The sequence below is a fragment of the Hetaerina americana genome, unplaced genomic scaffold (assembly GCF_022747635.1).
Source record: "Hetaerina americana unplaced genomic scaffold, ioHetAmer1.1.p SCAF_15, whole genome shotgun sequence".
NCBI lineage: Eukaryota > Metazoa > Arthropoda > Insecta > Odonata > Calopterygidae > Hetaerina > Hetaerina americana.
This window is the reverse complement of record NW_027286625.1, coordinates 5,276,602-5,398,497: the sequence shown is the minus strand read 5'-3', so window position 1 is coordinate 5,398,497 and position 121,896 is coordinate 5,276,602. Positions and strand designations below refer to the sequence as shown.

At 35.6% G+C, this 121,896-nt stretch overlaps 3 protein-coding genes across 5 annotated transcripts; 2 read left to right on the top strand and 1 right to left on the bottom strand.

Annotated features, from left to right (window-relative positions):
* Positions 1 to 9,506: 9,506 nt before the first annotated feature.
* Positions 9,507 to 69,422, bottom strand: Pak (serine/threonine-protein kinase PAK 3-like protein). Its single transcript, XM_071583809.1, has 13 exons — positions 69,255 to 69,422; positions 68,747 to 68,859; positions 67,354 to 67,500; positions 61,243 to 61,513; positions 45,615 to 45,774; positions 40,984 to 41,207; positions 38,535 to 38,789; positions 37,176 to 37,444; positions 29,310 to 29,496; positions 27,488 to 27,680; positions 22,986 to 23,182; positions 18,461 to 18,598; positions 9,507 to 16,471 (listed from the first exon to the last, which is right to left on the bottom strand). The coding sequence occupies exons 3-13, from the start codon at positions 67,407 to 67,409 to the stop codon at positions 16,388 to 16,390; spliced, it is 2,034 nt and encodes a 677-aa protein (XP_071439910.1). The 5' UTR covers positions 67,410 to 67,500; positions 68,747 to 68,859; positions 69,255 to 69,422; the 3' UTR covers positions 9,507 to 16,387.
* A 9,385-nt stretch (positions 69,423 to 78,807) lies between these two features.
* RpL35A (ribosomal protein L35A) lies at positions 78,808 to 83,934 on the top strand. Its single transcript, XM_071583919.1, has 4 exons — positions 78,808 to 78,858; positions 79,145 to 79,432; positions 83,614 to 83,769; positions 83,864 to 83,934. Exons 2-4 carry the CDS (start codon positions 79,154 to 79,156, stop codon positions 83,885 to 83,887), a joined length of 459 nt encoding a protein of 152 aa, XP_071440020.1. The 5' UTR covers positions 78,808 to 78,858; positions 79,145 to 79,153; the 3' UTR covers positions 83,888 to 83,934.
* Positions 83,935 to 91,857: 7,923 nt separating this feature from the next.
* Positions 91,858 to 110,729, top strand: LOC139686771 (uncharacterized). 3 transcript variants are annotated; one of them, XM_071583807.1, is made up of 9 exons: positions 91,858 to 91,988; positions 92,177 to 92,302; positions 92,396 to 92,509; positions 98,549 to 98,769; positions 100,515 to 100,776; positions 101,749 to 101,912; positions 103,508 to 103,600; positions 108,416 to 108,466; positions 108,911 to 110,729. In XM_071583807.1, exons 2-9 carry the CDS (start codon positions 92,184 to 92,186, stop codon positions 108,934 to 108,936), a joined length of 1,050 nt encoding a protein of 349 aa, XP_071439908.1. In that variant the 5' UTR covers positions 91,858 to 91,988; positions 92,177 to 92,183; the 3' UTR covers positions 108,937 to 110,729. The 3 variants fall into 3 exon arrangements, with proteins under 3 accessions (XP_071439908.1, XP_071439907.1, XP_071439909.1); XM_071583806.1 differs by having other exon boundaries at positions 100,497 to 100,776; XM_071583808.1 differs by lacking the exon at positions 103,508 to 103,600 and having other exon boundaries at positions 100,497 to 100,776.
* Positions 110,730 to 121,896: the final 11,167 nt, after the last annotated feature.

Here is a 121,896-nt window from a genome sequence, read left to right as displayed (position 1 = left end):
GCCGTAGAAGGGAGGGGGGGTACTTCATAAGCGGCGAAGATAAAAAGGAGTTTTATTGTAAATTTTAAAATATATGATTAATGAGATGGAAGCTAAGACAAGTTGAAAAAGAAAATCGACTATTTCAACAAATAGTTGCAATTTTAAATCCATAGTAAGGCCATATTTATTTTTAAGTCTCACCAAGTATTATTTCTAATCAATGGATTGCCTATCATTCTTCCGCTCCATTTTTCCTTCGATTATGGTCTAGTGGTATTTCTTAAAAGGTAAAACTCACCAATAGAAATAAATGCCTTTTCATCTCGGGTTTTTTGCCTTTATACTGGAGAGGGAGAACTATAAAGAAAGGCCTGAAATGAACTATGAGGAGCTGGCAATGTCGGTGCAAGGATCAATGAGAGAATGAAGAGATAGGCAGGGGACAGGATATACACAAAACCATAAAAAAGTGGTCGACCCTACGGTTGATTTGGTGGAAATATGGTATAGTTCAACCATTAGTAAGCCCGACGGCGTGTTAAATTCAAACATCACGGTAGGGGAGCCGGTTCCTTTCGCTGTGACGGCTATGGTTTCCCAGGAGGATCTGGACACGAAAAATCACATAGTTTGGCTGTAGCTGAGGGTGCCCAGAGAGGCTTGCCCGGGAATATAACCCATATTTTAAGTCCGCGTTGGACTCCGACAAGGAGTCCAACGCGGATTAGAAATGGCACTTGGGGAATATGGAATAGTGACGATAATAATCAAAGTGGTAAAAAGCAGCAAGGGAAACCATTGAAAACCACGAGAAAGTATTTTTAAAGTTTTCACAAGTATTTACATCAAGAGGAGATCTTTGTGCAGGTACGGGTATTGACGCAATTCACTGCATTGACGAAATAGGACGATGGCTTGGGGATTTGGGGTAACCTAAGTTGCACGTAAGGATGACAGATTTTAATTGATGAAATACCCTGAGGGTGGGGTACTGGTAGACCGTGGCAGCCTTTCATATCTGGGAATGGAGGTGAATAGAAAAATATGAAATGGACGGAAGGGAAAAAAACGATGAAGTATAATAGTAAAAGAGATAAGGCTGTCGAGAGAAATTCGAAGTCAGAACAAGCAGATGTAAGAGATACTGAGAGGCAATAGGATAAGGAAGACAGTACGTAATTGATGGAAGAAAACTGGGAAAGTGAATGAATAGAGATGGGAAGTATTTAGGGCGAACGAATTATTTATTGTAATATGTACTACGGGAAATGTAAGGATATTTTGTGTCATGTTAGTTCAGGCTTAGGGGCACAGCAGAGTGTGGTGCCCAGATCCATCAAAAACCCTACCCTAGGCCGGTAGTCTACTACTTATAAGTATACGCTGAAAGAATTTTCTCCTCCTAATTTAGGTAGTGGTAACTCATTCATTCACGCGAGTGAATGAGTGAGGTACCCTTGTCCAATAATTGTAATTCACCAAGGATTTATGGAAAAGATTGTAACATTTGTATTTTTAAGAGATCTTCAACTATTCATGATTTCTCCGTCCCTATTTGATCTACAAACATTAGGTAAAATATTGGGTAAATTACGAAATAATTGCGTATATTTCATTGTTAATGCAATACATCATGACCATAGTTAGTCTGTGTACCTGAGATTTGTGATTTTCTGATGGGTCGGTCGATAAGTTGAAATAAAATGGTAGCTACGCATTTACGATTTTTCCAGGCATTTTTCAATCAGATGAATATTTCAGCGGAAGTTAATTATCAGGGTGGTCATTTCTGTACTTCAAAACTCTTCAATACTTTTATTTATAATATATCTACGGTACTGAGACCATATCTGTGCAGTCGCATTATACAAGTCATATTACAACAAAACACATGCTATGACGTGCACAGATACTTACTGTTTCATTGTTATTCCCATTCGGAGAGCATTAAATCTGCTGAGGAGTGCACTGCCAAAATATCAGAATATTTAATTATTATAGAGGAATCCCTTGTTTTCAAGATTAAAAAGTTACGAATATTTTTCTCCAAATTTTTCAGAAATGTAGCTCATTTCCGCAAAAGATAAATTTCTTCGATAGAAATCAATTCCTTTTCATTTAGATAATTTTACCTCCATCAGATCCAGATTACTACAATTTACTCGAGTATATTACCATGCACAAATGCATCGAAGCTTATAAATGATATGTGGTTTATTATTTATTATTATTATTATTAGGTAATCTACCGGTTAAGGTAGGTTTTTGGATGGACATAATTACTAATTAAATAATTTGCAACTCCCAGAAAAACACAACATCCTACTCTACATCAGGTCCCTCTTCAGCTCTGAGTACTTTCTTCCTCCCTTCATCCCGTCCAACATCCCTATCCTGTTCCTTCCCTTTCCTCGTTTGCCTAACATTCTCCCCTCAATTACAGTTTTCAACATCCCGCTGCCGGTCAATACCCCCTTCATCCAATTTTCCTGCCTCCATAGGATTTCTCCCAACAAACCCCTCTCTTCGCCCACCATACCAAGTACTTCCTCATTTGTTTTTCTCTCGGTCAATTTCACCTTCTCCTTATTTCTGTGGAAATCTTACTTCAATAAATAGATTTCCTTGTCTGTAAAATAAATGACCGATATAATATTAGATTAGTCACGTAAAATAAACCAGATTTTTCATCGAAACGCATTGCCAACTCGTATAAGAGGGTCATCCGGAAAGTAGTACCCGTTCGTGAAATAAAGACACAAAAGTAAATATTAACAAACATAAAAAATTTTATTTGAAAGAGGATACTTTAAACTACTTCTCAACATAATCTCCAAGCAAATTAAGGCATTTGTCATAACGTGTGACAAGTTTCTGTATTCCTGCTGCATAGTCCTTCGCCGCCAGCTCATTGAGATACGCGAGGGACCCATCTTGCACAAATTTTTGCATAATGCAGATGGTGTTTAACAATTTCATGAACAATTGTTCGAGAAACATTGGGAAAATGCTCACAGATGTCATCAATTGTGACGCGCCGATCGTTCCTCACGAATTCGTCAACTGAGCTCACCAGTTGGTCTGTAATGACAGACGGTCTCTCCGAACGCTCATCGTCGTGTGTGTTCCCCCTCCCCATGTTGAAGTTGCGACACCACCGCCGAACAGACGACTCGTCCATTACATTGTCTCCATACACCTCCTTTAATTGGCGATGAATATCACATGGGCGAACGTTTCTTGCATTGAGGAATTTAATCACTGCCCTCACTTCACAACTGGCGGCGTTCTCAATTTTTTTAAACATTGTAAACAATCACAGAAACAACACAGGCAATGCTAGCGTCACGCAACTTGGCTCAGAGAAGGCAGACAAGCCACTGAAGCTATCTGACCTCGTCCAGCGGCTACTCGCGTCGTCAGCACTTCATGCGGCACGAACGGGTACTACTTTCCGGATGACCCTCGTATTATCTGTAGGTAATAACAGTAATCTTCTAATTCCTCATTACATGGAAAAGATTTCAATTGTATGGATTTCCATATAAGAGTCATAAAAAATATTTATGTACTGAATATCGGACAGTGGGAGTGATATCCATTTCGTTTTATCTTCTCCCTCCGAGTAATTGCCATCGCAAGGAAGGAAAGGAAAGATGAACAAAAAAGCTGAGCACGTCGCCTTTCCTCTGAATACGCATTACATTAGTGGGAAGTAAATCATAAAAAAAATACCGCTATCGCTCATTCTGAATGATGTCTTTCGCTATAATAGAATCGCCGATAAGATTGTTTTCCGAACTCACAAAAAAACACTCGAAACAGGGTGTAAAGTTACACCAGATGTTCCCAGGAGCTGGGAAAATGATCCAACGACGTAAGCCTCTTCTGATGTCCTACCTCTGATGAGTCAGGGATTATGACAAGCATCACCCTTCGACTCTTAGGATTCTTCCCGACGCAAAAGACTTCTCATTTCACTCGCTCAAGTTGAAATTCGACGAATTCGAAAATTATTAGGTCGCAGGTGGTGTCCCAATGCATGATTATCCCTGTTGATTCCACAAGGCAGTCGAAATCTTGGAAAATTATCTCCTAATACAGTATTCATTTTACTAACACTAAAAATCTTCCAATTATATTCTCAAAACAAATATAAAAATTATTAATAATGTCAAAAAAATTAAAATATTAGTCTAATAAATGCGGGCTCTGACCAAAATTCAGTTATTATGAAGGGTAGTGTCCGTTTCAAAAAGACAAGGCAGGAGCGGCGGGTTAGGAAATGGAACGTAGAAGCAACTGCATTGACAAAATACGAGTACCAGCAGGCTGTAGAGAAAATCATGAGTGAGGGAAAGAAGCCGACGACTATTTAGAAACATTGAAGATTTATCAAAAAAGTAAGCCTTAAAAGACACTATAGGAACTGTTATTGTGAAAAGAGCAAGGAAACCACGGATTATGGATGAGATGATTAGAGAGATATATGAGAGAAGTAAATGGATGAGTGTAAACACAAAGTTAGGCAAAAGGAAGCACAAAGAGAAAAATAAGAAATTGAGATGGGTAACAAATAAAGCAAAATAAGCATGATGGAAGACTCAGTGCGAGGTTTCGGAAAGTTTGCAGTGGAAGGGTGAAATTGGTGCGCTCTTGAAGAAGGTTAAAACACTATCAGGAAGTAATAAGGGAAGAACTGTGTTAAAAGTTAATAATGAGTCGCAGAAAGCTCAGGTACAGGCATACTCGACCTCGCCGATGAGATAGAAAGGGCATCAGGGAGATGAAATCAAATAAGGCCGTGGGGGTGGACAAAATTCCTGCGAAACTACTAAAAGGCTTAGGAAATTGTGGGAGAAAGAGTCTATATGGACTGATTCGTAGCATCTATAAGGAAGGAAACTGAAGGTAAGACTTTGCCAATGCGCAACCTGTACATGTCTTAGACTGGTCAGGTTCTAGTGGGGGAAAGGGATTCCGGATGGAGCGGTGTAAGGCGGGGTTTTCCATTATCACCATTGCCTTTCAATGTATATGTGGAGGAAACGATTAAAGAGGCATGGGAAGAACTGGACGTAGGAATGAAAGTGGCCGGAGAATTCGTAAAATCAGTTAGGTTTGCTGATGACCAAGCTTTAGATTAACCAGGGTCAGTCAACCAAGGGATTGCAAGCATTTCTGAGTGAATTGGAAATTCAGTTCGACAGATAAGGGATGAGAATCAATATTAATGAAACAAAGGTTATGCGATTTTCCAGAAATACATGGACTAAGCTTAACATTAAAAGAGGAGGGCAAAAACTAGAGCAGGTGGAACAGTTAACGCATTTCAGAAGGGTTTTGGACCAATATGGTCAAAGTAGTAAGGACGTAAGGAGAAGAATTTCGCAAGAAGGGATGATGACAGGGACATTGAGTAAGGATGTCAACAAAAAGCTCGTTAAAACTTTGATATGGAGCGTAGTTGCGTACGGCGTGGAAACCATCCAAAAGCTACCTTAATTGGTAGATTAACTAATAAGAACAATAAGTCTGTTATAAAAAATGAAATGCGACATAAAAATAGTTAAAACATTTCAAACAATGTTGAACAATATCATCAGAAAAAAATTACTTATGCATTTTTTATGTTCCAATACCACTCCAAAACATTCACTTCCCTCGAATAACTTATGATGATATCGTTCAGAACATCTTGGCAATCTTAGCTACCGTGCGGTATCGTATTTAGTAGCACTAATGGAAAGTGGTTTGATTCTATTCTTGTGTAGTTGAAGATAAATGAAAATCGCTAAGGCGTTTTTATTACGCGAAGGTTCATTCCCCGATAGCGCTCGTGATCACGAGTGCATCACAACGAGAGCTACTACGCCTTGAGCTGCTGCTTAATGCTCCTTTTTTCAAAATCTCGCTGCAAGGGTGCCGTTGTTGACATGGTGCGGAAGGATCAACACAACAACGGAATTAAGGCACTCGGAACACTTTTCTTCAATTGTCGCTCCCACATTATTTTTTTGAAAGATATGTTTTATGCAGTGTGAATTTTTTTACAATTAAACTGGGGAGAAATGTATTTTAAAATAACATTACTCAATCGTTCGATTCTCGAAATAAACTTGTTCGAAATTCATTAGCTTTTTTAAAAATTCATTTCTCGAATAAAATCGCCTACGAGCCGGTTTCCAAACCCACACGCTCGCTAACCCCTTGAGAACTGCTTTACAGGGTCCCAAATGACGAAGGGAAAAAAATCAAGCATCGTATTCAAACTAGGCGTCCTCCGTCCGAATGGTAGGGTGATTATACTTGGATTACCCCCGACTATTTTCAGTCTCTCTGTAGCCAAAGGTTTTCCACACTAATACAGATTTAATGAATGCGGAAGTTATCCAGCTCGTGTTGAACCTACACTTTCCAGTTTCCGATACGGGAAATAATTTCGTGTGACGCCAGAACTTAAGGAGTGGGATGTTCGCTATTGAGGAGGTGGAAGAGGAGTTTGAATCCGCGAAAACACAGAATTGGGTTACCAAGAAATTTGCTTTGTTACCTGTAGCAGCTTGCGTGACCTGTGGTGGTTCTGTAAACAGACCCCTCGGTTATCGGGAGTTGAAGCGTTAGGATCTCATATTCTCCTTTTCTCTTAAGTTTGGTGGGAATGAGGGTATTTCACAATCCAGTCCGTTGGATAAATAAGCGTGTGCCTACTTATTACAAGTCTCATAGGTTTGATTCCTTTCTTCTTTGGATAATTACGCAGTATTGAATACATTTATCGATAGCTCGGAGAGTAGGCACTCTTTCATGATTATCAATGAATGGTTCATGTGCCATATTTCAGATAACTATTGCAACATAATGATGTATAGACTATTATTGTACGTACCTATCATAAATGGAAAAGCGTCAAAACTTAAGGAAAGGATTTCACAAATCTTCAAGCATTAATACCTTGCCTGAACTTTTTCGTAAAAATGATTAAAAAACTCTTTTTGTAAAAATAAGAATGTTGCAACCCTGTGTCAACATTAAAATACCAAAAATATAATAAAATTCAAATAGTGACATTGGGTCAATTGTCCAATTTTACCCAAAAATGATTCAGTATTGTATGCAAATGAAACTTTTTGAGAAAGGAAATTTCCATATCTCCACTCGATCAAACCTACGAAACTTGAAATAAGTTCTTAATAATATTTTTGAATTCATAGAATATATTCCAGATAACGTAAGAGATCTTACATTCAAATTCTTGAAGGCTAAGAGTTGGACCTCAAATTTAAATTGTAAAAAGTAACTTGTTAAATGAATAATTTAGGATGACATTAACTTTTAATTAAGCAAAAATATTCTTAGAAATAAAACAATAGCACCATGATCATAAAATACCTAAGACTCATCACTTATATCTTGTCTCAACTCTATTGTGTAGTTTTATTTTCTAATTATATTAATTTAATGTGACCAACTGAAATTTCATCAGTATAATTTCAAGACTGGCGCAAGGACTTAACAATGGAGTAACTCATACAAGGTGCAACAGAATTTTTTATGAGAGATAATTTCATCTTCATAACGAGCATAGATTTTAATATTTGTTATTATAAGAAAATTAATTTTTTAGGGGTTTAACAGGAATACAAACCATGCATGGCAAAGGCTTACATGCAGAAATTTTTCAATATCTCAACCACATCACTAACCAAAGGCTACAACAAAAGTCAACTAGATATTTCAACCTCTGGCTATGGTAAAAATCATCTATTGATAAAGGAGGAAACAATACCATGTTCACCATCAACCAAGGTGATTTCAGATCTTATCCACATAAAAATAGGGAATTATATAATTACATTACAAAAGTGTACTTCATTTTAACATTAGTTTGTTAGCAGTTGTGTCAAATGACTAATTGTTTGTCAAAGGCTATGACATAAACAAACTATTCGAGCCCATTCCTAACAGAGTGCATACTTCTAAAAAAAGATGCATGGAATTTATGTAATAATTTGATTGATGTGTGGTGTAAAATTATATGTAACAGCTTAATTTACTTTTAATTCATCTTTTTTTTCTCGCTGATTGATTGATGTTAATGAGATGGGGATTTTCTTGTTTCGTGAAAGAGATTTGTGTTTAGAAGTTTCCATTAAAAGTACTATTGTTTTACTGACTGATTTTATATATTATCTTTTGTGATTACTTGGGACTTGTGTGCCACCTGACACTGTCTATCTGCACATGTAAATTTTAATAATAATAATAAAATGCAATCGTATTACCAGATTTAGTATTTTTTAGCTCAGATGTGTTAACCAAGTGGAGAACAATTTCATTTTTGGTTTCCTGCAATCATGACACTACTAGGAATTATTTTGACCTGAGAAAGCTATTGATAATTAGTGCAAAATATACTATGATTCTCCTCATACTCCCGCATACATCCATTTGTCAGCATTAACACTACCCATAAGGGATCCCTATGTAGTTTGCATCAGGGTCCTACTGCCAATAAAATATACGTTATGCAAAAATGGGTGTATTCATGCACGTGACCATAGGGTTTTCAATTTTGAAAACCATTAAATGAGGCATTAAAACAATGAGAATAAATCGGAATATTAAAATAAATTGAAAACGTTTATGGGGGCATTCAAGTTTTCTCTTTGTACTTTTCTAAAAACACTAGCCATATAACAGATAAAAAGAGATAAGTCGATGAACATTAATCTAAAAGACATAAAGCAAGACCTAACATTAAGTGAAACGATGATCAATATCTAAACCTTACACCTACATGAGCAAAATGATGTGAGATTATCAGAGACGAGTACGGAGGATAAAGGAGAATAAAAGGTTGAATAGTATAATAAGTGAAGTGCTAAAAATGCAAGAAGTAAAAGTATGACACTGTCTCGGGTGTTACTCAGTGGAAGTCTTTTACACCAGGCATACGAGGGTGGTCCCATAAGTACCCAGCCTGACCTAGAGATGACGGTAGTTGTTTGAAAAATATCCTTGTATTAGAAAGTATGCAATCTGTAAAGCAAATGTTTCAAGTTTGAAGATGCCACATTGTAATTCTGAACATTATTTATACCTGGGAAAAAAGGTTTAAATGTTGTGTTGGTTAATTTAGTAATTTTTAGGGATCAGCAAAGCAGAAACTATAACTGTTAGATGTACGAGATAACTTGTTTCTGTCCAAACATAAAATTCAACATTTTGTCCTCATATTAGAGCTGTTATCCCAAGTATTTTCAATAGCATTACTGCTTACTATATAACTACATAACAGTTATACGAGGCATTTCCTGTTTCTTTACTATGTAATTAATACAGGAAAATTTCTTTCTTCGACCAATAGGTTTCTAAAAAATGGATACCATGTCAAGAAAAGCATCATTGCAGAACAATCTAAGGTTCTGCACTTAATAAGTCCACAACAAATAATTACTTGTTGACTTCAACCTTTAATTACATGCTGGAGTGGAGTAAGATGGGAAGAGAAAACATTTCATCAATTACTCAATTACTTTTACTTATCTCAATGTGCATACAAAATTGCGGACACACGACTCAAAAGGTTATGATTCACAGAAGTATGAAAACAGAGTTAAAGAAACAAACGAGAAAACAATAAACATGGAGGAGAGTGAAGGATGTGTTTTAAGCAACACCACCACTCCTAAAAAACTTTCACATTAGGTACACTTGACAGACATGCTTACCAACACTGCCCCAAGACCACTTGTCTATTATAAGCTCACAATTACCAACCAACATCCCACATTTTTCCTCAGTTGCAATCACAGAAAACAACAAGATATAATCAGGTTTTCTAACCATGACAACTTTTATGTACAACCCTTTTTTTTTCAACCTACCAAAATCAAATCAGGTTATTACCATGAGATCATAATAAAAGCATATATTTGGCAATTTCAGGGTCAATAGCAGTGGGAAGTTGAAAATAAAAGAAAGAGAAATTTAAGGGTAAAATTAAAATACTTAAGTCACACCATCCCCTTCAGTTTTACATAAGACCAGTGTGAAATGAAGTAAATTTACTTCCACAAGTATCGAGGAAGACAGGCACCAATGAAAAACTTTCTAACAAGTCGATGTACACAAATGATAGCATTCCGTCACTTATCACCATAAAACCTGCTCATATTGCATCACAACCCTGCAGGAAGACGGAAAGTGCAAAAGATGGTCCACAGTGGCGACATCACAAAAAAATCTACTCTCTTCTACCACAATCAGATGATTCTTTTCAAACAAAGGCATGCCACCAAATTCAGTGTTAAGCTTTTAAGGTATTAGTGATAACACAGCAGTGACAAGGGAAAACTTGCGATAATTTCCTTTTTGAGTGCAATACATGCATGTTAAATGCTCCAGTTAACAATCAGGAAAACAAATTATTACGCATGTATTGTCATCCTGGAACCTCTCACTTGGTCACAATGAAGCATTGTTACATACACAACAATCATCTCACTAGACCACAATGGTCAATCAAAAAAATAATAGGCACATAACATTGGGCGATAGCAGCCCAAAATCTTAAATACTGCTGTCCCATTTGTTGTTTAGCTGTCAAAAAAAATACTGTACCGGCTGGGCAGGAATATATTTGAGGGGATTACATAATAGGGGTTACCAACTTTCATACCACTCACAAAACCAAAGCATTACTGTGAAGATAAATTATAAAACATGACTACTCATTTGACAAGGCATTTAAATGAGATGGGTCAACAAATCATGTACCTAAATCAAGAAAAATTATTTAGGTACATCCTTCGTTATTTAGTTCTACAGTTTAAGCCATCAAAAGGTAAAGCTCTTTTCAAAGAAATATCATATCCAATGGCTCATAATGGCCACCATCTGGTTAAGAGGATTCTAGGCTAGTCCTTGATTCACAGTTGTTTCATTTAAGTTTCAAAAGTAGTTTAGTTTTTTTTTCACATAATATGAGCAGTTGCAAAGGATTTTATACTCGAGACTACAGATGAAATACCTCTACAGCTATGAAAATCTCCACGTAGATAAAAATTTCAAAATAAGACGGCAAAAAGTAACAACAAAAAATATAAGGGGAAAATCTTGTACAAAAATATCTTTCCTTTAGGAGTGAAGGAAATTAAAACAAAAATTCAAATACCAGAATTCAAAAATACTAATTAAGAGCCAAATTACCTACAAAGTGGGTGAAGGAGAAGCCAATGGAATACAAGGAACATTGACAAAAATGTTATGGTCACACAGAAAAATGTTATTGCATTTTGACACACACCTAGCTAGAAAACAGCAATGAAAACATTAGGAGAGGCACACTGATAATTCATTGTTATAATTACTTTTTTTCTTCCACTAGAAACATTTGAGTGCAAAGTATTTCAGCGCTAAGTTAACTGATGACAAATTTCAATTGCAAAACAAAATACGATAAGTTTTGTATTAAGTGATGTTTCAGTTACCATAACCTTGCCATGCTGCATGCCATGTAACAATTGTTCAATATAAGAATAAAAAACACCTGGAATTACTGGAACATTAAGTATTACTTCAGCAGCAGATTATTACATCAGCCCAACTGTTAATTCCCCAATTCTCCACTAAATACTGCCAAATAACCCTCAGTAATAAACTTAAGAAATACGCACACTATATGAATGAAGGCGATTCTGAGAGATAACTTTGTATGAAAAGATTTTGGACCAGGGATTACAATTTGTCTTGTTCAAGACTTGAGAAAACACTAGAATTGTTAAAATGTAAATTAGTAGGCCAAACTGAAAAAATAGTAGCAACTATTACAAGCATCTTGCAAACCCTACATTTCATTATAAATCTCAAATCATTGTACAACTGATGAGAGTGCAGAAAAGATATTAAATTAAAACCTATTCAATGATAAAATTAACCAAATTTGAGTTCTGTAAAGAAGCCTTATCATCAATTGAAAACTGGAGTCATTTCAAGATGAGGCATATGACCTGAACCTAAAATTTTTTTTAATGAATTAAGCCAGCTGGTTCGTCAAAAAAATTATTGGAAAATTATACAGAAAATCATGTCCAAACAACAGTACATGAATTACTACTACAATAAGGACCACACAGATTTCAGAACAAAAATCCAAAACGTTGCACTAACTCATAATGCCCAAGTGTTTGGACTGATCATGTGTACGACCCTAAAGAATGGCTGGATATTAGTATCAAATGAAAATTATAAATTTACTCCCTGATGTTGAAAATATATAGGATGAGAGGTCCTACAGAGAACACCAATGATGCACCAAGAGATCCAAATTGATTCGACAATATCAGACTAGTCACCATTTTCAATTAGCAATTGGTACCTTCCCTTCAGCTACCGTGGATGATTGGGTTCCCCCTATACAGTAAGTAGTAAAGGTTTATTGGATGGCGACCAACAGAGTCTTTAACTATGCTGCTAGGCAGAGGGTCATGAATTCAAACAACTCTTAGATTAACGTTGGAATATTTTCAGGCGCACTTTTTGTCTTACATGCATCATTTAGCAATGGGCATTTTGTTTTCTATTCATCATTCACACTGTTCCGATAATTTTAACATAGCAATAGTTTTTAAGCACATAATTTCATCGGTTACAAACTTCAGAGGAGTTAAATTTCCTTATCATTTAACATAGGTCTGCCAATCAGTTTTCAAATAATTTATAAAATCATTGTGCTCATTACACAAAATTCAAATAGATCAATAAAAAAACAGCCTAACAGATTTGAACTTTAACCTTAGTAATCAAAATAAACTAAGAACAGGTTTCATGTGCTCTGCTTCTCTGATGATTTCTTTAAGGCCTAAAGCAGCTCTCACAAAAGCAGATAATAATCAAGATATCATGGACAACGGTCTACGAAACACTTGAGATGGTCCCACAGAGTTGCCTGTTGGCCCATTTGCTAATCTTTCACACTACAATCCAATTACCTCTCTCAGAGCTAACAAGTCAAGAACACCAAATTCTCTTCTCCAAAATATTCACCACATATAGCTTCTTTCTACGCCTTCATGCACATAGTAGCTAAGGTAGAAACATCGTTTTTAATAACTTTCTAAGGGAAATGAAAATAATATGGCTGATTGAAGAAGAATGCACAGTCACTTTCTTGGATCAAATTATTATGAAGGAATTTTGCAGAAGAATCATCAAGTGCGACTACATGAATAATGAGGTAGGTGAGAAAATTATGAGAGTATGGAAGGAGAGACTTTTTCAATGGATTAAAAATATCATTAGCTGCCAATATTTAAGTGAGATGTGAGGGACTGCCTCTTGCTGCAACCAACGGAAAAGATGCCACAGATAACTGGAGATTGGGTAATTAGAGCTTGACAATAATACCAAATACATTTCAAATATTCACTATTCGCAATTCCAAGTTGTGCGACATGCAGTAACCATGGCAAGGAGAGCTTCTCATTTAAAAAATAAAGCTGCCTTCTAATTATCACTGAATGAGAAAATACACAACCCATTCTCATATTTCATCAAATTATCCTAATCCCAGTCATGGGGTTAAACATGTAAGATATGCACACACATTATTAATGCAAGAGGCCATCAAAAACAAATACCTTTGAAGAAGAATCCAATGAAGTTGCCCATGATTTGGATTTTGGATTACAGTCATTTGCCTTATACTTTTTTTAAGCATTAAACAATTACGTACACATGTATGAAGGAATCCACTTATTTTAAGTTCGAATGTTATAAGCCATTATTTCTGATGATTAAAAAACTACAAATTGTAAAATGAGTTCATGAGACAAAACTGAACGACTTATATGCATGTACATGACATGAGCATGAAAATTAAAATGATTAATAATCTGTAAATTTCAAGGAAACTAGAAGATCTGGAAATTTTGATAATTATGCACTATGGAGTGCAACCAAGTGCATTATGGATCATGTCAAAATGCAGTAATATTTTTCTTGAGTGCCCTTTATTACTACAGACGTCAGTCACAACAACAAAATAAAGCAGATCACCTTAACCTGTGACCCATTTCACACTCCTACTACTTCATATTCCACAGAAAAAAATCTTTTAAAGCCCCTGATTACATCAAACCTTACTCTAAACAATAGTATACAATCTTTAAAAAATCAGTCATGCAAAGCAACACCAATTGAAAAAGTTTATTAAAATAAACCACACACCACGAGAAGAAATCACTGCTCAACAGTAAACCAAATTATTTCAGGAGAATTCCAAGTTAAAAATGCATTAACCCTTATAAAAATAACCCATTTGTCAAAAGAAGGAATACCTGTACAATGAAAACATCGAAATGGAATTTATACATGATCATTGTCTATAAAAAGGATAAGGCGAAAGGTTCAAAGGAAGGATCAGTGGAAAATAAACAAAACAAATAAGGTAAACCAATTTAAAAGGGAATTCAATAGCACCAGAACTTTTGTCATAAATTTCTCGAAATAGAATAGCTTGGTAGAGTTTGATAATGTGAGTGATTCACCTAGGTTACATTTAAAATGTTAATAGCCACCATAGAAATTCACATGAACTTAATACCTTCACAGATAAAGCCATTAAAATATGATTATGATATACAAGAAATTGGCAACTTATATGATAAAATCATTCTAAAATTAACAGTCTTTACAGAACCATTTGATGAATTTCTACACTCACTGTCGGCAACAATAGCATTCTTTTACCTTTCAGGCTCAAGAATATATCCTCAAATGAAAATAAAACAAGATATGTAAGATAATATATCTAATAATATGTAATGTATTTAATACTTCGAAATATACTCAGTTGTTTTATCAATTCTACCAAGCCTACACAAAGCAATGATCTAATTTTTTAAAAAAAACAAAGCATTATTTCATATAAATATAGAAAGGCGCCATCACAGAAGAAGCACCTTAATGGAAAGCTATAGAGTATGACAGAATACTTTTCAAATAATTGTCAATAAGAAGTATTTAAGCAAAGGTTTTCACTGAGAGATGAGTTTAAGTAAGGGAGTCAAGGGTTTAGAGAGGAAGCACAGGAAGATTGTTTAACCTTTTTTTTCAGTTATAACGGCTGAATTTTCTTTTCACAGCCTTGACCTCACTGTGTGAACTGGAGAATGCCAATAGTTGTCGTCTACTAGCAAATACACAATGGCCAATTGCAGGACATCATAAAACTCAGCACTAACTGATGACTATAACCTGTTTCACCTAAACACGGTCAACTCTTCAGGTTAGCATCGGCTGGGTCACCCTTCTATGGAAGAGACATTTAACAAGCATGAGGCACCTTAATCTAACCCAAACTCATAAACAAAGGAAAACAATTTTAATTTGCTATAATCCATAAAATTCAGTATTTACAAGTATGTGCGTACACATACTTCATTATTTACACTCATTTCAAACTTATTTGCATGGTCACTCCAGAGAGCATGTTGGGTAAAAAATGTTCTCTCGAAAGATATAAATCTATTGTCTCTTTCACACACTATATCTCTCATTTATTTATCCTTGTCCTCTGAAAAATTCAAACATTAGTTTATTATGCATTTCCCATATCATCTGCAAACTATACATTATGACTCTATTTATATAATTTATATATATAATTTCTCCTCCATGACTTTTAGAAACCAGTAATTAAGAATTAATCAGGCACACGGCTACAAGATTAATGGCCCATAATGGACTCCATCAGAACAGGAAGAGTATAGCTCTCCTGTAGAAGAGATAAACACAGTTCTCTCTCTCTGTCAGCTCACCACTTACAACATCACACCATTCCTACACTGCAACCAACTTCATTCACTTAGGAAGAGACAAAGGCTGTGAAACAACAAGGGAATTAATGGAAACAATTCACCATCCACGATGATTTTTTCCCATCCAACTCTCACAACATCCTCCAATTCTAGTCCACCCAAGGACCCAACTAATGCTGCCATTAAAAATGTCTATCAAACAAACAATGAAATCATGTAAGTCTATTAAGCATGTCATTAGATTATGCAAAAATGGTCACCATTAGACAAAGATACCACTGTTACCCACCTTGGTCAAATGCTAGCTCAATGTGCTGCTATAGGTAATTATCACCAATAGGTCAGTTAAAAACCTTCACCATGGCAAATCAAGCAATGATTTTTTTTTGCTGCTAGGTGCCTTTAGTTTGGTCACGTGAAAGGGTGACTATTTCTTCCTAATCATTGCATTAAAGTTAGAAAAAAATAATGAGGATTGCGGAGGGGAAAAGTTGTTGATCGGAACCAAATCCAGGGTAAAAATCAGGACTGGATGGGAGCCAAGGAATCATGAGTTCTTGGATGAAGAATGAAGGGATCCGTTAATGACTCTTTGCAGCATCTTTGGCGGCAACTATGAGAGGTGTCAGAGACGCCAGTGGCCTTGCATTCTTGAGGAAAGGGTGCTGTAAAGGACAAAGGTAAACCTTTCAGTTTTTTATCACCAATGACAATCGGGGTAACAAGTTCTAAAGGCATACCTTTGCAAGACCCGAATAATTCAAGAAACCAAGAAAAAACATTAAATTGTTAGCTTTTCAGTTTATAGGGAGTGTACCACCAGAATCCCATAAAACAAATGCAAAGTAACAGTAATGTCATCAGTTTAATAAAAAAAATCACAAGAATTGTCGCCAAAAAACAGTAAATCAATCGGCAAAACCAATTAAGGCTATCACTTTACAGACTTTATGGATGTAAAAGCTAGAAGCATGAAATTTTAACACAATCAAGTTTAAATGAACAAAGTATGAAAAAGACTTGGCATTTCCAGAGGAAAGAATTTATTACTGTCAACTAGTTTTACTACCCTGTAGCATCATCGGGACTATTATAGCATTTTTAAATACAACTTCAAGCATCAAAGAGATTCTCTGTGGTATCCATGGAAGCCTATCATTCAAATATCTTCTCCATCAGCACTGAGCCCATTTTCATATTATCGTAGTAATGTTATTTTTCTCTATAATGGCCTGAATTAAAGGTATACAAAGGCTGAATCATTTCAGGATAACTCTTTTTTGGTTCCTCTTGAAATATAAGGCCATCCTACATAAGCTTGTATTACCACACAAAAATATTACTGCTGTTAAATTCTAGATTCTGAATATTTAACACAATAGATTCCCCATAACTTTTAGGGTTGACATTAAATGAATCTATTACCGATTAAGTATGCTAATAATATTACTGATTAATTTTATTAACTGGTATTCTACCATATAAGATATGTTTTGGACACATGCTGAACATTGCTCCATTTCCTGCTTATTCTATCGAGACACCCTGTCACCCCACTCAACTGTTCTTCGATTCTGCATACATTCTGATCAGCATGCCTATACTTTTCTTTGCCTTCCTTGTTTGCCTAACTTTCTCCCTTCTACAAGTCTTCAACATTCTATCCCCAATTTAAATGCTCCCTATCCTACCTTCTTTGGATTTCTTCCAATGATCCAGTCTCCACATTCTGTTATTCAATCTTAATTGGTTTAAATCTCTCTCCATTTTACCTTTCCCATCGTACTTCACACCCAAATCTCAAATGCTGAAGGCTTTTGAGATTAACTCATATGATGAAATATTATTCTGTCAAATTCATTCACTCATTTATAACTTGCAATATGCACATCTGTGCCGCTCAATATTGAGAAGACTGACAAGGAAAGAAGAAAAATTACACATTTACAATTCATTTGTGAATTATTTAGTTAATTCATTCGTAATGTGATGAAATAGTATTCGTGAATTATTTGCAATTCATTCGTGCAAGTAACATTCTTACATAGTGTGACATAGTATAATCCTTATTGGAGGCACAATGAATAGTTCTATCAAAACTTGCATTGAAAGAACACATCATTTCCCCACACAAAATGATAAAAACCACTAACATTTTAAATATATTTAATAACATTATTTACGTTTTCCACAGTGAGATATTGTCACGTGGGTTGCCTACTCCTTAAACGTGCTAATCTTTATCTGACAACAGAGAGCCACAACATTTTTTATATATGTCGATATGCGGTAAACATTTGCTACACATTTCCTAAAAATAAAATTCAATACAACAATCAAGGACAAAAAAATACATATGTCATAAAATACACCTAAAGGGTCTAAAAAAATCCCATTTCCCTCAGCTGTTTCTTGGAAATTACCTAAGTATATAAATTTAAACCTCAGGTCAATTTGGTAGATCCATAACTTAGAGGAGAGGAAAATGAATGCATAGTAACTGACAAAATGAGAAAAATCTACAGATTCTATGACCATTTGCCATTAGAATTCCTGATTCCCTTCAACATAAACAAAAATTACTTCTTAACACTGGCGATGAAATAAATATTGACTCAAGTTATGAGAAGAAAACATAATTTGCAAACATTTACCTTGAGCAACTCTGAGGCTGAGGATCTTCGGTCAACTTCTACCTCTAGGCACAGGTCAAGAAAATCTTGGAACATGGCAGACAGTTTCTCTTTTTCTTTGATTTCAGGTTTCCCATTGGTTGCTATCAGGTATAGAGCCTGGTGGAAAACAACAGTAACATAGATTGTAGGTGAAGCATACAATTTGTTGTTCATGCAAAGAGACTACACAGCCCAGGCAAAATATATATAATCCTGCCCATTTATTGAAGGTATAGAAACCTAGCCATCTTTGGTGAAGAGGAGCTAAACACTGAAAAAAAACATAGAATAAGTTCGCACACCATTTCACAGGGGGGTGTGAGTAAAGGAGAAAAAAATTAAAAAACCATCACTAATCCTTACATTATTTTCCAAGGATTCAATTGGTCCTTTAATCATATTTATCATCACTTATATAAAGTTATGTATTAAGTATCTTGATCAACTTAGCCCCCCACATGGTGAGATATTTGCTTTATAAGTAATTAAAAGGATTAACTCAAGGAAATATCTGTTACCAGAGACTTTTGGGTGCAAAAAGTTGGAATACCGAATTTAAAAAAGTCCTGGAGCGGAGGATTCTAATATATTTTAACCATTTGTTGTTCAATTAGATGGATATGGACAAGGTTGTTTTAACACCAATAAACAGAGTTATTAATTCCTCATATGTTAATGTGCCCCTATCATTCATGCCTCAATATTTTTGCTAGTCTTCATATTCACCTCAAATATGACATGAAGATCTCCATACAGTGGATTATAGCACCAAGATATTACCTGAGTGATGAAATTCCTTTAAAACAAAGCTTGAAATTGGTGGATGCCACCCTATAACTATCTGCTCCTATTACGGTAGTCTCATAGCTAGATGTACGTTTAAATACATTATCCACATCATTTCCCATTGGCCATTTTTTACACAACACTGAATTCAAGTTAAAGATGATTAAAGACAACAAATCCATCTAAATACTAAAAATCATTTGGCACAGATATATTGCGTCTTTGGAGTTACACACCAATTATGGAATTGCAAATGATTTTACCGAGGTGAGCAGATATTATGTAACCTGGTGGCTAATTAGCTGAGGAAAACACTCCCCTGAGAAGTCTATTTTAATCCCCATACTTGAGTTCTAATCATGAGTCAAAAATAATCATGGGCAATATAAAGATTTGCAGAATGGATCCCTTATGTAAACCTGCATCCAGACTCGTCAATTAGGCACCTAAATCGGTCAGATTTAGGGAGGATGCCATCTTGAAGGGTGTTCAAACCCGTTAGGCAGCAAATGGGTGCAAAGGGAGATATTATTTTGGCCCCCGAATTTAGGGCACAAGAAGTGTATTCTACATATGCCATATTGCAACCCCATAATTCCAGTACTAGAAGTGAGACAACTAACAGAAGGATAATGGCCATGGCAGGAGTGAATTATATATGTTGGTCACAAGAACATTTAATCATTTCTTTGAGAGAGTACACTCATGGATATTCATTGATAAACCAAGGGTTTTATTAATGCTAGGTGAGAAAAGGCAAAGCTTACCTTCAGCAGGAAAAATTTGGCATCTTCCCATGAATGTAGTTTCATTTTTGTAATAAATTTATTCTATCAAGTTCTTGGATTAGGATATTTGAAATGTAAAGATAAGAACATATTTCATTGTTTAGTGCTCCATTTCAAAACTAAAAACATCGTCTTTGTCACTGTGTTTGCATCCATGCCTCGTTTGTGTGATTGTTAAATCTTATTTTGTTATATAAACATCACGGAAAACAATCTTCAAGTTTAATGTTGTGTTTGGAGAGTGTAAGCCCTTAGTAAAAATATAGCTGTTTGCATGTGTCTAACTGGGTAATCATAGGTCGTTCGCCATACCTTTGCAAACAGAGTCACGATTTCATTACAGAAGGCCACAAAGTAATAAAACCAACAACAATGAAAAAGCGTCGGCATAGACTAATTGTAGGATAAATATTTAATTGATAATAAGCTTAACTTAAAAATATGAAACATTTAGCAAGAAAAGTAGACATAAATATAAATGAACTACACATGACACAAAGCATATCTTAAAACAATTCCTGACAAGGATTATTACGATTGGTAATCTACCAGTTGAGGTAGTTTTGGATGTACACTACTACCAAATAAATACGACCTTGATCAAAAAGTTCCCGGAATAACCACCGTGTGGCGCTCCCATCGTTCCGATTTGAGTTCTGTTTTTTTTGTTAAATTGGTACGGGTAAATTTGTTGCCCGCCTCAATAAATTGAGGCGGGCAACAAATAAAGCAAAAGAAGCATGGTGGAAGACGCAGTGCGAGGATATGGAAAGTCTGCAGAGGAAGGGTGAAATCGGTGCACTGTACAGCAAAGTTAAACCTTTATCGGGAAGTAAGAAAGGGAGATCAACGATAGCAGTTAGAGATAAGGCGGGTAAGGTAATAGTTGACGCAGGGAAGATCCAAGAGAGATGGAAGGAATACTACCTTGATCAAAAAGTTCCCGGAATAACCACCGTGTGGCGCTCCCATCGTTCCGATTTGAGTTCTGTTTTTTTTGTTAAATTGGTACATCTGTTGTTGATATTCCCTTTAAATCTTAGTGTCATAACTTGACATTTGCAAAAGTTACGTAGCCAAGAGTACATCTATCTCTGTGTGTGTTGGCGATTTTTTACAATTGCAGAAATGGATTTAAATTTGCAACAACGACCTTGTATTAAATTTTGCGTAAAAAACGGATTTAGTGGCGCACGGACGTTGGAAATGTTGGAAAAGTGTTTCGGCAACGATTCTCTAAAAAAAAACGGTCGTTTACCAGTGGCACGAGCGGTTCAGAAGTGGTCGTGAGTCAATCGAAGATGATGAACGCAGTGGCAGACCATCGACATCGAAAGTCGGTGAAAAAATTGATAAAGTAAAAGAAATGTTGGTCAATAACCGCAAATTAACCATCAGAGAAATAGCGGAGGACATTGCCTATGGATCCGCCCAAGACATTGTGGTTAATGATTTGGGTTTCCGTCGTGTAGCAGCAAAGTTGGTGCCAAAAGACCTCAATTTCATGCAAAAAAGAGACCGTGTTGACGTCGCAAAAGACATGATTTGCGAGGCTGAATCCGATCCCACATTCATCAAAAGGATCATTACTGGAGACGAGACGTGGGTTTATGAGTACGACACGCAATCCAGACATCAGGCAAGTGAATGGCGTTCACCAAATGAGCCGAGACCAAAAAAACCACGTCGTTTTCAGTCAACAAAGAGTATTATTTGGGCGTTATGAGACGTTTGCGTGAAGCAATTCGCCGAAAGAGACCAGAAATGTGGGCAGAAAACTCGTGGATTTTGCACCATGATAACGCACCGTCGCACAGTGCTATCATTATTCGTAATTTTTTGACGAAAAATGCAACAAATACCATCCAACAGCCACCGAATTCACCTGATTTGGCTCCCTGTGACTTCTTTCTGTTCAATCGAGTTAAAAAACCATTACGGGGAACGCGTTTTAGCAGCCGAGAGGAAGTAATGGAAAAATTGCAGGAAGCACTGATGGACATACCGAAAACCGAATATAAAAAATGTTTCAAGGATTGGATCAAGCGCTGGCATAAGTGTATTGCAGTCGATGGGGATTACTTTGAAGGGGACAATATAGATTTAGATGAATAAACTTGTATTTTTAATTTCAGATTTTATTTAATTGAGACTGTGAATGTGAAAAGCATTATTTTCCCATTTCCCTGAATGCTAAATTAAGTCCTGCACCTGAGAGGAATTTTTGTCCCACATCTCTCAAATTAGATGATCGGTATAAAAGTGGACTTAAGTTTTTCTTTGCTCATTTAAATATTAAATGGAGATGACGATGAGAGACCACAGCATCTACTCATTTCGGTTTAATCTGCCTTCACCCTCCCAAGCACCAGGATAATCACAGACATTTTGGCCAAACCCAAAGATTTTCTTTTCCAATAAATGACATTCCTTATATGGTAGCAAGTCCTCAAAAAGTTTTTTGGTCTCTAGGGGCATATAATACCTGTACAATGAACCTAAAAAGTTTTGCAACCTGGTCAACACACAGATAAAAAACTGTATTTGTTATTGTGATACGACAAAAATAACCACTCATTATAAACGATAAAACTCAGTGCATGCAGATGGCATTTAAATTGAATCCAGTCCTGGGATGTATGAGATAAAACACATCACTTTTTGATGTAGCTGTTTTAGAACTCTTTTAACTTCTGAATCTTTTTAGCAAAATAATCCGAAAATAATTAGCAGACTATTTTCTATCAACATTCCTCCTTTAATATTCTCGATATTGTTTGATTGAATGAATCAATATGACCGAAGCCATCAATGTTATCGTTCTCATCACGTTCCAAAAATACCTATCATCAGTCTTAAAGTCAATATTATTGTGATTTCCTCATGATTTGGACTTAACAATTTAAAGCAATCATTGGCATGGAACTTACCCTTAAAGGATTTTCATTAAGGTATGGTGGTTCTCCCTCAATCATCTCAATGGCCATGATGCCCAAAGACCAGATATCAACTTTAGGTCCATACTGCTTGCGTGTAACCACCTCTGGAGCCATCCAATAAGGTGTACCAACCATCGTCGTCCGTTTCGACTGCTCAGGTGAGATTTGAGCACAAAACCCAAAATCAGCTGCAAATTAGAAACAAAATTAACAATGACTGCGGCATAAGATTATACAGGACTTCTGGAATCTAAGAGTAAATAAAGAACAGGTTGAACACCTTCTTCATAATAACACTCTTGTAGGACATTTTTGTACACTGATAATAACTTTCAAACTTGTTATACAGTGAAACCCCTAATTTGCACTTTTCTAGGGACTCCAGACAAAAGTGTAAAATGCCGGAAATTGCTAATCGTGAGAAAAGGAAAATTATCACTTTTACATGCTGTACATAGAATCATCATCATCACAAATAACTTCAACTGGAATTTCTTCCTCAATATTAACATAAAATCCTACCTTCCTAAAGCAGTTATATATTGTAGAATCCTTAACTTACTTCCAAGCCCTTAAAATCGAAATGTTAATCATCCAGTACATTTGATTGCCTTTATATTCCTACCACAATCATGAAGATATGTGAATTTCTGTGCAATCATTGTTTAATAATGAACCTTTAATGAGTGAATTATACCTAAATCCCATGGCTGGAGCTCACTAATATAATTTGCAAGAAAAAAATTGTAATTGTACATTTCTCAAGTGTACCTTTGGTGCATGGGCTGGACACTGATCAATAAGCAGCAGAGTTTTCCAGCTCCGAGACCCTATTTTAGCATCCAGAGCATGAAAGTCATCCTGAAATATTTCTTAGGTCATTTAAGATTTCGAATTAGCTGTACAGTGGAACCTCGCTTATCAAGCATGTCACATAGTGAATAATTCACATTAGGAACAAAAATAATATGTGCACCTACTACTTCAATTTGTGTTTGTGAGCACACCTTCTGCTAGCATCTTAGTGTCACTGGTGATCACATATTCTTCCTAAGTTGTGTTCAGATATATTATTAATGATATTTTTGTGAAACGTTTATTAATATTTTGATCGTAGTTTTAAAAAATGACTCCGAATAAAAATCCACAAGAAGAAAAAATAACAGTAGAAATGAAAGGTAAAATCACTGAAAATCGGGAACAAGGTGTGAGCGAGGTTAATGGAGTATGAATATCAACAATCAGTTGACATCAACCAATAGCATTTTCTTCAAGGACAAGGACATTATTATGGAGATAAATGCTTTAGAGAGAGTGACAAGATTTTCTACACAATGGTTTTGCATCCTCAACGATGTTGACAGTTTGCTTCTCATATGGATTAAGGAAGGGCAATTACAATGTAACATTATTAGTGAGAATAACATTTGTGAGAAGGCAAATGTGTTTTTCGAAAACCTCATTAAGAAAATACCAGGAAGCGACTGACGGCTGAGGTCATTTGTGCCATTAGGTATGGAGAGAAAAGGATGAAGGATGGAGAGAAACCTGACATCAGCATTAATTATCCTATTATTCATGTTTTTGTGATTCCCAAGTTCACTTCCCTCACTTCAATAGAGAAGACACATGACCACCAAGGGGCTCACGACCCGCAATCACTGAAAGAGAGATTTTACCTGAAGGGAAGCATTTTGGAAATTAATTCTAATTCAATGCCTAATTTGCTCTTATTGCTGTCAAGGGTAAAATAATCATTGTGAATTCCCCATCCATCAAATTTACTTTGAACGGACTGGACTGAGATTAGATTTTTAAGCAAAATTCAAAGCATTAAATTAGGAGGTAACATTGTTAAGATTAATTACAATTTCACCAAAATATATTTATTTATTTCCACAATTTTCATTGTTAAGGCAGTCTCAAGCCTGCCATATAGCAGTATACTGGTGCTCGAGCACCATTAAGTGTAATAATGGATAAAGTTTGGAAGAAATTACAAATTATAGATACATACATTCCCTTTACGGATAGTTACAACTATTACCTTGTCTAATAAATACTTTACCAATATTTCAATCACAGATTTTAACCTTTGAAAAAATATACTTCCATTATCACTACTTTCAAATTAACTTGAAATAAAGCTTACCAAATAATTAAAAATACACGTAGGACACTGACATCATTTTATAAGTATGGGTCTTTCACTGAAGAAACTTGATAAGCATGCAAATTTCATTGAGAGGAGCCAAACCAAATTTCAGTAATCATCATGAAGAATAAATTATTTTCAAATGCAAATCGCTTGGCTTGTATCAGGACCAAACTACTATGGTTATTCCTTAAACAAATCTTAAATGAGCATAAGGAGTTAAACACAAGAGAAGTATTTAAACTAGCACAGGCTTCACATCAGTAGCTTTTTATATTAAGTTGTTTATTAACCCCCAATATTTTCAAGAATTCTTTCCTTATCTCTATCATGACTCTCCACACCACTAACTAAAGACTAACGATAACAAGCATTTGTGATAATGAGCCTTTAGTATTAACCAATACAAAATATTAAGTAAGCATACAACTTATTTACAACTACTGATGCCAAATGTCACAAAATAAGAGAATAACATGTGAATACAAAAGTTATGCATTTCTTTGCACAATAGCCAAGGTTTGACATACTGTCTTTCAAGGAAGGAAATATGTTGATGTGATAAACATACTCACAATGAAGTAAGTTAACTGAACGAAATAAAAGAAATACATTTCCCCATTGGTGCACTCAACATTTCTCTTTCAAGTCTTTTCCCAGCAATGGCTAGGAAAAACTACTGCCCCCTTGAGTCATGAAAAGTACTCACTGCATGATAGAACTTCTTGGATGAAGGGCTTCTCTGTCACAATGCATTATGTGAACTTAATTTTGCTAGTCTTCAAAAGGTAGGTCAGTTAGCACACTGAAGCTCAATTAGTGCAGGAAGTTTGACACAGATAATAGCTGTAGAATGCTAGTGCTATGTCAGACTGAAGCTCACTTACTACGAGATGACAGTTGATCAATAATAAAAAAATCTGTCAAACCCTTTGATTGGATTCTCACATATGACTCCTACTTCACTATTAACTATTCTTCATTTAAATGGTGACAAAGTTTACACTCTCTCGTAGATGCTTTGCTGCATGTTGTTGATAAATGCTGAACCAGTCAAAACTCTGTATCAGTCTGTACCACCACATACTATCTTCTACAGTTCAAAACTACTACATCATTTTCCACTATAATTTCTTTACTTCAGCTATACAATATAGTAAATGAACAGAATTACCTAAGCATATAATATTTGTGTTCAATATTGTTACATATCTAAATATATTTCTTTTGAACCTTGAGTATTTTTTGCTGAAAAAAGTATTTTATGTTCTACTGCAGAATAAACTTCCTTTCAAGGTAAATCAATGCTCATCAAGGCAAAATCATTGACCCTACTCCCTTGTATTAACTTGTAACATTTTAACCAACTCCACCTCTCTTATGTTTCACAATGCGGGGTCGGCCCCTAAATAAATTATGCATTGTTACCTGGAATTTCTAAGTTGAAAAAATCTTTCCTGAGGGAGTGCCGCCATTAATGCCAGTTGTTCCAATAATGGCAGAGAGATTTTAGTCGGAATTAGGACAAGATTAATAGGATGTTCTCTCCTTTATCTATCGTCCTCATTATCTGATGGGGATTTGTTTGATGAAGATGATAATTGATTGGAAGACTAGTTGGGTGGAACAAGTTGCATAGAAAGGCAGGGGTTATTTTGAAAAGCAGATAACAAGACATTGAAAATCATCAGTTGAGAAGTAAATATGTATTCCTCTTTTGTGAGATCAGGGTTTGAGTACTAAAGTATGAAAAATCAAAATGAAAATTACTTTGAGTGAAGAGCCCTAATTTTCCTAGTGCAGAATATTCACTCTCTCACAAAGTGAAGATGCTTGAACTTTTCATTGATAATGAGGTAATTTCATATTTATTGGAATGAATAAAAATCAAACAGGCTCTATTTTGGCTAAATGACTAAGATATCCTTCAACAAATCCAGAAGAATTAGGAGTCGTTTTAGGGATTTTTTAACCAAGTAGAAAACACACAGTCCCATACAAGAGACATTGTTTGGAAAATGTCAAGGATGTATAGAATGAGCATGTATGTATTTTTAAATACCATTTATTTCAAACCTGGATATGATGAAGACCCATTATTTCAGTTCCCTAAGTTTAGAAATTAGTTTTTACACTTTCAAAATACAGTGGATCACCCAGAGTGAAATTATTTTGGGCCAGTGCACATAATGCAACTCTTCCAGTCCAGACAACCATTCTACCTATGCCCTATGGTGACTGCAAGGTTCGCCACACTCATTGTGTGACCAATTTTTCCCAATTGTTATCGATATTTGCTTAGCCTGGGCAATTACGTTAATGAAACTTAAATACTCACTTAATTTAACACTCCCATCCATTCCCAGAAGGATGTTGTCAGATTTGATATCTCGATGAATGACCTGATTACAGTGCAGAAACTCCAAAGCTTGTAATACTTCCCGGCAAACAGAGGCAATTTGTCCTTCATCCATGCACGTCTCTGTGACAACATCCGTCAGGGACCCACCAGGTAAATACTCCATCACAACCTGAAATGGTAAATGGACATACTCAGCTTCCAGAGAATCCATAGCATTATTGACAGATGTAAATCACAACCTTTTCAGAACCTAGTGAATGAATGAAGAATTACATGATGTACACAAAAAAGTATATCATCTGTGGTTTTCTTTCATAACAATAATTGACAAGCATGATAAGGCCTACTGGAAACGATATAGCCAAAACTGTAAACTTGTTTACGGTAAGTTTACGGTCTTGGCTGTCTTGTTTTCATTGCTTCACGGCCATAGGTACGTTCATTTTATATTTACGTAAGGCCTAATATCAGATTACTTAACAACTGACTTACATAATCTACCAGACAGCCCAAAAACTGTGTACAGAGAAGTTGGTACAGCATAATATGTGGCCAAAATGAAGGGTTGTCCGCATGAATATACAGTAAACTCTTGATTATTCCATGTTTATGGATACACAATCACGCACAATTAAAAAACTCAGATAACCAAAATATGAGGAAAATATGCTTGTGATACAAATGAATATATGTGGAGACTCCACTTTTATTCCTCGTTATTAATTTGCATTATTTTGGAGATGTAAAGTGCATTACTTTTTGTTTGACAGCCATTATTATATAGGTGGAATCAAAGTTTTACAAGAACATAGAACTATCATGAATTGAATAGCAGCACATATTTTCCTCAGAAAGCTAAAAAATATTACATACGTATGAAAAAAAACAATGACTAGCAAAGCATAAATTTTAAAAAACGATCATTGATATCAATACAAATTCATTACATATTATCAATAAAATAATGAAGTGTAGGTAATTAATAACTTAGTTTTTGCATAGTAAAACTATGTATTTGTTCACCTTAAAGGAGGATATAGAATTCTCAGGGCTAATGAATACAAGAGAAATTATAATGGGAAGTGTACAATCCATACATTTTGAGAAATCAAAAAGTACAGATGGCATAAAAATAAGTTTAAATTAAAACATTTAAATACTAATAGTAACATTTCATTTTGAAAAACTAAAAACTTTTAATTAAGCACAGGTATTTCAAACTTGTATTTTGTAAAAAAAGTATATTGAAGTTTCAAAGCATTTAATTACATTTACGACTATAATTTTATTGAAATTTCGAGAAGCTGGGAATATAGAGTAGAACGGATAATCCACAAAACAGATAATCAAGAGTTTAATGCATACATTTAGAAATACATTCACAGAGAATCATCTTAAAATCCAAATGTTAAAAAACACACCTGGACTTGTAAATATGATACTCACTGGGGTATAACATACAACCAAGTAGCAAATCAAATTAAAAATGAATATTCTCCTAATTATTTAAAAAAGCTTAATTTAAAATACAGTATATGCCTATGATATACACAGGTAGAAGTCCAGCCCTAGGAAAAAAGTACGTTTTATATGCTGATAAACACAGTATAGGACAAATTCAGAGACAACTAATTCAGAGCATCACACCTAGCATTCCTTTCAGAAAAAATGAAAAACCAATTACTTCTACTGAACAATTTATAATATGACCCACTGATACGAAATTAACTTAAATATGTAACTAAATAACATGAAAAAATATATGTTGCTTTAAGTCCATAATTCAAATGCTACTTACCCAAAGCTCTTCCCCAACTAAATAGCTGTCAAGATAGTTCACAACATTTGGATGTTTGTTTTCTCTCATAACAAGGATTTCATTAATTATAAGTTCCTTCTTAGGTTGTTGGGATAGATTCATCTGCTTTATGGCAACCTCCATTCCTGTTGATGCCTCTATTGCTGTATAGACTGTACCCGAAGCACTACAAAGATAAAAGTTACATTTATTATTATATTGCTAGTTTTATAATCCACTAGGGGAGTAAATGCATGAAATTAACTTTTTGATATCTTGAAACACTTAAAAAGCAAACTACTTTCTGAAAGATTCCCTTCTTAAACTTTTTCTTTAAGTGGAATTTCAGTATGTGACAACACACTTTACCACATAGAAACTGTATATAACATATAACACAGTAATTAACCTGAAGGTCGGTTTAGTAGGTGATGGTAGAGTTCACCCAGTAATAAGCTCGATGGCGTGTGATATTCACACATCAGGATAGGGGGGCCAGTTCATTTCTCTGTGCTGGCTAGAGTTTCCTAGGAAGATCTGGTACCCGAAAAATCACATAGATTGGGTGGAGTTACAGGTGCCCGGAGAGGCTTGCCCGGGAATCGAACCCAGGCCCTCCGTTCAGTAGTCCAATGCTCCACCCCCGGACTACCGCGACCCACATTGAAAAATAAATTCCCCTTAGCAAGAATCTTTTTTGATTGTTATTTGCCTGTCAGCCATTTAACTTTTAGCAATAATCTTATAAATGTTTTGTTGTCATCAACAAGGTCATTAAAATTAAGCAAGCCTTTGGCTATTCCACCAAAGACCATTTGCGGCAGTCCTCTTCATTTATAAATTCCATAGAACACCCAATCTTCACATTCGGATACAAAAGTTGTAATATAAAAGATAGGGTAAGCAAAGACAGTACAAGTCTACCTATTCTTAGCACAATCGACAGAAACACACGGATCCTGCAGAGAGCTCTTTCACTGGTGAAGCCCATGCTATGCTCTTATTGAGCCAAAATCAATGGGGAGTACAGAAATCAAAATCAAATCATAAAATGAAACAATGCATTGAAACAAAATTCAGTTGATGAAAAATTTTCAAATGGACTTTACAAAGTGTTTACTTTTTGATAAGTAATAGAATAATTTCCAAAGCAATTCAGAAAAGTTTCAACTGCTTATAATTGCCGCAGAGACGAAAATTAGAAACGGATTTCCAATTAAATCGATAAATTTAGCCGTAAATACATTAATTAGGCCGGCCCCGGTGGCGGCGGGGTAACGTCCTCGTCTGCCATCCCAAGGGTCGCGGGTTCGATTCCCGCCTGGGTGAGTTTCCCTCCATCTAGGGCTTGGGTGTTTGTAAATGTGACATTGTTATCGTTGTTAATAGTTCGATGTAAAGGCCAAAATGTGCTGTTTTCGGACTTATGCTGAATAAATAAATAAATAAATAAATTAATGTGTACCCTTAAGAGTAAAGAAACTTTTTCTAAAATCTTTGCGACTGAAAACAGCTAATTTTAAAGCTGTATGCAATACCTTCTAATAACCACACCAGTTATGTTTAAAAATTGAAATTTTGGGGCTGAGGTGAGCATGTGAGATGCTTTTTTATACAAAATTTCTGATTTTAAAAATCAGGATTCATTTAATAAATTTAAGGTTGAAAACTGCCAGAACACCACAAATGGCTATGTTGGACCCCGTACTAAAAAACGGATGCTCCTTAGTCACAATTTTTTATGTGCCGACTTCCAGTGCGAAGGCCTAAACATAAAAAAATTCTTCTTGTCTTAGCTTAAACCCCCAAATGACCAATTAATGATTCCAAAATTCAAATTTAAAAAAATCTCCCTAGACTTCAGGCTTCATTTCAGTATGATGGAAATGATTTTGAGCTCACTTAAAGCATAATATGACGATACTTCAAGAGCTACAAAATGGTTTTTCAACCTGGTCTCAAGGTCTTGTCATGCTTGAGATTTCAAGTTTACAGTTAACTGCTATGTGACAATGAAATGCCAATCACCATGTCAATGCCAATTGCCAAGTAATGGTTGTCCTTGTACAATTATGCACAATTTCTTTAAAAATTGGTTCTGATATTTTTAAGCATGCAGGAACCATTTGCATACAAAAAATAAGTATTTTCTAAAATGTTTCGACAAATACTTATTTTTATATTAAATGAATTGATATGGAATGGGCCTAGAAATACTTAAGGTATTAAATTGAAACATATACCAGAAACTTTGTAAAGCATTACTTCAGAGCTGTGGTATCAATATAAAACAAATATATTAGTGACCCGAGGCTTTGTGACATTCATCCATATCACAAAGGCAATGGTATTGTGAAGATAACATTTAGTGAACCCAGTAACACGTATATTTGTAAACTCATTCTTTATGATTACTGGATCATACATACGTACACTGAGTTTTATGAGCCACATTGAGCTGTAGGGAAAATAACCCAGGTATTATTTTAAAATATTGTAATGCACAATGAATATTTAACATATTCCATAATTCAATGAGCATGACAGAATATGCATTACCTAATATCACCAGACTCCTATGCTGCCAAGTCAATTACCTACCCAGGCTTGACGGGCCTAGACCAAATTTGCCGCAATTGTTTTTCATTATCAAAATTGAAATACTAGCAAGATTTGAACAAAAAAAATTCCACACCTCCATAGTGAATAATTGTTCCACTTTGAATTTGTTTCATTGGAATTCCACAGCTTTTCAAACTGATTTTGAATGGAAGACCCTTTTAAAGTTAGATTGGCTTTTCAGCTCAAGGCTAATTATGAGAAACCCCTATGCCATCCCAGGAAGGAGGAGGTCCTTACCCCCTAACCACTTCTCAAGCTCATCCCTTGTACTGGAAACTCAGATTTACCATTGATTTCCATACGATACATATTTGGTACATTATTAATATAAAGTCAAAATAATGACAGAAACAGAGAAAAACACCATTTTCAAGTGTTGAGTGGTGTAGTAAACTGAAATTTACCAGTATTAAAGAATCTATAGGGTGGAAAATTGCTAGTGTTTTTCTCTATTTTGGTCATTATGGAACGATTCCACCACATCACACCTGAATCACTATAGAAAAGTCAAGGTAAATATGATTTTTCTGGGTCAATGTTTTCATACTATTTAATGATTTCGGCCTAATCAAATTTGACATATCCTTGGGAGAAAATTTGGCAAAAGAAATTTGACATAAGTTTTCAAAAAATGTACTGACCATGGCAAATGATTAAATATTTTGAAATTTAAGGATTTTTACACTATGAAATTGATCTATTTAAATGCACATTAGGGGATGACATCATTAAATTACAGTCACCGCATATCCCAAAGTTCTTTAAATAAGTTTTCTAAGGTATTGTTAGTTATATTATAAAAAAATGAAGATATTGATACATGTTAATGTCTTAGGAACTAAAATTTGTTTCTCCACAATAGACAGTGACAGAAGTAGTATGTATGTACAATTAGAGGATGGCTAAGGATGTGAATGCTGGGGAAAAAATATTTATTACTGGGTTAACGAGAGGGTAAGAACCTACTTTTGGTATGGGATTTGAATGCTGCCGTGGGTGAAGGGAAAAAGAGAGATTTGAGATGAGTATAGAAGAGAAGGGATGGTGACATTAGCAAAATACAACCCGAACCAAATGACGTTATTGGTAAAAATAGCTAGAAATGGATCAAGATGAAAATATTAGAGAATTAAGTCCTATACTTAAGGCAAGAAGCATTTGGCTATGAAAATTACATTGAAAGAGAAATGCATACCCACTCACTGGCACAAGTTCATCTATTTAGGTATCCATAAACACAAATGCAGTAATCAACCCAAAAGCCAGAAGGTATGTGAAATTCACACATCAGGGTAGGGGGGCCAGTTCCTTTCCCAGTGCTGGTTATGGTTTACCAGGAATATCTGGTACTCAAAAAAACACACAGTTTGGATGGAGCTGAGGGTGCCCAGAGAGGCAGCAGCTCAAACATCATTAACCTCTCTTAACCAAATCTAATTACAAATTAACATTTCATATCTTCACATGCCTTTTCTTTTTCCTACAAAACAGCAATGACTGTTTGGATTCGTTTCCACACATGTGACTGTATAAACTCCACTGCAGACATTGGTATGCAGTGCACTGCTGCAAGAGCAGATAAAATTTCTGTATTGAGGTTTAAGAGCACTGATTTATTTTCACCCATAAACATGCCTCTTCCCATTACACCGAACATTATTTTGAATCCAACCACAATTCCAAGTACAACAATGATTCTCCACTTCCTAAAACACTGCAATAACTCTTTACCTTAGAAGAAATGGAGCAAAGACTCCTCGGGCTTCTCTCTACATTCAAGCCTGCTTAACCCTGTGCTCCCTGCTCCTATGTCTATCTCCCACTCAACCCACACAATATTTTCATCTACCATGAAACTTGTATAATACCTATAATGGAGGTATTTAAAATACAACTGCCAGTGCCAAAGTTCTAACTCCCTCCTTCCTAGTATCAAACTATGCTAATTACTACATTGTAACCATTCCCTCCTAGCCACTCCAGCCACATTCCTTCAATCCCCCAATATTTTTTTAAATATATTGGCAGTATTTTGAAGGCACAATTGATTGGTTCAATTAAGGATGGCACTTTAATGCCATAATGCATAATGTGCTGATTAAAATATTGTGAAACTTTACAGAGTTATTTTGCTTTTCGATATCAGAATAGTATTAGTAGTAGTTATTGAGGGTGAAAACAGACAGTTGAGGTGATTTGTCTCATGAGGGATAGGAGGGTCATTTGGTGGAAATAAGGTTTTCAGGGAATTGGGGAAGGGTGGATAGAAACCTGGCATATGCATAAGTCAACTCTTAATAATGGGCACCGAAATATGGCCCATCTGAAGGGCAGCGTACTCCACTCAAAACTGCTCTCTTCAAAGCACCCTAAGTAGGGCATGGGATACCATTGATAATTGTACCAAAGTCGCTATTTGAATTTGGGTTCTCGGAGAGGAAGTCTATTCATTCGCCACCTCACCATTCCAAAATTGTGCGGATTGGAAGAGAGAGAAATACCATAACAGTAACAAGGAGGAAGTGATAATGCCGAAGCAGGCATGAGTGGAAGGAACCCTTCTCTGAATTAATTCAAAATAACAAAAGTGGTATGCCGCAGTGCCACTTGCCCTTTTTTTGACAACCTTATTTACTTCCCTCTACCACATCCCAGGTCAAGTCAAGGACTCAACAATAGCCAACTTCACAGAATAATAACAGCAGCAAAATTGAGTTAGTCTTATTCTTCTCTGCCTTCCTCACCTAATGGGGATTAATGCTTCATATAGACAAATACAGTTTTGAAATTTTGGAATAAAGGAAGTAGCGAACGGGACATAAACTACAAAATAGAGGGTTCAGTACTAACTACGGGCAATCAATTTAAATATCTGGGGGAAGTTCTAACACCATGCCTTTCATTAAGAGCACATATCAGGACAATATACAGATCCGCTTTAAAGAAACTCGGCTTCATTAAACGAGTGGTGGGGATATGTAATGAAAAAGTTAAAGAGAGGTGTTATTTTGCTCTAGTTACACCTCATTTGGAATATGCTGTGAGTATTTGGGATCTTTGGGAGAAAATTCGGCAAAAAGAATTAGATCAAGTCCAGAGAAAATCTGCCAGATTCGTTAAAAATTGTTATGATAAGAACACAAGTGTTACAGGTCTCTTAGGGGATTTAGGCGGGGAGCCACTTGAAATACAAAGAGAACAAGCAAGACTTAGATTTTTAGAAAGGTTCAGGAGAAAAATTTAACGATGACACTAAAGGAATTATAATGGCCCCAGACTACTTAGGTAGATCAGACCATAAAGATAAAGGTAGGGAGATAGATTCTAATACAGATAGATACAAATACTCATTCTTTCCCCAAACAATTATAAATCATAATAATAAGAAACCAAAGTCACTCTAGAAATACTAAAAACATTGAATTTACAAGTCGAAACAAAATTAAACACATACGAGTGCAAAAATATTAGGTATATTTGTAGATGCATGTGTATGTTAGTTGGTAGTTTGAGTGTTTGCATGTGTGTGGGGTATAAGTGTTCTTGCATGAATGCATACCATGTTTTGTTTGTGGATAGTATAAATTTGCGGCTTTTGCAGGCGATTTTTTTCTTTCTTAACTACAGGTGGTGTCCTAACACCCCCCACCACACACCCTTGCAGGTTCTTGAGTAGATGTAGATTTTCTTTCCCTGCTGTCACCTGATTGAATTCCCTTGTGTAATGTATTACTTTTGGAGGGATTAAGAGGGTTTTTTGTTCACCTCTACTAAAAAAAAATATCAGCTATGTTAATTCCACTTAATTTTTCAATTTTACAACCCAGGTTTCAATGCATAGTATTCTGACCTGATGATGCTATCATGTGTTGAAATCCAGGTTGTGAAATTAAAAAATCAAATGGAATTAAAATAGCTGTTTTTTCTTTCCGTAATGGTTAAGTTCCACAAAGTCATGCCTAAAACTACTAAGTTCATACTGTTAACCTCAGATGCATCTTACAAGTACCCATGTCTTGCAAATATTGACAGAACTGCAGCACACTGCTCTATATGAAGCAAGCAACAGTTCCAGTTGCAGAGAGAGAGAGTACTCCCTGGTGACACTGCTATATGATTGACAGAATGCACATGATATAGAATATATTTTTTCATATTTTATAACCCTTTGTCAGGTACAAGACCTACAACAATGGAGATTGTAAATACACCATAAAACTCATGTGCATTAGCTAGTTCTCAGCTATCACATTGAAAACCATCAACACTACAAAGTTAGGTGTGTGACATGACAAAATTTTTCATCCAAAGTTTATGCATTTTATCAAGGCATAAAATATGGGTGCCATTACAAAGCATACATAATTGCTGACATGAAATTAATGAAAAATGATGATCAGAGTACTGTTATTCTGAAAGATACAAATTTTCTCAGGAAACATACAATGGTAATGTGAGTATTCACCCTTGTGAATGTGATAACGTGTAATAATCCATGAGCTTCTTCACAGAACACACTGTAAAGGAAATCGATCATAATGCAAACCCAAATTAAAACGGATACGTAAAATATTACCAGCATCAATGTCGAAGAGTGCTAACTGGACAGTGTTAATATGGGGATACGGAGGATTTATATATTCGGCACACGGCACATAAAGGGCATAGTTCATGAGAAAAGATATTATGCCATCATCATAAAATATTTTGTAGAAAAGATTATTCTTTCCATGGATAAATTAATAGGACCATTTTCAAACAAACTCTGATTCCAGCACACGTATGAAATCTATTATTGGAATGACAGATATAAGAATATTACCAGTTTCCAACATTTCTATCAGTCACACTATGTAAAAATCTGTAAAAAGATGCTTGCCTACCAGATCACTTTTCCTTGTGGTGATGAAGCACCAAGTTATTATTTTCAATTGTATACTTAAGAATACTTGTCTTCAACATTTCTTTGACCAAAATGTTAATATAGCATTCAGTATTCCTTGAAAATGCTAGATCCAATTCGAAATTGCATGGTATCGCCAAACATTTTAAATTGGGAAAGAAGATCTGAGGAAAAAGGGTGGAGAAGAGAGGAAGCATTGGATATGGAAAAATAGAGGAGGATCAAAGATTGGAACACCAATCCCATATGAATGGGATGAGACAGAGAAAAAAGAAGAGCCCAAAAAAGAAAATTTTCACTCTCACCACAGGCCAAAAATTCTCTAAAAAATTTCCACTTACCCCTGTCCAATTTTCTCCATTTTGGTGTATTTTCGGTTTGGATCCCCCACACTCACTATAGTTCGCAACCGTTCTAATATCTCTTCATCACTGATTTTCTTCTTTTTATGCTTATCAAAGCTACCAGCCCCTGCACCTGCCCCACCAACTACTGGCACACCAGTGGCATTGTTCTTATTTTTGTCCAAAAGAAATGGAGTTGTTGTAGGTGCTATGCTACCGTTTGTTGGAGCTACTATTCCACTCTCCTCTTCAACCGGTTTGGTGTACTGTTGAAACACAAAAATGCGCATTGAAATAACCGTGAACACTGTGAACAAGCTACATTATTATTTGAAGACATGTCAAGGCTTTTTAAGGAGAGAGAAGCAAAAATTGTGTAGCTTTTTCAAGCAAAACAAGGATATCATTACCAAAATTGCTTCACAACATATTTTATTCTAATTATACGTATACATTCAACTGAATAGAAGTTGTTTACTAAATGTAACTTTTCATTTAAATAAAAGCATCATGTAGATTTCAACATTTCCTTAATTGCACATGATAATGTACCTGAAATGACAAGCTCAAGTAATAGCACTACAAGCAATATTCTTGTACTTGACACACCATGTTACTTATCTCCTTTTGATAGTGTCTGTTGTAATGTGTGACATTTAAAGTTAACAGTTAAAATTGATTGAAAAAAATGCTATATTTTATGGTGATAAGTTCCTACATGAATGATGCAGTAACGAGTGGCATAGAAAATTTGAAGATGAGCAAACAAACTAGAATGATGAAAAGAATAAATGCCAAAAATGTTTGGTGACTGATCAAATTTCCTCATCACATGTTTGGTGACTGATCAAATTTCCTCATCACATTAGCAAAAAAATACGATTCCCAAATTAACAGGGATTTTGATTGATTTTAATGCAAAAATTTAAAAGACTCGAACAGTGTAAAATTATCATCTCATTACTTTTCTTAACAGCCCACTGCAGATAGAAACCTGAATAGCCCCATAATATTAATTATGGATTACAAGTTATGTCGTATTTTATAAGTGAACAACTCAATATTTCACATCTATCCATAGCAGCACAGCATGTAATACAACTAATGGACTATTTAAAAGTGCAAATGTACTATTTTTTCCTGCATTTTACTTTTTAACAAATATGTACTATACTAGGAATAATCTTTCCATATAAAGCCAAAAATTACAGTATGTTTCCACATGAGGAGTTTTCTTTCCCACATATGATTCATTTTAAGATGCTATTTATCCTCTTAAATCTATCTATTTTTTCAAAGACTTCATGCCACCCGATGGCTCGTGAGGTTTTATGATGAGCAAGCAAGGATACTCACAATAGACTTGGTGCGCTCTGGTCTTGTAGCTACAGGTGGGGGTGGAGGTTCCTCCTCCGCGCCATCCCAGCCAGGCTGTCTCCGAGGTGGCCACGCACCAGCACCAGTTCCATCTCCAACTCCCACTTCCTCACCTTCCTCCCCCTCCTCCCTTTCATCAGTCGTTGTTGCTTCCGAGGACGGCGAAGATGAGGGCTGACTTTGACTACCACTACTGCTGCTCCCTGATATCGTTGGAGTTGTTACTGTATGAACCTGTGCAAATAAAATGCAATATGAAATTTAGAAACCTCTTAGATTCTGAGGCCACCAAATGAAATGCAACGGGAGTATTAATTTAGACACCACTTCTGTAAATGTAAGAGTTGACACCCAGAGGTTGACGCTGCGTCGTTAAAATAAAGAAATGCAGTCCCCTCCATGCCACAGAAAATGCATGATTGGCATTTTCCCCATATCTGAAATTTGTTTTCTTCCAATGAGTTTCCGAAGCCTATTTTCGTTTTTCCACAATAATGTTTTGTACAAATGTAATAGATTTTTATGTAAACTATCCAAGCAAAAATGCATATTTTTTCGTAAGCAATGTGCAATAGAAAATATAATTGGAGGTTTTTATTGGAGATTATTAAGTTTCAGTTTTCTTGGAAAAGAAAATTTTAACTACAAGAATCATTGCTTATTGCAGTAAGTATAGAAAAATGTAATTCAATAAAGAGTTCTTAAAAATGGTGACAACTTTACAGACAGTAAAAACAAACTAATAAGATGCATATTAAAAACAGCGTGACTGTGCATCAGTGAAGTAAGTCATCTTTACCACTTTTTCACTGACAGGGATTTTTTAACAATTGAATCTCTTCATTAATACAGTTAAGAGAAAATGATTGCCAATTAGATAATTCTTATCTTGACAGAACATTTTTTTGATTGTGTTCCACGAAACAAAAACCAATGCTTACTAAAGAACATATCATCTGCCAACATGATTTTGGATATTGGGTAATTAAATCGATAATTAACTAATGTAGTTGATTATATTTTACCACTTGACAAAGAAAGAGTATTATATCCATGTACTTGAGCATTGGTGATTTGTTGTTTTATATTATCCTTAACATATAAAAGTAATGAATATATCAAAGGGTTTAAGTTAGAATTTTCAATTCTTGAAAATTAGGTTTGCAAGCCTACCATGAGGGTATTTTTGCAATATACATTGGGGTTATCCGTTGGAATGCTGCCCTCCCCTTCCTAAATTGTGCTATTCTTCATTCCCTTTTTTTTCACCCTCTTTTCTCCTTCGCAAAACCAAACCCTCACCCTTTCAGTGCATAAATATGACTTTTCGCTTTCCTGTATGTTTGTAGACCTCTTGACATGGAAGCACAAACGGATTGACATGCATTTAAAGTGTGGACATTACAGATTATTTTTACATCATTAATATCTGAAGAAAATTAACTTAACTACCATTTAATTTATCACAGCTCACCTATTAAAAAGGACCTCTGATTATGACTAAATGGTAATATTAATTTCTGGAAGGATTTTAATGCCAATGTAATGTATCAGTGGCCATTAAAATCCCTCCAATGATAATAAAGCACCTATACTGATTTCCATACAGAGAATGAACCACAGTGAAGATATAATAGAAAGAAGTCGAGGGAACAACATGTGGAAATAATCACATAGACAAAACATTCATGATGCAGTCACCACGAATATAGTATCACCTTGCAAACCTATACACATTCCAAATTCACCAATGATTTGAATACCATTCTTGATCTTAATTCTCAATTTACACCATAATTGATCTTTTCAGATAATATTAATCAATTAATCATTATTGAAAAATCGCTGTTGGGACCAATATGAGAAATAATTCCTGGTCCATGAATTTTGGCAAGTATATAACTACTGATTAATAAGAGGCTGGCAAAACTGGGCCTGAATCATTCTTTAAATCCCAACCTATCATAAATGTCTTTCCCTATAATTCCCTTCCAATTCATGAAAAAAAGGATTAGTATTTCATGACTAAAAATATGTCAATTTCAGCAAAAAAAAACTATTTGCCTTGACCTGTATCTTAACTCCAATCCCTTCTGTGACATCGTACGGTAGAGTGTTAATTCATCACTACTCCTCCGTCAAAGCCCTAAAAATTCACAGAGTGTGGGTATGCCTCAGTGGTTTAACTGACTAATGCATTCAGAAGGTTAAATAATGGATGCAAATCCAAATTCAGATCAAGGCAAATGATTTTGACACACAGGATCTCTTGCATTTCTGCGGACACTAGCAGGCGACTCAACGAAAGTTACTCTCGTGGGATTTCCCTCAGTTCTTTGAATTTCAAAACTGATCAGTTTTGGGGTCATCCTTCACCCCTTTAATCATCCATTTAAGAGAAGAACACCGACTCAAAGACTTGGCTTACCGTTGGTGTTGGCACTGGCGGAGTTGGAACTGAAGAAGGCCCTGATGTGGCTGCACTACGCTGCAGGGAGGCTGACGGAGGGGGTGGGGGAGGTGGCACCAAAGAAGGAGAGGCATGCTGGTGGGTCCGATGGTGGGAGTGGGGCTGGTGCCTGGGCGAAGGGCTGACGCTTGTCGGGGTTTGTCCTCGAGACACTCCCCCTACACTTGGTCTCGGTGGTGGTTCTGCAATATTGAGGATGAAATGAGCATGAGAATAAGAGAGCATGAGAATAAGAGCTACCAAATCTTCAGACATAGCAGCTGAATTTGTGAAATGGACTTTAAGTGCTCTTCATGATAGACGGTCAACGGAACAGGAGCCATTGCCATGAAAAGAGAAATTTATAGTGAATAAACTTCCCCAAAGTAAGAGAGATTTTATTTAATTTTATATTTTAACTCAACTTGTAGCCATTTTTGTTGAAATAAATAGTAGGTTAAGAATTGGAAGCATTCTGACAAAAGTAGAAATAAAATAAAACCCTTAAAGAGCAATTTTAAATACTAAATGTCAAACTTTTTTCATACTGAAAATTATTTTTCCTAACTTAGTTGTGACACAATTGATTGTAGTATTAAAGTAAGCGGTGACATCATGGATTTTAATGTTAAAGTTCTCAAATAGTCATAATCATTATTTGAAATAAAATCACAACATAGGCCTAATGGAGCTCCAAGGCATATAACAAAAGAATTTTCATCCAATGGAAAAGAAAGGAAAGATGCAGCTTCCAATATCAGACTGAAATCTGATGATTAGGAAATCGAACGTTGTATTCACTCTTAACTCTAAATGCAAACTTTCAGGGTATTGGAACAAAAATGCTTTGAGTTAAAATGTAATTTGATGATAATATCATAGGACTTTAAAGTTACTCCAATACAGATGGATCTATAACAGTGAACTATTGTCTTTATACATTAATTGATAAAAGAGCTATTTTCCCATGGCTGTTACTTTCCATTCTACAGGCAACCCATTGTTACTTCTACATAATAAGTTAAAAGAGTCCATAGTAAGGTTACCCATTTAGTATCTTATGAATGATATACGAGAGTGATTCGAAAAGTAAAGTCCCCTATTTTTTCATGAAAAATCAAATTTATTCTCAACTTTGTGTACATTGTAGGAAAGGCTGAGCATTTAGCTGTTTTTCTACATAGTTGCCTTGATGATCAATCACTTTTTGCATCCTTGTAACCAGCTTTTTAATACCGGCGTCGTACCTTTCTCCCGCCACGTCACGAAGCCAACTGACAACTGCTTCTGGCATTTCCTTGTCTGACTTGCATTTCTGTCCTCCAAGGTGTTTTTTTGAGAATGGGAAACAAGTGGTAGTCACTGGGGGCAATATCCGGGCTGTAAGAAGGGTGGTCGATGATATCCCAGCCGAATTTATTGAGTATGGTGATTGTTTGATGTGACACGTGCATGTTGGTGTGGACGTGCATTGTCATGATGCAAATACACTCCTTTGGTGGGACACCTTATTGTAACATAGACCTCAGACACAATATTCTGCAGGGAGAAGTGGCCACTCTCTTCATTAAGGCCTTCCTTTATCTCATGAAGGGTAATTCTCCGGTTATTGTGCACCATCTCGTCAATTGGAGCCATAGTTGATTCCGGAAAATTCGGCCGCCCTGACTGTGCTCATTGTGGATGTTTTCTCCGCCATCAAAACACTCCCTGCACCACTTCCGCACATTTTTGATGTCCATACACTTCTCACCATACACTTCCACTAAATGGCAATGAATTTATATCGGAGGAACAGCCGTCAGCTAGCTTTTGCAACGCGATGGGCGAAAGGTACGACACCAGTATTAAAAAGCTGCTTACAAGGATGCAAAAAGTGATTTGATCGTCAAGGGGACTACGTAGAAAAATAGCTAAATGCTCAACCTTTCGAACGACGTACGCAAAGTTAAGAATAAATTTGATTTTTCATGAGAAAAATAGGAGACCTTACTTTTCGAATCACCCTCATATTAATGTTTTCATAATATAAAACTGATGAATGAGATCTTTATCCTCCACATTAACTGAAAAATTCTTATCACAATTAAAATGACCACATCATCTTAACGATAAAGGAACATTGAATGTTGACCAAATTGAAATAATATTGGCTAGGCATATCAACATGTCTACCTAATATAATATCACCTTTTAAATGTTAAACAAACAAGCTTAAGTAATAGCATCACATTTTTCTCCAATCTATAGGCCATTTAAGCCTTTCTTTAACCAGCAGCGAAAATAATGGAATAAAGAGATACTACTCTGATCGACTTATAATCGAATCTTCAGCGATTGAATGAAATCTTACCATTGGGGTATAAGAATTACCTATTACTCACCAAATAACATCTTTATAAGAAAAAATAAATCAATTAAATTTCATTTAATTTGCACCATAATATTATCATCCACTGGTCAAATAAATATTAATTTAATTATTGACAGATACAAAGTAATGGTCTTGTTTGTGGTGGATTAAAATCAGGAAAATTGCAGTTATTTGCAACAATTTACACAGCGACACTGAAACACAGAGCACAAATTTATTGCACGTAGTAATTTTCAAGCAGTCAAATCAGTTAATTTCATGAAAGCAAACACTGTAAGAATGAATAAATTTCAGAAATGGTTTGCAAGCACGAATTTCACAGGATACGAGGGTTGCTATTTATATTTTGAGCTTTGACAACACTAAGTGCTTTAGGTGCCATCTGACGTTTCCACATGAAAGTTTGACCCTTTTAACGCTTTCTGCAGAACATGTTGTTGTTTGATCATAACTTGTGTTGTTTTCAGTGACTCGAAAATTTTGTCTCAGCGAATAAATGGAGTTAACTTGTGAACACATTCATGTGATGATATTATACGACTTTCGACGTGGATTATCAAGACAGGAGTGCATCAATCAACTTACTTCCACTTTTAGCAATGATGCCCCATTCTTTGTCACAATGAAATGCTGGTATAATAAATTCCATAATTGGCCGCCGTTCGCTCAGCGACGAAAGTCACGAAGGTCGTCCGAATTCAGTTGCTTGCCAGAAAACACTGACGCTGTGCAAGAACTAGCAAAGGAAGATCGTCATGTGACTTTTCATGAAATTTAGGGATTAGTATGACGAGCATCAATAAGATATTGCATGAACATTTAGCTGTGAAAATAATTAGGTCGCATTGGATTCCGCATAATTTGACAAAAGCTCAAAAAGATGCTTGTGTCAGTTGATGCAAAGATATGCTAAACAAATACAATTGCGGTGCATCAAAAGCTGGGTATAACATCAACACAGGTGGCAAATCTTGGATCTATGTGCATGAGCCTGAAACAAAACAGCAATCCACTGTATGGGTCTTCCAAGACGAGCCAAATCCGACAAAAGCGATTTGTGCACAAAGCACATCAAAGCAAATGATCATTTGTACTTTCAGAATTACTGGGCATGGGACAACCGTAATGCTAGAGCTACATAGAACCGTGAATTCTGGATGGTACACGAGCATTTAATTGCTAGAAGTGCCTGGTGAAATAAAGAAAATGAAGTGGCAACGAAGGATCATTCTTCATCATGACAATGCAAGCTTTCACAGATTAGCTGAAACAACTACCTATTTGACTGGCCAAAACGTTGAATTGATGGGTCATCCTCATCACAGCCCTGATTTAGCACAAATGACTTCTTTTTTATTCTCATTTATCACACAAAAATTGCATGGCCAACATTTTTCGGTGCCTGAAGAAGCCGTTGATGCATCGAAAAACCATTTTTTGGAAGCACCTCAATCGGAGAGGAAAAAGTGTTTTATTAATTTATTTATGAATTATGTTGAAATTAAGCGATTTTCCTGGTGGCAAAGGTCAAGTTTGGTCAATGAAAATACATGCCGAAACCCGGGATTGAACCAGGGACCACGTGCTACGAATATTGGTTCAAGCACATGCAAAAGTGTATCGATTAACGCAGAGAACATTTCAAAAAACAATAAAGCCATTTTCAACAGTAAATTACTGTCTTTTCATCATTAGGCTACAAATATAAATAGCAACCCTCGCATTACTAATGAAATGAATACAATGGGAGTGGTACCTTAATGATTAAATAAATAAAATTGACAAGGAACTGGTCGGAATCCATAGCAATATAATGACAGCTGCATGCTTTGGGGTTTCACTGTGCGTGTTGCTTCCTTCTGAACAGTTTTGCCAATGTTACAGCTACGGCATCTTTACAATCTTTACAAAGCAAGAACCTTCGAAACTCTTTCATAGCAATATGATTGGGACATATCCACAGCAATAGAGATTAATGATACAAGGTTTCATCATCAAAGCATCATCACATATGACTTGAAGAGCTTCACATAAACTTATCTGATGATAGATATCTGATCAGATATTATTAATTAGAAATAAGAAATGAATGGTACAATGTATGGCAACATACATTGTACCATTCATTTCTAATTTCGTGAAATAGTATTAATTATATTATGCAAACAAATCAAAATATTTTGAATGAACTCATCACATAATTGACAATATTGCTTGGAAACACTCATTTACTTACCAACCATTTTGGTGGTGGTCATAAACTTGGACGCTTTCACTTCTTTTGAAGAGTTATCATACCAGTTTAGAATATCAAGCACAGCCTGAGGATTGCTCTTCTGCTCCTGCTTGGTTATGTTGGAACTCATAAGCAGCTTGGCCCATGCCTCTGGCATTCCCTGAAATAAATGAAATGGGTGATTTCACTAACACGTCGTAAAATGATATCTTAACAGCACTGAAATTGAGTCCAAAATGACATGACAACATTTAAATGCCAACAATCACTTAAATATGCACAGAAAATTATCAATTATTTACCTATTCCAGAAGAGAAAAGTGCCATTGCTTGAAAAGAGTGCATTTAAGATTGGTACTAAAAGAAAAGTTGGAAACATTTTTCGAGAGACACAAAATATAAGAAATAATTTGAACAGTAGAGGGTTCACACTAACACAAGCTGCATCTTCAATGGGTGCATTATGACATGACCTGCCTTACATCAGCACAGGTATACAGCATGCACATATTTAGATATATTACGCGTTAGTTAACGAACAAAAGAATAGCTCTGTAGATGCTCACAGCGGCTTGGGCATGTGCATTTTACTCCTTTACACCAGCCAATCAGAAACATTATCACGTAAAATTCATTCCGCAAACCAACGAGTGAAAAAAAATTTCTTTAAGCCGATTAATGAGGTTGAATAATTCATAATCTCAAACATGCAAACTGCTGGGGTCCACATATCAATTAAAATGAAGTGCTGAGCTCATAATATTGTGCCACCCAAAAGTATCCCAAGTTCATGACACTCACATTATACATCGTACCAACTGAACTTTGGTGACGTAAACAATATCTTTCCAGTTATTTACAATTAATTTTTCCTTAAACGTTATCAATGTTAGCAATTAATTATTTTCAAGCTGATTTCTGTACTAAACACTCATACATCCTTATTATCAATTAAAAAACACAGTTGTTATATGTGCATAGGCATACATGGTTTGGATAAAAAGTATCGGGAACAATTTTTCCTGAGTGACTGTACGTTGCAGCACACTGCAAGCCATCGCTCAAGCTAGATTGTATTTTTAGTGGACCCCTGTCGAGTGACTCCATACAATTGCAAAATGCAGAGAATGATTGAACAGCGGTATATCATCAAATGTTGTCTTGGACAGGGGAAATCAGGTTAGGAGATATTGTGTATGATTCGCCAAATGTTCAAGGATGAAAGCATGTCACGAAATGCGGTTTTTAAGTGGCACAAGCACTTCAAAACTGGCACAGTATGTGTAAAGGACAAGCCCCACACTGAAGGACCGTCGACGTCCAGAACAGACGACAACGTGCAACGTGTGTGAGAAGCGCTGAATTCAGACATTCGGTTAAGTGTGCGCATGAACGCAGTTTGTATTAGAATTGATAAGATGACAGTGAACATCATCATCACTGAAAATTTGGAGATGCAAAAGATTTGCACTAAACTCATCCCTAAGGTCTTGACGGATGAATTAAAGCAGAGTCGTGAGTCTGCTTGCAAAGACCTTCCGCAACATCACGACAATTCCCCAAACCCCTTACGGTCCCAACATGGCACCACCAGACTATTTCTTATTCCCAAAAGTGAATCCTCCCTCAAAGAACACTGCCGTGGGACCTAAGTGCCATTAAAGAAGCTTGGAAGTGTACCCTCAAGACCATCTGGGATCCTCTCACCTGGGAGCTTTCCAGTCATGAAAAACCTGCTCAGGCAAAAGTGTGTTGAATCTCAATGGATGCACTTTGAAGAATTTTGAGGCATTGAAGCAATGTCTGAAATAAATCCATTTTCCCTAACTTTTCCCAATACTTTTTATACAAATCTTGTATATGAGATATAGATTGCAAATAGTGAACTCACCAGAACAGTATGAACAATGATGCCCATTTTTCAAGTGCTTAATATAAATTCTTAAAAACCTCATGATTCCATCGCCATTTTCTTGTAACCATACTTTCATAAGATGGTATGACAAAAAAACTAGTACTGTGGTATCAAAATAATGATATAAGAGGAGCAAAAGAAATGAATCTTGGAAAGAATTAATGAAACTACAAGATGTGATACTATCAAGTATAAACAGCACAAAAGAAATCATATAACGAATCAGAAAAAATTCTGGTTTCAACGAACCCAGTTCCTAATAGCTAAAATATTTTTATAATATTTTAGCTATTTAGCTAAATAATAGATATTTTATTATTAGCTCAAATCAACTTTCAATATCTTTTTTTAAACACTCAATAAAAATTCAAATGGATCCAGTTTGGAAAATGTTCTACTACACTTAGTATGTACTTCATGAAATTGCTTTTAACAAATTTCCCAAGAACTATTAACTGTTTCAGCTAATCATTTACATAATTTCTTCAAGCATTACCATTTTTTAGACTCCAATAAACAATTAAAACTTGGATTATGAAGAGAAGGGTGAATATTTATTTTTAATGAGATATTCAGAAGAAAATGCTATATACGAGGGTGGTCTGAAAAGTATCAGACCTTTGGCCAAGAAAAATATATTACTTATGTGACTGATCAGAACCGTAATCCCCTTCTAAGTAGACCTCTTGTGCCTCCACACACTTAGCCCACTGATCCTTTCACTGCCGAAAACACTTCTGAAAGGCTTCTTTATAAACAGTGTTCACCTCCGCCATTCCCTTTCACACTATCTCTTTCTTCTCTCTAAACGGGATCCTTTCTATGGCATCTTCATTTTCAGAAACAACCAGAAATCAGAAGCAGCCATTTCTGGAGAGCAGGGAGGTTGGGTAGGGGTCATACCCATCACCCATGACTCATCTACAGTTATCAAGGTGTTCAGAAACTCATGACCAGTGTTGGCAGTGTCCAGCAGGTGCTGTCCAACCTCAAGATGGAGTTCTTCCTGTTCTGCTGACAGCAGCTTAGGCAATAATTTCACAGCCAATTAGCATGTTCAAATTTTCACGCAAAATTGCTAGTGCTTAATCTTGTCTTGTCTCTTATCCTAACCTCTTCAGCAATCTCTTGTACGGTCAAACAACAACAATATCCCACTACCAGATTTTCCACCCTCTCAAAAACAGCTGCAATCCAAACAGTTTGTGATCTTCCAGAATGCTGGTCACTTTCGACTGATGTGCACCTTTTTAATCAGTTGAACCATTCCTTAATTTGTTACTCCCTGAGCAATGTATCCAAACACCTGATGAATCTTACTAATTGTTTTGCTTCGAGAATCACCAGGCTTTTGACCAAATTTGATGCAGCTCAAACACTTCAGTCATCTTGAGAGAAATAAAAAAGCAATGAACAGGTATGACAGCACCAGACTTCGAAGCCAGCAACTGGTTCACTCAAAGGCGGAGAGAAAATTTAAGCATACACATTAAGGTCTCTCCTTCCACTGTTCACAGTGATGCTGCCCTAATATCACTACAGTATGCTAAAAAAATCAGTCCGATGGTTTTTTGACTGGCCTCATATGAACATATATTATATTTAGCCCCACAGGTAAGGGACTACGACCCTAAATGATAATGTTATAAGATTAGTGTGAGAAACATGGGGTGAGGATATTTCATGTGAAACATAATAAAATGAAATTTTCATATAGTAGGTAGCCTGACATTTTAAGCTAATGAAGGAGCAGCTGGAACACTTTTGTATTATTTCAGGTGTTTTGGTCTTTGAACATAGTAAAGCCATTAACAGAAGTAACAGGTAAATGTGTGTATTCAGCCAAATGAGACCTTATGCAGATGGAAGAACTGATGACAGGGTTTATGAAATATGAAGCGAGATAGTAAAGATTTTGATATCAAACATATACCAACAACTTTGAACCAAGACTTTGGATATTTTGCGGCTGAATCAGCGGGTTATTTGCTTACTTTCAGCACTTTAAGCACCCCATATAGAGGTTGAACACAGGAGATTGCTGGGAAAAATTTAAATGATGGCAGAAAAAGTTGAGACATGAGATGCCAAAAAGCAGTGGTATGCTGAAAGCAGTAAAGAAAGGAGAATATTGTTCAAATGGTAAAGAAGGATCAATAGAATAAGACTATTCGTTCGGTAAGAACAGGGAGAAAATATGTCAAACGTGCAGGATAAGAAAATACTGTATGTAGAAAGGTGTTTATGTCGTGCAAATGTGCTTTAAAAGTCAGGACCATGTAATATTTTTCAGGGACCATTCAAAACCTACCTCTCTGTTCAGTAGACTGCCAATAATAATAATGCATCCATGTCTCCAAAACAGTGACACAATGCTCTATCAAAAGCAAGCGAGTCTCAAGAACAGCGGCAGGTAAAGAGACTCAGCCATCCATGATGAGAGTGCACTCCTGATTTGTATTAAAATCCTGTGAAGGGGAGAGTCGGCATCTAAAAAAGGTCAGTGTGACAGTTGCCAGTGCCTGATTGCTGGAGACAGACGACGACTCTGAGGAAATTTGAGGCGAATTTCACTATGCTTAGCTGTGCATGGAGTTTGCCAGGAAGATAGGGGCGACGAAATCTTGTGCAGTCAGTCATAAAAAGTTAGATGTCTTCAAGCCATCAGTATTAACAATGCAATAAGCATAATATCAACTAATTTTCCAATACAATTTTAAACTAGCTTCGTATTATATAATTCTATATATACCTACAAATATCTGTAGAACCATATGGATCATCTAGAATGATTAACAGGAAGGCAATTTATATTTTGGCTCACCTTATGACATTTTCACTATGTGATCAGTACAATAGAAAGAAATTAATATTGTAAATCGAGGGGGGTGAGGCAGCACTGAATATGTTTAAGTTGTCATGATTCTGAATATTCTGGGATGAAGTTGGGACTCACCATCCTTCATCTCTGGACAGATTATTTTGCATTCCCCATGGGTGTAATTACAAAATATGGCGATGTTATACGCTGCTTGCATAATAGCCCGGATATGGGGGGATCACCTAAGCCTCACTCACATGCAGTCAAAATTTATATTCCCTATAATTACTCAGGAGTTACATTTTACATTACAAACTTAGAGACTAGATAAGATAAAGGGCATTAAAATAAATAGGGAAAAGTCTACATGAGTTCATTGAGCATGGATGATGGATTTGAAGGTAAAGATTAAAGTACTTACATATTTATTTAAAATAAAACATAACTGTGAAGAAATTACAATACGGTATGAATCTTCATGTTTTCCAAAAATTAATGCATTTTCTCCCCTTACATTAATCCAGCAGATTACTGGATGATGACAAGCCCAAACGTTTAAAACAAAAAACTATTATTCAACTCTTCCTACAACTATACTTAAGAATGCACATATAATCGGGTCACTTCACCAGGTTAGGTACATTAAAAAGCCATTTCTGTAGTTAAAATTTCATAATTAGAGCTATTGAAATCTAATAAATGCATGTTAATCATCCCTAAATTATTATTTTCATGACTATTGCAATTTTAACAATGTATCTAAGAAATTTCAAAGAAAACAGCCCACAGCAACAGATATGTATCAACACACACAATGACAATTCCAATCAAAAAACCTAGAAAAACTACAACACTGGGTCAACCAACATGTAAGAAAAAATATGCAGGCTCTGCAAATCCAATTGAGCTTATGTCACTCCTCTATTAAAAAAATAGAGAGCAAACCTGAGTAATCATGCATAGTTTTATGAACAAGCAAGGAGGATCATCAGCTTGCAAAGATTATTTTTCAAACAAAACACTTCATCATTTCTATTTCACTAAAACTACTTTTGTAACCGAGAAAATTACACCAGCAATGTTTGATGAAAAACTACTTATATGCATCAATGATTCAAACTGGATAACAATTTAATTCTAACAATAGCAGTAAATATTTATTACGACATGAAGATGTGACATTGTAGTTATGCGCTACTATGAAACAAACATTCACTATTGGAAATGAAAGAATATCATAGAGAATTCTAATGACAGTAATTGAAGAGATAAGGAAATTTGTCCAAATTTTCATTCAAGGCCAATTTGAGAATAAAAAACAGATTCGATTGTCTCCATGTAATCTAGCCATCAAAAACACAGCATAAGAAATGAATTAAATGTTTGTACGAGTATATGGCTGAACAATGGAAATGATGCATTTCTCAAGAGCAACAAATAGAAGATTAAACATAAAAAGTGGAACATGACAGTGGATTACATTCTTTCATGAGATGAAAACAGATATTAAAAAAATCATAAAAATGATAAAAATTAAATTGAAACAATGTCAATGATCTCATAATACTTTCAAGAACAGAAGGTAATACCAGTACAGATGGATTCACCATGAGTACCATGCAGAAACAAATATGATGGAACCACTGAAAGATTGAGTTAGGAAACAGGGTTTTTACAATAGAATTTCAGCATGATCTTGGGTAAAATTATCTTGTTTTATGAAGCTTTGTTTGGACCTGTTACATTTTCCACGCATTGAGATTATGTTTAAATTGATGCATTTTGAAAACTTCACATCGAACAAAAACTCTAAGAGTAATTGCACAAAAGTCATTACCTGCAGCATTTACTGCATTGAAAGAAAGATAATGCATTGATTTGATGGAACTTGCAATGAAAAAATCATTCGACAAAACAAGGCAGTCGGAGTTGTAACTGATTAACACCACTGATTACACAACTGATTCACTGGGAACCAAAAGATCTGGGTTCAAATCCTGGACAAGTAAAATGATTTTTTCATTATGAATTTCCACAAACTATGTCAACTGAAAACAAACAGGCACTTACGACCGAGTCCTTGTAATCTATGTTTACCTTTAATGTTGGTGGCCAGTGTCTTGAACCACATGATTTCTAATTTGGCACAAAAAAAAACCATAAACATAGTAATCAACCAGAAGATCGATTTGGTAGGTGATGGTACAGTTCACCCAGCAATAAGCTTGACGGCATGTGAAATTCACACATCAGGGTAAGGGGGCCAGTTCCTTTCCCTGTGCTGGCTACAGTTTCCCAGGAAGATCTGGTACCCAAAAAATCACACAGCTTGGGTGGAGCTGAGGGTGCCCAGAGAGGTGTGCCCGGGAATCAAACATGGGCTCTCTGGTCACTAGTCCAACACTCTACCCCGGACTACCACAGCCCCAATTTAGCATACTTTTTCCAAAAATGTTCCGCAGATTACTAACATGGAAAAAATAAATTTAATGGATACTTTGCTCTGCATGAATGGAGGAGGAATTTTGCTCAAATCATGGAATTATTTTAATACATTCTTGGAACCAATCAGAAAAGTGTGCACCAACATTATAGTTGATCAGGGAGTCCTTATATAAAATATTTTTTAAAATAAATAAGTATTAGCACTTGATAACTTCCCAGTTAAAATACTTATTTGTAGAAAATCGAATGACTAAGGAAGTCTTCTTTTGTGCTTATGCACTTTTCCCTCCTAATTACCTCCTTCACACAAAAATTCCTCCTCTTCAGTTACTACCCAGAAAAGACATTCCCATCCTCCCATGCCATATAGTGAAATAAAAGTTACATAAGGTTACCGAATGATATGCACCCCATTTACCTTACTAAGATGAAGCCTAACTCATTTTACATTACTTTAAACTGTGGAAAAGTACATTGTCTTATACTTCGATGCAGGTAAATCTTTGAGTTGATTACATCTAAAAATGGTATGATTATCATGATCAATCAATTTTAAATTTCCAAAATTTAATCTGCCTCCATTACTACTGCAATTAAATATCAGGAGTTTTTCAACATTAATTAAACTGATTTTCATAATACAGTAAACTCTTGATTATCCATGGGTGGGCCATCCGTTTTGTGGATTACCCATTTTGTGGAATATCCATGATACTCTCTTCCTAGCTCCTTGAAATTTTAACATAAGTACAATCATACATATAATAAAATGCTTGGGAACTTCAACATAATTTTTTTTTTAATTCAAGTTTGAAATACCTCCACTATGTTTAAAGTTTTTCGTTTCACTAAATCAAAAGTGGTCAATATTATTTAATATTTTAATTTCAACATGCTTTTTACTGTTCGTACACTCCCATTTTTGTTTCTCTTCCATGCACTAGCCTAAAGAATTCCATACTCCCCGTTACGTCGTGCAAATGAAGAGTATTACAAGGGTGGTACAATAAGTCATCAGAAAATCCAAAAGATGGCACTCGTAGTATTGAAAATAAATTTTTTCCATTAAATAACACTCCTAACTAGTCAGCTGTATTCTTCATATAGTTTCATTGTTGTCATCGATTGAAGTAAACAACTTTAATTTGTCTACAAAAATGAGTTCCGAGCAGTGATTAAACACTTGTATTTGAAAGGGTTGACGCCGAAAGAAATCAAAGCTGAGTTGGACCAAGTTCATGGCACATCTGCTCCTGTGTTTGCAACTGTTGACAATTGGGTGAATGAGTTTAAACGTGGTCGCACATCCACAAAGATGGTTGCAGATTCGGATGCCCTGTGGAAGTGTACCCCCGAAATAATTGACGAAATCCACGATATGATTTAAAGTAATCGACGACTCAAAGTGCGTGAAATAGTAGAAGCCATAGGTTTATCACAAGGTACAGTAGCTTCAATTTTGCACAAACAGTTGGACGTGAAAAAAATCTAGGCAAGATGGGTGCTGCGTTTACTCACAGTGGAGAATAAATGCAATCGTGTGGTCAACTCTGAGGTTGTTTTGGTGCTTTTCCGTCCCAATCCTGATGAGTTTCTGCATCGATATATAACTGTTGATGAAACATGGATACACCACTATACTCCAGAGATAAAGCAACAGTCAAAACAGTGGATTTTTGAAGGTGAACGGGCTCCGAAGAAGGCAAAGATGGTCAAGTTGGCCGGTAAGGTTAAGGCCACGGTCTTTTGGGATGCTCGCGGAATCATCTGCATTGATTACTTGAAAAAGGGAGCAACGATAACAGGAGAGTATTTATGCATCATTAGTGGAATGGCTGAACAAATAAATCAAGGAAAAGCGTCCTCAACTGAAAAGGAAAAAAGATTCTCTTTCATCAAGACAATGCACGGGTACACACCTGTGCACTTGCGATGGCCAAAATTATGGAATTTAAGTTCCAATTATTACAACATCCACTGTATTCACCAGATTTGGCCCCAGTGACTATTTCTTATTTCCAGACTTGAAGAAATGGCTTGGCGGACGAAGGTTTACGTCTAACGAGGAAGTAATCGATCAAACAAATGCCTATTTAGAGGAGCTTCCAATATCCTACTTTTCAGACGGCTTAAAAAAATTGGAAAAACGCGAAGACAAATGCATAGAGTTGAAAGGAGATTATGCTGAAAAATAAAAAAATAATTTCCCAAAAAAATGGTTTTTTCTACTTTTTTCCAAGGACTTATTGTACCACCCTCGTGGAACGCAACAATGGAGTCATCAACTACCTACACTGGGTTATTTCAATTGGTATCATATCGTGAATATGAATCCGCATTAGCGATCCTTTTTCAAAATTTGTCCTCCTCCAGAAATTTATTTTTTTCCTGGGCACAAGATTGGTTTAGCTTACTAAGGAAAAGCTATTGCTATTCACTTGTGCATCTGTTCTATCCTTATGAAATGGCAAAAAAACAGGAAATATGTACACTTTGAATTAATCACACAGAATGAAAAAGGAGAGCTGCCATATATGTTATATTCATTAATATCGCAACCATATTTTCTGCATATTTTGATTATTCACCTGTCAACATTGCATCCATTATCAACATATTTGAAAGTTTACTACATGTAAAATCTTTTGCCAAAAACCAGGTGAATCTCCATTGCACTAGGCATATGTTTTCAACCAGAAATATTCAAGAGGATTTTGCCGGTAACCTGCACAATACTTTTTAACCTAGCAGTCACAACTCTCTAGGGACACATTTCTTTAATCAAAGTGTGTACCAATTCCTTGCCATTAACAAAAATCCTGTTTCCTTTTCTGACATTTTTGAACTTTACTGTTTGCTTTCACTCCTATATTTCCATCAGCAGTGCTATATTAAACTCTCAATTATAAGGCAGACTCAAGTCAATTAACTGTACGGAGTAACTGAATTTTGTGGATTTACATTAAACATTTTTTGAAGACCCAAGAGCAATGAAGTATAAAAAGGGATTACAGAAAAAACCAGTTCCATGACATCATGCTCATCAGGTTTTTTGTCAACTCTGCTAATTACAACACATACTCTTTGGGAAAACCACCTATTCTTGGACCTTCTTCCATTGGTTCTATTGAAATGGGGATAACATTGGATTTTGTACCTATACATGAGGTCTGTCCAATAAATATGTGAACTGAGGCCATAAGAAATTTATTTTGCAAAATTTAGTCTACATCGATTTTGTCCCCTTCAAATTACTCTCCATTCCTTGCTATGCACTTATTTCATCTTCATTTCCACCGTTTAAATTACCCTCGGAAGTCGTCAGCAATTAGGCTTTCCTGTTTTCTTGTTGTTTCTTTGTGTCCACATCTTCTCACTGATGTCCCCTCATCGCATTTTTGCATTTAGGGAATAGGAAAAAGTCGCAGGGGGCGAGATCTGACGTACAAGGAGGATGATCAAGGATGGTGATTGAATATTTTGCCAGAAACTGGCGAACAATCAATGCTGAATGTGCAGGTGCATTGTCATGGCAAAGGATCCATCCATCACCTCGAGTCAAATTTAGTCGCACACGATCCCTAAAACGCTTGAGAACTGTAAGGCAGAACTCAGCATTTACTGTTGCTCCGTGATTCCATCAATTTCCATTTTCAACAAACAGTAAAAACAAGAACAGAAACTAACATAACTGACACCAAAAGCACAGCTCGGCGATCCACCAAGCACAGACGGCTCATTGGGTCTCAAGCAACAAGCCCCGCAAGAGGGCTATAGTCTGTGTCATGGCCACAAGATTGCGTATTAATTGGACAGACCTCATATAAGGTGAGTGAAATTATTTTCATACAGTCTTTACAGGATAACAGCATAAATGTGTAATTACTGCAGAGTAAAAATTGTAAACACAAAGGAATACAAAAATGTAGCCTATACACAGCAAAATGATCAGCTCCTAGATTATTCTGTCTGTCCAACTATTTCTCAGAGAACTTCTAATATACCAGGCATTTAAATTATTATGCATAACAAATTATGGGTTTATAAACTTTCAGAAGAGCATCTACAAATCAACTCAAATGTAAGACTTTCTCAATAATTACCTCTTGACTCAGAAGGAATATGTAAAAAATTACCTGCATACTATCCCAGTTGTTTTTAAGTACACTCGAAGACCTATAAAATACCTCATGATAAGATCCCTTAATATTTTGGAGGTATCCCTTCCTCGTGCTTGGAAGCATATAACCATATTCTCCAACTAAAATTACAAAATTGCTTTCCTATTTTGAAGGTCTCCCTTATTACCGTCATTAAAAATGACAGAAAATCTTACAAGCACCAAATCCATCCAGGTTTTACTCTTACTGAAGATTCATGAGTCAAGAAATTTAAATGAGATCCATTGCCAACAACATTTAAGCCCTAACAAATTGAAATGGTCATCGTATTATCGTAATATTTTGTTCTTGAAGGATTTAATTGGTTTTGGCTCAGCTCTTCAAGTTTTTCAAGGTAAATGAATTATAAAAGTAAAGAAGTCTTTGAAAAACCATGAAATTATGATTTACATACCTGCCATGACAGTGGTTATGTTTGTATTTGCAACTGTGGAACTCCTGTGGACTACTGGTGTTCCACAGTTGCATACCTGCCTTTCACAATGAGAATCCAATAAAACGCAAGCAATCCTTGCTCACTTCATTCCAAAATTATCTAGACTCTTAGCAGCACCAATGGCAATGGAGATGTATTGTCTCACTGCTGCTGTTATTAGTTTATTTTCTATTAGTTAATAGAATCAACTTGGAAATAGCAATTTATTCATTATCATATTTCAGATTATTTAAAATTGATTGAAGTATACACAGTCTGACTTAATACTTGAAAACTGATAATAGACACAAAATAACTTTCTCCATATGCAAGTTATAAACAAAGCTATAAGAACTGAAACACCTATAAGAAACAAATGCCTTGCATGGAAACAAATGCTCTTAAGATACTCCTCTTTATGAGAATTTAATGCAAGGAGGTTGGACAAAATAATAACAACAATAAACAGTCAAATTCCTTACTTACACAGAGTTCCTAGACATGCACACTGGTAGTTGGTGTTACAGTGTGAAAGCTAATGATATTAGAAAATTCTATCATATACTCACTACCAATCAAGTTATACCTATACTAACATGTTAATCACTGTAACTTCTGTAACAAGCATTTATCAAAATTCAATGAGCCAAGCATTATTTCGTACTTAAAAGTCAAAATTACATCAAATGTAAACAAGAGATATTGGGTGAATGACAATCAACACAGGTGACTCGACTAGTTTCACAAAATTATATAGGCAGGACTATTTCAGTGAGGAGGCATATAATATTACTACCCCGACAATTACTGCCATTTGAAAAGAATTACGTTGAAATATGACTAGATTGATCTGCTTAATTTGAATTTTTAATACATATTTTCAATTTTTATCCCTGGATAAAGAGAGCAACCACTGATATCCACCCCCATATCATTTAAACTTTGACAACAAGTAGTAATAATAGGGATTTAAAAAGTTGAGTTAAAGCACAATATTTAATGATCATGGTCCCACTTTATCATATAGTGGCTCATTACAAAGAGATAGTTAATTAGCATGTTTCCATAGAAGTATCACACATGACATAATATGGTAGTTAAGCATGATTAACAAGGGTATGTAGCATTAATTTGGGAATAAGGAAACACTCCATTTTTGCAGAACAAACTATCGAAAGTTCAAAAATATTTTGAAAAAATCACCATGGATTACAAAAAGGCCAGATTTTAGCAACTTTGTGGCATTAGTCTTACTTCAAGCATATATAAAATTGAAAAGCAAGGCATACTTGAAAGGATGACACAAATTATCATAAATGCTGATAAAACCAAGTCAACAAATGAAAAAAATACCAAGCAGCTCTCTGAAATAATGCTATACAACTACATTGCATTAAAAATGGATCGCACTTGGAGTCAAACCTAAAATACTCAATACCCAAATTTATAATAAAATCCAAGCTTCAAGGAATTTATATTTTGATGCACTAAAAACTGCAACTGGCTGAATACACCATACTGAAGAGATGAACCTAATACATAACCTAATTTTCAGACTAAAAATATCAAATGAAGACAAAGAGATTTGGGAGAGCCCTATTTCATCTAACTTAAAATGGGGCTATTTATTATACAATTCAAACAACAATTAGCTTAAGTTACCGCACTAAATCCACAAGGCAAATAAAATTGTGCAAGATTTAAAAAATAATTTTCATAGTTGAAAACATTTAACAACATATAACAGACATCATATAACATTATAAAAATGAGTGATGGTGATTAGATGACTCAATTTGAAAGAAGCAGAAAACTTAGTGAGAAGACACCATGTAAATCCTCTTTACAGTGAAAAATGAAGAGAGTAATAAGGAAATTTTTAGAAAATGATGAGCATTCATCAGAAAATGTTTTCAAAAGATGGTACAATTAACAAGAGGTGTAAACCCAATTATGGTGAAATGGAAGTGTTGAAGTGTGGATGAAGATATTTTATAGCAACTTGTGGGTTAAAGAGAGGATTTGACGGAAGAAACAAGTTTCCATAAAACGAAATGAATAATGAAGAGCCATGTTTTTAGATGGACTGCTACCTTGAATTTTCCTTAACTTCAAGGCTCATACGCACTAGCTGACAAAAAAATGACCCTAGTTAATTCACCCAAAAATTTCCACACTGAAATCTTCATGCATAATAAAATATTGAAAACACGATAATATGCCATCACAAAACAGTTTCACTAGGGTTGATGGTAATGACCAAAGAAGACATCTGAACATAAACATCACAAGTATTGAAAAAACAGCCACAAATTCCAACAGAATATCAATTATCACAACATTTACGACATTTACTAAATCATTTTGAAACCTCAAATTCCGCTTATACTTCCACAAACATTACGCCTAAATAAATGTGTACCAAATCACAAGTAGTAGAAAACTAAAGGCTAATCCCAACAGAAAAAACCACCAAGACATCTCTCAAATGAAAATACACAAAAAGATACTACATAAGAATAATAAAGGGAAACAAACTAAGGTAGTTTGTACAAAAGGCATAAAGAATATCAAGCAAAAATACATACAGTTAAGTAAAACTAATATCTCATCTGCAAGCAAAACGTGAATAAAGTCGTTAACAAATTACTTACTTTTAACGGCAGCTTGAAACAAAAGAAATTGGAATATTTAAGGGAGTGAGGTAAGAAAAGTGCTAAAAATATGTAATGACAATGATGACAGCATTGAAATGAAACTAAATTCTTTGTTCACACAAGCAATAATATAAAAAATGCCAAGAAACCAAAAAAATGGTCAAAATGAAACTTTTTGGTACAGCAAATTAATTTACCGAGAACAATCACAATGCAATGATACGAAATAAATGTAAATGCTTAACACTTTATTCTGAATGTAACTCATAACACCAGCTATTAAAATGCCACCTAAACATAAATATTGACCACTTATCTCAAAAAGAATTATTATCTCCCTAAGAAAGAAACATCTTGGCTAAAATTTCAATGGATGAGTGATACAAAATAAAACATTGGGGATACCATCCTCTCTAACAGCATTCTCATATAATGTAACCAAAGACCACGTATGGAAAATAATTACAAATAAAATTAAGCAACTTATTTGCCAAAGGTTGCATTAAATTCTTTTTATGCAGATATGGAAGGTGATTTTAATGGAATACACAGATTTTAAATAGGTAAATAGAAGTCTCACAAATAACTTTTGAATGCACTCTGGCTACACAATGAAAAAAATACTCTACATTACAAAAGTAACTTCATCAATTAACAAGGCACTTCAACTTTGTGGATTGTAAAACAATTGAAAGTTATAACACCCATTAATAACTCACAAAATTTCAAACGTAATTCATGCACTACACTTTCAATGATGGGGAATATTACATACTTTACATTCAAATCTCACAAAAAAATATCATTAGTAAACATAGTTCCTGCATGAAATATTCAAAACATACAACAAAACCACCGCTCACAGACAAAATTAAATCTCCTAAATTATACAGGATTAATATTTGGTTTTTCAACTCAGGCTTTCTAACTTCCTTCCGACACTAAAAAAGAAATAAAACTAAATACGAAAAAAGTCAAGTCAACAATAAAGGTATATCCTCAAGAGAGACAAAAGTCAACCTCACATACAATTCCACAGTGGGCTGCAAATAAACGTCCATGAGTGAATGTAAAGACAAAAAAAAAAGAGCTATCATAAACCTAAGGGATATCCCTAAACTTTCAAACAATCCCCAAGATACAACTCCACAAAATGATTTCAACTTTGTGCCCGGTGTGTCTCGTGAAACTCACCGTGAATTCTCCGGTGGTAGAATCAAATCCAACGTGGACCGTGTGCTCAAAGTTGGTTGGATATGAGATGTTTGGTTTGTTCCCTTCCTGTCCCTCTCGGCCACCTCCAGTACCTCCACCCGTCCCGCCTCCTCCGCTGCCCCCACTCTGGCCCACCCTCTTCATCACCATCTTGCTCTTCAGACCGGGCCTCTTCTTCCTCTCCTCTCCTTCGGGCTCTTTTGGCAGCGGCCTCATGTCCACCGGGACTCCCACCAATGGCACTTCCCCCCTGAAAGTGACAGAGTAGATAGATGTAGCTATTAAGGGAGATGACTGGCATTAGCCTACTCTTAACTTAAAGCACCAAGGTGCCAAAGTTTAACATCCAATCCAACAGATGGCAAAATAATATAACATTTTTATTTGCCCAGCAGACACAGTGTACTGTGGAAATGATAAATTGAGCTATTTTAGACATCTTTTTTGAGATTACGTTGCCTTTTTTGACAGTTGAAAACAGAAATCGGAAAATTATCTGAGGACATACGTTACTTAAAAACCTGTAAATCACATAGCATATTCCCCGATTTCAAAAACAACTTATCTCTTTACAAAGTAAGACATTCTAATATTAACGAACAAATAAGACGAAATATTCTCTAATCTGAAATTAACTCCCTCTGTGCTAAAAGAAGTCACCTACAATAGCTTACCTATAGTTTAAATTTAAAGTAGGTAAAACGTCTAACCAGTTCAGAATTTTAGGTCTAGGAGGAATTTGAAAGAAAGATCTCTACTGTTGTACTCAAGAGAGAAGAGATTAAGACCCACAACTTAAACCACAAACTGAGGCTCTCAATTGGTGAGTCAGCTTCTCCTACATTATACAATGAAAATTTCAAATGAAATGTGCATAATTCATCTAGGCAAAGTTTCTCTGAAGAAAAGTGAAATTACAAAACTATGACTCAAACTTCTACCTTCATCCAAAGGCCCCATATCAATCACAGATCTTATTTTCCATATAGAAGGAGCAATTAAAATTTGTGACCCATCCACTTAAGATTTTATCCGTAAAGCATGTGAGAAGCAAAACAAAAAAAATCGTAATAGCTTGACCAAGAATCGTCACCTACATAGTTTTAATAATTTTAGTACTGTAAAATCTTTAAAACCCAATAATTGCTTTCACATTAAAGTGGATAAAGGGAATTTATGCATCATTCTGAAAAAAGAACAGCACTTAAGAAAAGTCAGTGACTTCTTTAAGAACAGTTCATATCTCAAGGTTAAAAAGAATCCCTACATAACCTCATTTCACAATTTAAATCTGTCTTAAATGAATGCCCTAATGCATTGATGAGAAAACCAAATTCACTCTCCAATTGTCAAATCCTACCCTCCTGAAACTATACTGTTCGCCCAAAATGCATTAAGAAAATAGTCCCATGAGACCAATTGTACCCAAAATTGATTCTCTCACTTATCTTCTCTACAAATGGCTCATATCTGAATTCTCTAATTTAGCTAACTTAATTTTGACAGTCCCCACTCCCTCAAAAACGACATAGGTCTTGTTAATAGATTTAAATTTTCATATGGAGAGGTAATGGTTTCCTTTGATGTTACAAACCTATTTGTCAGTGTTTGGTTATTATAAATTGCAGTAGATTCTAATCATATTGACAAATATATCAAACTCGCCAAGTTAGTAATGAGCTAAAATTACTTTAGTCTTCAAACAATAAATGTAACATTGGACAGACTTGTAGGAACATTTTAACTCGATACAAAATACATCACCCACTGCAAATACAATAGACCCGTCAAAAATGTGTGGTCAAAATACACATATCTGCTTCTCACAACATTGTTTCCTTAGTTTTTATGTGATATTTTGCCTTCGTCGGTTATTTTCCATTTGTTTCTTTCTTTTGACTAAAGGACTTAATTCCCTACCTTTCCTGGCTATGATAATACCATCAGACCAGCTAGTGTTTTGTCTACTCCATATTCCACAATGTTAGTATGTCTTTCTGTAATACCTGAGTGAGTGAAAGTGACTGTGTGAGTATTATTCCCCTGAAGTAGGTCCCTGGCGTCTGGATTAATTTCTTCACAAACCTATTCGCTCTCCTCTTAGTTAACACGTAAGTGGTTAAGGTGACTCAGAGCCAGTCCCTAGCAAGGGAAAAACTTCCCACTGTGGGGTATTCAGTGTAACTTTGTGTCCTCGTAAATTCTTGATCTTGAATAAGGTCCCTAGCAATAAGATTGATTTCCTTGTAAACATAACTGGGAACCCCCCCCAATGTGAACGTCTTAGTATTTTGAATACCCGTCTGATGTGAACGTCTTAGTATTTTGAATACCCGTCTGATCAATGGCAAGGGATTAAGTTTCCCCGTAAATCACCACACCAATCTCATTATTCCTCTCCCTTTTTCCTTTTAAACTAGGGTAAAAAAACCCTTAACGACTCAAGGAAATAATATTTAAGACTGTGCGGCATTAAAAACACAGGATAGGTGTTAAGGACACATCAATGGGATGTAGATCACATTATTCCCAAATAGAAATACAAAATATAGCTATGACAGGAAACCAATACACACAAGTTTTACATAAATATTCATTTAAACTATAATAACACCCATCAACCAGATACATGTATGCTAATAGATTCTTCTTGAAACGTGAAATTCTTGTCTCATTTTTTAAATGGTAAGGCAAATTTTTTAACAATTTTTTGCACATTGATGTTTGCCCTTTAGCTACCATTGACAGGTTTGATGTTTATACAAGTTTATCTTCACATCTTCTGGTATTGTGATAGTGATAACTAGTATTCATTGTAAAGTCTATCTGATTTTTCTTAGCTAAGTAACTGCACGATAGATATATTCACAATGTACAGTTAATATTCCCATATATTTATAGAGAGGTTGGTAATGTGCAGGATAAAGTTGATCTAATATGGGTCTTACTGTACCACTTTAAGTGCTCCCGCCAGAGAGTGCTCCAACAAGGGATATTTGGGAAAAACTCTGCCATCATTGGGATTCAAAATATCACAATGACATGCATGGTTACTTTTCAACACAATGCAGAGGACATTCTTTTGCTTCATAGCTAAAATTTACACTATTACTTTGTTTATAATTAGTTTAGGTGATTGCCTCTCACCACCAGGATTTAAAACTGGGATATCATGGTGGAGAGTCAGTTAACTATTCTCCACATTCCAAACTTTTCCCTGAAAATGACAGAGTAATGAGCAAGGAAGGCAATGTTATTCACAGTCATTGTATAGAGCCAATCAAGGTTGAGGCACACGAAGGGCTGATGCATGGCATGAACCACTGCGGAGTCTTTTCCTGATTATGACATTCTAATTCGGCTAGACTTCAAGTAAGATTACTGTCATTTTTCCATTATTTATGATAATTTTCAACACAAATTCAAAGAAAATAGTAACATCTGTAGATACACAATACAGCTTACTTTTTGTTTTAATCAATCACATGAACTTTTCAGACAATATTTTTGAAGTTGCAAATATTTCTCATTATAAATACACCGGAGAAAACAAAACTGGATTATAATTTACACATCAAGGGTCTTAGAAAGTTTCTTTTTTTTTCAAATATACATATGCTCTTAATTTTCCAGACACTGAAACATAATGGTCAAAAGAAAAAACAACATAACTCATTATGCTACTGTACTATCTAGTGAGAAACTAAGATATACCTGCACATGGCCTTTAATGTACATTGCATTCCATGGTGGATATACTCAGTTTACTTATTCTGCCCCCACGAAATACCCCCAACAACGTCTCTTCTCCTACCTAATCTAACACTTCTTTGAAGGTTCTTCCCCCTTTTCAACTAAGTTCATCTATACTCTCAGAAAGTTAAAAAACAACAAACTATATTTATACAGCTAAAAAAAACGTTTAAGAACCATACAATGCAATACTACACCTCAAGGCTTATATTAGTCTTTCCATTAGTTCTTTACAGTCATATTTTGTAGGGACTCAGAACCAAAGCACTACCCAACATGAACACTACTTGATTGACACTTAACAATTCTACTTCACTTAATTTCTACCGGCTTTCTCTCAGTGTAAAACACATCAGCCTTTTCCTTCTTTTACCTGCTTCCCAGTTATCAAGACCCCAATGATTCTTAAGCTCCCTTCCATTTCTTTTTTCTGCAATCTTTGAATATCACCCCTCCTCTTCCCCTACCTATCAAGCCTAACATTTTAAAACTAGTTTCCAGTCCTTCCATTTTATTTTGCCAGCCCTAATACAAACCCAAATTTAAAAAGACATGAATTTATCCCCATCTTCTTCCTCTGAATACCAAGTTTATTTATACCAATATCATACCCATAAAGCAATGTTCCACACAATGACCTTTTTTCACATCTTTAATTCAGGCTCTTGCTCCTACCGCACTCATCTTTACCAAGGCTTCTTCATTGAATGCAATTATTCTCTTAATCCCTGCTCTCTTAGCTACCTCTGGCTCTCCCCATTTCCATATTACTCTTTCCTTGTATCACTAGTTAAAAGCATTGGTGTTCACGGGAAGACTGCCTTCGCATAATGTCTAAAAACTGACCTTACTGTTTCGCCACCTTTTGTCATTACTTGAGCACTCATTAGGTTTCAAATATTTTTGCAAATAGACCTAAGGTAGCTCATGAAATTTTATACTACTGCTGCAAAAAGAATTTTTATTCATTACAATCATGGGAAAACTGTTCTATACTTCCATTTTGAGTATTTCGATCACTAATATTACTCTGGCTTATTGTTAAAAAAATGACTTAATAGTTACCACACTTTTTAGTTATATTTAAGTTGAAGCAATAAGTTTATGCATTTAAAATTATAATCTTATATCATCTGAATCCTTTATGATTATCGAAATCCATAATTTCCACAGAGTTATCACTTATGCTAGTCAATTTACTATTATATTTGTTGTATAATGACATTAATTGACAAGCAGCTCACTGCATTTATCACATTTCAGCACACACTAACAGTTTACTGTTACAGCTGCCTCACCTCGGCCATGTAGTTCAAGGTGCACATTATCGGTTGACTTCGTTAAAGTAACAGTCACTCATTTTACACAGTTCTTTGAACTCGAAGGAGCTATTGCATCAAGTCCTCTCCAGCAGTCGCACATTCCACTAACTGCCTTGTGTGGATGGGATTCTAGTTTTCAGGCAAACTGAGTTCTTAAGAAAAACTACTACCACTGCTGGTTCTCGGCACAGACTAGAATGTTATAATTGCCTATCTCAATAGCTGGCACAAAAACGTTCACAAATTGATGCAACAGCCTTAAATGTCCACTTCATTATTCAGCCTTTGACAAATGCTTGAAACCAAAAAAAATTTTCAGCTTACTCCAGAAATCATTCCAGAGAAATTAATGGGAAGAAACAACAACAAAATTAAATGTGGCACCATATTTCTTAAACATTTCCTTCCTTCCACATCGCTCCCTTGTAAGTATGCAGATTTAAAAAAAAACTTGAATCGTTAGTTTCATCATTTGATTGTGTCCAGGTACAAAATTAATCGTTTAACTGACAAAATAGACATGGGACTATTTTTCTATTGCTTAAATTTATTTAGACTTTTAAAAAAGGTAAAAATCAATCACAGAATTTTAATTGATCAAAACGACACTGCGTAATGATGCTCTCAATAGAAATCTATGAAGAGCATAGAAGTGGATAAAAAAGCATTAGAAATGGAGGAATACTCACTTGAAGAACTCTATTACCAGCAACCGGAAATAAGTGACACTGCTTGAATGAATTAACTAAATGGCTGTACCAGCAACATCTTTGGTGTGTAGCATGTCCCATTGATCGATGAATGTGACATGGCATTATACTAATAAGACACTTCTTCGAATCTCTCAAGCTGAGGCAGAATGTCAAGTTCTTAGCAGCAACATGGTCTCTCTTAAGAGCAAAACCCACCACAAATCCTTTGACTGAACATGCTCATCACAGAAAAACCAATCCCCCTACACATTATGGCAAATTCACATCACATAAAATCCATCCATGTCCCAGGAACTACTCACCGATTGCTGGTGAGCCGCACGGGGGGTGCTGGGGGCTTGTCTTCATCATCAGACATGGCCACGGTTGGCCGCCCCACTGGCTGACGTGTCCACGCCACTTCCCCGTAAACTCCTCCAAAAAATCCACCAATGCGTCAGCACCTGAGTCTTAAAGGAAGACAACAAGTTGTTTCAACTACTGATAATCAACCAGAAAAAATTTAAGCACAAAAAAAAGGTGAAAAAATGTAATAATTAATGGCAAATATAAGCTTGTAATGAAGTCCATGACTTTCTGTTCACTAATATTTTTCCCATTGGTTCATCACTGACATGAAATATCTCTGAAGATATATTTTATCCAGTTTTTTATACTTATCTATGACACTTGACAGCAACAAAGCATTTAGGTAACAGAATCACCTCATTTGCCCCGTACTCCTAATCATAATCTGGCCTCCACTTACACTTTTCATAATTTAATATGCTAATGCTTTGACACTCACTGTACACTATCAGATTTACGCCCTTTTTGTGATTATGCTACCAAGCATTAATAGACTATGAAAAGAAATAACATGTTATGAATTGTAAATTCCTAACTACCACTCCACAGATCTAAAATTCCAATGCAAAAGACAACCATAATAACTAAAATATCCATGATATTCAGACAAATAATACACACTTAAAATTATGCCACGTTAACACTCCCTTTGAAATTAAAAAATGTATCTTAGACAAAGGCCAGGAAGTAGGTTGCCTTCCATTTTCTTCTGTCATCCATTGAGCAAAGGAGGCCATTTCAACAAAGGAATCACAGGAGTATTAAAATAACTTTCTCGGATTTACCTTGAAGAGGTTCAATGTCTTACTAAGAGTAAGCCACATAGCCCTAGTGTACACAAACATACGTTTAAATGGAACTGGACACTTACCAATGCTTTATTACAAAAAATATGTGCATTCATAATGTCTCCCAATGTTACATAATATTCCTCACTAGACAACTAAAAAAACATAAATACGAGCGTCAAAATATTTATGCATTAAGAGTTTACCTTCTAAAATGGTACATAAAAACATTCTTTGGAAGTTAGAAGTTAACTGTACACACATGAAATACAGAATTAGTGTTAACTATGAACATGGTTGAAATATCAGATCATGATATGCTACAGGCCAAAGGAACCTTTTCATGTAGAATCAATTAACACAAGGCGATGACCACTGTACATCTTGCTCATCTTACTCTCCTGAACTTTGACAGAAAGCTAGATCTCCAATGCTTTTAATTTGGAACGTTCTGACAAAGAAGTTACTTAGGGCAAGTAACCAAGAATTACGCCACTTTCATTAATCGAATATTTGACGAGAGATGCAACGTTTTAAACTAATATAAATATGTACTTACCACGGAATTAACGCAATTAACAGCAGATTAGACTTTTTCCTCCTGTATCGCTCATGTGAATGCAGAAATTATACAGTTGCTAAAAAATTCGAATAGTTAAAAACTCGAGAAGCCTGCAACAAGAATAAATCTTGTGATAAGAAAAACAAAAAAAATTCAAAACCCACGGCAATTGCCTCATCATTGAATTCAAAGAATAATTACGCCGAAGGACTACAATATAGTCAACATGTGTAGGTTGAATCCTACTACTGTGACTATAAACCATGATTGTACATAATGTGATCTATAACAAATAAAGATAATTCGAACCGCCCCTTTTGACGTAAGGAGGTACGCCATTCTATGACGTTCAAGATAATATACAATATCTTTTCACAGAAACTTAAGCGCAATAATTCCTTCCACAAGAAATAATGCTTGTGTGCCTCAGAAGTGTGAGGAATAGACTATAAAAATAATAACATGTGTAAAATGCCAAATCGGGTGTCCAAAACACAGCATTTACCTGCATACAAATCTTCACCCTTCATTCCTGCAAACAGTTGCAATTTTCAATATTTTCGAAGGCTCTAGAAATCGTTGACTCAATAGTCTTCCCATAATGGCAAAACAAATACTTGGAAAACATGATAAGAATAATCACCTCCGCCTTCGGGTGGTCCTCATTGCTGGTGACGTCATTTAGCACGTAGTGTCATCTATTGAGAAGTCTCATAATTTCACGGAGCGCAACTTAAACAAATTTTGGGTGCAGGTATCTTCGCTTATAATTTCATTCTTTCCTAATTATTCCATTAAAGAATGAACTTTCAATTTTTCCTACAAAATTCAGTTTTCATAGGCTCGAAGCACAAAAACCCGCCCTATGGCGAACAAATATTCATTCACATGGACATAGATATAAGGAAAAGGGATAGGAACAAATATACAAGATCATCACAGGAGAGGTGGGAAAGACGGAATCGAGCAGATCACGAGTGAAAAAATATTTCCTTGACCGGGACTCGAATCGCGGATTTTTCAACTTGTCGTGCCGATGCTTCTATGCATTGGAAAGTTAAACTCTCACCACTCTGATTACTGTCTTAATCTATTAAAAATTGGAATATGAAAATTAATCCATGAAACTTTACTTAAAAAAAAGCATGAAACATCTAATTATTCTAGTAGTTCCAGTTACAAGTTTTCTAAGCGGGAATTATGATTGGAAAATAGAAACTAATGGAAAGGCAAATAAATTTAGAACTTGAGCTAAGAATTTAAATTTAAGAACTATTGATATATTACATTACTTCTATACTAATATCTGAACGTTTGTATTAATATTTTTTATATTTCACATTCATCGCCAAATAATATTAATCAACATTTGAAAAAAATGTTGCTATTTAATCAATGCTCTTGCAGTTCATTGAGATTTATCAAAGTATCAACTAATAAATTATTCCAGAAAAAAATCATACATTGCAAGCACAATTGTTTTTTTAATCTACATAGTTTTGTTAGGTAAATTTCATCTCTCATTTTTCTATAATAAATAAGCTTTTTTAATAAAAATTTGAAGTATTCCTTGGTTTAAAGAACATTTATTTGAGTTAGATATTAAAGAGAGAAGACATTAGTTTTTCTAAAAAGAGGAGGAATATTCTGCATGAATAGGCTATGTTTTCTTCTTTACTTTTTTAGCTCCTTTATTTCTCTTTCCTTTTCCTTTACCACCCTTCTTCTTTTTGGCTCTCAGTCTTTTCCGACAGAGAATTCCTCTCCACCATGCTTGAATCCGAGTAGCCATTTTTGTGAGCAATATCTCTAGTTCGATTTTTTCCATTTTTGCTTTTTTGTATGCCAAAAATTCATCAATTTCTGCTTGACGGGCCATGTACTATTGATGTAAGAATATTAAGGAAACTCAAATCAGGGTTCACATTCATTCATTTCTGTGTATCTTATCGTCTGAACCAGCAACATACATTCAAGTTTACTGCAGAAGATGAAAAAAATCCCTCACGCCAAGTAAAAATATATGCCTTCTAAATTCTAGGTTATTTTGGGTGCTTAATTAGTAGTTTGTTAAATTATCTTTAGGTACATTGAAAGCTAAGGTTCAATTGCATGCATCTTTGTTTATTTCAAACTGACAAAAGAAATTACATTTAAAAAACTCATACTGTACATTTGAAGATATATAGAGATCAGCTTATCATAATTGTATTTTACTTATCATGATTGTATTTTACTTATCATAATTGTATTTTAATTTTAAAAGGATTAGATAAAATCCAGAGAATATCCTCCAGATTCGTTAAAAATTGTTATGATAAGAACACAAGTGTGGCAAGTCTCTCAGGGGATTTAGGCTGAGAGCCACTTGAAGTACAAAGAGAACAAGCAAGACTTAGACTTTTAGAAATGTTCAGAACAGATGAGTTTAACGATGACACTGAAGGAATTATAAGGCCCCAAACTACTTAGGTAGATCAGACCATAAAGATAAAATAAGGGAGATAGATTGCAGCACAGATAGATACAAATACTCATTCTTTCCCTGAACAATCAGAAATCATAATAGCAAGAAACCAAAGTCCCTTTAGAAATATTGAAAATATTGAATTTACAAATCAGAAAAAAAATTAGACATTGCAAGGATATTAGGTGTATTTGTAGGTGCATGTTCATTTTAGTTGGTGGCTTGAGTGTTTGCATGTGTGTGGGGTGTAAGTGTTCTTGCATGAGTGTATGCCATGTTTTGTTTGTGGATGGTATAAATTTGTGGCTTTTGCATGCGTTTTTTTTCTTTCTCAAATACGGGAGGTGTCCCCACCACAAGCCCTTGTGGCGGCTTGTGGGGTATTGAGTAGATGTAGATTAAGGTTATGTATTCTATATGCAAAACAGTTATGTATTTTTGAACTCGCTTATACTTTGGATAAAATATTTTCTTCCTGGAGGAACCTTAAATATATTAACTGAAGAGGAGAGTCACCTAATATGTGGCATAAATCTTCAGATATTTTGCAAAAGATATGTAGCACCTGATACCTGTGACACTTTCATGAGGCACCTAATAGTCAGACTGAATTGGAAATTCAGAATTTTTGTTTCATATGTAACCGAAAATTGGAAATGTCAAGTAAATTAATTTAAATCAGATGTAGGATAATGAATATGTATTATTAACCACACTGTACTATGGTAGGAGATATCATGACAATACGACTACAGAGATCAACTGTGCATGTTAAACAGACAGATTTAGGATATCATTTATCCTGCAAATGTTAAGGGATCAGAATATTCCCAAATGACTACACTGGGTGAAAAAAACATTAAATAGGCATTAACACTTTTTATTAATTAGTCATTATAGACCAAAACAACACGCTAATTAAATAATATCAGGGTGGTTAAATATTGAAGTGTGATGTATGTAATACTGAGAGAAGGGAAAATAAATATCCAACTTCAATTCCAATATTGTGACAGAAGACATACGATTGCACTGAAAATTTTCAATGAACTCAGAAAAAAATCAACCCTATTTTCTCAAAAAGATTTGGCACATTAGGTCAACCAAAGCATGGATACGTGCTCCTTGATCTACTAAGGTACAAGTAAATATTAGGTATATTTTTCCCAAGTAAGCAGAGAATTTAATATATTTGTGTATTCTGAATGTTTCCACCATACTCCCTCTCCCCATTTATTGAAATCTTATGACAGCATATATCCTGCAATAATAGAACTAAACATCAAGCTGATGTTGACATAAACTGTCAATAGTAACCAATTATACCTAATGAATTGATACTGAGAATCACCAACAAAAACAAAAAGCAAACTGAGAATTCAATAACATCATTAATTTCAGCTGGAGCCATCATCTTGTTAAATCCATACATTTACCTCCATATTTAACTCATCCAAATGTCTTTGATTTCTTGAGCGATCTATTTTGAGATTCAGAATTTGCTGGTCCTTTTCATCTGAATCAAAGTCACGCTTTTTTGTCCACAGCATTATATCCTTTTCAAGATCCTGAAAGTGTTCAATGATGGGAATTTACTTTAAAAACTCACAAAGATGTAATCCTCACAAATTATTCTGTCAAGGATTCCCTTTTATCAGATGGAATAACTTTTTACATTATTTTTTTCCTAATGAAATATACACATTGTATTAAAAAGTTAACAGAAAAATAAATTAACAAGTAAAGAGTTAACAGAAAAAATCCCTTATTTATGTCAAGTAATAGTGTTTAACACAATTGCAACCAAGTCTAGAGCTATGGGTTAGTTTAATCGGTGGGCTGAAGTGATTAGTGTTAATTCAATGAATTTTTAATTTATTTATTTATTTATTTATTTGCCTGAGGATCTGGGTACATTCATGTTCCAAGATATACGGCACGTCAAAGATCTTAACATAAAATACAATACATTGTTACATATTCAGAAACTCATCAATAGTGTAGAATAAGTGTCGCATGAAAAATTCCCTCACTTTGAATTTAAAGGTTGACATTTTTTCTATGCTCTTGATAACCAGAGGAAGGTTATTATATAATAAGAGTCCCATGTTATGGGGGGAAAAAGTAGACTTGCAAGTTCTGATGAAGTTCACATGTAGATGACTGCAGGTCCTGGTATAATGATTGTGAATACTATTGTTAGTGGTATATAATGAGATATGGCGTTTAGCATAAACAATAGCACTTAGCATGTACACACAGGGAAGAGGGAGAATACAAAGTTTTTTGAATAGGGGGCGACATGGAGCTCTGAGGGGTTCATTGCACATTATTCTTAGTATCCTCTTTTGGATTTTAAATACAACATGAGCACAGGGTAATGGGCCCCAAAAAAGAATACTAAAAATTACGTGGGCATAAAACTGGGGAACTGTTATTATCCTGGGGAATTGTTAAAAACTGGGGAACTGTTATTATCCTGGGGAACCCCGCAGGATATTGTTTTTGCAGGCGATACATGGGATATTCCATCTTTCGTAACACTTACACTCTGTTGTCTGTTGTTTAGATAAGATTTAATCCAATTATATGGAGTACCTCTTATGCCAGATTCTTGAAGTTTCAGCAATAACATATGGTGATTGACACAATCAAAGGCCTTGGAGAATCAAATAATAAAACAAGAGATTCCAGTTTATTGTCTAGGTCAGACAATATTTTGTTTATACAATGGCATGACTTTTGTTCATTTTTTTTAAATTTTGGTGCATGTATTCCCAGTATTTTGGGCAAATCTCTGCTGTGACAAAATTATCATGTGGGTACAATCTATTTTTTTTATTTATTGATAATTAATCATCTAAACTGCAATCACATTTAACAAGCAGAATACTGCCAAATATTTCAATTCATGTAAAATCTATGGATTATTTACTATTTTGCAGAATGTCTTCAAAAGAATGATTCATTGGCAAACTGAATGGAATTTATGAACTGATCTTTCTAAACCTAAATTTTCTGTTCTCTAAAGATGAATGGTTACCATTATCTTAATACCATGCCTTTCCTGATTGTGTGATCATGATTACTGACTTGGTCATCTTGATTAATGCAACACTGAATTTTAACTTGCATATTCAAATCTCTTTTCTAACGTTCCTAATATCTGGGGCAATTTTTAATGCAAGAATTATTTTCCCAAGATTTTTGCTGTCACCATAGTATAACCATATTATGGTTGGAAACATGTTCATGTGATTACAAAACTGCACCACGCTATTGACAGATTAAATAATATCATATGCGTGGAGATTGATAATCGAAAAATTAAACAGATTTATTTTGACAGCAACCAAGCCAGCTATATGTAACTATCCTTGACAATCACAAATATGCCATGTTTGTCATTGATTTTCAGCCTTGAAATGGATGTTTATGTGAATAAGATGGAAAAATGGACCAAAGGTGTATTAAGATCCAGTGTATTCCAGGTGTATCTACTGAATAAAATACTCTCGACTCTTCTGCTACATCTCCATCAATGTTTCGATTACCTACTTTCTCATCCAGAACTATCAAGAAACCAGATTAAAAAAACATTGAAGGCAACTGGATAACTGGAGAAATCAGCAGTCACTGAGCATAGCATCAACCAAGATCATGCCTTCGATTAAGAGTGAGGTTCAAATTAGCCCTTCTCTGCTTGCATTGCTATTGGGATTTCCTCGTAAAGGAGACAATTGAGATCCATCTCCATAGCAAATATTTCAATAGGGATTCAGGTTTTCACTTGAGTAAACCTATTCGGAGAAGTATGCATGAAATCAGGAAAAAGGTGGCCAATTGTGAGATGACAAGACAATCCCATAGATGGAACTCAGAAGCCCCGTAGATGATGAGTGTGTCAGTCATAGGAAATATATTTCTGTAAAATCATAATATTTCATTGAATAAATTGGAATGAGGAAATTACAATGACAGACCAGATTCACCTTAATCATGATTCCCCTGGATTCACATGCAAAGATGATGATTCTCTGGAAAAATAATAGTTCCATAATTTCATATGAGAATTCTAAATGAAGCACTTTTTTGGTGGGCACTAAATTATATTCACAGGTGAAAATATATCAATTTAATAACTCAAAACACGTTCAAAAAGCACTAAAATCAACTTGCAATCAAATATTACTAAAACTGAATTATCCCTCTAAATATGCAATATATCTGTCTAGGATGCATACATCCACCCCATACACTCATACTAGAGTCATGAAACTTATATCTTTCCATGCAGAATAGTGTTTACTTTCATAATCCAATGAAATATTTTGTCAACTCTCTTGATGGCGAAGAATTTGAGGCAAAATATTGAATTTTTACTTTTTCTTTGCAAAATTTGCCACCTGCTCTCAACATTCATGGTCTAAAATTGGTATTCTCAGACAAAAGGAGGCACATACAAAAGTCAATCGCCATTAAATCTACTCAACAATCATTGAATAGCATCAGCAGACTGTGACTACAGCGAGAGTAACTGGAAAAAATTTTCAGACTGATTCACAAAGGGGAATCGGAATGGTACAGTAGCTAATGTAATGGTTTCCCGCCAAGAGGTCCCGGGTTTGAATCCTGGTGGCGACAGATATTTTGCAGTGGCATCCTGACCCCTACTTGAGGTGCTTTGTGGAGGGCACTTTGAGTGAGTACGCCACCCGTCGGATGGAACATTAAGCTGTGGACCCCAAGTTGGCTTTTGTTAAGAGTAAGCTAATGCCGATGCCGGGTTCCTCTCCACCCTACATTCTTTCCTGCCCATCCCTAATGGCACAAATGACCTCAGCTCTCGGTTGCCTCCCCTAAAAACTACTAGCATTTCACAAAGATTCTTCTTGAAATGTAATGAAATAATTGACTTTGTAATTCCACACACTTTATTTAAAAACACACGACCCAGGTTTCGACGTTCAACGTCATCATCAGTTCAACGTCGAAACCTGGGTCGTGTGTTTTTAAATAAAGTGTGTGGAATTACAAAGTCAATTATTCCATTACATTTCAATATGTTATGCAAATTCCACAAAGTTACGCCTGAGACAACAAAAAAAGATTCTTCTTGGTTAATTTGCTTGCTTTCACATGCACTGCCATGAAGAGCCGGGACCTAGAGGTAATATTGTTCTAGTATAAGTACAACACATGGAAAAAGAAATACTTATTTTCATTAAAGTAATACAGCAAAGCACCGTGGCTCCTTTTTGGGAGTCACAGGTGTTGGGAAACTAGCTATGTCTGCCTAATAGGAGTGATCGTTTAGTGTGTATTATGTTGGTAAAATTTTATCTAAAAAAGTTACAATTTACTGTTAACCAAGTCAAAACATGTGTAGATATTTTAGGCAATCAGAGAAAAGTTATACTTACCATTATCATTTTATCAATGGCAGCAGAATACTGTGCATGAGTGTGGATCTCGGTCGTGAGTGATTTCTGCAGGAAATCACTTCTTTGGGTGGCATTGTCTTCTTTAGAGGCTAAAAACTTTTTGTTTAAACACTGTCTTGTATGCTCCCATTTTGCTACAAAAGATGCAGAGAGTCTCTGCACCATCAGCTGGTCATGTACTGCATTCTGAAATATGAAAGTGGCAATTCAATTGCTCAATTATTGCACAATTTAAGCTGTCATTGGGGCAGTACATACCTACACTGTTTTACCGTGGTTCATGCATAATTCCCACAATGCTGGATTTCTACTTAATGGAACTAGGTGTAAAACAAGGAGTCGTATCCAAGCCAATTACTTAAATACAAAGCTCAATAATGGGCACAAATTCCAATAGGAGTAATATTATGTGCTTCCAACTGTGAACTGGGCAAACTAAGACACTACTTTGGTACTATTTGGTGATTTATGGGGAAAGGATTCCATGCCAGGAATCACAAGAAAACAGCACACAAGGATTTAGGTAGGAAAGGACTCAAACTCCCGGTTATTATGAATAGGAAATGAATTCTAAGCCAATTGAATGCCATCTTACAGGACACTCATTGATTGATATTGACAAATATGTCATTAAATTCCACTTTAATTGAACACTACTTACTAATATGTAAATTCAATGTGGGTCCTTTACCTTGTTTTTCTCTATTATTTATGTAAGTGTCAAAATACCTTCTCTTCTACCTCTATATTTCTGCTTTTACAAACTGATTGTCATTGGGGAACTCTTCTGTTCTCTGTTTCAATCTTCTCATGATGATTCTAGTCAAGATCTGTGATACATATGTTATCAGGGTTAAGGGTTGGTAATTTCCACTTCAATCTGCTCAGTTCTTTCAGGACTAGGGGCAATTATTGGTAATTTTACTTTTAAGTAAAATCACATGTGTATTATTTCATGTAATCCAAAACTCTTATAGAAATAGTAAAATGGCCTGAAACAATCTTGCCAAAGTCCATTAGTTGTATTTTCAATCGACAAGCTGCACAATTCCCCTCAGTAAAATACTTTATTTCATTTAGAGATATGATTTGGCTATGGAGAAGAGTTTTATGGGACTTAACTGATTTTTATTGATTTAATTTGTGTATATTAACCAGAAATACGCTAATAATATGTGTACCTTAATGTGCAGAACTGCCTCCAGCTTTTCCTGAGATCCTGTACTTTTCTGCAGAAGAGCCTGAGTAATTGCTGTCCTTAAAAGGTTTACGTCATTTTTATGCCTTGAGAATTCCATGATTAAATCGTTCAGATCTTTATGTACTTGAACTTCAAAAATATTAACTTCAATTAAAGATGCAAAACTGCAAGAATTAATTAGTTCCTCCTTGACTCGTAGTAGAACGGTTTCTAAAAAAGCGCTGTATTCAAGACAAATGATTTATGACAGCCCAAATGAATTCAATTAGCATATATATTTAAATAATGTAGTTCACCATTCTGCGCTGACATCTCCTGCCCGATGTTCGTTCATTTCAGAGGTCTTGTTGAAGATTCGCTTTCTCTCATCAATACCTAACCTAAAACAGAGGTTCAAAATATATTAAGCCAAAAGATATCCCGTGAAAACACCATAATTGAATACATTAAGCAGAGTATGGGGATTTAAGGTTACCACCTTGTACGTAAAGGCATATATTTCAGGCTAGGAACTTTCACACATCCGGTAATGTTATGTCTTATTATGCTTAACCGATTAGCTATTTCATCCAGAACTGGAATCACAAATATCATCTCTTGGGGTGTCAGTTCCACCCCAAAGAAATTAACCAGCTGCTTTTGTGTTTGACTCATCCTTGCGATTCCAGTAATTTAGTTCGAGATCCAATCACTTCAAACTTAAGAATATTTTAATTCGTCATGTAGGTCTCGTCTCGCGGGAAATGACATTTGAAATGAACACTATTTGTGAAAGAATATATTTTAAAATGTAAAAGTGAAGTATTTCGGAAAGCGCTCTTTCTTATAAACTCTGACATGACATTTCAAGAAATCAACGATTTCATACTGGCGGTTAACAACGAATTTTACTCGAATAAGCGATTAGAATTTGTTTAGCACGTTCATTTTTTTTCCGGCACTCAACTGTCTTGTGGTGAACTTCCGGGCCGTCTTCAACGTTGTTGACTTGTTTCCGGTAAGTCAGCATGTGATGCTGAATTTTTAGGGTTATTATTTTGTCATGTTTCTAACTACTCTTTATTATTTGTAATGTTAACTAAGAAAGATTTTCCATATAATTTTGAAATTTTGTGTCCAATCGTCGCCATTTAATCATGGATGACGATAGATTGAAATGTGTTAGCATTCGATGCCTTCCGCAAGCTCTCATATGTCTTCAATAAATATTTCCACCCGAATTGTTTGTGATGGTGATTTTATAATTTTATCTCGGTCCTAGCGTTTTGCTTGTTTAATTTTAGAATTTGACAATGGCGGACACGGAGAAAAAGCCTACTAAAACCAAAGGTGGTGACAAAAAGAAGCCCACTGAAGAGAAGAAGGAAAGTATAGAAAAACCAACCACTCCAGTTCTTAAAAGGAGGCCCCGCAAACGTCATGGACGGTTATATGCAAAAGCTGTTTTTACTGGCTATAAACGTGGACTCAGGAATCAACACGAAAACACTGCATTGTTAAAGGTCGATGGTTGCAACTCGAAAGCAGAAAGCTGGTTCTACGTCGGTAAGCGGTGCGTCTATGTCTATAAGGTGAGCATACTTATTAAACTAGAGCCTTTTCTATCAAGTTTTACCTCATTAGTTCGAGAAAAATTTTAATGTAATAGATCCGTGATAGTTTTCATCACAGTATACCCCACATTGTAGTTAGACGATTTGGCAGTCCTAATTGTGCCATTAGTAGCTCTTATGTCATGTAGCTTCTGTTGTTTATATTAATCGCCATTTTTAATGTATTGTTTTGCAGACGATTTTAATATCGTGTAATTGTTTCGTGTCTTTTAAGCTTGGAACTAGTCCTGGAATCGTTAAGCTACAGTATCTATCGTAAATTTTTCCAGTGGTCCAAGTTGCCAATATAATTTGGTGTCTTAATAGCTCCCACTGTTTCACTAAGTACAAAGGTTCCCTCTTTCGCTGATTTGTTAAAGTACTTTTTAGTTCATGGGTGTGAGAGTGTATGTTTGGCGATCAACAGAAGGATTGATAAACCTACTGGCTATCGTATATATACGATATATATCGTATATATGTATACGAGGGTCATTCAATACTTAGAGAGACACGTGCTCTTAATTAAAAACCTTTCAATTAATATTTGCTGGTTTCAGTAGTATCAATCGGCAACCTTGGGATGAGCTCCGATCAACTGTCCCATTATTAATTGTCAACATGGCCTCAATATCTTCAGTTCACCATGGCAAGTCCACTAGAAGGTTGCACCGAGAGAGCTGGTGTTTTTTCACCCAGCTCTGTCTTTCGGTCTCCGGATCCTAGCGATGGACTCGGACCTCGTCGCAAATCACTGTTCTTTTAAAAAAAGCGGCTCCTTCCATCTAACCTCGTTGCATTAAGTCTTGACTAATTTTAAGTCTCAAGCATCAGTAAGCTGCCAGGGAACCCTTCTCGCCCACGTTTTCCTGTGCTTGAAATGGCAATGAATTATATTGTGAAGTTGCAACACTTAATTGCAACCCCTTGGCTATAATGTCAACAGTAATTCTTCTGTTATCACGAATAAGTCCATCGGTCCTCGGTTCCAACGAGGTACCAGAAACTTCGACTGGATGTCCTCTTGGGGTTCATTACCCGCACTTATGCTCGGTCACTTTTAAACTCATCAATCCGTACATAAACATTCACACGGTTCTTACAACATTCCTGAATTGTATTTACTTGGTATTACTAGGCATTTCACTTGGTTTTACAGCTTTTGCGACTAAAAATTTAATGACTGACGTCTTCTAAGGTGCAATATTCGAGTGAAATGAAAATTTTGAGGTTATGTTGACGTAAAATAATGAAACAGCTGAACAGAGCTCATCCCAAAGTTACCGACTGACACCTTTGAAAAAATTGGTACAGATTCATTAAATAGTTTCAGAATTAATCAAACTGGTTGTCTGGCAAATGAAAACAAGCTTAGTTTCTTTTATAAAAACGTGTAATGATACCATATTAATAGAATTATAATGGTACACAATTGACATTTGTTATAAGTACCAACATTTCTGATTGAAAGAGCTTTCTGGAAACAATTGTGGGTGAATTTTCAATGGCCACCGGAAAATTTAGTGCATTTATGCCAACCACATTCATTAAGTATTGAAAAACTATGATAGTCCCACGTCTTCAGTTTCTGGCTACTTTGCAATTAACACTTAATTTGCTGGTTTTACTTACTGCACATTAATTGATTGTTAGTTTTCTTTATTTCGGGATGAGATTGAGACTATAGATTCTCTTCTACCACCTAACCCCTCGTGGTATTGTAAGAGAAAATTATTTTTGATTATGAATTATCATCTAATATATTGTCATCATGTAGGTGTGGAGAGCTAGATAAACCATTTTTTCAACTTTTGGGACATGATCATAAATATATTAACTTAATAAAGTTGATATTATATTACCCCTATTTGTGATTTAGCACGATAGTGGAATCTCTTTTATTTTCAGTAATTGTTCAAACTTAAGTTGTACTTATAATACTCTCTATTTACATTTGTCCTTTTTGCTATTAATTCATGTAAATGTTCAAGTGTTCATTCTTAAAACCAAGGCCATCACTTGGCCATGGGTTTCTTTTAATCACTTTCAGAAACCCACGGTTATGATTTCCTTTGTCTCTGTAGTCTACCCATGTTTCCTCCTATTATGTATCAATGGATAAACTCACCAGGATTGCAACACAAAATTGCAAATCAGGCTCTAATCAGACCACACAATTCGGTTGATTTTGCACTGGGGGCACAGCACCCATTTTCTTGAGATTATTTTCACACTTTTTGTGCAAAACTGAAAACAAAGTACTTTGGGATATGTGTGTGGCCTCACTGTTATGTGAGCTTTGATTTATCAATCACTCAAAACCATATTGTGGTTGTTTATCCTGATAATGGAATGATATGAAATTTTTGTCTCGAAATTGTGGAATATGATTCTCATATCCTGTAACTGGTTACAACTTTAACATGGTATACCATAGGCAGAGGAAACTTAAAACAAGGGCATTACTAGAGAGAACATGCTTGTATGGATTTATCTCAACAATTGAAAAAGATTTTATGAATATCCTAATCGGAAATTTATTGAAGAGGGAGGTGGAGTTGGTGAAAGTGAAAATCAGATCGCATTGCATTCAATGAGGGTCTCTCTTGTTGGTAAAATAGCCATTTTCTAATGATCATCATGAATAACCTTCTGTACTCGTTTTGTTTGTGGACTTAAAATATATATTGTGTTTAGAAAAATGTTGGAGAAAAAGGGAATATGATTCTTGTGCAGTCATAACGTTGTGTTGAATTTTTTGCATCTGAACTCATGAACGGCAATCTTGAGTGCATGTCTGATGGAACAAAGGTGTCTCACTTGTTGGTGGGTGTCTCAGATACAGATCTCCTAAAAATTTATCTTTTTGTCACTGAAAAGTAAAATTCTGCTAATATTATTTTTATTATATTTATCTGATCTAAATTATACTAGAGTAGCTCAAAATCTGCCAGGATCCATATTTCTTTTAATTAACTTTCATCAGCAAATATTGTATAGTTTCTTATACATCGGAACTGAGATCATTTTTTAATATCAAAGAGAGTAGAGGCTCTATTATAATTCCCTATGGCACTCATGAAGTATGAATATTGGAGTCAAATCAATGAATCTTATACCTCTTGTATGTTAGGTTTACAGTATATCAGGAAATATTTTGCAATACTAGTGCACATTACAGTTCCACATTTATTGAAGTGGATAGCTCACAATTCTTCTGTCTTGTATCACATGTTTCTTGGTTGTGTTTAACCTCACCTTTTGAATTAGTCCTAAAGTTCTGCCGATCTGTTTAATTTGGAGACCAAGATCCATTTATAATGTATGTATCCATAACATCATTAATATATCCTTATATTCACAACTGAATTGAGTAATTGTTACTGAGTCATTAGACAATTTAACTTGAAAAGATTCAAATTTGATATCATTGGTTAGCAGTGAAACAAAAAAATACTGAAGAAAATATTACCAAAAATGCATGGGGTGATAAAGAAGTATCCCTAGATAAATGAGTATTAATATTGCTTAAATTTTCAATTTGGAAAAAAAATTGTTGACAAAATTAGAGGATTGGAAAATGAAATTGCAGAGACTGTTTTAGGTTAGTTTAAGGGGGGTAGGTAATAACAAAGTGGCAAGTAAGGAGAATATGAGAAACAAGGTTTGCGTGTGTGTGGGAAACAGTGACCCATGTGTACCTCAATCAAACACCTTGTTCCAATCAACTTACAGTCTCAGCTATTTCCTTTTCAATTGCCCAGATAAAATTGAACTTTGTATTTGTAGGTATTAAATATAAATATTAGTAGAGGAAAAAATTAGAAATGTAAGAGCTCCACATTATGGGTTACCAATCTGTCCAAGAAGTACCCTGATCCTTCAGGAGTAATGTTTGTCTGTTCCAAATGGCAATTCATACAGTTTATTAATCAGTGGTGCTGTGCTTAGAGTATAGATTTGTTCTGCATGTGGTTAAGTTATTTATTTGCCTTATCTGATAGTTGAAAAAATAACTCCCCCATATGGCTAGTACATTTTTTGCTTGATTTTTAAAATACTTATCTGGTTTGAGAACCTAGTCTTTAGGGTAAATATATTCATTAATACCCTTTTATTTTTGCTTATTCCATTTCACGTGTGATTTTGGATTCTTTTAGGCTAAAAGCAAGACCAGGGTCCCAGGAGGAAACAGGAAAAGCAAAGTTCGTGCTATTTGGGGAAAAGTAACTCGACCACATGGATGCAGTGGTGGTGTCAGAGCAAAGTTTCGAACCAATCTCCCAGCTAAGGCAATGGGACATCAAATTAGAGTTGTAAGTAAACTATTTTAGGATTGGATGTTTAAATTATTACTATTTTCTTTCATTTAATCTTGTCTCATAATTTGTTTTTAACTTTCAATTTCAGATGTTATACCCATCAAGCATTTAAGCTTTGTTCTCCTGTTTAAAGGATAAATAAAAATTTTCCACCAATAATTGTGTTTTTGTCTGGACAATTGGAAACCTCTCCCCAATAAATGCTATCTTATCTTATATGCTATGAAAGATCTTTTATGCTAGTAAATCCATGACACACTGACAAATATTCTGAAATGTTTATGCAGATATTTAACATATACTTTGATTTTATCTGAACATTCATTTGAGAGTACAGGGTACAGCAGTTAACTCCAGGCAAATGAAACTTGTTTAAAAGCAAATGTAATTTTAAAAAATACTAATGGAAATCCATTTACATAAAAGTAGTAATATCTGTCACTGTATATATAGTAGTGGTATGTATAACCCCCTTCAGCTCCAATCTTGTCCTGAATCAATTGCACGCACTCTTTAAAACAGCGCTGTCCATATGCGTGAATGCTGCTACGGTAGCGTTGGGTAAAGATGCCACAATAAGATCTCGTCGTATTGGTAACTCTTTTGACTACGCTGCAAACATAATAGTCGAGGGGGTTCAAGTCCAGGCTATTTGGGGGCCAGGACTCCTTGGACCAGAACATGTCATTGTTATCTGAGAGCTAATTCTGGACTAAATGACTCTTATGAGTGGGTGCACCATCCTGTTGTCTCCCCGAGGCCACAGTTACCATCCACAGTTTCACGATATTCTTCAAAATTTGCAGAATTCCTCTGAAATCAGCACTTGAGTATTCCCTTGAATGAGCTTTAATTGCTGGGTTTGTGAAACTTTCCCCAGACTTCTCCAAACCATTATACCTGTACTTGGCCGTATTATTGTAATTAGTTGATCTGGGGACTTGAAGAATTGAACTATATCACTGGGTGAACACCCAGCATGAACAATTTTGATAATAGGGGCTCTTCGATTGTGCCTCCGCACTTGTATCTCAGCAATTTTGAGGTCATGACTGTTTACTAGGTGCCTATTGCTTTCAAGAATGCCAATGGCGACCTCCGGTAAAACTAAGATATGGCAGGTAATTCAAATTGAAATTTGTGCCGAGATAACCGCCGTGCTCTCTTTATATGGAGAATGTATTGCTGTTCTTAGGCATAAGAAGGTTGTACTGAGAAGTCTGAAATAGGAAGCTTGGGAGTGGTCCTGGCATTGTGAAAGGAGGCTGAAAATATTTAATGCATTGAAATGTATTTTAAATAGTGGGGTTGGATATTTCCATCAAGGTTACCCATTACTATTGCATTTTTAAATGCCTGTGTTGAAAGGGTCTGGAATAAATTAAAAAGGGTAAATATTCAGGGTGAGGGTTCTGTATTCTATAAGGATTGTATGCTGTGTGCATATATTAAATTTTTGTTAGTTCTCTATGATAAGGAATAACAAGTCATAGCAGTTTCAGGCTTAACAAGGTAGAATTCCTTCATGAGGAGGTTAGAGAAAAAAACCTTGCTATTCCACATGTAATAAAATTTCTAAATGTGGAATATCAAAGTTTTTTTATCTGCCCACAAATCACTGTCAATCACACCATCAGGTTCCAGTCAATTTCTCATTTGGTATGGTTTGGAATCAATATAATTATTTAGTACTTGCATAGTAAAACTTAAACAAATTATATTTAATATTATGGAATTTTGCAAGGGAAATAGTTTGAGTGCGAAGGAACTTCCCCAAGTTAAGTGTGGAGAGAGAATCAGAATAAGTGAGATTTGACGTCTCTTTTAGTTTTTCGTGCCATTTTTGAAAATATTGGGTCAGTTGAGGTCTTCATTGCTGTCTTTGAAATATTCATTGAGTTCTTCGTAAAAGTACTGCAATTGAGTAAAATATGGTTATGGCAGCCTTGTCTAGATCAAATTGTTAGAATTATGGAAATAATGTCACATTGGTACTAAGAGCAGACTTTATTTTTCTAATCGTTTAGCTGTGATGCAATGTGCAATGGTTGTTATAAATTTGAATCCAATATAATTTTATTTTCTTTTGAAAAAAGATAAATTGCTAATCACAGTTTGTGGTATGAGGTGTTGTCCCAACATTGAACAAAATTAAAATGTTGTACCTGTTCAATTAGTCACTGAGGAGGAAGAGGAAGCGGCCCAAAGCTGGGCATGTTTTTTCAGGGCATCCAGTAGTGCTATTTAGTTCAAGCTGCAAAGCTGAGAATTGGTCCAATTTTTAATGAAATATCCAGGGATTTCTAAAAAAATATTGCTGGGCTCCTAATCCGGAACTGTCATGGGAATTATTGATGTCTCCATGTTTAGATCATTTATTTCTCTTATGTCATAGGCAAGTTTTCTGTATTTTGGTTAATCATAATTCACAAGTTAGGGTGAAAATTGAAATGCTAAAATTTTTTATCTTCAATTTTTCAGTATTCTTTCCTAAGAAATTGCCCTGTGATAGTAATTACCGAATTGTTCCTAGTTTTTGGAAATGGATTGTTCCAATACGAATATATTATTATTTGTTGTGGAAGATTGATTACTTAATTTTAAGAGTAATGTTTACAAATATCTGGAAGTTTGGCTAACTATAACCTTACAGTACACACTGTAGAAATGGAATGCTTTTGGTTTGAATATGTTTAATTTATGGAAAGTGATTTTGATGCTAGATTGGAAGTTTGTGTGGGTGAATCACATGTAAAATCCTCATTTTTCAAGCCCCAGTTCAAAATTACTGATTGCAAGGAATATAAGATAGAAAAATAGTAATAATAAAACATTTCATTTGCCTAAAGATCATATTACAAAAATACTAGGTGGATGGTGTATGGATATGAAATAAGGCATGTCAGATTTGATACATGAAGTAATAGATGAGAAATATCACTGTCGAGGCACGCTCTTGGTCAGTCATAGATGTAAGGACACATAATTCATAAAAGAATTTTCAGTTACTTCAACATAAAGATAATAACTTTGCTTTCATCGATTCCATTCTGCATTAGGTTTTGCTATTTATTAGTATGCATTGCAGGGTGATAAGTTAACTTGCAAGATGGTAAAAGTGTTGTGTGAGGTGCTTACTGTATGCTGATTGACTAATTCTACGTTAGTGTGTGAATACTGAAAAAAATTCCATTAGCTTCATTGTGCATTATGCGCTCCTTATCATTCAATATGTATCAGCAATGTGCACTGATGTAATGGTGGTTACAAACTATTTCCCTCCCAATATTGTTCACTGGAGTAAAAACATAAATCCCTTTAATATTCCTCATGTGAAAGAACAGGTTCAAGCACTGCATGAACAAAATCCCTGAAAATAAATATCATGCATCATTTATTTATTTTGGTCATTTGAAATTATAAGGATGGTGAAGAGAAAGAGAGGTGCATATAATGAAGGCTGAAGGCCTGGTTGACCAGGAAAAGTATTACTTATCAAAAGCTTATTAAGTCTTTGAAAATCACAAATTAATTTGAGAAGCACACCTGCATAAGTATATAGATGATGTAATCTGGCTGTGTTTGTATGTTTTTATAAGAATTTTAGTTATTTAACCTGGATCGTTCTCTTGTGTAGTTTCATTTGAATGGAATCATGGACTCTCATATTATAATAATAGCACTCGGCATGAAGATAATCATTGCATCTTCAATTTGGTTTATTCAAGTAAACAGTTTCAGGGTTAACTTTATGGAATTCCTTCATGATGAGGATAAAAAATACAGAAACTTTACACTTTAAATGTCCTACGACCATGGTTTCGATGCTGTGCATCATCATCAGGTTGGTTTATTAGTAACATGTACCTGTCTAGCATTAATCTGGTGAACCTCTTGCCTGTAGTCAGAGATTGTGGGTTTGCCTTTGGTATTGGTGTCATGTTAACACTGGTGCCTGTAGCATTTACACAATAGTGCCAGTTTAATGTAAATAACTCGCTAGCTTCAACTAAGTTGGCATTTTGTAATAATACATATTTAATTAAAATCTGCTTTTCATATAAGCATACCATAAAATGGATCACAAAGCAATAAAATATATGGTAGTCTACTATTTATAGGCTTTCGATGGACACATACTTATCATTGATACACATCCCAGCTCCATGCAATGCAAAATTGAAAAACAAGACTAATATTTTTCCTCCAATTTTCTTGCAAAAATATTTATAATTATGCTACCATTATGGACATTTATGCATTATCATCAGTGCTAACCTATCCTGTGGGCTATGATCTTGACATGGTGGAAGGGCTTACACATAGCATTTACCCATAGGTCTGCACTGGCAGGTGCAATGATAAGTGCTCCTGGTACTCTCACGTATGCCAGGTAGGTTGGAGGCAGATGAAAGGAAAGCAGTGCAGTGGTAGTTCTCGGGGGAGGAGCTGCAAAAGGTATCTGACCCCGGTGGGCAGGCCATTTCATTGAGAGTGCCTCATTAAAAGTGCTCCTGATGAAGGCAACAGAAAGACCTCGTTTATCTTTGCCGTGATAAACAGATGGAAACAAAGGGAATACCATTTGACAACTACAGGACTGAGTGAGGAACTGATAGGACCAAGGAAATGTAAAGCATAAAGGAAGAATCAAAAAGACTTAGCATTTCCACAGGAAAGTTTCCTCAATATAAGTGTAATCAGAAATAATAATATACAAAAGTATCCTCATTTGCGGTGGAAAGTCTTTTTGATTCTTCCTTTGTGCTTTACCCGTTGATTTCCATCAAGTATTGGCCTTGGCTATCTCTCAAAGCAAGGAAATGTGAAGGTAAGATCAGTGTCAGGATGTGGAGCAGTCAGGTGGTACCACAGGAAAAACTATACCTACTATGAGAGATGCCAGGGAAGCTGTTAATACAGAAACCAGGAGATATCCTAGAATGGTAGAAAGAATGAACGGAAGGGTCTTATTGTAAATATATTAGGACATTCGGTTTTGGCATAGAGATGCATGTATGACAAGGATGCAATAAAAATGTTGGCCTGAGCCCATGAATGCTAGAAAATGATAGAGAAAAGGTGGTAAGGGAGATGAAGTTGAGAAAGACTGGGCGGATAAATTTCCCAGAATTACTGAGTTTGGGGAAAATGGAAGGGTAGATTATGACCAAGAGATTTCCTTGTGTCAATTATTAACTCAATCCTGACAATTCAAGCAGCTTGTATGCGAGGATTATAGGACAACAAGTTCAAATTCATGCAGAAACATAAAGAATTGTCAATAGAATGTTACAAAATAGTTTAAATGACTACCTAGGCAAAGATCATTTTGGGTTTTTAATTTGAGGAGGGGAACTCAAGATGCAATTGCAGTGATGAGAAAGTAATATCAAATATAATTGGGATGTCTTTGTATGTTTCATGGTATTGAGAAGACCAAGTAGAGCTATAAAAGTTAATGGAGGTAATGTGGAAAATGGAGTAGGCTGGAGGAATAGGCAACCTATTCAATACTCGTACTTAAATCAGATGGTTTAGGTTAGCGAGGGGAGAATCAAAATGGGTTGTGAAAGTTAGGGGAACAAGACAGCAGCCCATTATCTCTAGTATATGCATGTGCACTGAGGAAATCTTAAGGGTAGAATGGGAAGGTCTGGAGCTGGAAATAAAAGTGGGTAGAAAGAAAATTTAAGTCAGGTTTTTAGACATGGAAGCAGTAGTAAGTCGGACAGCCAAGGGATATCACTTATTATTGAGTGTTGTACAGGAACAGTCAAGAGGTATGGGATGATGATTAACTACCATAAAACAAGAGTAATAAGATTCTCTAGAAATAGGAAAGCTAAGTTGGCCATTAAAGTAGTACGTGGGAATGAGCTAAAAGAGATGGAGGAGATTATGTATTTGTGCAGTATATTAGAAGAAAAGGAGATATAGTGGTTGGGATATTCAGAGAAGAATTGCATTAGCCAAAGAATATGTAGAAACAGGATTTTCATTAAAAATTTGCAAGAACGAAATTGATGGTGGGTGAACTGAATATAGATGTGAAAAAAGATTAGTTAAGACTTAAAATATGGAGCACAGCGCTTAATGGATTTGAGATCTTGTCTGAGGAAGAGAATGAGCTTAAAAAACCACAAAGTCAGGCTATAATAGCAGTGACTACTATGCTGGCCATACACATGAAGTAAAAGAAGGTATCCCAAGAGGATGACCCTATTCATGCCCACAGCAAATACACCTGCTTTCAACCTTGGGGCTATCATGCATTTGATGTTAAAAGTATGTATAGATAATCATTTACTTTAGATTATAAATAGTATACTTTCACCAAAAGAATTTAAATTAAGTCTCATGAATGTTTTTTCCCAGGAATTCCAGGTCCTTCTGAGAGATTATATTTTAAGGTCTGAAAATTAAATCAGAAAACCATTTGTTTTCCTCTCGATTTTAGGAATGTACAACTTATTGAATAGTCTGTCAACAGTTTTTGGTAGAGGTACTCAATCTGAAAAGAAACAATTAATCCTCATAAAAATGATCAATGCCCCAGCAGTGGTATGCTTATAGAACCTATGTTCATGGCACCCTTACTTAACTTCGGTACAGATAAGAGTGCACTAATTAATTACCTAATTTAGATGAAGTTGTAAGGATGGCAAGTACTTCAGTTAAATACCGCATATTCTTGTTTTTTAATGGAAAATCTCCAATAAAAATGCATAGAAAAAGCTGGAAATTCCTAGCCACCTAGCGATTGCAAGTTTATTGTATTTGGGATTTATTTATTGCATTAACAGGGGAAGCTCGAGGAAAAGTTGCCCTGTTAATTGTGAAGAGGTTAAGCAGTGATCAAATAATTTTGTACAGCTGTCATGGGATTGAATCCCTCATAGGTGGACCTTGGTTTGGATTATTGTTAATCTTTAATTAGCTTAGGTATACACAATATTTATGGACATACACCTATGAGCAAAAGAAAATTAATATTACATAGTCTTGCTGCCTCTACATCATCATTGTTGAGAGCCAATGAAAAAATTGGTATTTTTACCCTAACTTGGTCCTTTCTACATAAAGAAAAGGTATTAAGGTTTTTTGTTCTGTACATTATTCTGCTGAAATAATGTTACCCTGCCATAGTACAAAAACTTCAGATATCACTATAAAATATTTGTCCTATCCTCCTAATTGATAGTTCAATTCATTAAATTTTTAAAAATGCCTTTTATTAAAAAAGAAATGGCAGAAAAGCTCTCAAAATACAAGTGAATAAGAAAAAATAATGTCATGAGTTTTATTTTCTTCCGATTTTAAATTCTATAATCAATTTTCATTTGTAACTTTTCACCTAAGTCGGGCAGTAAACAAGCTCGGACCCCTACGTAGTGATGGGGAATAGGGGTTTTATTATGTAGCAATTAGGGCCTTCAAAATACTTACAAATACTTTACTCTTGTAGTTCAATCATATTAATTTAAACACCTTCCATTCCAGTTTCTTCTGAAAAAACTTTGACACAATCAACAAGGTTTAAATCTCCTCACTCCAACTGTAGAAAGGGAAAACAAGTAAAAAGAAATGGGAGAAAATATGGAATAAGAAAATGATCGAACGAACAAGGATCATAGTATTCCAAACTTCGAATACGGCGCCGGCGAGGTTATTATGAAATTTCAGTGGTTCTTTTTTAATCGTGCGAATCACTTCCATGGCAACAATGATAACAAAATAATTTGTATATTTCAGTGAATGATATCTCCTTTCAGCGAGAGAGCAAGATTTGAATGGAATTCGGGTTAAAATGTGCACAGTATTCGCGAAATACCTTAGCCCTTCCCTTTTTGATCGTGCTATGGGATTTTGTTGAGAAGGACTGATACAATTGATCATACATTATTGTCACCAATGAGGTTTTTCATGAAAGATGAGCTCTAATTGATACAGCGTTGACCATTAAACGACAGCAAATGCAGCAATTGACATGCTCCCTACGGCGACATTTTGACGCTCTCATCGATATAATTACGATTTGACGATACAATTTTTCATATTAGCAGCCATTGGTAGGAGCGATAGGACGGCGCACCGCGAGGACGCTTTCAGAGTAATCCTACACGACATAACAGATGCCATTTTGATTTCCAGTTCGTGAGTCGAAGTTGATCTACCGGCCAAATCATTTTGTTGACTGTGATTTTTGTTTGGTGAGTATTTATCTACTGCAAAATGTGTGGTTATTTGTCTATTTTACTCCTGTTTTCCTAAAACGTGTAAATGATGTCTTGGCCTTTGGAATATGATTTAATTATCAGAACCCCTCGTGGTTTCAAGGACTTCAGCCCTTAATGGTTAGTCATGGGATTTATTGATGTTTTTATTGTATTTTAAATAGTTAAGTGATGGCAGAAGAATCTGGCGAGCGTGGTCCAGGTGGATATATGCGTGGAAGGGGTAGGCCCGGACGTGTATTGATAAGAGGGAGGAGAATGTTTGGTGATGGCCAATCATTTCGAGGAAGGTAAAATTATACATTTTAAATATATTTTATCTTTCTTTTATCTTTAGCATTTCTGCCATTGGGTTTTTAATGAATTCAATTTTAATATTTCAGAGGCGGTAGAGGAATGATGCGAGGTGGGCCTCCTACTAGGGGTGGAATGTTAATGAGAGGCAGCCGTGGCGGAATTCCTAGAGGCGCAATGAGGGGAGGTGGTGCACCTGCCAGGTAAATAAACAAAAGCTTTATTGTTGTAACCAGCATTCCCTAATGTGATTGTAATTCCTTATTAGAACAGCCCAGCCGCAACCAGAAATATCATTTGCATCAGTATGTAATTTGGAAAAATTGGGTTAGAATGTGACTTGTAGTTCATTTCCTATTAATTTGAATCCCTGGATATCAAATTCCGTTATTTAAAGGTGTATGAACTTAGCGAGGATACTTACCGGTCACCATCTTATATGGACGCCATGAATGGATATTGGCTAGAATCGCGCCATTTGCTAAACATGGCCAATTATATAAATGAGTTAATATGGTTTCTCCGGGAGTGTCATCAGTTATATGGTAAACTCGTTTTGTTTGCATTATATAAATATTTAAGTTTTTGCTTACTGTAGCATCATACTTGACAGACAATTCTGGGTATAATCTACACTCGCTTGCGTATGTCAAATCGCGTAAATAATCCACTTCTGTGTTATTAGGCATATTTATAGAGTTTGGGGGTTAAACGGACTCGCGCAGGAATATGGGATCTCGATTCCATATCAGTTGCAGCGAATCCTGGAAATTTGAAAGCGTGTATTTGACCATCTAGGCCATTTTCTTTCTTTGGTACAAGTATGCCTGCCAGTTAATTGTATTTGTTCCTTTTGACGTTAGGTTGTTATTCATATCTTGCATCACTTGGTCTTACAATCGTGCCTTGATGATGTGTGGGTTATCTTGATGGCTATCTTTTTCGTAATTATCGATCAATTTGCATGACCCCTCTCCTATTTCGAGGATGAACCATATTGCCAAAGTTCAGTGTCGGGGACTAAAGACAGCTGTAAGGTTCCTCAGCATTCGATTCCGTGTGATAATTTAGCGCCAGTAGAGGACCCTCCACTCCCATGAACTACAACGTTGACATGGCGGAAGACCTTCTGCGTTCCGAAGACCCCGAGATTTGTTCTGGCGGAATTAATGATAATTGTTCTTGGTAGGGTCAACCATGCCAGATAGGTCGAAGGTTAGGAGGCAAACGAAAGGTAGTCCATGCAGTGTGTGTTCCTTAGTGAGGCAGTTGTAAAGGCGTCTGACCCCAGTGGGGCAGCCATTGAGTGATAGTGTCACCTGGAAAACACTATTGGGGAAGACATAGGGACTACAATAGAAGACAAACCACCCCAATTATCATTCCCAAGGTTAAAAAGACTGACAGAATAGGGAATACGAGTCCTAATCGGCCGTGACCAAATTAATTAGAACAGGAACTAGGAATGTAAGAACAATGTTGAGGACAGGAAAATTGAAGAATATTAAGTGAGAGATAAAAAGAGGAAAAATATTTTAGGTCTATACAAGGTGAATTGGAAGGTTAGCGGGATGACTGGAGTGATAGTAGAAAAATATACAGCGGCAGAGACAAGAGGGGTTGCTGTAATATTGAATAAAAAGGTAGGCAGAAGCATAGTCAACATAAAACAATGGATAGAATGTTACTAGTAGAGGTAAAAGCAGAACTGGTGAATTTGGTCATTCTTAAGGTATACATGCCACCAAGCAATCATGAGAAGTCAATAGGGCATACGATCAGTCAAAGGATATAATCGTGTGTGTTCCTGCAGGAAAGAATTTGATAGTGATGGGGAATTAGAATGCAACGGTAGGTAGAGGAGGAGATGGTGATGAGGTGGGGGACTACAGTATAGGTATAAGGAATGACTGCAGGGAGAAAGCAGTTGAGGACAGGAGACGGAAGTTAGTCATCACCAACTCTTGGTTGAGACACCCAAGAAGGCATAGGTATGTGTGGAAAATGCCTGATGACTCTGGAAGGAATTGGTTAGATCATACTATTTTTAGGCACAGGCTTGGGAACAGTGTGATCCATTCGCACAGCTTCGCGGGAGCGGATGCGGACTCTGACCATGATTTGCTTGATATGAAGTGCAGCGGCTGTTTCAAAAAGAATAGGCAGGGGCAGTGGGTTAGGAAATGGAATGTAGAAGCATTAACTGGATTGGCAAGGAAGGAGAATCAGGCAGCTATAGAGAAAGTCATGGGTGACAGTAAAGACCCGATTACTATCAAGGAAAATGGAAATATATCAATAAAGGAATATCAAAAGCCCACAAATGAAACTATAGGAACCGTAAATGGGAAAAGGACAATGAAACCATGGATCACGAATGAGATGATTATAAAGATGGATGAGAGAAGAACATGGAAGAATGTAAACACAGAGATAGGCATAAGGAAGAACAAAGGGTTAAATAATAAATTAAGACCAGTTACAAATAAAGCAAAAATAGCATGGTGGAAGACGCAGTGCAAGGATATGGAAAGTTTGCAGAGGAAGGGTGACATTGGTGTACTATACAGCAAGGTTAAACCACTATCGTGAAGTTGGAAGGGAAGATCTGGTAATAGATTCGAGGGACAGGAGGCTAATCCGCAACCATGTGCATGTCTCAGACTGCTCAGGTCTGAGTGGGTAACGGAGAGGCTGGATGAGCTGTGTTACGAGGAGGTGCAATGCTGGGTTGCCCATGATCAACATTGCTGTTCAACTTATAGGGGTAGGAAATGATTAAAGATGCATTCTGGAGAAGAACCAGAGGTAGGAATGAAAGTCTGAGGGGATTTTGTGAAATCATTCAGGTTTGCTGATGACCAAGCCCTAATTTGTCAGTTAGCCAAGGGGTTGCTGGCATTGCTGAGTGAATTGGAAATTCAGTGCAAAAGTTAAGAGAAGAGAATCAATGTAAATAAAACATGGGTTATGTGGTTTTCCAGAAAGAGAAAGGCTAAGCTTAACATTTACATAGGACGGCAAAAACTAGACCAGGTGAACAATTTAAGTGTCTCGGAAGTGTTTTGGACCAACACGGTCAAAGTAGTAAGGACATAAGGAGAAAATTGCAGGAGTATGTGAAGTGGACAGAAAGGAAAACAAACGAAGTGGTGCTAGGAATGGTGGGGGAGGAGAGGGGTTTGTTGGGAGAAATCATAAGATGGCAGGAAAAATTAAGGGCACATTGAGGTGGTGGGATTTTGAAGACAGTAATAGGAGGGAGAATGTTAGGCAAATGAGGAACGGGCAGGAATAGTATGTGGTTGGAAGTACACAGAGATGTTGAGGGACCTAATGTAAATTAGGTTGCTGGGTTGTGTTTTGTTAGGAGTCGCAGAGAATTTATTTGGTAATTGTGTCCGTCCAAAACCTACCTTAAACAGATTACTTGGCAATAAAGAGTACCGACATGCTTAAATTGATAGATTTATTCACCATAGAACAAAACGGAATTGTATGGGCTACAATAAAGATTCGATCAAATGTACAGATACGATATATTTACATTTATACAAATTCTTAGGAATAATAATGTACATGAAATATATGGGAATAAATGATTTTAAAAACAATATCCGTGCATTGGCTATTTGTATTCTTGGATACTATAAAAAATATTACTTAACAAAAAATTCTTTTGACGTTTCTTTGAATTTATTTTCTTGGGGAAATATTTGTTTTAGCTCTTCTGGAAATCAAATAAAGAGCAGATTTCATGAAATTTCTTGGGGTTTTTGTTGTAATGTTACTCGGCAGTGGCCATTTTAAAGATTATCCTTACCCCTGGTGTAGTACTTGTGAACATCCTTATTTCTGTCCAGAGAAGGGTTTTGTTGCAGACATACAGAATGACATGCATATATATACAGGAAATGGTCACGAGTTTGTGACGTTTGCAATACTCCCTGCAATATTTTATTGCATTTAGTTTAAATATAACCCTTAATGCACATTTTTGAAGGGTGAGCATTCTATTGTATATTTGTACAGAAATATTTGACTGAAGGTCTTCATTGCCATGACCATAACATTGTTAAATGCCAAATAAACGTTTTTCTTGCATTTAGTTGTAAGCTATTGTCATGCAGCCATTGAATGATTGAATTCACCATAGCATACGTATCTATTTCCAATTAATGATTTAGTATGACCTGCTATTAGACTTTTGTCGTATGCATAGAGAACCCATGTTATTGGAGAGATGATGGCTTTTTCAATGTCGTTCACATACACAAGGGAAAGTAAAGGCCCTAATACGGAATCTTTGGGAACGCTATATTAGAGGTTTCATTGTTGATTTGTAGGTAGCACCAATTTTCCGACAATTTTCTCACTGTTTCCTATTTTCCAAAATAGATGCAAGTCAGAGATCAGCTACTCTGATACCATAATATCCTAGTTTAGTCAAAAGAATACTAGGTTTTACTGGATCAAAGGCTATTCATAGATCCATATTTACCCCTTTAACATGCTTTTTATCACTTAAAGCTTGAGGATTTTAGTTACATAATCACTACATGTGGGTTGCATTAGTCCAGGTGGTGTAGAGCGTTGGACTACTGACCAGAGGGCACGGGTTCGATTCCCGGGCAGGTCTCTGGGCACCTGCAGCTCCACCTAGCTATTTGATTTTTCGGGTACCAGATCTTCCAGGGGAAACTATAACCGGCACAGGGAAAGGAGCTGGCCCCCCTGCCTTGATGTGTGAATTTCACACGCCGCCGGGCTTTGTCCTGGTTGAACTCTATCATCACCTACCAAACCAACCCTCGGGTTGATTACTGTGTTTATGGTTTTTTTAATCACTACATGCAGTCTCTACACTTTTATTTTTTGTTAAATCATGCTGTGACCATAGCCACATACTTCCAATAGAAACATCTGAAGTTTTGCATTTTTAAACGACTCTCTATAAAGTTATCAATAAAAATTCCAAATATATGTACAATAATTTGGGTGTAATGAGGATAGGCTAGAGGATGTATTTGGGATCCATGGGGGAAAGAGTTATTGAAGGAAGATGTTTAATGCATAACCTTGTATGTTAAGGAAAATGCATCTATGATGAAACTGGTAAAACTAGGAGGGTGTCTCTCATTGCCAAGAGCAGGTTTGACTAGACCTTGATCTAAAGGTATAAATAAACTACGGCACACTATGACATGTGACTCAATTAAGCTAAATAATCTGTGCAATTTTGAATATAAACCTTATTCTAATTGCCATAACTGTAATGACCATTCAAATTTAGCCATTGCATAAGTTGTGCTTGTATCTCAACACTCCCTGGTCTGGCTGACTTTGACTTCAGTGTATGTAAATATCATTATAATGGAAAATGATATTGCTTTTGTGTATTTTACTTGTAAAGTGTGTGGAATTACAAAGTCAATTATTTCATTACATTTCAATATGTTATGCAAATTCCACAAAGTTACGCCTGAGACAACAAATTGTATTTTACTTCTTTTTAAATGTTATAAAAATTTGAAAGTTCAAGCGGGACGTTGCTTCACCTCCACTTTAGATTTTTTTGTATCTTGTAAAGTTTTGGACAGTTGGTCTTATTAACATGAATAGAATGTGGCCGTGAGTTTGTCGAGGCTAGGGGTCCATTTTAATAGAAATCTCAATTGTGTGGATGCAATTTAGTATTAAAAAATAAGTATATAAATTTAATAATAGTGTAGTAGTAATAGTGGGTATTTATTTTCGTTTGCAGCAGAGTATGATGTTGTATGTTTTTATTGTCAGTTTGAAGTATTCACTTAAAATTGTGATTTGGAGTGGTGTGGGAGTAAAAAATATCTATTAAGGTGACAATGATTTCCAAGGTAGTTTGAGAGAATCACCAAATGTGATCCCTATTAAATTTTCTGCCTGGGTGATTGGAGGTGGCTTAATGAAAACCCAGTAGTTTTCAAATACAGGAACTTCAGGCTAAAATCGGGAAGCTTGAGAAAATTATTGAAAATAACACACTTCCTTATTCTTGAATGATTTGCAAAATTGCACTTCATAAAATTACTATTTTGTTTTCACTGTAGGAAAACTGGATTTTTCTTTTATTAAATTATTAATTTTGGTGTAGAGATTGAATTTAAAAGTTAGATGATATTATATCTCTGAAACAATAAGTTTAAAGATAACTTAAAATTTCCAATAATTAAAGTATCATTATATGAAATGGCACTTTTCAGTTTTGGTGAAGGAAGACCACCTGTAGAAGGAAGTCCCATTCCAGTGACACAGTACCGAGGGGGGGCACCTCGTGGAATGTCATCCAGGGGTGGCTCATCCCTTGGGACAAGTAGAGGAGCTGGAGGGTTTAATCGTGGTGGGCCTGGGGCGCGAGGAACTTTCACTCCTCGAGCTGGCTATAATGCAGACTCTGGCAGCTCTCGTGGATTCTCCCCTAGAGGTAGGAATATGGCTCTCCTCAGATGCTCCCCCACATACCCAAGTAGTACCAAGTATGTTTGAATTAAGTTGAGTGCTTAACTCTCTGCTTAAAAATGAACTCACCAATATTGATTTTATAAGCTGTATGTGTGGGTTATGTTAGTCCAGGGGTAGAACATTGGACTACCTACTAGAAGGCCCAGGTTCGATTCCTGGGCAAGTCTCTCTGGGCACCCTCAGCTTCACCCCAGCTCAGCTTTGTGATTTTTCCAGTACCAGATCTTCCTGGGAAACCATTACTGGCACAGGGAAAGGGCTCCCCCTACCCTGATGTGTAAATTTTACACACCGTCAAGCTTATAACTGGGTAACTCTATCATCACTTACCAAAATGACCTTCGGGTTGATTGCTATGTTTATGGGTTTTAAGTTTTATGTATGATGTACATCTCCCTTGTAACCAACGTGAGAATTTTTGAGGTGCACAAACTGGTTTGATTGCATACATTTGTGTAATGCTTCAAATTCTACTCTTTACATTTAAATTCATTAAATTTTCTACTTCTGGAAGTAAATTTTGGTTTACTTCTTGCTATTCTAGTTTTCCCTTGAATGGATAGCAAAAACAGCTTAGAATGTGCCGTCCTTTAATTGTAGACATACCTAATTGTCCATGAAACTAGCAGCTTAAGAAGTTATTTATCCTCAGTCCCTTTTTCAGTCTAATTGCTGGCTGCATACTAATTCTATCCCTACTTATCTTTTTCTGTTGTTAACTCTGCCAATTTAATACCGTCATGATGAAACACATCAATTGTTCAGGTGGTATGGAAAAAGTTCCAGGTTGATGGTTTTCATTGCAGTTAATGTAGTTACGCTTAATGAACATGCATTATTTCAAGAAGTGTGGATGAACCATTTTTGTATTGCTTTTGTTTGCATACGATCGTTATATTGTTTGGCAGTAATCTTAGAAATTTATTTTTTTACTATTTAGAGGCGCGTCATTCATGCTTGTAAATCATCATTGAGGCTAAACAGTTTTTGACTGTACTTAATGCTTGTGTAATTTAGAACATTGGGTTTAAAATTGTGCTACTTTTTTTATTATCAAAGTTTTTCATTTTTAGTGGAGAGGCAGCAAAGTTTTGTTGTGATTATTGAAATAAATAGTTAGTGCTGATGAAGGCTGTGAATACAAGTTGTATGGTCCCCTGGAGAAAATAAAGAATTAGAAAAATTGTACTTTGAAAAGCAATTTTTAATATAGTTAAACATTTTTGATGTATTTTTTGATATTATCTTATACTTGTGTGTTCCCTAACTGGTTTGGTATGGGAGGTAAGTGTTGAAGTTTGTTTGTTGTTGTAACTGTGAGCACCATTTCTTTTTTTATGTAACTTAATTGAGCCTGTCTTTGCTCATTTTTGACGTGCCTTATTATCATATATGTATACCGCCCACCTGGTATTTTTGTTGTGATCTCTGGGCAAATAAAAAGTAATAATTATAATATTCTTTTATGCTTGGTATTGTTTTTTATCTGCTAAATGCCACTCAATTATGCAATACACCAAAGCTGTGGCTGGAAAATAATAAAATTTGAATTAAGTTCCTATTTTTCACTTCTTCAGTAGTGGGGGAAGTGTTCATTGGGCAAGTAATGTATTTGTGATTTTATTTGTTGATAAATGTCCTTTTATTTTTCATTTATTTTCATTTTTTTCATTATTTTATTTTACTTAGGGGGTGTTTCACTTCTAGGTAATGGCTTCCGTGGTTTAAGCCGGGGATTTGAGCGTGGTGCCAGGGGGGGGCGTGGTGCAGTGGGTGGGGAGAGAGGAGGATTTGCAGAGCGGTTCCCTCGAGGTGCAGGAAGAGGGGTTGGAGGTGGAGACAGAGGTGCCCGGCCCCCTCCACTACTTGGTGCTAAGAGAGGCTTCCGTGGAGCTGTTGCTGGCTTGCCTGCACCAAAGCGAGGACGCTTTGAGCCTCAAACCAGACATAACGGCTACTCACCACCAAGGCATGTGTTTAGTTGAGGACAGATTTTGCCATAAGTCAGACACGAAGCCAATTTTGTCTGTTGTGGGGTTAAAAGAATGTTCCTATAAATGTTAGGGAATTTTCTATTGAAGGTTTCGTTATGAGGGGGTAGTTAATTTTTGCTAGTAGAAAAAGTTGTTCCTTTTTTATTAGTTCTTTTCTATAATATTATCTTCAAATGGTATGGGATATTGTGTATGACATAGGCTGGGAAATCTTATAATTCTAAACTTCTAAAATTCTTAAAATGATCATCTTCAGATTGTGCAAATATTTATTGAGTCTTTTTCATGGTATTTGTGGTATATCTCTCTCATTCAATCAACTGCATGTTATCCTGCCCACATGTACTTTTCACATTTTTCCTCTGGAGGAATTTGTTTCCAATATTATCTTCCAAAGTTAGCAATATTCAGGGTTTTCTCAGTTTAATCTCCACTGATTAACACAATTATGGACAAATCACAAGCAATGGGTTATTCAGGGAAAAATCATACATGGGGTACAAACAGGTGGTACAAAAAGAAGTCAGTTAAAAATAAAATATAGCAAGGTGGTTAAAAGATAGCTACACTATCAGGTGATGAAGAATTCATCAGTGGTGTGATACAAAAACACTTCATCAAATTTTTCACCTCATTTTTAAATACTTTAAGGTGTCATGGATGAAAAACAATCAATTGTGTACAAAGGGTTATGGGGACAAGATCTTGCAGCATTCGTGATTAAATGTGGTAATGTGGGAAAAGACTCGTAAATAACTCAAATTAAACTCAAGAGTTCCTAAGAACAAGCGGACTTTGGTTCCTGGTGCATGCATTTCTCAGTGATTCCTGATGGAAAATTATTCATGCCACATTATGAAAAGGTTGTCATTCAGGTTCAGAATGTGGTTGGTGCTTGTCAGTGTTCCTCAGCAGTACTGAGATTAATTTTTAAATATTTTTTCCAGGGGTGGGCAAGGCTCCTATGGTGGAGGCTTCTCTGGTAATGGCTATGGTGGCTCAGGGGGTGGATATCAGGGTGGATATGGGGGAGGTGGTGATGTGAGGCCTGTAGGTGGATATGCCTCTGCTCCTAATTTTGGCCAGGACGGTTATGCCTCTTACAAACAAGGTTGGTTCACTTATCTCTCTTCAGGGTACTCTTAGAATAGAAACATTTTATTATTTGTACTAGAAATTCTTCCTTGCATGGATCATTTCCTTCATGTAAGGTGTGATAAAGGCAGCCATTCTTGACTGATAATCTTATTCAGTTAATATATTTAAATTACCCTTTGAATTGTTGTTTCTCTCCAGTCATTAGTTTTACAATAGCCTCCGGGGATGACATGGTTGGCTGGGGAAATAGTTTTGCAGTGTTATCCCTTTATTGACTTTGTTAGGGGTGTATTGTAGACTGTAGAACTTTTTAAAATTTAACTACATAGTGCATTGAATTCATCGTTTTGTCCCCACCAAATGTATTTTTACACCAACTAACTAATTAATGAACCTGTTGTTAAATTTTGTTAGAAGTTTGAAGTTGAGGTATCCCCATAGTGAATTAATTATTAGATTAGTATACTTGGTCTCTCAAGGTCCAGAGAATATAGTATCAAGTTATCCATTGTATTTTTTTGTGGAATCAGCTTAAGTTGTTTTAAAGTGCAAGAGTTGCCGTAAGTTGTGCTGATTGTTATTGTGAAAGCTCAAAAGTTTTATGATTGATTCGGGTCCTCATTCAGCATAATGAGCAAGTAATTTTTTTGATTTCTTGCTCTCTCCCAGAAGTACTATGATTAGTCGATTAATTATTTTATATTATTGTCTTAAGGATTTGTTCTTAAAGATAGTTATAGTGGTGATCTTGTGCCATTAACAATAAAATGCTTGTGTAGTGTATGATAAAGTCTTGCTGTACTAGTTTTTTGCTACCATGTTTCTGATAACGTGTTTTCCAGTAGAAGGTAAAAATTCAGCCTTGCGTCAAATCAAATTCATTTAATGAAATATCATAGTTGGTGTTTGTTTCTGCATGTTGCACTATCAAATTTTTTAAGGTACTAAAGATTAGAACATTAAGGACCTACATTAGGTAATTGTATTTTTTCGGTGTATTTATTCAAGTAGTTAAGTAGATATTATGGATGCAATCATGCTTTGAAGCTGTAATATCTTTCATGGCTATCCTAAAAATGAGTGGCTGTTTTTAGTATTTATATGATGTTATCACTCAGCTGTAAAATGAATTTGTTATCCATTTTAATTTCACCAATTTTAATGTGTTACTTTTGCCTGGTTGCCTGAAATGGAAGTGGTGCTTTCCCTGTATCATTGGAAACCCATTTTTTCTTATCAGGATTTTTTTATGTACATTTTTATTTTTTAAGAATGCACAGTGATATCAAATTAGATGTACATATAATTTATGTAAACACAAACATGAGATACATAAAACTTTGATGCTATGTTCATTATTGAAATAATCTCACCTTAAATCAAAAGCATACTTCTGTTTTAACAATTTTATAGATTACCAGCTCACTTAAAATAGTGTGATTGGATGTTGCTACTCATCTGTATCTAAACTTCATTATTAATTTTCTTCATTGTCACTGACTGCTCAACAATGGGATTCTAAATTGACGTTGGAGTTGCACATCCAGTCTACTGCATACATCTATAATACTTTGGTAATTAACTGTGTTAATGCATTATTTCCCATAGAAGATTCCTACGAAGGATATTCAAGTTCCGCTGGCTACAACACTGGAGCCAGTTATGATGACATGGGGGGAGATTTCTCCTCTAATTCTTATGGTGAGTTTCTAATCACTGAGGTTACTGAAATTCCAGGGTAGCGTAGCATCTTGTTTAGGAGGTGCTAGCTACCATTCTATGGCACTGAGAATGAAATTCTTCTTGAATTGTAGTGAGCTGGTTATATTGTTTCACTAGTACCAAATTAAATTTACCTTGGAAGGTGAGGTTGTAATGTAATTAATATTTGGCAAAAAATTGGATTTACATGGCCTTGACGTGGCCTCTGGATTTTGAGTGGCCATGTCTCACAGATGTATGCTTAAGCATTGTATCACACTGCATTCATTTTGTGATGAGTATTCACCTGTGTATGATTTATTTATAATCATGAAAACATTGTAGTTTTCCATTTACAACTTATGCATGTTTCCTTAATCTAATATTATTGTCCTTGGGCATGTAAACATTAATATGTGTCATTAGTTGTAGGCTACTGCATTTTCAAGATGATGCATAGGTGTAGGTGGATGTATTGTGTGATGAATATGACAAAACACCTCTGTATTAGCTTTTGATCATTTTGCATTGTCCCCAGATGTTCTCTCAATGTGCATAATTGATATTCATGCTAGTTGTATATTGTATTGCTCTGTAGTAGTTTTGAATGGATTAATGGAACTAAGACTTTGATAGCATTTCAATTTTGTAGAAACCTACTAGTGTATGCTCTTGTGAATTCATTCCCAGCTGTAGTTGACGTTACTATTTACTCGTTGATAGCAGCTCTTTAAAGTTTATAATGGCGTTTGGTTTGGTTTTTTGTTCTTTAGTGCCAACTAATTTGATTGTGTGGATGGCATCGTGATTTATTACAATTGATAATGACTAATCACATGATTTTCACAATAAGCCATTTAGCTTAAAACAATGTATATGACTTGATCAGCTGATACCATTACAAAAATCTACATTTTGAATTCATGCAAGTCACTTTCTACTCATCTTTTGATAACAGGACTTGTGTTTATGAGCCAACATTTTTGAGCTTACCTTTTTCATACTTATTATGGCTTGTGTTTCTAGCCCTTTCATATAAATCTTTTAGTCTATTGTTGTTATATGAGATAGAACTTTGTAACTGCGTCGATTTTGCATGGATTACAACCAAGCATTTAGTATGCGATCAACAGGTGAGCATATGAGAACATAACAAATGTTATGCTTATAGTGTTTTAAGGATTACCCAACTTCTTCGATCTTCTAATGCATTAATTTTTTGTTTTTTCAACATGAGGAAAAAACTGTTTTCAAGTGTTGTATAAGATGACAAACAAATCAAAGTTTGACTAAGGGAAGATGTGTAAGTTAATGAGCTTGTCATTGTTTTTAGTTGTAGTCTGCTGATTTAGGTTAGGTTTATGATGGGCTATTAGGTTCTCATAAGCTCCAAGCAGCTTACAAAACAAGCGGTATCCTTACTCCCCATTCTGCATTTTACAATGATGCCTTCCTTCAGCTTTGTGAGCTTAATACCTCACTATATTTGATCCAGTTATCATATTCTCTTCCTCTCACTACCTCAGTTTCCCAACATTCTTTCTCATATCACAGTCTTTAGGATCCTTTACTAAAGATTGCCTAAAACTAATTGTCCAACCTTTTTAAACTTTTCCTAATAACTTGCAACTCCCAAGAATTCGTCTTAATTTTCCCATAGCATGGCTAGAACTTCAGTTGTCCTCCTTTCTTTGGCTTTTATTATGTATATTCTTTTCTGCACCCACATGTCATAAGGCTCTATGCCTCAGCGGCTAAGTTTCTGAACCCTACAAAATTGCACTTCGCAATAGTGTTCACTATCATTTCTTCATGTCTATCCTGATGGTGTCCGTCATCAACTCCCACCTCTTAATGAACACTTCTTTTAATGTCCTTACTACACATCCCACCCTTGTTCCAAATACTCATAGCTACACTCAATGTCTCATATTTCCCCATAGAGTACTTGTTAATGTGCCTGGACACCAAGGTAAATGTTATGTGCCATTCTATATCGCTGATTATTGTAAGTTAAATTTTCAATGGTATTTTAGTATATTGCATTTATCTATTTAATTTTAAAGGAATGCTTGCTTAGGACTATAAGACTTAGCCCAACAGAATCTGCCACTGTGAAACCTTTCCTATGACCAATTGAGTTTTTTTGTGAATTCAAGCACCTACCAGGATTGAGTAAAGGAACACATTACCATGCGTAGTTTACTTAAGAGGGCAACATGTGGGTAGCTGGGCTATTGCACAAAATCTTTGGCATCAATTTTTCTGTTTAGCCCTTATTTATTTTGCAATTCTCTGCCACTCAGTTGGTTATCCCTGTGATGGATGGCGTTGTGAATCAACTTAAATGAGTGTTATTTAACGTTTTTATCTGCAGGAGAAAGTTGAATGGCTCAAGTCTTTTGTCCATTGAAGTTGTTTGCTGGTGGTGATCTTCTAAGTGGAAAAGGGACGGATAAAAGCTAGAGGAAGGGAAGCCCATGGGATATATATTTGCTCAATTATTAATCTCCCTCCCTCTCATCCTTGCCAAGAGCTGCCTGCCCTTGAAGAAATTTCTTGAATCGTAGGGAATAGTTTGATGTCCATATCATCATTTTTCAGTAGAATGTTGCAGGTCTCTGTTTAAAATAAGGGATTTCCTCCAATGGGCCTGATCACTTAATAGAAATAGACTTCACTCAGATTATGTAATATACATGCTGTAGACACTATGCAAATGAAATTCATAGATATTAAAGAACTAGCAGTGCACCATGTATGGTACCATCCAGTGGTTCTCTGAATCTTGAGTTAAAATCAAGATGTTAGGAAACAAGCTCATTGAAGAAATGTAAATAAATAACTATTAGAACACATGTCATAGGAATTACAGAATATTTAACTCCTAAGGATGCGCACAATTTTAATAGAAGTTCCTGGGTAAACATGAGGTTCTTTGTAGAATGGCCTGTGAATTGAATTTATCACTTGTTGGACCTACTTCTCAAGTCTAATGCAGTCTAACCATTGCATGGAAATCAGCTGTGCTAGTTGTGGAATGCCTTGAACTACTGTCAATTTTTGTTCAATCAACAATGCATGGCACAGGATGTGGTTTTTTTAGGAGATGACAATTTCATATTCCTAGTATTTAGTCCTGGTGTGAACTTACATGCTTGCCTTCCTGTTATTCATATAGGTAAGTATGATATTTTCAAGTTGGGGGGGGGTAAAGTTGGCAGTATAGGGTTTTTAATTGCAAATTTGTTTTTTACCCCAAAATCATGTAACTCACAAATGCTTAAACATTCCAAGTGGAAATATAGTATCTTCTTAGTGTTATTGTTTCCTTTGGGAAAAGTTGAGGGGCTCTTACGTTATTCATGAGGAAAGAATTTTATTGTGATACCAAAACAAGTTAAGCTCAGCCATATTTAAATATTTAATCTCATGGTAAAGGCTTTTATAATAAAACCTGATGTCACTTTAGTCGATATTCACTTTCGGAATGGAGAGAGGCAGACAGTATCATAAGGACTAGTGCATCCGTCTAAACCAATTTTATCAGGTTTCATTAAAAACATAAGGAAGTGCAATGGGCAATGTCATATCTCCAATGATGTAAAAAAGTAAACCTTCACTGTTGATTTTCTGCATTTTGGAAATAATTGCCAAATGTTTTCCACCTATATTTAACAGCTACTTCAAACATTTGACTCTCTCATATAAAATCGTTTTGAAGTAAACCTAAGATTGCTTGAGCATTATTGGTAGCTGTGTGTCTCAGTGCTTGCTTGGATTGTAATGACATGGAGCAGGGCTTTTTAGAATATTTTTATTGACTGATCCTTGAGTACAGCTATAAATTACATGAGCTTGAGTGTGGCAGGAAAAACTTAATGTATTTTAAATATCAAGTGAAGCATTGTCACGCATAGTGTTTGTGTGAGCAATAGCAGATAATTGGTCCATCAAATAATTGAATTTAGGATTTTGGTACTGCTTTGAGAGGTTATGTATGTGAAAGTGAAACTTCTTAGGTGCACAAAATCTCAGGCATGGATGCTCAATAATTTTGGGTGAATTTTTTTCATGCAAAATATGCACAATAACAGGGGGCAAATAATTTCCTCTGTCATTAACATAGCATCGGGAAAGTGAGAGCAATGAAGAAATCCAGTAGGGAAGTTTGAATAAAAGGTGTATAATTATGGGAAGTTAATAATTATATGTCATCAGGAGTCAGTACTTCATGTCAAATTATGCAATTAACTACATCGGAACCTAGAAACTGATTTTTTTTTGTTTTCAAGTTTTTATATGATGCTTGAGAATTGAGGTTGTCATTATCATTAACTAACTCTGGTAATATCAGCAAACCATTGAAAGGCATTCATAATAGTATTCTGTAGGAAGATATACATGATTGTTGACTACTTAATGTATATTTCAACTAAGTTCATCGATACCATTTGCCATTATTTTGCTTTTGAAAACTGCATTGCTGCCAGGATGTGATTATATTAGTATCATTAAGATGGGGCTTTCATAAATCTGTAATAGGAAAAGGAGACCTTAATTTCCTCATGGAGACATTATCTATTATTACCTATCATAGTTTTAGCTCTTTTTAATCGCTTATCTATCAGCAGTTTGTAAACTTCTCAGGGGTTACTTTTTATGTATTATAATTAAAGGCTCTTGACTTAGTTTGCATCTATACCTCGTGTCATACATTATTCTATATATTTTGGAGGTACTAGGTCAAATGTTGGACACCCTTTCTTGGTTTTGTTTTTCCGGGAGCGATAACAGTTGGTTTGATTGTTTCAGATGGATATGCTGCAGGCGGGGGTGGCGGTGGTTATGGCAAGTCTGAATATGGTGAGTAGAATTGATTCTCTTTTTTTTTCATTCACATTTCATCACAATACATTTCCATCATTCAGTTATCGTGTCAAAATTACTTGCAGCCTTAAAAAGAGGTTTTGGTTCTTAACTGCTCGCTTATGGTTATAACCTAATTGTGGTATGGCATAAAATATCATTCCCAAACAAATATTCTAAGACAAATGAATAAAAGGCGTGGCTATCCTCTACATGCTAGTGTTTTTGCCTGCCCGCCCAGAAGTAATAAGCATGCCCTATTGAATCTTTCTAAATCAATCTTATTATATTATTTTCCCAAGGAGGAGAAAAGTATATAAAAAGTATATAGGCATGTAGATGCTCTTTAACTTTTTTATACAATGATGAATTTTCTTGAAACTGGAAGAAGTTGTGAATTTATACCAAATTATGCACTGAAAAAGCTTGCCTACATTGCAGGAACTGGATACTGGGCTCAACAGTGAGAAAGCACACACACTCACTCATGAAATGACCCACCCGTCTGTGTCCCACATTTCATTTGAGTAAGAATGGCGGGTAGGGTTGGGGTAGTGAGACCTCTGATCTATAGGTCAGGATATTGAAGTTTGCCACTCAAATTAATCGTTTGAAGTCTTTTTTTTGGTGTCACACTGAGATACTTATCTTATTCACATTGGAGTGGATGAAATGTTCCACGCAAATGAAAATCTGTGGAAGTGAGTTGATGAAATTATAAACTATTGAAACTGTGTTGGACTTTTACACAGTGGTCAGTGTTGACCTTTAGGCAGTGTGTTTTTAACTAGAATCTAGTTGAATGTCATTAGGGATTTTTGTAGCCTAAGGGTATGTGGGAGGGAGCATTTTCTTATTTATTTTTTCAAATTTCCTCAAAGTTCACAGAAGGGAATCCAAAAGAGTGCAATGATTGTACTGTCTGGCTGTATTTTGAAGTTTCTGAGTAATGTGATGTCTCTTTTTGAAAAAAGCAATCAAGTGTGTTAACAGATAAATTATACATATATAGTATATTAGGGAAATCAAAACTTTTTAACTCCTTGATCTGTTAGAATAACCATTTGAGACCAAAGAGCGGTCAAAAGTGGTGGCACTCTTAAGAATGCTCATGAAAAATTATGGCTGCTTACTTATTTAGTATGTAGTTCTTGGAACTGGCATGAGTGCCATGGATTTGGCATAATAGGAAACTAGGCTATTATCTTCCAAACCATGAAAATGCTTCCAAGGTAATAGTGTTGGGTAACATTTTGTTGCTCTTCCTCTGATTGGTGTAACAGCATAAGGATTATTTAAAAGTTTTTTCGTGGTGATCCAACACTCCCTTGGTCAAACTTAACAGTAATTGTCTTTATAAAGTTGGGCATAACACTGAGGATGTGTTTTCGGGAGTGATGTGGCATCACAGAAGGGACTCTTTGTAGTGACAACAGGAGAATAAATGCAGAGCTTGATGACAAAGTGTCTGGGGCCTCCAGTATTGCCTCGTCCCTCATCTGGGTATAGTGACAACTATTGCAGCACATGAAAATGAGTATGAAACCCCATTATCAACCAGAATCATGTGTTTTTACGAACATCTCATTCTCCACCCATTTTTATTCAGAACACCGTGCCCCGCTGCTTTTTTCCTGGAAAAAGTTTGTTTGAATAAATTATTGCTTGACAATTCGTGATGTGAGAAGTTGGTGAAGTAAATGCGACTCCATAGACCAAGAATTAGTGTTGTGAAGTCAGGTGAATCTCCTCAGTCCCTATAGGAACATGTGTTTGATGTCATTTTCAATTAAATGATAGGCCATAGGGTCATTCCAAGGCTCTCTCTCTCTATTGCCCTTGTGTTGGGCATTGATTATTGTGAGTTTTTTTATTTTTTGGGAAAACAAGAAATTTGAATAATTGTGCCGGTTGGAAGTGAATATGAAAAGTGATATAACACAGAGATTAAGTGATGCAATTGCAAATGTGGTTTTTGCTTTGGCAGATGTCTATTATCTTTTAATATTTAGTTGTGTGACTTAACTTGGATCCTGGTTATACTAAGCATATACTATTGACCATTTCTAAGCCAGGTATCAAGATTTGTAGATTGGAATCTGTTGCACAGTATTGTTCATAAACATTTTACTTTTTAAACTTTTGAATGTGACTGTCGTGAGTTTGTAGCTCTTTTCTCTGGAGATTTTCAGTTAATATCTGTAAAATGATATAGGTTAACTATTAGTATTGTATATAAAACAAAATTTAACATGATAAATACTGTTTTATTTCAAACTGTTTGAAAAAAAAAGAATATATTGACCTTCCCTTTGAACACCCAAAAACATCTCTAAACATTGTCAGTTTATTCAATATATTGCTCTTGATATTTATATATATATATATATTTATGCAATATTGAAAGTACACCATTTTATGTACACCATGCATTTACTGTGTGTTCTGGATAATATAAATTCCATGTAAATTAAGCATATTATAAAAAAATCTTGGAATGAAAAGTCATAATACTTGAAATGCAGCCTTTTTAATTCAATCTTCGATGTTTGCTGAAGAGTGCTGACCTAATTCCTCAAATTGAGAAGAGGAGATGAAAGTAGTGAGGGGTATTAGAGAGTGCTAAATCTTTAGGTAAGTGTATTTGATGCCATTATATGCCAAAAATCTATTAATGGAACAGTAATTAGTTTAGTTAGATAAAAATAATGATAAAATAATGTCCATACATGCTGTGTAATGCTTGTGAATTTTACTGAGGATACTCATTTCAAATGCCAGACAGGAGAAATAAAATTATACCCTTGCAGTTTTAGTGAACATTTCTTAGGATGATATACCCAATCGCTATCAAGTGTGTGCTAATTAACAGGAAGCCATTTTACAGTGCATATAATAAATTTGGATGTAAAAAATGTAGGAAGTCTCTTGGGAGAAAAAGACATGGAGTTCAACAGTTCATGCAACCAGGACCTCTCTGGCACTGCTCTGGTGGACAGGACTCCCTAGTTAGGGACTAGCTGTAAATGGTTTCAGTTAACTAACCTGATTAAAGTTTACTTACATTGATGAAAGGAATCATTATCATTGCCGTTTAACAAAGGGCAAGTAAAACATTAATGGTTTCAGTTCACCAACCTAATGAATGGATAATGTTTTATCATTGCTGTTGAACACAGGGCAAGTAAGACATGAATGATTCATGTAATTACAAGGCTTAAGGATGTAAAAAAAGTAGTTTTGTTTTGAGATGATATAGCTGCCAATCATACATTATATGAAGCTAAAGGGGCCAGCATGCTTTAACTTGTCTTTTGTACATACCAGGCACCTGAGCATTGGTGGGCAGCTTGGATGCCAAGGGGGAACCTTTGGACACCTCTGCCCTTGTCTTATGAATTTCGGAAACCTCCTTGGGATAAATGAAATGGAGACAAAGAAATGGAATAATGGTGGGTATTAGTTAAGTGAATGCTTCTTGTATGCTAACATTGGTTCATTTGTTTGTCCTAACTGTGAAGTCTGTTTAACTTTTTTGTTTTAATTTTCATGGTTGGTTTCTTACATGTACTCATTGTGTGTGTTTTCGGGGAGCTGTGGGAAATATTTGGCTATTACAGCAAAACCTCATTGTAGTAGTTAATCATTCATAGGGCACTATGCGATCCTTCCACTATTGTGTGCAGCATTTCATAATTTTTTTGCACTCTAGGATTTCCCTCAAAATCCAGTATACCATGTTTTCTTAATGCTAGGTCTTATCATGTACTATGGTCTGAAACTGACAATTTATATTTAATGTACTAAACCTGAAGTACTGAACTGTAATGAGTTTTTTCCATTTCACATGGATTTCTTAAAGAATTACTAGTGACCAGCTTACCATTGTAAAAAAAACATACACCATATTTCCCATCCCTTAAGATTTAGCCTGATTTTTCAGGTCAGGATTTACTAGTAATATTGAATAGTTATGTTAAACAATTAGCTGCTACTGAAATAACCATAAACACAGTAATCAATGTGAAGGTTTGATTGGTAGGTGATGTTCGAGTTCATCCAGTACTAAGCCCGGTGACGTATGAAATTACCCACTTCAGGGTAGGGGGGCCAGTTCCTTTCCCTGTGCCGGTTATTGTTTCCCGGGAAGACCTGGTACCCAAAAAATCACTTAGCTTGGGTGGAGCTGCAGGTGCCCAGAGACTTGCCTGGGAATCGAACCCGGGACCCTCCAGTCAGTAGTCCAATGCTTTACCACCTGGACTACTGCGACCAACAGCTACTGATATATGAACATTTATTGTACAATCCCATAGGGTTTGCCTAACCACTGGTAATTTATGCATTTTTGCTGGGGTTTGTCACATTCCTCTAACATTTGTCATCTTCACTTCATGTAGCACATCACTAATTTCATATTTTTGAAAAGATGTTGTGTTAGTCCCACTTATAACTTTCTGTGAGGTCTTTTTAAATTTTACACCATAGAAATCGGTGGCAGTTTCATTCTTTTCATCGGTATGATGCCATGAGTTGGTGCTGTCATCTTTCTTCATATTCAAGTTGCAGTTTCGGATTAGTCTTTGACCTTTTAGTAGTACATGAGCATAATTTCATTTACCTATTTCTGCATTTACTAAATCCACCTCCCTTCAATTCTTCTCGATTCTCGTATCATCTTCCTTGTCGCAGGTCGGTCAAAAAGTCTTTCGGCTGCCTTGTTTCCATATTTTGAAGGGTATTTCAAGATTTAAACCCTAACTGCCACACTGCATGACAATCTTCTGTCTTAAGATCCCATGATGGTATTATTATTTTGTATTTTTATGGGATGATTATTTAATTCTTATGATATTATCCAAATTTGTATTAAAAGTGACCTTTGTGTATGCCTTAACGATGCAATCTTGCAATTTATGGCTGAGTGCCTATAGACTGTTAAGGGTTGAATTGGAGAGATATAATGGGTAAATGAATTAGCGAAGGAGGGGTATCTCTGTTTCCCCAATTCATATTAAGTTTTGCAGCAGTACCACAAGTGAGATAAACATGCTACACTGTATAAATTTATAATTTACTTCAGAATTTTTAAAGGAAGTACTTTCAGTGAAATGTTAAAACTCTTTTTGCTTACTGCCAACTCACAGCAGTAGTATCAAAATTTGTAATTAGGAGACCATTTTCTATGCCTTATGCAGGAAAAAATACTCATTAGTATTTTTCTGGCTGATTCTCTAATGTTTCTAGGCTGATGTACACCCTGACACCCCAGGCACATATGATTCAGGCTAATTTTGGAGTTAAGAAGTGTCTTGTGGGCCGAGAAATATGGTATCCGAGGTTTGTCCAGAAAGAATCCAGCCATGCAATATTTTGAGAATAATAGCCTACCTGGAACAATGAGGCCTTTGTCCACTTCAAATTACTCCCCTTGGGACCTCACACATTTATCCCAGCATCTTCCACTTTTCAAAACAATCTGCCAAGTCCTTTTTCAGAATGGTCATCAGCTGTGCATATTGCAAGAGAAAGTGGCATCAGTCTCATCAAGAGAAATAAAGAAATTATGCTCCCAATATTTCTAGTTGAGCGGCCATTTTGATATTTCCATGAGCTCTACTTTCAGAGATGAAAATCAAACTTTTTCACAAGGACAGAGGTGTAACGACTAATATTAAATTCAGAAAAAAGCAATTTTGGAATTTAAGAAAAGGCTAAGCTAATTCAAAAGGGAAAGATGAGATAGTTTGGAAGGGAATCTGACAGTATTTTGGTCATATTTCAGAGGGGTTCAGGGAAATGAGTCAACATTTAATGCACTATAAAATGATGAAGGTTAAAGAGTTACCAGCTGTTTAGAAAAAGTCAATATCTGTATTAATGCCCAAAATTATTATAACCTTAATTCCCTCATGGTCAAATCATGCAAGGTCATGGAACATGTTGTTGCTAGTTCACTAGTATGAGACCTCAGTTAAGTTATTGATGAAAATCCAGCATGTTTCTGAAATGGTCAAACCTTCGCAAGACAATGTGTTTTTTGTTCATAATATCCTTTGATCGGTAGGGAGCAATCAATGTTCCAGTGGATGTGGTTCTTCTTAGATTTTTAAAAAAAGCTGTTAACTAAGTACCTCATTTTAAACTACTTACAAAGCTGGAAATTCTATGACATAGATGAAATATTCTGGGCTGAATTAAAGACTATTTGGATGGTTTGGTACAAGAGTGTCATAAGTGTTGGTAGAAGTCCCTTCAGGTGTTCCCCAGGGGAAGTGTTATTGGACCGCTTTTATTCCTTTTGGTATTAAGTCCTCATTTATAATATGCAGTAAGTGTATGGGATCCTCATGAAGTTGAATTGATTATCACATTGGACGGTGTGCATATTATTGTCCCTACTGTACTATGAGAGGAGAGATCATGTCAATGAAATTAGAGATATTAAGTGTGGAACAGATGTATTTAATATATATGCCAAAATATTGATCTAATAGACTTGGGTAGAAAACTTTAAGATAGATAGACTTGCGTAGTATTTGAGTTGAGCTGATGACTACCCACTGGACTACCATACCCCTTAACACCGATTAACTCTTAACAAATGAACAAGAAGACATTCAGATGCGAATGAGGTCAATGAAAGCATGAAGAATTGAGTTGCAGAAAATTTAACTGAATTGCAAAATAATAGGGAATAAATTGTAAGGATGTCTCTATAGTGATGATTTGCTCCATTGTACTTTACTAGGAGAGATCATAAATAAAGTTAGAGAGATTAAGTGTAGAACAGATAGATCTAACATCATTTTTCCCACGAACAATAAAGGGATCAGAATAACGTGGTCTGGCCATGCTGGGAAGGAAAAGTATTTTGGGTGGGGAGAAGTTTCGTGTGTTATCACTCCCTGCCACAAACCCTTGTGATGGCCTGCAGGGTATGACTTAAATAATTAATAAAATAAGCGGAAAAAACATGCTGTTACCTCTATCTAGTAATTACCATACCTTCACTGTAATAATTTCAAAGGGCAATAAAGTGGTAATGAACACAGGAGTACATAATTTGTAATAAAACTGTTACGGTCAATATTAGGATGACACTATGATCTCATGAAAACATATGAGGGCCATTCTCATTTGATATTTGAAAAGTGTCATCCCTGAAGACATGTCCTGTTTCTAGGAAATACAGTCACGAATAGCAAAAGAGAGATTAAATAAGAAGATGAAACTACTGTGTGGACCTTCAAAATAGGAAAGAAAGAAGAAAATAAGCCTTTGAAATGTGGATGTGGAGGAGGATGGAAGGAATTGGTTAGGATTAGGAGAATACAGTAAAGAATGCGGTGGTGTCACATAGGATTGGAGTCAGGAGAGCATTGGTTAGGGTAGTCAAGGAAAGGAAGTACATTGTATGAGGAAGGAATGCCTGTGGAAGACTGTTTGAGCGGAAGAAAGGGAGAGAGATATGGTCTTAGACCTGCTTAACATTGGGGAAAGTATGAAGAAACAAAGAGAATGTTTAAGGTCAGGGAGACATGGAGGTCAACCATGAGAGAAGCTGCTAAAAGGAAGAATACCTGGTGTTGATGATGCAAGTGAGAATAAATATTCATACAATCAGGCAATATTATGCTTAATGATTAAAAAAAACAATTGCATAGTAATTCCTCTTCACTTTTTGTTATCTTGTTCTAGCAGAACTTGTCATAATTGATACTCTTTGATCCCTGGCTCTGTAGTAGTGGTAGCTTTAGGAGAGGTAATAGACAGCTGTCATTTGTGCCATCAGGGATGGATGGGAATGGAGGAAGTTAGGAGAGAAACACTGCATCAGCAATAGCCTACTCTAATGAAAGGAACCAAGGGGTCCACAGTTTAACCTCCCATCTAACGGATGGCGTACTAACTACGAGGGTCATCCGGAAAGTAGTACCCGTTCGTGAAATAAAGACACAAAAGTAAATATTAACAAACATAAAAAATTTTATTTGAAAGAGGATACTTTAAACTACTTCTCAACATAATCTCCAAGCAAATTAAGGCATTTGTCATAACGTGTGACAAGTTTCTGTATTCCTGCTGCATAGTCCTTCGCCGCCAGCTCATTGAGATACGCGAGGGACCCATCTTGCACAAATTTTTGCATAATGCAGATGGTGTTTAACAATTTCATGAACAATTGTTCGAGAAACATTGGGAAAATGCTCACAGATGTCATCAATTGTGACGCGCCGATCATTCCTCACGAATTCGTCAACTGAGCTCACCAGTTGGTCTGTAATGACAGACGGTCTCCCCGAACGCTCATCGTCGTGTGTGTTCCCCCTCCCCATGTTGAAGTTGCGACACCACCGCCGAACAGACGACTCGTCCATTACATTGTCTCCATACACCTCCTTTAATTGGCGATGAATATCACATGGGCGAACGTTTCTTGCATTGAGGAATTTAATCACTGCCCTCACTTCACAACTGGCGGCGTTCTCAATTTTTTTAAACATTGTAAACAATCACAGAAACAACACAGGCAATGCTAGCGTCACGCAACTTGGCTCAGAGAAGGCAGACAAGCCACTGAAGCTATCTGACCTCGTCCAGCGGCTACTCGCGTCGTCAGCACTTCATGCGGCACGAACGGGTACTACTTTCCGGATGACCCTCGTAGTACTCTTCACAGAGTGCATCAAATAGGGATTGGGACACCAATAAAAAAGATCTACCACCTCCTGGATTCTAAGCCCTGGGTGGGAAGCCAGTATATTAGCCACTGCACCATCCTAATCCCCGTGAGGTTTCATTGTTTACCTAATATGACTGTCCTTGATGCTCAGCAATGAGTAGTTTCTTCGTCATAGTGGTTTTATTTTAAAGCCGGTTGCAGGCAAGTCTACGTCTGATTTATATGAAAGAGAATTGTGTGTGTGCTAACTTGAGACTTGTTTTAAGTGCTGCATGGGGCTTTTTGCCAGAAGACAAAAACATACCCTCACTCAGTTAATACTTAAGCTGCAGAAAACCTGCAAGTACAAAAAGTTGGTTACAAATAATTCATTGTTAAATGTACTGGTAAACATAGTTACAAAAATTTTGTTTGGAAATTTTGACGAGCTTCAGTCACTTGATGGCTGTAGCTTATAATTTATTCAAGTATCTATGTTTAAAATATATTTAAGGTCCAGGTAATTTGTATATGCCGGTTATTGTTGAGCAAACACCTCAAAAAAGATTTATATAAGCTTTACATTTATTTCCTGGGTTTAATTACCACGAGTGCCCATTTAATGGTGATGTCACATTAAAAACTATTGAGCGAAACAATCGGAAACCCCTCAATTATTTATCCCATTAAATAATAATGAGCATAGGTTTTGATTAAAAGTCTGGGCAATTTGGAATGCAGGGGTGTTTCATGTCCAACAATCAGGGAGGCTATTCTTCACTGTTACATTCTCATGGGAGCATATTCAGAGGCAGAAAAGAGGAGAAATTGAGATTAAAAATTTTAAAATTAGGACTTAACAATGTTGAGGACAGGAAATTTTGAAAGGAAGTAAGAATTGATTAAAAATTAGGTATTCTAGGGTTGTGGAAGGTGATATGGAAGGAAAATGGTGATTATTGGAGCTATCATTACAGAGTAGTTCATAGAAGAGAACCAGCAAATGGTAGAAGCAGTAGTACTGAAGAGAATGGTAGGAAGAAGCATAGTAAATAGAGCTGATGAGTTATAGAATATTAATAGTAGAGGTTAAAATCCAAATCAAGTTATTGCCACAACTGGTATACTTCAATGGTTATAGAGAGTTTAGATGATAGCTTGGTTACAGCGCTACTACAAAGAGGTTTTGCTGTGTTCAAAAGCATTTTCCTTTTTAAAAAAATGTTGGTATAACATTTATGCCCCTTCACCTAAAATAGATAAAAAAAATGTCTCAAATTATCAGCATTTGTCCATGCTAGACTAAGGATTGATGATTTAGCTTGAAAACTAGTTTTTATATCCTTTTAAGATCTCACTCACTTGGTAATCATTATGGGGATGTTTAATGTATTAAATATAGATTGTTTCATATCTATAGAGGTTAAATGTATGATTTTTTAACAGTGGTATTTTAAAAAAAGTACATTCATCTGGTTGAAAATTATTAGGGCATAGAATTTAATTTTTATAATTGAGAGCTCCTTAGTATATGATAGAGTTAAATTTAGAAAATTTCTAAGTTATGATCAGTCCCTAATGTCTGTATACATTTGGAGAGAGTTCTTTTATGTATGACATATGAAATACTTAATGGTTACACTATAAATTACCTAGTGGGTATTAACTTGACCCACATTAGATTATTACTGTTGTAATACGTTATGATTATTGTTGATGCTTTTTCTCAAGCCAAGCAGATGGAGTGAAATTGTCATCCAAGTAAGCTGTTGTGGATAATTGGTAAATAGTGACCAGATGCCTAGCTGGTAGTCCCTTCAGCTAATTTATGACACTTCTGATTTGGTTCCACCAGTCTTTCATTAATTTGAATCTCTCAGTTGTTTCATTCTGTAATTTTCCCATTTGATGTAGTGGTTACATATAGAGGGGCATTAAACCTCATTGTTTGGTTTCATAGATATTTGTGGGAAATACTGCTAGACTAGTGTTGGAATACAGTTAATTTTTATTGGTTGAATGCAAATGGTATTGAGATCGGGAAATAACTGGTGATGAATAAGTGATAGTTGTTTGTGAAACTGTAACTCAAATTATATTTCAGGTGTTTCAATGCAGCTGGTTGTTTTGAAGTTCTATAATTTTCAGGTTCTTGTTTGGATTTGCAGAGTGCATGAATTTTCTTAATATTAATGGCCTGAAAATTGCATTATCAAATAAATAATTTTGTGAGCCTGATGAAATAAATAGTTTGATGACCTTGTGATATAACATAATTATATATTTCAGTTTTTAGTATTCAATGACAACATTTATAATTGCTGCATATGGCCTTATCTGATGCCCTCTCCTTTGCCCCTATGCTTTTGACCCATTTCCTAGTATAATTTTTCTCTTATACCTTAATCTGCTTACATTTTTACCTTTTTAATCAATACTCTTCCTTGTGCAGGTGAACAAATAAAATTATTTGATTAGCTGTCATATCGATTGAGTAAAATTTGTGAACCTTGTGTTTGGTGCTGTACTAGCTAGTTTTTCCTGTCACTCTTCTCCACCATTTGTGACTATTCATTGAATAAAGTAAAAGTGAACATCAGTAACTTTCCTTTTTTATTGCCTCTATTGGTAAGTTAGTATAGTTTTCACTTAAAATGTGATCACTGTTTTACTGAAAGTGGTGGGTCAATCCTGATAATATACAATCTTAATAATGACTCTGACTGTTGACGTTTGAATTGACAGTACCTGATGTACCTCCACGAACCACTTTACCTATTTGTGAGATATTCATCAATAATCTTTAGTCAAATGTTTCTGTAAGCAATTAAAATATCAAGTTCATTCTGAGATAACCCTGTTATAAGAAGCTATTAAATGTTTTTTGGCAATTATTTACTGGGTAAGGGTTGGGTTTTGATGAAATGTGGAACTGCATAATACTATCAAATGCTTGGTTTTCAGTGGAATGTTAAATACAGTTTATATATTATTTTGTAAGGAAATTTTAAACTATGGTAAACTTTACTTTTCACATTGGATGTCATTTTATAACTTGGCAGTTGTAAGTTCTTAATGGTAGATAGTTATATTCTTTGATTTTCTCCGAATCCATTTCTTATGACCCTCACTCTTTTCAATTATGGTTTAAATTAGCCTGAGCTAGGCAAACTTGTATCACTTCAATTGCAAGATATTGCGAGATACGTATGCATAATAATTTTTCCAGATAACGTTTGCTACAAAAGTTACTTTTAAAGTTGTCAGAAATATGTGCCCACTTCAAATGCAACTTTCTTGCCCTTTGAAATCATGTTGAAGGGGATAGTTATTATTGAAATGTTATGAAATAATTGACTTTGTAATTCCACACACTTTCAAAGTGTGTGGAGTTACAAAGTTATAAATTTCATGACATTTCAATATGTTATGCAAATTCCACAAAGTTACGCCTGGGACAACAAATTTTTTTTGGATAGTTATTAATTTCATAGTCTACTGTTTGGGAAGGTTTTTGATGGACACAAACTTAATACCCCTACATTTCTTAGCATTGTCTAAATGATAACCTTACCCGACTGCACAAAAACCCTTCTTCAATGCTGCATACATTCTACTTCACCTCATGCTATGCTACGTACCTATCCATTACCCCCTCCAACCTGACATCATAACTTTCTCCCTTCACAGTCTTCAACATTCAATCACCTATCAAAATTCTCCACTTTAACCTTTCCTCCCTATCTCAGATTTTTCCCTACAATCTTCTCTCCATTTTTGATACACTCCTTGTTTGTTTTCCTTTTGATCATTTTGCTTTTCCCATTCTTTTCTACGCCCTCATTTCAAAATCCTTTAATCTATGCTTATCATATCTTGCTTCAGCGACTTCTTCAAGTTTTTGCACAGAACAAAACCATGCTCTAGCTTTATATTTTAGTGAGTCTTTTCTGAACCTTCTTACTCAGCAAATCTGTCATCTCTCCTGCTTGAAAAAGCTTCTTTCCTCCACTCAATTTTTTGATCTCATTACTACTTAAACCATTTTGGTCCAAAACACATTACGTGATAGGTAAACTGGTCTACCCGCTCTAGTTCATGACATTCTATTTTAACATTTGACATTATTTCCTCCTTTAAAACTGAATAACTTTGTTTTTATTTACAGTGATCTTCATCCCATACCTATTTACTGATTTTCTAATGCACTCTGCAATACTTTTCACTCCTTGACTGGCTGACTAACCAAAACTTCATCATCTGCAATCTGATTTTAGGATTCCTACCAACTATCACCTCTGTATCCATCCCTTCCTATGTCTCCCTTAAAGTTTCATACTCATGTAATGAAAAGGGCATTTAAAGAGGAGCACCCTTGTCTTATCCCTATTTGTAACGCTTTCCATCCCACTCTCAATCTACCTCAAAATTCCAAGCAGTCTGAGGGCATGTTGTAGATCAGTTGCCTATCCTTCCAATACTATTTTATCTTATGTAATACATTCATTAATTATATCCACTTCATCGTATGCCTTTTTGAAGTCAATGAAGCAATAAACATCTGGAAGTGATAACCTTATATTAGGAGAAATGTGGGGATGTGATGAAAGACTTACCACTCAAATACTTTCAAAATGGGTTTTACCAACTGCATTATTTTGTTACAAAATATACGTATGTTACAGGGTATAAAGTGTGTTGCTTTTGGGGTTCTCTTGACCTTTCAAGATTTAGTGAGGATGCATTAGAGAATACACATTAA

Coding starts and splice junctions, on each gene's coding strand:
- Pak (XM_071583809.1), bottom strand. CDS start 67,409: ATGTCTGATGATGAAGACAAGCCCCCAGCACCCCCCGTGCGGCTCACC. Junction 29,497..37,175: donor ATGGAGAAAATTGGACAGGG/GTAAGTGGAAAT, acceptor TTATCTTTGTAG/TGCTTCGGGTACAGTCTATA. Junction 23,183..27,487: donor GGATGGGAGTGTTAAATTAA/GTGAGTATTTAA, acceptor TCTAATTTGCAG/CTGATTTTGGGTTTTGTGCT.
- RpL35A (XM_071583919.1), top strand. CDS start 79,154: ATGGCGGACACGGAGAAAAAGCCTACTAAAACCAAAGGTGGTGACAAA. Junction 79,433..83,613: donor GGTGCGTCTATGTCTATAAG/GTGAGCATACTT, acceptor GGATTCTTTTAG/GCTAAAAGCAAGACCAGGGT. Junction 83,770..83,863: donor TGGGACATCAAATTAGAGTT/GTAAGTAAACTA, acceptor TTTCAATTTCAG/ATGTTATACCCATCAAGCAT.
- LOC139686771 (XM_071583806.1), top strand. CDS start 92,184: ATGGCAGAAGAATCTGGCGAGCGTGGTCCAGGTGGATATATGCGTGGA. Junction 92,510..98,548: donor GGAGGTGGTGCACCTGCCAG/GTAAATAAACAA, acceptor GGCACTTTTCAG/TTTTGGTGAAGGAAGACCAC. Junction 98,770..100,496: donor TCGTGGATTCTCCCCTAGAG/GTAGGAATATGG, acceptor TATTTTACTTAG/GGGGTGTTTCACTTCTAGGT.